This window comes from Oncorhynchus tshawytscha, linkage group LG19 (genome assembly GCF_018296145.1).
Source record: "Oncorhynchus tshawytscha isolate Ot180627B linkage group LG19, Otsh_v2.0, whole genome shotgun sequence".
Lineage (NCBI taxonomy): Eukaryota > Metazoa > Chordata > Actinopteri > Salmoniformes > Salmonidae > Oncorhynchus > Oncorhynchus tshawytscha.
The window spans coordinates 25,254,672-25,384,995 of record NC_056447.1 but is presented as its reverse complement, the minus strand read 5'-3'; the positions used below and the strand labels follow the sequence as shown (position 1 = coordinate 25,384,995).

Sequence of the window (130,324 nt, the reverse complement as noted above, 5' to 3'; positions counted from 1 at the left end):
CCCCAAAGTGAAAACATGTTTTTAGACATTTTTGGAAATGTATTGAAAATTAAATACAGAAATATCCAATACTTTGTAGAAACACCTTTGGCAGCCATTACAGCTGTGAGTCTTTCTGGGTAAGTCTCTAAATGTATTCAAGCTCTGTCAAATTGGTTGTTGAACTATTTTCAGGTCTCGCCACAGATTTTGAAGTAGATTTAAGTCAAAACTGCAAATCGGAAACTCAGGAATATTCACTGTCTTCTTAGTAAGTGTAGATTTGGCCTTGTTTTAGGTTATTGTTCTGCTGAAAGGGGAATTCATCTCCCAGTATCTGGTGGAAAGCAGACTGAACCAGGTTTTCCTCTAGGATTTAGCTCCATTCCATTTCTTTTTTTTATCCTGAAAAACTCCCCAGTCCTTAACGATTACAAGCATACCCACAACATGATGCAGCCAACACTATGCATGAAAATTTGGAGAGTTGTACTCTGACGTGTTCTATTGGATTTGCCCCATACATAACGCTTTGTAGTCAGGACAAAAAGTAAATTGCTTTTCCACATTTTCTGCAGTATAACGTTAGTACCTTGATGCAAACAGGATGCCTGTTTTGGAATATTTTTGTTTTGTACAGGCTTCCTTCTTTTCGCTCTGTCAATTAGGTTAGTATTGTGAAGTCACTGCAATGTTGTTGATCCAGCCATTAAACTCTAACTACTTTAAAGTCACCATTGGCCTCATGGTGAAATCCCTGAGCGGTTTCCTTGTTCTCCGGCAACTGAGTTTGGAAGGATACCTGTATCTTTGTAGTGACTGTGTATTGATACACAACCCAAATTGTAATAAATAACTTCACCATGCTCAAAGGGATATTCAATGTCTGTTTTTACATTTTTTTTTTATTGGAAAACCTCCCTGCTATTTGTGGTTGAATCTGTGTTTGAAATGCACTGCTCGACTGAGGGACCATTTGTAGGGTGTGGGGTACAGAGATGAGGTAGTCATTCAAAAATTAAACACTATTATTGCACACAGTGTGCTGACAGTGTCAACAGCAAAGCATCATCACACCACCTCCATGCTTCCCGGTGGGAACCACACATGCAGAGATCCATTCACCTACTCTGCGTCTCACAAAGACACGGCGGTTGGAACTAAACATCGCAAATTTGGACTCATCAGACCAAAGGATAGATTTCCATCGGTCTAATGTCCATTGCTGTGTTTCTTGGCCAAAGTATGTCACTTATTCTTATTGGTAGTGGTTTCTTTGCAGCAATTCGACCATGAAGGCCTGATTCACGCAGTCTCCTCTGAACAGTTGATGTTGACATGTATCTGTTACTTGACCTACTTGAAATATTTATTTGGGCTGCAAATTCTGAGGCTGGTAACTCTTCTGAACTTATCCTCTGCAGCAGAGGTGACTCTGGGTCTTCATTTCCTGTGGCGGTCCTCATGAGAGCCAGTTTCATCATAGCAATTGATGGTTTTTGCGACTGCACTTGAAGAAATGTTCAAAGTTCTTAATGTTCCGCATTGACTGACCTTTCATCTCTTAAAGAAATGATGGACTGTCGTTTCTCTTTGCTTCTTTGAGCTGTTCTTGCCATAATATGGACTTGGTCTTTTACCAGATAGGGCTATCTTCTGTATTCCACCACTACCTTGTCAAAACACAACTGATTGGCATTAAGAAGGAAAGAAATTCAACAAAATAACTTTTAACAAGGCACACCTGTTAATTTAAATGCATTCCAGGTGACTACCTCATGAAGCTGATTGAGAGAATGCCAAGAGTGCAAAACTGTCATCAAGGCAAAGGGTGGCTACTTTGAAGAATCTCAAATATAAAATATATTTAGATTTTGTTTAACAATTTTTTGTTGTGTTATTTCATCGTTTTGATGTCTTCACTATTATTCTACAATGTCGAAAATAATAAAGAAAAACCCTTGAATGAGTAAGTGTGTCCAAACTTTTAACTGGTACTGTACATGCATACGCACTCCTAGAGAGGCCAGTACTCTCTCCAGAGCTGTGGAGAGCAAGAAATCCTCATACTTATTCAAATACACCTTCTTTCATGTTTTCTGTTACTTCTCTTGGATGGTTAAGTGACTTTGTGAGCCCCAAGTAATTTTCCCAGCTTGTCTCCTTCCTTCGCTGACTGCTCACTTCCACCTTGCTGTTACCCTTCAAATGCATTTTAAACTCACAACTTTGTCACCGTTTATTTTGCTCAGTTTAATTTTACCGCTCTTCACCTCATCTAACTTGCTATCATGTACGAAGGTGAACTTGAAATACTTGTGTGCAACCTGTGCTTGACGATGATGCCAAAATATCTTCCTCCAGTAGAACAATAAAGCTTATCAAACTGAATCGAATTGACTTAGTCTTTACTATGAGCCTTGCCTCGTGACAAAACAACCGATTGAAGGAAAAGGGAAGAGGATGGATAAAGAAGAGATGAAGATCAGATTAAAGGCCAAGGGAATGTGGAATAGAGAGATGGCTGAGAAGCAACATTTATATAGATTGTAGACCATTGCTGCTGTTGTCAATGGAAAGGAGTCTTATTAGTGTGAAGAACCTACTGTAACCTTTAATCCTCCACTGAGGTTGTTGTCTCAAACCTTACCGATAATTCTATATGTGGTGTACTGAAATAAGTTAGTCATTCAAAGATCATGTGAAAAACTATTATTGCACACCTATTATGTGACTTGTTAAGAACATTTCTACTAACAAAGGGGTTGTACACTTATTGATTCTCCACATTTCAGCATTACATTTTTTATAAATGAGTTAAAAAATATATATATACAAAAATAATCCACTTTGATATTATGGGGTATTGTGTGTAGGACAGGAACAGAAAATATCAGTTTAACTCATTTTAAATACAGGCTGTAACACAATGAAATGTGGAAAAAGTAAAGTAGTGTGAATACTTTCTTAAGGCACTATATTTTAAAGTATTTTTATTGATCAGAGCAAAATTGCTTTTTAATTCTGTGATGTAAATAAATGTATTTCCTATTACCAAGTCATTTACGGTTTCTATAACTTTTTAGGTTTCCATGTGGACCAATTTTATCAGTGCATTCTGAAAAGCTATCCAAGGACTGTTCCATATGGTTGTGTTTTTAGGGAGTGATATTGGTTCTTGTAGAATCCTTTTAATTTTCCTCCATATTGTTATAGTGTTCTTAACTATGAAGTTGTTAATGTTCTTAGCTTTATCCTGTCACGACTTCTGCCAAAGTCGTTGCCTCTCCTTGTTCGGGCGGTGCTCGGCGTTTGACGTCACCGGTCTTCTAGCCATCATTGATCCATTTTTCATTTTCCATTGGTTTTGTCTTGTCTTCCCACACACCTGTTTTTAATCCCATTCATTACCTGTTGTGTATTTAACCCTCTGTTTCCCCTCATGTCTTTGTCAGAGATTGTTTATTGTCAGCGTAGTGTTTTTGTTGTATAGGTGCGCGACGGGTCTTCGTACCCATATTTTGTTTATGTTCTTTTTCCTGTTTAGTGTTATGGAGCATGTTACTATGACATTATTAAAAGACTCCATTTTACACTCCGTTTGACTCTCCTGCACCTGACTTCCCTGCCACCTATACACATATGCCTGACATATCCTTTGAAAACAGACATGTGAAAAGATTCTGGGCATGAGCATGTACATCTTCAATATGTACCCATTGTTCCTCTTTAGTGCACTAAACTATATGTCTCAAGTAAAAGCCCTGGGTGGTGAGTTGATACAATTCCATATCTGGGAGGTTAAAACCACCCTCACACTTCGGGAGATGTAAAACTTCCCTTTTTATTCTATGAGTTTTATTTGCCAATATAAAGTCTGTGATGGCCGAGTATACTTTTTAAACAAATTGATGGAGATTATTCTATAGGCTATATACGCTAAGTATACAAAACATTAAGAACACCTGCTCTTTCCATGACAGACTGACCAGGTGAATCCAGGTGAAAGCTATGATCCCTTATTGACGTCACTTGTTAAATCCACTTCAATCAGTGTAGATGAAGGGGAGGAGACAGGTTAAAGAAGGATTTTTAAGCCTTGAGACAATTGAGACATGGATTGTGTATGTGTGCCATTCAAAGGGTGAATGGGCAAGACAAAATATTTAAGTGCCTTTGAACAGGGTATGGTAGTAGGTGACAGGCTCATCGGTTTGTGTCAAGAACTGCAACACCGCTGGGCTTTTCACACTCAACAGTTTCCTGTGTGTATCAAGAATGGTCCACCACCCAAAGGACATCCAGCCAACTTGACACAACTGTGGGAGTCCATCCCCCCATGAATTGAGGCTGTTCTGAGGGGGAAAGGGGAGGGGTGTAACTCAATATTAGGAAGGTGTTCCTAATGTTTGGTATACTCCGTGTAGGCCTTCGTAGGAGGCAGGCAGCAGGTTCCCCGGTGGAGGTGTGTGTGCCTCCTGCATTACATTTCCTCTCTATCACTGGCACATCTCTTTACAAGCTGCTTCAACACCAGCACACACCAAAGCAGAAACTAGGTCTGCAGAGGCCTGCATGATCCATTCTACCCTGCTGTTACACACACACACACACACACACACACACACACCACCTCACTCTCTCTCTCCTCTCTGTCTCTTGCCGTCTTACATGGAGTCAGGAGAGGAGCAGTCATCCTCATCTTTATTCAATTCCCCCCCCTCACACACACACACTCCTAGAGAAGCCAGTACACTCTCCAGAGCTGTGGAGAGCAAGAAATCCTCATACTTATTCAAATACACCTTCTCTCATGTTTTCTGTTACTTCTCTTGGATGGTTAAGTGACTTTGTGAGCCCCAAGTAATTTTCCCAGCTTGTCTCCTTCCTTCGCTGACTGCTCACTTCCACCTTGCTGTTACCCTTCAAATGCATTTTAAACTCACAACTTTGTCACCATTTGTTTTGCTCAGTTTAATTTAACCGCTCTTCACCTCATCTAACTTGCTATAGTACCCTCCAAGCTCGTCATCAAGCTCGAGACCCTGGGTCTCGACCCCGCCCTGTGCAACTGGGTACTGGACTTCCTGACGGGCCGCCCCCAGGTGGTGAGGGTAGGCAACAACATCTCCTCCCCGCTGATCCTCAACACTGGGGCCCCACAAGGGTGCGTTCTGAGCCCTCTCCTGTACTCCCTGTTCACCCACGACTGCGTGGCCATGCACGCCTCCAACTCAATCATCAAGTTTGCGGACGACACAACAGTGGTAGGCTTGATTACCAACAACGACGAGACGGCCTACAGGGAGGAGGTGAGGGCCCTCGGAGTGTGGTGTCAGGAAAATAACCTCACACTCAACGTCAACAAAACTAAGGAGATGATTGTGGACTTCAGGAAACAGCAGAGGGAACACCCCCCCATCCACATCGATGGAACAGTAGTGGAGAGGGTAGCAAGTTTTAAGTTCCTTGGCATACACATCACAGACAAACTGAATTGGTCCACTCACACAGACAGCATCGTGAGGAAGGCGCAGCAGCGCCTCTTCAACCTCAGGAGGCTGAAGAAATTTGGCTTGTCACCAAAAGCACTCACAAACTTCTACAGATGCACAATCGAGAGCATCCTGGCGGGCTGTATCACCGCCTGGTATGGCAACTGCACCGCCCTCAACCGTAAGGCTCTCCAGAGGGTAGTGAGGTCTGCACAACGCATCACCGGGGGCAAACTACCTGCCCTCCAGGACACCTACACCACCCGATGCTACAGGAAGGCCATAAAGATCATCAAGGACATCAACCACCCGAGCCACTGCCTGTTCACCCCGCTGCCATCCAGAAGGCGAGGTCAGTACAGGTGCATCAAAGCTGGGACCGAGAGACTGAAAAACAGCTTCTATCTCAAGGCCATCAGACTGTTAAACAGCCACCACTAACATTGAGTGGCTACTGCCAACACACTGTCAATGACACTGACTCTACTCCAGCCACTTTAATCATGGGAATTGATGGGAAATGATGTAAATATATCACTAGCCACTTTAAACAATGCTACCTTATATAATGTTACTTACCCTACATTGTTCATCTCATATGCATACGTTGATACTGTACTCTATATCATCGACTGCATCCTTATGTAATACATGTATCACTAGCCACTTTAACTATGCCACTTGGTTTACATACTTATCTCATATGTATATACTGTACTCAATATCATCTACTGTATCTTGCCTATGCTGCTCTGTACCATCACTCATTCATATATCCTTATGTACATATTCTTTATCCCCTTACACTGTGTATGACAGTAGTTTTTTTTGGAATTGTTAGTTAGATTACTTGCTCGTTATTACTGCATTGTCGGAACTAGAAGCACAAGCATTTCGCTACACTCGCATTAACATCTGCTAACCATGTGTATGTGACAAATAAAATTTGATTTGATTTGATTTGATTTTATCATGTACGAAGGTGAACTTGAAATACTTGTGTGCAACCTGTGCTTGACGATGATGCCAAAATATCTTCCTCCAGTAGAACAATAAAGCTTATCAAACTGAATCTAATCGACTTAGTCTTTACTATGAGCCTTGCCTCGTGACAAAACAACAGATTGAAGGAAAAGGGAAGAGGATGGATAAAGAAGACATGAAGATCAGATTAAAGGCCAAGGGAATGTGGAAGAGAGAGATGGCTGAGAAGCAACATTTATATAGATTGTAGACCGTTGCTGCTGTTGTCAATGGAAAGGAGTCTTATTAGTGTGAAGAACCTACTGTAACCTTTAATCCTCAAACCTTACACTAACAAACACAAATCTTTACCCACACACTGACCCTGACTTAAACACCTACAAAATTTCAATTTAAACCCTAAATGCGCCCCACCGGGTGTATTTATACACTACCCAAAGTGTAATTAATAACTTCACCATGCTCAACAGGATTTTATTGTCAGCTTTTTTTCTCTTACATGTCTACCAATAGGTGCCCTTTGCGAGGAATTTGAAAACCCCTCTGGTTTTTGTGGTTGAATCTGTGTTTTAAATTCATAAGTCTGTTTGTCAAATTTCTGCCCTGCTTGAGCTGCCCCTGGCAACTGTAAGTGCTGTTTTTGTGAAGTGGAAACGTCTAGGAGCAACAATGGTCCAGCTGCAAAGTGGTAGGCCACACAAGCTCACAGAACTCGTCTGTCCTCGGTTGCAACACTCACTACCGAGTTCCGTCAGCACAATAACTATTTGTCTGGAGATTAATTAAATGGGTTTCCATGGCTGAGCAGCATGCCAAGCGTTGGCTGGAGTGGTGTACAGCTCAAAGGCATTGGACTCTGGAGCAGTAAAAGCATGTTTGGTGGAGGAGGAACAGTGGTCTGGGGCTGTTTTTCATGGTTCGGGCTAGGCCCCTCAGTTACAGTGAAGGGAAATCTTAACGCTACAGCATAAACTTACGTTCTAGACGATTCTGAGCTTCCAACTTTGTAGCAACAGTTTGGGGAAGGTCCTTTCCTGTTTCAGCATGACAGTGCCCCTGTGCACAAAGTGAGGTCCATACAGAAATGGTTTGTCGAGATCAGTGTGGAAGAACTTGACTGGCCCGCACATAGCCCTGACCTCATCCCCATCGAACACATTTGGCATGAATTGGAATGCCGACTGTGAGCCAGGCCTAATTGCCCAACATCAGTGCCCGAACTCACTAATGCTCTTGTGGCTGAATGGAAGCAAGTCCCTGCAGCAATGTTCCAACATCTAGTCTAAAGCTTTCCCAGAAGAGTGGAGGCGGTTTTAGCAGCAAAGGGAGGACCAATTCCATATTAATGCCTATTATTTTGGACTGAGATGTTCGACGAGCAGGTGTCCACGTACTTTTGGTCATTTAAGGTATCTGGCACACACTTCACCTCCAAGCATGTGTAGCTTTCTCTCACCAAGGGCTTCGTTTTCAAACGAGGAAGCTGATTTTATAATAGCCAACACCTTTGGGAGGATAATTATAAACAATCACTGGCACAAGAATCTCAAATAACAGCAGGAGCAAATAGTCAGTATACCTTCCCTCCCTGCTATCCAACCACTGGAAGCTCCTAAAGGCTTTGGTAACACTTCATCCAGGTATAATTCCTTAGAACTTCTTATAAGCATATTTGAGCCTTTACAATGTCTTATAAAAAGGTTTATAAATGTGTCTCCCAATGGATCAAACTGTCTGTTATTCCTACCATGAACGTGCTTATTAGGGTCCATAGTGCTTATGCATTTGAAGAGGGTGATCATAGAGCAGTGCATAAGGTGATTTGTGATGTCTCAAAATCACTTCAAAAGACACCTGCTCTTCCACCTAGGCATGTAGCCTAGGTTAGGCCACGTTGTTGTATAACTAAATGTTTCATTGATTAAACTTCACATTAATTATTGCAATACATTTGACAACAACCTCTCTTTCAGATGTGGTACATTTCCATAAATGTAGCCTATTGGACAATTCACTCCAGCAGCCGACAACAATGTAGACATTCCCTTTAAGGGGCAACCTTGGGGAACTCAGAAATTATTCTGATGTAAATGCATAGAATTCAATAGATTTAAAAAAAAAATCAAATGCAAAAGCACATGAGTTTAACAGGATCAATTAGGGCAGGCTATAGCCGTATCACGATTTTTTAAAACGAGCTTATTGCTGCATCTTCTTTTTGATGGTGGAAAAAAGGAGACCATCCCTTTAAATAAAACTTGATGATTCCATTAGAACAGCAGCAGCAGCAGCAGCAGCAGTGATACACGCAGCCGCCCAACCTGGCCGCAGCAAGATTGTTGAGCAACATTTTTTCCCCGTCTACATGACACTGGTGCGATTTAAAACATTATTATATTTGTTTTATACATTGGATTCTTGGGAGGATAAACGAAACGTGTGACATAGAAGAACAATAGGAGAACGTGTTTGCGGTATTGGAGACACGGGTACTCAGGACGTTCATGAGGTGGACTTCGCCGCATTTGGTGGGCTGCTCCTAGCTTGGAAAATCCCACCACAAATCCCTGACATTCATTCCAAACTCGACCTGTACGGTGAACTGTCACCGACGTAGATACATTTGAAAGAAAAAGCATGGAATAAAGCCTGATATCGAAGGAGTCCTGAAGAAAAGTAGTTTTTTTTTCTTGTGAAAAGTAGTCCACTGCTTGTTTTAAATAACCTATTCATTATTAAGTAGCCTAGGAGAGGCATAGCCTACTCTTACAACTCACCACAAGATGTCTGTTCCGGTAAGTCTTATTTAAAGGTTAGATTTTAAATTTGGCATGAACTTTTGTTGACTTACAGATAGTCATCGATACAATGTGGCCAAGTGTAATTTCCTTTGCTGCTCTGGCATTTGAAATGCACTAGGCTATGTGTCAGTGATGAGTATGCTACGTCTCGTGTATTACTTTTGTAGTATAATTGTAATACCACTGTTATAATGATATGAGATATGTATTTTCAATGTTTCTCTAATTTGTAAAAATGTCCACACTAGGAGTGCAAGCTCCAACGCACACTGCTAGCTGTCAGGCTGTTGGCAAACTGTCAAATTTGACTTGTAGGAGTGCCAACGTTGCAGCCTGAGTTTTGTGAGTTACATAGTGTTGAGTTGAAACTTTACTGCAATTATGTAACCACCTGTATAGTTTGAGTCTAAGGTCAAACGTATTGGACTTGGACACTTCAACATGTTTGTAGTGATTATGCAGTTATGTGAATAGGATCAGGGATATGCAGTTTTGCTGGAGACCATTTTTGCTTTCTGTTGTCTTTTTCTGTTGTGTTTCCTGTTGCCTTGCACCATTAATCCAACAGCCTGCAAATCAGTAAATAGCCCAATTGTGTACCCCTAATCATATCAAAAGGTACCAGTTCCATCCTTTGATGTGTATTTGGGTTGTGTACTGTAGGTGTGTGTAGATATTCAGGATATGACTGTTCCCCTTGGCTAAGCACTGTTCTATCTAGCTCGGCATGTGTTGTTATGCACACAGATAAAACAGCGTGCTCTAACCTGTGTGAGGATTCCTTCGGCAATACACATCTCAACCCTAGCAGTTTGTGAAGAGATTCCAAGTTTGTGCATCTTGCTGCTTGAAATTCAGAACTCATTGTTTTCCCTGTCAGGCTTAGGGAGTAAAATGTGCTGATTACAGGGTTGTCTCCTAAACACTGAGATATATGGAGGCATCTTTGCCTGTAGATCATCTGGAGACATGATATATACCATTTTATGAACTGGGTGGTTCGAGCCATGCTGATTGGCTAAAAGCCATAACAGACCTAATACCACGGGTATGACAAACATTTATTTTTGCTGCTCTAATTATGTTGGTGACCAGTTTATAATAGCAATAAGGCACCTTGGGGGTTTGTGGTATATTATATTTCAGGTCGCAATTGTAAATGAGAACTTGTTCTCAACTTGCCAACCTGGTTAAATAAAGGTGAAATAAATAAATATTGCCAATATACCACGGCTAAGGGCTGTATCCAGGCACTCCGTGTTACGTCTGGCATAAGAACAGCCCATAGCCGTGGTATATTGGCCACCTACCACACCCCTTCGTGCCTTATTGCTTAAATCACCCATGCTTATAGCCTCATTCAATTACAGTGATGTAAATGTGTAATGAACAAGCGTTATTTCCTTGTTTGCTTTGCTTGTTTGCTTTGCTATGTGTTTGAGCACATTATGAATCACTAACTGTATTAGGCTACACTTTTAGAAAAAATGGTTCTATCCAGAACCTAAAAGGGTTCTTCAGCTGTCCTCATAGGAGAACCCTTTGAATAACTATTTTTGGTTCCAGGTAGAGCACTTTGGGTTCCAGGTAGAACCCTTTCCACACAGGGTTCTACATGGAACCCAAAAGGGCTCTACCTGCAACCAAAAAGGGTTCTACCTTGAACTAAAAGGGTTCTCCTTTGGGGACAGATGAAGATCCCTTTTTCCTAAGAGTGTATGTATTATACTCTTGAGTAGGACTGTGTTTGGTATGTGCCTATGTTTTTACCCTCAGCGACTGTAGCTACTCTGCGCTGTATTCAACAAACACAGTCCAGATTGCAAATCCCATGCCTTGCGGCCCGGGTTTGATGGCAACAGCTGCTGTTCTCTGTGCTGACAGGATGACGAGTCTCCTAAACACCATCGGTAAACCCAGCACCGTAATGACTCCCTCATCTCCATGCCAACTAGTCTGAGCCCATTCACCTGGCTGCCACACATGTCACTGGGAAATCAAAGACAAACAGACAGGGCCATGGTATGACTGTCCACCTAACCCAGTGGACAAATCATTCTTGCACACTTTTCCATTGCGTAGATATCATTTAAGATTTCCCATAGAAATCAAGTTAGATATGGGGGTGTTTTGGAAGATGGCTGGTGTTTTGGAAGATGGCTGGTGTATAACAGCTCATTTCCATTTGTATTATTGCGGTAATAGTGTAGTAACATTTTTATTACAACGTTATAGCTGTCAATATAACATCTGCTATAGGCTACATTTTAGTCTGTATCTTCTTATTGGGAATGCAGATTTTTCAACGCATCCGATGTTGTTGCTTGGGTGATGGGTGTATTCCCTCGATGGCCTGCCAGAATTCTAATAGACTGGGAGTCCCCATGGAGAGTATCCTCCTGCTGTATTTGATGGGTTAATTCCTCCAGTCAACCATATTATGAGGGAAATTAAACTGATGTTTGGATGGGATCAGCCCATAGAGTTAAGCATGCTTAGGTGAACATGAAGTCCCAGTTGGCTAGTAGCAGGGGTCCCAATGTTCCAACGCTGCAAGGCTTAGATGCTAAACACCCTGTCATTCACCATTCACATCTGTGGCTTTTTAGTCATCCCTCCTTTGATATTATAAATTTAACATTTGCAGGTTGTAATCCACTGATTTACTATACGTAGAATATAATAGCATCAATTGCATTGTTTATCCAGTGTTTTATTTTCATGCTACATGAACTGTATATAGGTTGCTATTATAGTTTACAGTGTAGCATGCTTTTGCAAATGCAAACATTTTGGCAATATGCATGTCCTGAATACAGTACAATGGGACATATGGACAGATATAAAATCAAATCAAAGTTTATTTGTCACGTCCGCTGAATACAACAGGTGTAAACCTTACAGGGAAATACTTACTTACAGGCTCTAACCAATGGTGCCAAAAAAAAAGGTATGTGTGTGTGTGTATGTGGGTAATTAAAGAAATAAAACAACAGTAGAAAGACATTTGAAAAAAGAGTAGCAAGGCTTTATACAGACACCTGTTAGTCAGGCTTATTGAGGTAGTATGTACATGTAGGTATCGTTAAAGTGACTGTGCATATATGATGAACAGAGAGTAGCAGAAGCGTAAAAAGAGGGGTTGGCGGGGTGGAGGGACACAATGCAGATAGCCCGGTTAGCCATTGTGCGGGAGCACTGGTTGGTCGGCTCAATTGAGGTAGTATGTACATGAACGTATAGTTAAAGTGAATAAGCATATAAGATAAACAGAGAATAGCAGCAGCGTAAAATAGGGGTTGGGGGGGGCACACAATGCAAATAGTCCGGGTAACCATTGGTTACCTGCTCAGGAGTCTTATGGCTTGGGGGTAAAAACTGTTGAGGAGCCTTTTTGTCCTAGACCTGGCACTCCGGGTACCGCTTGCCATGCGGTAGTAGAGAGAACAGTTTATGACTGGGGTGGCTGGGGTCTTTGACAATTTGTAGGGCCTTCCTCTGACACCACCTGGTGTAGAGGTCCTGGATGGCAGGCAGCTTTACCCAGTGATGTACTGGGCCGTATGCACTACCCTCTGAAGTGCCTTGCGGTCGGAGGCCGAGCAATTGCCGTACCAGGCAGTGATGCAACCATGTTGCAGCTGTAGAACCTTTTGAGGATCTCAGGGCCCATGCCAAATCTTTTTAGTTTCCTGAGGGGGAATAGGCTTTGTCGTGCCCTCTTCATGTCTTGGTGTGTTTGGACCAATCTAGTTCGTTGTTGATGTGGACACCAAGGAATTTGAAGCTCTCAACCTGCTCCACTACAGCCCCGTCGATGAGAATGGGGACGTGCTCGGTGCTCCTTTTCCTGTAGTCCACAATCATCTCCTTAGTCTTGGTTACATTGAGGGATAGGTTGTTATTCTGGCACCACCCGGCCAGGTCTCTGACCTCCTCGCTATAGGCTGTCTCGTCGTTGTCGGTGATCAGACCTACCACTGTTGTGTCGTCAGCAAACTTATATACATGAATGCATGCAGCCGTATGTACAAGCATTCATAACATGCCATGAATTGATGTGGCCTATTGAGAATGTAGCACCTATACCAGAGTACAGAGTATTCTTATCTTTAATATGAGCTCAGTTTCCCCCAAGGGCACATCTCCGCTCAGCTGCAGTCTCTCTCGCCCTCCCCTCACTCCCTCCCTCCCTCCCTCCCTCCCTCCCTCCCTCCCCCTCCCTCCCTCCCTCCCTCCCTCCCTCCCTCCCTCCCTCCCTCCCTCCCCCCTCCCTCCCTCCCTCCCTCCCTCCCTCCCTCCCTCCCTCCCTCCCTCCCTCCCTCCCCCTCCCTCCCTCCCTCCCTCCCTCCCTCCCTCCCTCCCTCCTTGCCAGCAGCCATGCAATGTAGGACACAAGGGGGTTAAATGGGACGTCTGCCTGGGCTCTATCGACAGCCCTCATATCTCCCTCTCAGAAGCCTGACATTTGACGCCTGTCATATATGATACTCCACATACATGTTCATAATTGGTGCATTTCCATAACGCCTATCAGGCTCTGGCTATTTGTATGGGCAACATTTAGCCATCAGCCTCCCTTCCTTCTTTGTGTCTATCACATGTAAATCTCTATTCTACTAGATAGGTACACATAACTCACAGCAAATGCATTATTACACAGGAGGTGAGATTGCTTATAAGTCATCCAAAATGCATAGAATACAATGTACTACAACAGTGCAACCAGCTACCATCAACCAGTTGATGTAGCCTATTTGTAATTCAGACACATACACATGCATGAACATATCCACACAGGCATTCAAACACGCACACACAGTCACACACACACTCAGACACAACCTCTCTTCCAAGGGAAGCTAGGCTTCCCCAAAAACTGACAAAAAGAAAAAAACTGAAATAAATGGTCTTTTGTCTGTCTGTGTTTCATCATTTCCCCACAATTCACAAGAGGCTGAATGTATGGTCCTGGAGTACCAAAGAAAGTATCAAGGGAAGCCTGTTAGTTGAAATTGTCCCTTTCCTCAATTAGCCATGGATGGAGATAAGGATTTGATTTGGACTTGTGGTTTTACTTAATTCTTGGTACTGGACAATGATTATATGATTATAACGGTGATTCTGATCCAACCATAGATTCATACATTGTGCCCCTGGCCTGTGAGGATGGAAGTTCAATATGTAGCTAGATGTAGAAGGCTAATGTTAACTAGCTGGCTCATCATTGCCCATGAAAAGAAGTTAGGCTAGTGAGCAAGCATTTTAGCCAGGACAACAACAACTGAAAGCATGTAGTCTACTGTATGACAGAGTCATAGACAGTTTCGGTGACATGAAAGAGAACAGGATAGCATTGGAGTTTCTCTACAAGTAAGGTGAGTCGACATGTTTTTTTTACTCGCACGCACACACACACACACACACACACACACACACACACACACACACACACACACACACACACACACACACACACACACACACACTAACTGAGGAAGCATCTTAATCCAGCAGTCAGCTGACACATCAATTTGTTTACAACTGACAGCTCAGGAGATATTATCATATTTATGCTATAAACAGCTGCAGGTAGAAATATGAATAAACATTTAAGCATACATATGTAAACTGCCGCATGTCTCTTTTTCCCTAAATATACCATCATCAGGTGTCAATGGACCACACATAGCAACTGTTCATCATTCAGTTATTTTCTATTCCAATAGCACTGTACACTGAAATGGTGTTCTGATGCTATCTAGTCATCCTATCCAGGGTCTTATAGATTTCAGTAATGGTATTGACTATTGCGTGTCTATCATCAGTCAGCCACAGCTGACCTACTAATACCAAGGGCCCATCCACAGTCAGCCTGTCATATGAATCTCCACTAAAGGCCATGTCTTGTGACTGGTTGGTTTTATCTGATCTACAGCTAATACGTCTTGCTTGACTTTTCTCCTTCCATCGTTGAACTGCCAGTATTTCAGGGAGAAAAGGTAGCATCAGCCTTTCTGAAAAGCTAGCCCCCGTGGCTAAGAGGAGAGCAATAGAGCAGAGCAGTGTGTGTGGTGGGACTGGGGCTGTGTGGAGTCTGTCCTCACTCACGCTCAAACAGTCAGACACACAATGGAGGAGCAGAGCCACTGCTGCATGCCAGAACATTCCTGCTCCAACGGTCCCTGGGGAATTCACTTTTCTCACTCTGCTCACTCACTGAAGAGAGACTGTGTGTGTGTGTGTGTGTGTGTGTGTGCGTGTGTGTGTGTGTGTGCGGGCGAGAGAGAGAGAGAGAGAGAGAGAGTCTGCAAGAAGATTGAGTATTGGTTCGTACCTACATGTATGTGCCTTTTAGACGACAGTGTGTGTAAAGGGGTGTGTAGATATGTGTGGGACATTGAATGAGTGTGTGTGGGAGAGCTACCCTATGTCTGTGATCTTACATTCTTCTACTGTCCTCCATCAATCCTTGTCACAATGCAGTATGTGTGTGATCATCTGGTATCTTGTGGGAGGACTGTGTGCATACTTATGTATATGTGTGCATAGTTTGTGCATGTTTAAACATCTTTTTAACCAGGCTAGTCGATTAAGAACAAATGATTATTTACAATGATGGACTGGCAAGAGGCAAAAGGCCTCCAGTGGGACGGTGGCTGGGTTTAAAAAAGCACAACAACAAAAAACAATGGAAGACAAAACTGACAATACAGATCGAAGCTACTGGCAACAGCACAAATACTACAGCAAGCAAACAGAGGGATGTGTGTGTGAAGTAAAACGACATGCTTCCTTACATAAGGCATTGCAAGTACTTGCATGTGTGTGAAACCTTCTGAGTCAGTGTGGGAATGCTCAGTAATGAATAGCACTGTGTGCTGAAATTCCGTTCTGTGCGTGTACATCCTTATATGTGTTAAACCCTCTGTCTGAGAAAGTGTGTGAATGCTCAGCAGTGTGGTTCTCTGTCAGTCTATGTGGCGGTGGACTGGCAGCAGCAGCAGCAGTCATGTATCTCTCAGCCAGGACTCTGTAGCTATTGCTGTTATTTATTATCTTGGCTATTTCTAGTAGCAAATGCCACTATTTGGCGTCTCTCCCTCAATCTCTTTCTTTTTCTGTTCTTCTCTGTTCTCTTCATCCCTATCCATCATTCTAGCCATCTCCCTCCTCCTCTCCTCCTCCCTCCTTCTCTCCTCCCTCATCTCCTCCTCTCTCCTTCTCTCCGCTTCTCACCACCTCTCCTCCTCTCTCGTCCTCCCTCCTTCTCTCCTCCCTCGTCTCCTCCTCCTACCCTCTCTCCTCCTCTCTTTTTCTCTCTTCCTCTCCTTCTCCCACCCTTTCTTCTCTTCCCTCATTTCGTCCTCTCTCCTACCCTCTCTCCTTCTTTCCTCCTCCCACCCTCTCTCCTCCTCCCACCTTCTCTCCTCTCCTCCTCCCACCCTTCTCCTCCCTCGTCTCCTCCTCCCTCCTTCTCTCCCCCTCCCACCCTCCTTCCTTCTCTCCTCCCCATCTGCTGTTCTTTCCATGTTTATCCCATCATCTTCTTATTCCAGTTTCTTCCTCTTTGTCTTGGTTAATGATGGGCAGTACAGCCTTTGTCTTGGTATATGATGGGCAGTACAACCTTTGTCTTGGTTAATGATGGGCAGTACAGCGTTTGTCTTGGTTAATGATGGGCAGTACAGCCTTTGTCTTGGTTAATGATGGGCAGTACAACCTTTGTCTTGGTTAATGATGGGCAGTACAGCCTTTGTCTTGGTATAGGATGGGCAGTACAGCGTTTGTCTTGGTTAATGATGGGCAGTACAGCCTTTGTCTTGGTTAATGATGGGCAGTACAGCCTTTGTCTTGGTATATGATGGGCAGTACAGCCTTTGTCTTGGTATATGATGGGCAGTACAGCCTTTGTCTTGGTATATGATGGGCAGTACAGCCTTTGTCTTGGTATATGATGGGCAGTACAGCCTTTGTCTTGGTATATGATGGGCAGTACAGCCTTTGTCTTGGTATATGATGGGCAGTACAGCCTTTGTCTTGGTATATGATGGGCAGTACAGCCTTTGTCTTGGTATAGGATGGGCTGTACAGCCTTTGTCTTGGTATATGATGGGCAGTACAGCCTTTGTCTTGGTATAGGATGGGCAGTACAGCCTTTGTCTTGGTATATGATGGGCAGTACAGCCTTTGTCTTGGTATAGGATGGGCAGTACAGCCTTTGTCTTGGTATAGGATGGGCTGTACAGTATGCAGTGTATTGGTCAGTGCGGGAAAGGGAAAGGGGGATACCTAGTCAGTTGTACAACTGAATCCATTAAACTGAAATGTGTCTTCCGCATTTAACCCAACCCCTCTGAATCGGAACGGTGCGGGGGGCTGCCTTAATCAACATCCAGGTCAACGGCGCCCGGAGAACAGTGGGTTAACTGCCTTGCTCAGGAGCAGAATGACAGATTTTTGCCTTGTCAGCTCTGGGATTTGATCCAGCAACCTTTCACTGGCCTAACGCTCCTACCCGCCAGGCTACCTGCCACCCTTATACAACTCAGTGTGAGACCCAAGCAGTTATCTTCTCATTTCAAAGCCAGGTGTCATTTTCCTCACACTGCCTCCTGGGTTGTCCCCAGTGATCTGGCCTAGACAGACAGCACTGGATTTCAGCCCTGTGGTCAGAAGTATTATGCCTTCCCTCCCAGGGAAAATCACCATCACAAAACACAATCCCGTACTCACCTCCCTGAGGAGAAGTCCTTACTTATGCTTTTATATCGTCCTGTTTGATATGAGCCTGTGAGAATGTGGGCCACGCTGAGGCAGAGATGGCTTCCCACAGAGTTGTGACATCCTGATGAGAGAGAGAGAGAGAGAGAGAGAGAGAGAGAGACTCCTAACCTCCTGCCAAATGTATGACCATATTAGAGACACATATCCCTCAGATTACACAGATCCACCAAGAATTCGAAAACAAATCCAATTTTGATAAACTCCCATATCTATTGGGTGAAATACCACAGTGTACCATCACAGCAGCAAGATTTGTGACCTGTTGCCACAAGAAAAGGGCAACTAGTGAAGAACAAACACCATTGTAAATACAACCCATATTTATGTTTATTTATTTTCCCTTTTGTACATTAACTATTTGCACATCGTTACAACACTGTATATAGACACAATATGACATTTGAAATGTCTTTATTCGTTTGGAACTTCTGTGAGTGTAATGTTTACTGTTCATTTGTATTGTTTATTTCACTTTTGTATATTATCTCTTCACTTGCTTTGGCAATGTTAACATATGTTTCCCATGCCAATAAAGCCCCTTGAATTGAATTGAATTGAATTGATATTCCTCTGTGGCCTTTATAAGAGCCATAATGAAACCCAGGGTTTCTCAGTGCCTTCTGGTTAGACTGTCAGAGCATAATAACCCCTCCACGTTGTTTCACTGCTCTCTAAATCACATCATCTCATTATGTGCTTCTCATTAGCTGTGCATACTTGTCTTCATGACAGTGGGAGAGAGTGGTATGTTTGTGTCAGTGTGATGTGCATATGCGGGTGTCATGAACAGTATGTTGGTGCACAATTTTTTTGCTCGATGCTATATGTGTGAGGTAAGTGAGGGTCAAATTGAGCAGCTGTGAGACAGACAGACAGACGGCAAGAGTGTGTGTGTATTGTGTCTGTTCCTTCTGCCAAAGCATCCGTCCCTGGCTTCGTAAATCTCCTGGCTGATCTGCGTTGTGGCGCTGTTAATGGCCGCCCATCGATCACGCTCACGTGTGCATTATCGCCGACGTGGTTAGGTGCAGGCTTAGCGACTTATTTCGCTGGAAATTGGCCAGTCAATTTGGCAGAGAAGGACAGCGCCGGTCCAGAGAATTGATCATCATTTGAAATGCAAAGCTGTTGGCAGCATAAACGAGTGTGCAAGTGAAAGGGTCAACTGAAGAGCATGAGCTGGAGAGGTGGGGATGGGGAAGGAGAGAGAGAGGGGGATGGGGAAGGAGAGAGAGGGGGATGGGGATGGGGAAGGAGAGAGAGAGGGGGATGGGGAAGGAGAGAGAGGGGGATGGGGAAGGAGAGAGAGAGAGGGGGATGGGGAAGGAGAGAGAGAGGGGGATGGGGATGGGGAAGGAGAGAGAGAGGGGGATGGGGATGGGGAAGGAGAGAGAGGGGGATGGGGATGGGGAAGGAGAGAGAGAGGGGGATGGGGATGGGGAAGGAGAGAGAGAGGGGGATGGGGATGGGGAAGGAGAGAGAGAGGGGGATGGGGATGGGGAAGGAGAGAGAGAGAGGGGGATGGGGAAGGAGAGGGAGAGGAGGATGGGGAAGGAGAGAGAGATGGGGATGGGGAAGGAGAGAGAGGGGGATGGGGATGGGGAAGGAGAGAGAGAGGGGGATGGGGATGGGGAAGGAGAGAGAGAGGGGGATGGGGATGGGGAAGGAGAGAGAGAGGGGGATGGGGATGGGGAAGGAGAGAGAGGGGGATGGGGAAGGAGAGAGAGGGGGTGGGGATGGGGAAGGAGAGAGAGAGGGGGATGGGGAAGGAGAGAGAGAGGGGGATGGGGAAGGGGAAGGAGAGAGAGAGGGGATGGGGAAGGGGAAGGAGAGAGAGGGGGATGGGGATGGGGAAGGAGAGAGAGGGGGATGGGGATGGGGAAGGAGAGAGAGAGGGGGATGGGGATGGGGAAGGAGAGAGAGAGGGGGATGGGGAAGGAGAGAGAGAGGAGGATGGGGATGGGGAAGGAGAGAGAGAGGAGGAGAGAGGGGGATGGGGAAGGAGAGAGAGATGGGGATGGGGAAGGAGAGAGAGAGAGGGGGATGGGGGATGGGGAAGGAGAGAGAGGAGGCTGGAGAGAGGGGGATGGGGATGGGGAAGGAGCGAGAGAGAGAGGAGGATGGAGAGAGGGGATGGGGAAGGAGAGAGAGAAGGAGGATGGGGAAGGAGAGAGAGAGGAGGATGGGATGGGGAAGGAGAGAGGGTGTAGGGAGGAGAGGGGAGTAGTTAAGGGCATGTGTAATCGAGTACTCGAACGGACCTCAAAACTCGATCTTTAATCAGAGATACCATTTTTTTCTAATTCTGTACAGCTATTTGGTGGAATGTGCTTTGAAATTCTGTCTGGAAGATGTTCATTTGCTATGACTCTAGTGTTCCATTTGTACATGTGCATTTGTGGGGCACAACATCAAAGAAACCAAGGTAGGCATTAATTGCACAGTTCCATAATTCCCTTTCCCCTCCATGTCTCACTCACTCAATTGCATTCTGACCGCTCCCTCTACACACGTGCCGAGTTCGCACACAAGCTCCCATTAGGCCTACAGAAATAAATGTATCTAACTGATGGGACACAAGCTCCCATTAGGCCTACAGAAATAAATGCCTCTAACTCATGGGACACAAGCTCCCATTAGGCCTACAGAAATAAATGTATCTAACTGATGGGACACAAGCTCCCATTAGGCCTACATAAATAAATGTATCCTAACTGATGGGACTCAAGCTCCCATTAGGCCTACAGAAATAAATGTCTCCAACTGATGGGACACAAGCTCCCATTAGGCCTACATAAATAAATGTATCTAACTGATGGGACTCAAGCTCCCATTAGGCCTACAGAAATAAATGTCTCTAACTGATGGGACACACAAGCTCCCATTAGGCCTACAGAAATAAATGTATCTAACTGATGGGACACAAGCTCCCATTAGGCCTACATAAATAAATGTCTCTAACTGATGTACTCAAGCTGGGACTCAAGCTCCCATTAGGCCTACAGAAATAAATATCTCTAACTGATGGGACACAAGCTCCCATTAGGCCCAGAAATACATTAACTGATGGGGCCTAGATAAATAAATGTCTCTAACTGATGGGACACAAGCTCCCATTAGGCCTACATAAATAAATGTCTCTAACTGATGTACTCAAGCTCCCATTAGGCCTACATAAATAAATGTCTCCAACTGATGGGACACAAGCTCCCATTAGGCCTACATAAATACATGTCTCTAACTGATGGGACACAAGCTCCCATTAGGCCTACATAAATAAATGTCTCTAACTGATGGGACACAAGCTCCCATTAGGCCTACATAAATAAATGTCTCTAACTGATGTACTCAAGCTCCCATTAGGCCTACATAAATAAATGTCTCCAACTGATGGGACACAAGCTCCCATTAGGCCTACATAAATACATGTCTCTAACTGATGGGACACAAGCTCCCATTAGGCCTACAGAAATACATATCTCTAACTGATGGGACACACAAGCTCCCATTAGGCCTACATAAATACATGTCTCTAACTGATGGGACACAAGCTCCCATTAGGCCTACAGAAATACATATCTCTAACTTATGGGACACACAAGCTCCCATTAGGCCTACAGAAATAAATGTCTCTAACTGATGGGACACACAAGCTCCCATTAGGCCTACAGAAATAAATGTCTCTAACTGATGGGACACAAGCTCCCATTAGGCCTACAGAAATACATATCTCTAACTGATGGGATACAAGCTCCCATTAGGCCTACAGAAATAAATGTCTCAAACTGATGGGATACAAGCTCCCATTAGGCCTACAGAAATAAATGTCTCAAACTGATGGGGTACAAGCTCCCATTAGGCCTACAGAAATACATATCTCTAACTGATGGGATACAAGCTCCCTTCAGGCCTACATAAATAAATGTCTCTAACTGATGGGACTAACAAGCTACATTCCTTGTTGACAGTTTTATCACAAATGTAAAATGGACTGGTTGATTGAAGTAAGGAAATATGTGTTCCAAAAATGAGCTAGAGTTTTGGAATAATTGGATCTTGTCTGTTTTCTGCTTAGGTTACTTTGCAAACTGCTGTTACCATTATGAATTGGTGATCTTAGGATATAACCCCCCTAAACATAGACAACTTTCCACACTTAAAATAAGCAAAAACATTTGTTTGAGAAAGATAGCGTATTTATATCAGAATCATTAAGCCTACTCACCAAACAGATGTCCATAATTCATCCCCATGCAGTGCTCAATGTGGAATTGTTTATCCATTTAGAAAATTCAAAACAGGCAGAGTAAACTAAATGGAATATCTGTTGGCCTATATCGAAAAGAAGAGACATTTTGGTTTGTAACCCTGAAAAAAATGGTCTTTCAACGTGTGAAACTAAAAGCCCCGTTTCAAATGATCTCTCTTTCAGAGTATCTGTTCCAGATCACTCCGCACTGACAACTTTTACATTTACAAAAATATTCTGTTAGATTTGATTCTGTTATATTACATCATGTTTTTTGCTAATCTTAAAATAAATAAGGCATTGTTGTACACTGTTGACATATAGATAAATGCACACATTTTATTCCAGTGCGGGCCTTGCCCTTGTGTTCTAAAAATGTATTATATTTTCATTCCAAGTACTTGAGTACAACAACAAAAAATTAGAGCAGGCACCTGAACAGTCAACAGTCATCCCTAGGAGTAGTATAACATCAATATGCCCATCCCTAGGAGTAGTATAACATCAATATGCCCATCCCTAGGAGTAATATAACATCAATATGCCCAGCCCTAGGAGTAGTATAACATCAATATGCCCATCCCTAGGAGTAGTATAACATCAATATGCCCAGCCCTAGGAGTAGTATAACATCAATATGCCCATCCCTAGGAGTAGTATAACATCAATATGCCCATCCCTAGGAGTAATATAACATCAATATGCCCATCCCTAGGAGTAGTATAACATCAATATGCCCATCCCTAGGAGTAGTATAACATTAATATGCCCATCCCTAGGAGTAGTATAACATCAATATGCCCATCCCTATGAGTAATATAACATCAATATGCCCATCCCTAGGAGTAGTATAACATCAATATGCCCATCCCTAGGAGTAATATAACATCAATATGCCCATCCCTAGGAGTAGTACAGCATCAATATTCCCATCCCTAGGAGTAGTATAACATCAATATGCCCATCCCTAGGAGTAGTATAACATCAATATGCCCATCCCTAGGAGTAATATAACATCAATATGCCCAGCCCTAGGAGTAGTATAACATCAATATGCCCATCCCTAGGAGTAGTATAACATCAATATGCCCAGCCCTAGGAGTAGTATAACATCAATATGCCCATCCCTAGGAGTAGTATAACATCAATATGCCCATCCCTAGGAGTAATATAACATCAATATGCCCATCCCTAGGAGTAGTATAACATCAATATGCCCATCCCTAGGAGTAGTATAACATTAATATGCCCATCCCTAGGAGTAGTATAACATCAATATGCCCATCCCTATGAGTAATATAACATCAATATGCCCATCCCTAGGAGTAGTATAACATCAATATGCCCATCCCTAGGAGTAATATAACATCAATATGCCCATCCCTAGGAGTAGTACAGCATCAATATTCCCATCCCTAGGAGTAGTATAACATCAATATGCCCATCCCTAGGAGTAGTACAACATCAATATGTCCATCCCTAGGAGTAGTATAACATCAATATGCCCATCCCTAGGAGTAGTATAACATCAATATGCCCATCCCTAGGAGTAGTACAACATCAATATGCCCATCCCTAGGAGTAGTACAACATCAATATGCCCATCCCTAGGAGTAGTATAACATCAATATGTCAATCCCTAGGAGTAGTATAACATCAATATGCCCATCCCTAGGAGTAATATAACATCAATATGCCCATCCCTAGGAGTAATATAACATCAATATGCCCATCCCTAGGAGTAGTATAACATCAATATGCCCATCCCTAGGAGTAGTATAACATCAATATGCCCATCCCTAGGAGTAGTACAACATCAATATGCCCATCCCTAGGAGTAGTACAACATCAATATGCCCATCCCTAGGAGTAGTATAACATCAATATGTCAATCCCTAGGAGTAGTATAACATCAATATGCCCATCCCTAGGAGTAATATAACATCAATATGCCCATCCCTAGGAGTAATATAACATCAATATGCCCATCCCTAGGAGTAGTATAACATCAATATGCCCATCCCTAGGAGTAGTATAACATCAATATGCCCATCCCTAGGAATAGTATAACATCAATATGCCCATCCCTAGGAGTAATATAACATCAATATGCCCATCCCTAGGAGTAGTATAACATCAATATGCCCATCCCTAGGAGTAGTACAACATCAATATGCCCATCCCTAAGAGTAGTACAACATCAATATGCCCATCCCTAGGAGTAGTACAACATCAATATTCCCATCCCTAGGAGTAGTACAACATCAGTATGTCCATCCCTAGGAGTAGTACAACATCAATATGCCCATATTGAACAAGAGCACCTCCTCCCAGCTGCCCACTGCACTGAGGCTAGGTAACACGGTCACCACCGATAAATCCATGATTATCGAAAACTTCAATAAGCATTTCTCAACGGCTGGCCATGCCTTCCGCCTGGCTACTCCAACCTCGGCCAACAGCTCCTCCCCCCCGACAGCTCCTCGCCCAAGCCTCTCCAAGTTCTCCTTTACCCAAATCCAGATAGCAGATGTTCTGAAAGTGCTGCAAAACCTGGACCCGTACAAATCAGCTGGGCTTGACAATCTGGACCCCCTATTTCTGAAACTATCCGCCGCCATTGTCGCAACCCCTATTACCAGCCTGTTCAACCTCTCTTTCATATCGTCTGAGATCCCCAAGGATTGAAAGCTGCCGCAGTCATCCCCCTCTTCAAAGGGGGAGACACCCTGGACCCAAACTGTTACAGACCTATATCCATCCTGCCCTGCCTATCTAAGGTCTTCGAAAGCCAAGTCAACAAACAGGTCACTGACCATCTCGAATCCCACCGTACCTTCTCCGCTGTGCAATCTGGCTTCCGAGCCGGTCACGGGTGCACCTCAGCCACACTCAAGGTACTAAACGATATCATAACCGCCATCGATAAAAGACAGTACTGTGCAGCCGTCTTCATCGACCTTGCCAAGGCTTTCGACTCTGTCAATCACCATATTCTCATCGGCAGACTCAGTAGCCTCGGTTTTCGGATGACTGCCTTGCCTGGTTCACCAATTACTTTGCAGACAGAGTTCAGTGTGTCAAATCGGAGGGCATGCTGTCCGGTCCTCTGGCAGTCTCTATGGGGGTGCCACAGGGTTCAATTCTCGGGCCGACTCTTTTCTCTGTGTATATCAATGATGTTGCTCTTGCTGCGGGCGATTCCCTGATCCACCTCTACGCAGACGACACCATTCTATATACTTTCGGCCCGTCATTGGACACTGTGCTATCTAACCTCCAAACAAGCTTCAATGCCATACAACACTCCTTCCGTGGCCTCCAACTGCTCTTAAACGCTAGTAAAACCAAATGCATGCTTTTCAACCGATCGCTGCCTGCACCCGCATGCCCGACTAGCATCACCACCCTGGATGGTTCCGACCTTGAATATGTGGACATCTATAAGTACCTAGGTGTCTGGCTAGACTGCAAACTCTCCTTCCAGACTCATATCAAACATCTCCAATCAAAAATCAAATCAAGAGTCGGCTTTCTATTCCGCAACAAAGCCTCCTTCACTCACGCCGCCAAGCTTACCCTAGTAAAACTGACTATCCTACCAATCCTCGACTTCGGCGATGTCATCTACAAAATGGCTTCCAACACTCTACTCAGCAAACTGGATGCAGTATATCACAGTGCCATCCGTTTTGTCACTAAAGCACCTTATACCACCCACCACTGCGACTTGTATGCTCTAGTCGGCTGGCCCTCGCTACATATTCGTCGCCAGACCCACTGGCTCCAGGTCATCTACAAGTCCATGCTAGGTAAAGCTCCGCCTTATCTCAGTTCACTGGTCACGATGGCAACACCCATCCGTAGCACGCGCTCCAGCAGGTGTATCTCACTGATCATCCCTAAAGCCAACACCTCATTTGGCCGCCTTTCGTTCCAGTACTCTGCTGCCTGTGACTGGAACGAATTGCAAAAATCGCTGAAGTTGGAGACTTTTATCTCCCTCACCAACTTCAAACATCAGCTATCTGAGCAGCTAACCGATCGCTGCAGCTGTACATAGTCTATTGGTAAATAGCCCACCCATTTTCACCTACCTCATCCCCATACTGTTTTTATTTACTTACTTTTCTGCTCTTTTGCACACCAATATCTCTACCTGTACATGACCATCTGATCATTTATCACTCCAGTGTTAATCTGCAAAATTGTAACTATTCGTCTACCTCTTCATGCCTTTTGCACACATTGTATATAGACTCCCCCTTTGTTTTCTACTGTGTTATTGACTTGTTAATTGTTTATTCCATGTGTAACTCTGTGTTGTCTGCTCACACTGCTATGCCTTATCTTGGCCAGGTCGCAGTTGTAAATGAGAACTTGTTCTCAACTAGCCTACCTGGTTAAATAAAGGTGAAATAAAAAAATATAAAAAAATCCCTAGGAGTAGTACAACATCAATATGCCCATCCCTAGGAGTAGTACAACATCAATATGCCCATCCCTAGGAGTAGTACAACATCAATATGCCCATCCCTAGGAGTAGTACAACATCAATATGCCCATCCCCAGGAGTAGTACAACATCAATATGCCCATCCCCAGGAGTAGTACAACATCAATATGCCCATCCCTAGGAGTAGTACAACATCAATATGCCCATCCCTAGGAGTAGTACAACATCAATATGCCCATCCCTAGGAGTAGTACAACATCAATATGTCCATCCCTAGGAGTAGTACAACATCAATATGCCCATCCCTAGGAGTAGTACAACATCAATATGCCCATCCCTAGGAGTAGTACAACATCAATAAGCCCATCCCTAGGAGTAGTACAACATCAATATGCCCATCCCTAGGAGTAGTACAACATCAATATGCCCATCCCTAGGAGTAGTACAACATCAATATGCCCATCACTAGGAGTAGTATAACATCAATATGCCCATCCCTTGGAGTATTACAACATCAATATGCCCATCCCTAGGAGTAATATAACATCAATATGCCCATCCCTAGGAGTAATATAACATCAATATGCCCATCCCTAGGAGTAGTACAGCATCAATATGTCCATCCCTAGGAGTAGTAGAACATCAATATGCCCACTGCTGCTTCTGCAGCCAAAACATGGTGTTATAAAGAGATAATGTTATGTAGCTCCTAGCAGTAAGACCTCCCCCTCATTTAGTCCTAATCTCCTCTCTTCTAAACCTCTAGTAAACCCCCTGATGACTCCACAACAGCATGACATTCAGCATGCAGCAGCATTTCCATGAAACACAGGACTAATGTGTTTCTGCTTACCATTTAAGACATAGGCTCCTACAGTGGGTCAGGGAGTTAGTAGGCTACTGTACTGTACGTCTCTTAGAGCCTTATGGTGGATAGTGTAATTTTCTTACTAGAGATGATCAACTCCACGGCAGGGCTGCTGTTCCATTAGATTAATTTTCTAAGCAAAAACTAATTACTGGAGCCCCAGCTGAGTCAGTGTTTTTGCATGCTCAAGTTCTCAAGAGGTACCTGAGAGAAGCACTAGACCAACAGTCAGATGTAATCAGCTTAGCCCACTGCGCCACACAGCAGGCCGGAGAGTAGGACCGCTGGGCTGCAGAGAGCAGGCGGCTCAGATAGAATGGAATAGTGTGTGTTTGTGTAGTAGTGTGTGTATAATGTGTGTGTGTGTGTGTGTGTGTGTGTGTGTGTGTGTGTGTGTGTGTGTGTGTGTGTGTGTGTGTGTGTGTGTGTGTGTGTGTGTGTGTGTGTGTGTGTGTGTGTGTGTGTGTGAGCATGAGCCTGTGCTAGTAATGTATTATCTATGAGCAGCTAACAGTGTGAAGAGCCTTTAATCCGTGCCCACGCAATGTAAAGAACCTCTAATCTGAGTGAAGGTTACAGTTGCTTTGTGCATTTACATTTCCCAAATCACTGATGCATTATGAATAATGTATGCACAGGCTCAGAGGATCCAATCTGGTGATTGATGGATTCCGACAGATAAATTAAGGTTTATGTTTCCATCTTTAATTCAGACATTTAGCGCCGTCTGCTCTCGTACGCTATTACTGTACCATTCAACATATAGGGAAATCTGTTGGTGTGGTTTTGAGTTATAATGGAAATTATGCCATTATGGCATAATGGGTTTTATGATGATAAACTAACCTGTGGATGACTTTTAAGTATTGTTCTGTACATTTGAGAGGGAGGGATCATTCTCTTTCTCTTTGTGACCTCCATCAGCCCCATCAGTCACCATTCTCCCCTCCCTGACGCCCTATCTCCGCCCTGTTCCCTCCCCAATAGGCATTGTCATGAAGAGGGCACAACACCGCCTATTCCCCCTCAGGAGACTGAAAAGATTTGGCATAGGTCCTCAGATCCTCAAAAAGGTCTACAGCTGCACCATCGAGAGCATGTAGGCGGTATTTGCATCACCGCCTACAGAGGGTAGTGCGTACGGCCCAGTACATCACTAGGGCCAAGCTTCCTACCATCCAGGACATCTATACCAGGCGGTTTCAGAGGAAGGCCCTAAAAATGGCCAAAGATTCCAGCCACCCTAGTCATAGACTGTTCTCTCTGCTACTGCACAGCAAGCGGTACCGGAGCTCCAAGTCTAGGACCAAAAGGCTTCTTATCAGCTTCTACCCCAACCCATAAGACTCCTGAACATCTAATCGAAAGGCTACCCGGACTATTTGCATTGACCCCCCATTTTTATGCTGCTGCTACTCTGTTTATTATCACTTTACCTACATGTACATATTACCTTAATTACCTCAGCTAACCTGTGCCCCTTCACAATGACTCTGTAACGGTACCCCCTGTATTTTGCCTCGTTACTGTTATTTCATTGTTGCTTTTTCATTATTTGTTATTTTTCTATTTTCTTCTTATTTATTTTAATTGTATATATTTTTTACTTCAGTTTATTTGAGTAAATACTTTCTTAACCCTTGTTTTTCTTAAAACTGCATTGTTGGTTAAGGGCTTTTAAGTAAGCATTTCACTGTTGTATTCGGCGCGTGACTTGATTTCATTGATTTCATTTGATTTTCCCCTCCCTGTCGCGCTCTCTCTGCCCTGTTCCCTCCCTGACATGAGCCTGCTCTTGGTGGAAATGTGTCATTCCTTGTGGGCCAGCCCTGTCACTCTTCTCTGACTTATCTACTGATGGAGGTTAGGCCATTTCTGATTGGGGATTTAGAGCAAAAAGATAGTGGAAAAGAGGATGGAAAAGATGAGGACGAGAAAGACAGAGAGATATAGAGCTAGACAGAGGGATATAGAGCTAGACAGAGACATATAGAGCTAGACAGAGACATATAGAGCTAGACAGAGACATATAGAGCTAGACAGAGATATATAGAGCTAGACAGAGCGATATGGAGCTAGACAGAGAGATATAGAGCTAGACAGAGAGATATAGAGCTAGACAGAGATATATAGAGCTAGACAGAGAGATATAGAGCTAGACAGAGAGATATAGAGCTAGACAGAGATATATAGAGCTAGACAGAGATATATAGAGCTAGACAGAGCAATATGGAGCTAGACAGAGAGATATAGAGCTAGACAGAGGGATCTAGAGCTAGACAGAGATATATAGAGCTAGACAGAGAGATATAGAGCTAGACAGAGCGATATGGAGCTAGACAGAGAGATATAGAGCTTGACAGAGATATATAGAGCTTGACAGAGATATATAGAGCTAGACAGAGCGATATGGAGCTAGACAGAGAGATATAGAGCTAGACAGAGGGATCTAGAGCTAGACAGAGATATATAGAGCTAGACAGAGAGATATAGCGCTAGACAGAGCGATATGGAGCTAGACAGAGATATATAGAGCTTGACAGAGATATATAGAGCTTGACAGAGATATATAGAGCTAGACAGAGATATATAGAGCTAGACAGAGCGATATGGAGCTAGACAGAGAGATATAGAGCTAGACAGAGAGATATAGAACAAGACAGAGATATATAGAGCTAGACAGAGATATATAGAGCTAGACAGAGGGATTTAGAGCTAGACAGAGAGATATAGAGCTAAACAAAGAGATATAGAGCTAGACAGAGAGATATAGAGCTAGACAGAGAGATATAGAGCTAGACAGAGAGATATAGAGCTAGACAGAGAGATATAGAGCTAGACAGAGAGATATAGAGCTAGACAGAGAGATATAGAGCTAGACAGGGGGAAAGGATTTCATGACGCTGACTCTATGTCATTTAGACATTTGTTGCTGCCCCTATCCCTCATCAATGCAGCTGCCGGATTACCATTGCATCAGCAGCACCATAGTGTTAACCGAATGTTGCGGCTCCCATTTTCCGCTCGTGGAGCGACCTTTATGTGCCTAACGCGCCTCTTTATTGCCAGTTCCCGGGATTAAGCCTGGCTTGTGAAGGATAATGAAAGGACTCCACCCGTTATTACTGCGGCTTTGGGGGGAGATAGAAGGTCATTTATGATTTTGAAGATGGTTTTTGATTTCTCGCACAAAATCACGCTTCACAGGCTTGAGTGAAGGCAATTATTTGTCTTCTTTTTGTGTGATTGTGAGTGAAGGGAGATTATTGCTGCCCCTATGACCACAGCCCTTCCACACACATTACACACATACCCAGTGCTCACACGCACACCCACATTACACACACTCACACCATACACAAGCATACCCACATTACACACACTCACACCCATACACACCAACCACCCACATTATACATACTCACACCCATACACACCAATCACCCACATTACACACACTCACACCCATACACACCAACCACCCACATTATACACACTCACAAACACACACACCAATCACCCACATTATACACACTCACACCCATACACACCAACCACCCACATTACACACACTCACACCCATACACACTAACCACCCACATTATACACACTCACAAACACACACACCAACCACCCACATTATACACACTCACACCCATACACATCAACCACACACATTACACACACTCACACCCATACACACACACACACACACACACACACACACACACACACACACACACACACACACACACACACACACACACACACACACTCACACTCACACACACAATAACAACAACACACTCAAGACAGTAGGAGGCTATCTGTAATGCCGTGTGTATGGCAGGTTTTTGTTCTTGGAGCATCTTTCCACTTGGAGAGACTTACAGAGCACCACACGGTTTAGTTATATTTTATAAGAACCGGGCCAGCGTTTTGGTTGGGCTCCTGGGAGCTCAGTATGCTCATCAGTAAACATTAATGTTCCTCAGCTGCCTTTTATATCCATACTTATGCTCAGAGCGTAACACCAAGCTCTTTTTATACACACAGGATTTTAGATTTCAGTTCAGTCAGCGGGTATAGTTTTAAAATCCACTAACTCGTAAAAACTGTGCGTTAAATTAATGCAGAATCTAATGTTTTGGCTAAAGCTAGGATTTTGAAATGAGATGTCCTTATAGACTGCTGATGTGGTATTTCAGCTCTCTATTTGGCTCCAGCTGGTAGTAGGGACATATGGGATACCTCCACCACTCCTCATTCCCACTAGGATCTCTGATAAGCAGGTGGCATATGGTCGCTGGTGCCTCTTCCTACACAGATGCTCTGCTACATGTCCTCAAACAGAAGGTGTACTGATCACTGAAGTCAGAGGTAAAAGGGTACAGCTGTTACCTGGTCTTCCTGGGGTTAGATAGGTGTTCCAGGACAGTGTAAGACGGCCCTGTTCAATCTTAGTCAATAAGGTTTGGTAAGGTTGTTATGACAGGGTTGGCAGGGCCTTAGGCCTTAGCTGGGAAATGGCTACAGTGAAGGCTGCAAACATCAGGGCTTGCAGGCATTGGAGCTTCAGGTTTCTCTCAGGGGGGTTAAAGGGAAGATGGCTCTGAAGTCATTGGTCTGTGGAGGTGGTGGGAACCAGGGCTAAATGGCTTTTGGTCCTGAGCCATAGGAGACCATGGAGAAGGGATGGGTTGGATTTCAGCAACATTGGGGTATAGATTGTAGAGTAGATTGAAGATGAAATCAGAATCAAATGACGAAGACTCCCCTAACACACCGTGTCCCACATATCCCCACCTGACTGATGCTTCTCACTCCCCATGTCCCCACCTGACTGATGCTTCTCAGTCCCCATGTCCCCACCTGACTGATGCTTCTCAGTCCCCATATCCCCACCTGACTGATGCTTCTCAGTCACCATATCCCCACCTGACTGATGCTTCTCAGTCCCTCATATCCCCACCTGACTGATGCTTCTCAGTCCCTCAAATCCCCACCTGACTGATGCTTCTCAGTCCCCATATCCCCACCTGACTGATGCTTCTCAGTCCCCATATCCCCACCTGACTGATGCTTCTCAGTCCCCATATCCCCACCTGACTGATGCTTCTCAGTCCCCCATATCCCCACCTGACTGATGCTTCTCAGTCTGCATATCCCCACCTGTCTGATGCTTGTCAGTCCCCATTTCCCCACCTGACTGATGCTTCTCAGTCTGCATATCCCCACCTGACTGATGCTTCTCAGTCCCCATATCCACACCTGTCTGATGCTTGTCAGTCCCCCATATCCCCACCTGTCTGATGCTTCTCAGTCCACATGTCCCCACCTGTCTGATGCTTCTCAGTCTGCATATCCCCACCTGTCTGATGCTTCTCAGTCCGCATGTCCCCACCTGTCTGATGCTTCTCAGTCCCCCATATCCCCACCTGTCCGATGCCTCTCAGTCTGCATATCCCCACCTGTCTGATGCTTCTCAGTCCGCATATCCCCACCTGACTGATGCTTTTCAGTCCGCATGTCCCCACCTGACTGATGCTTCTCAGTCCGCATGTCCCCACCTGACTGATGCTTCTCAGTCTGCATATCCCCACCTGACTGATGATTCTCAGTCCTCTTGTGGCCTGTGATGTTGTTTATCTCTGGGTATTTGCCGTGAGCTGACGGACACGTGCAGTGCTGCTTGTTTGGAGTGTGCGGGCTGACCCGTCCGTCACATCCTGCGCCCCTGTCGCCCAGTTGGCCAGGAACGTCATCTGCTCAGCTGCCATCCTCAGAGCCACAGCTGAATTGGTTTTGAACCGAGAGGGCAAGCAATTTACTCCACATTCAGAGACCATTCCACTTCGCAGAACCCAAAGAAGTGAGGAAGGGGCCGATCCGGGAGAGAGTGAGCGAGATAGAGATGGAATATGGAATAGAGGAGGGAAACGAGGGCTTTGGTGAAAGATGTGGAGGCCATAGAGAGAGGTGAAAGTGAGAAAGGAAATGAGAGAGGGATTGAAGTAGAGAAAATAGGGGGAAAGGGGAATAATACCACTATTTGGATGGAGTGATGGAAAGAGAAATTCAAGCACAGAGATGATGAGCTTGAGTGATGTAGAGACAGACTCCTGTATGCTTTTAGTCCTCTTTCAAGTCACATAAATGGATCTTATTTTCAAAATTTGTATGCAAAGACGTAAACACATTTGTACAGTCGGACTAGCAGCTTCAGAAGCACAGGAAATATGATCCTCACAGGAGCCCTGGCAGCCAATATATCTACCAAAACAAACTGAGAAAAAAACACTATCCTAACAGTGTTGCCTCAGCGTTTCTGGAATGGCCTGAATAGGTTATTTGTCTCAGCTACGGGTTTGAAAGCTGTTGGGCAGACTCCTGGACCGCCATGCTGGAATGTGGGATCACTCCAGAGTCTGGGCCCAGAGGCTGAGAGCTGAGCTGAGCCCAGGCGAGGTCCAACAGACAGACAGCAGGAGCAGCAGGAGCTGGAAAGTGTTGTTGAGCCAAACTGGGCCAGCTCCAGCCTGATGTCCTGTCATCATCACCACCACACGGCCCTGCTCTGCTCACATCATCCCAGCCTGCACCTCCTCCTTTTCCAGGAGTCTATTTTAGCCCCAGAATAACTCAAATACCATTTATTTCCTGTGAACATTAAGTTCAAGAGTACTAAATTCAGCTGTTCAAATCAGATGTGCAGATGAATATGCATGCCCTGGTTCCATGGATCTAGGTCATTATCTGAGACAAATTAGGATCTGTAGACAGTTTAATTGGCAGAGGAACTGTATGCACACGAGTAGCGTACAGCGGTGTTAATGTACTACTACAGATAACACCCAAGATGGCAGATATTATGCAACCGTTATGATAACTCTTATGATGACACAAGTTCTGTGAGGATGTTATGTGAGGATGTTCTGTGGGTGTAACAGTGTTGCTTCCCTCCCTCTCTTTGCCCCAACCTGGACTTGAACCAGGGACCCTTTGAACACATCAGCAACTGCCTCCCGCGAAGCATCGTTACCTTTCGCTCTACAAAAGCCGCTGCCTTTGCAGCGCAAGGGAAACAACTACTTCAAGGTGTCAGAGCGAGTGACGCACACCGCTAACTAGCTACCCATTTGACACCAGTTACATGAGAATGCATGTTATAGCCTAGAAATAGCCCCTAAATAAACAGCAGAATGTTGAACATATTGCTGACATGGTGGAAGATACAGTAAGTTTGTTCTGATGTGTTCTGGATGGTATTTTAGAGCCCAGTCAGCTCTTCGCAAAGGCTCTGTCTAAAGCTCTTTGAAACCATGCCACCCGCCTCAGCTGTGGTCTTGGGACGGCTCCAGGTCCAGGGAGAGTCAGTCTGTCTCTGGGTAGCAGCAGCTCCTGAAATATCCCCCTGCAGTATTTCCAGCGGAGTGGAGGAACGGATGGACGCTGGGGTATTTTTACTCAAGGCATGCAGCCCCGTCACATGACCCCATAGACAGCCTTGAGTCTCTCAATGAAGTCACGGTGTCCTTCTGTTCTTCTGGATTCAATATGGTATTTTCAGGCCCCTGTAATTTATGTATCTCCTCTAAGTATGTTTAAAGCCTCCTTTTTAGCTGGGTATGGTGAATGTTAAAGGATAATATCAAATTCCTCTACTCTAGTGCATCGTTAGAACACTGTATCACCCATTTGAATCTTTCATGTTCTTGCCCATGGAAAAGCATGGCGATAGTGAACAATTAATCTCTTGTGGACAGACTATGTAAACATCTGTCCAAATGACATTTTAGTTCTGGGTTAACTGATATTAGTGAACGGTTGATGTGCTGATGTACAGTAGCTAGCTGTACTTTCCCACAGTAAAAAGTAATGGTGTCAGCTTCCCAGCAGAATCCCCCTCTGAGGAGATTGAAGGGAATTGCAGGAAATGGACAGAAATCACACCGTGCTGGAGGGCGGAAGAGCTTGTCCTGTTGGCTCCCTTAATGGATTTCCCACCTAACCAAAGCTATATTTCGCAATTCTGGACCATGAGTTTACTGTACCTTTTATTTAAGGTTACTTTGACACTTTTTATTTTTTTTCAAACGCCATTTATAGGACAGCTGCACCATCGAGAGCACCCTGACTGGTTGCATCAACTGCTCGGCATCCGACTGCAAGGCGCGACAGAGGGTAGTGCGTACGGCCCAGTACATCACTTGGGCCAAGCTTCCTGCCATCCAGGACTTTTATACCAGGCGGTGTCAAAGGAAGGCCTCTGACACTGCAATAAGACTGCTAAACAGTTAATCAAATGGCTACCCGGACTATTTGCATTGACCACCTTTTTTAGGCTGCTGCTACTCACTGTTTATTATCTATGTGACTTTACCCCTACCTACATGTACATATTACCTCAATTACCTCAACTAACCTGTACCCCCACACATTGACTCAGTACCAGTACCCCCTGTATATAGCCTCGTTATTGTTATTTTAATGTGTAACTTTTTTAAAACTTTAGTGTATTCAAACGTTTATTTATTTTTTTTGCAAATATTTTCTTACTTACTTTTTTAAAAACTATGTGTTGTTGGTTAAGGGCTTGTAAGTATTTCACAGTAACGTCTACACCTGTTGGTTAAGGGCTTGTAAGTATTTCACAGTAACGTCTACACCTGTTGGTTAAGGGCTTGTAAGTATTTCACAGTAACGTCTACACCTGTTGGTTAAGGGCTTGTAAGTATTTCACAGTAACGTCTACACCTGTTGGTTAAGGGCTTGTAAGTATTTCACAGTAACGTCTACACCTGTTGTTTAAGGGCTTGTAAGTATTTCACAGTAACGTCTACACCTGTTGGTTAAGGGCTTGTAAGTATTTCACAGTAACGTCTACACCTGTTGGTTTTATTTCACAGTAACGTCTACACCTGTTGGTTAAGGGCTTGTAAGTAACGTCTACACCTGTTGGTTAAGGGCTTGTAAGCATTTCACAGTAACGTCTACACCTGTTGGTTAAGGGCTTGTAAGTATTTCACAGTAACGTCTACACCTGTTGGTTAAGGGCTTGTAAGCATTTCACAGTAACGTCTACACCTGTTGGTTAAGGGCTTGTAAGTATTTCACAGTAACGTCTACACCTGTTGGTTAAGGGCTTGTAAGCATTTCACAGTAACGCCTACACCTGTTGGTTAAGGGCTTGTAAGCATTTCACAGTAACGTCTACACCTGTTGGTTAAGGGCTTGTAAGTATTTCACAGTAACGTCTACACCTGTTGGTTAAGGGCTTGTAAGCATTTCACAGTAACGTCTACACCTGTTGGTTAAGGGCTTGTAAGTATTTCACAGTAACGTCTACACCTGTTGGTTAAGGGCTTGTAAGCATTTCACAGTAACGTCTACACCTGTTGGTTAAGGGCTTGTAAGTATTTCACAGTAACTTACACCTGTTGGTTAAGGGCTTGTAAGCATTTCACAGTAACGTCTACACCTGTTGGTTAAGGGCTTGTAAGCATTTCACAGTAACGTCTACACCTGTTGGTTAAGGGCTTGTAAGTATTTCACAGTAACGTCTACACCTGTTGGTTAAGGGCTTGTAAGCATTTCACAGTAACGTCTACACCTGTTGGTTAAGGGCTTGTAAGCATTTCACAGTAACGTCTACACCTGTTGGTTAAGGGCTTGTAAGCATTTCACAGTAACGTCTACACCTGTTGGTTAAGGGCTTGTAAGCATTTCACAGTAACGTCTACACCTGTTGGTTAAGGGCTTGTAAGTATTTCACAGTAACATCTACACCTGTTGGTTAAGGGCTTGTAAGCATTTCACAGTAACGTCTACACCTGTTGTATCTGGCACCTGGCCTGTTAACTTTGTTGAATTATGTAATCGATGTGCTTCGATGGCAGATTAATGTGTTGATGAATGCGTATTTGATGACTGACTGGTGTGTGTTAATGCGTGTGAGGATGGAAAGATGTGTTTGAGGGTATGTTGTGTGTGTATGAGTGATGTGTGTGTCAGTGACGGTGTTAGCTGGTGTGTGCTAGGCCAGGGGCAAGAGCTGCACATCCTCTGGCCATCAACACAATGGCCACTGGTAGAGAGTCCAGCTGGGAGAAGCATTGTTCTGGGCTGCTACAAGCTTCCTGTTCCTTCATGCTGAGCTAGCTAACGCGTTCTCATCACTGCCTGGCTATTAGTCTAGAGAAAGACGGAGAGAGAGAGACAGAGAGACTTGACATCTGCATTGATCAGGTGTCTGTGTGTATGTGTGTTATTGCGCTGCCAGTGATTGTCACTGAGATAGCTGCAGATGAGGCAGAGCAGTCTGACTTGTGAAAATGTGCATCAGGCTTACTGAAAATCCTCCCCTGGTCAAAGGGGGGAGTTTAGAATTGGACAGTCTTATCTAGGATTTCTGGAGGGGAATCAAGCAGGGCCCAAGACAGCTTTGCAGATCTGCAATTTCCTTGGCTGGCCCTCAGGGAAATCTCACTCAGTGGTCTCCCAGCCACGCAAGCCTCCCTTCATCCCTCATGGGCATGAGTGGACAGACACAGTGCACTGCCTTCAGCAGTCAGAACCAACTCTCATCCTTACTCTTCCTTTACTACAAGTCTGTTCTGTAGACGGAGTGGGTCAATTTACTAGGGGTGGATAAACGGTAAAGTGGTGAGATGTACAGTATATGAATAATTAACTACATTACTTCCATTGTCAGTATTTTCATGTTACTGTATTTCCCTAACAATAATGACATTGTTGTTAGCTACATGGTAGTACAGAATGTCTATGACAGAAAGGAGAGCTAACAGCCGACCCTTATTACGTTGTTACAGTTGTCACAGCACAGTAGTAGGAGACGTGTGATCTGTACTTCCTTATCACGTTCCCAGCATCTCCCAGAGGCCCCTTTGGGATACGCTGCGACCGCACTGGGCATGCCCAGTACACTCAGGTCAACAAATGGAGCATTCATTTGTCCACACTGGGTGCCTGGAAACTTGGCTGGCTTGGTACAGGGCAGTATTGACAAGGTCTCACATTAGTGTGTGTTTCAACATTAGCCTATGTGTGTATGTTTTGCATTCACACTCAAAGCTTTTAGTATCAAGGTCTTAGGAGGGTTGGCTTGGAGGTAATCACAGGCACGTAAGAGGCAGACAGACATACTTGTGAATGGGGGCTGCATATCAGCTTTAATACAGCTTTAATACCAAACTACCATCAGCAGGTCAGTGTGTAGTGCAGCAGGTTCCACAGTGGCTGGCTACTCTAAATATGGTGACAGGGAGTAAAGAGCTGGCAGGGCTCAATGTTGTGGAAACAATGGAGTCATAGTGGCTGGCTATTAGTGCCTAGTTAACGTATATAACAGAGACTAATCACTGACCTTATGCAACGTGGCAGCATTGTCGTTATTACATGTCACAGCAAATTGAGTGGCGGATGAACTCGATGGTGTTGATTTTAGTTGTTGATTTATATGCCAGTTCTCAGCATGCACCCTCATTCAAATCTACATAAAAGCTGACAATGAATGTTACCATGGCCTATAACAGACCCTTTCGGATTTATTGCTGTAGTTCAACTCTCCAACCACTATTCCATTTCCTCCTCCCATTCTGGAATCTTAAGATCCCAAAGAATCTGCCCTTGGAAAGAATGTTTTATTTCCATGGTAACAAACCTTTAAAACAGTTTATCTTCTCTAACGAAGCAGTTAACTTGGAGAAACAAACTTTCTGTGAATGTGGATGTTCTATGTAGACTACACGAGGCTCTCTCTAACACAGAAACTCACTGAAATCCATAATATGAATGTAGGTCGCCTCTGTTAGGAGTTGTCTCATGTGCAATGACATGTCTCATGCCCAGGCCTCTACACTCCACATAGTAGTAGGAGGCTATGCCCAGTCCCCATGCAGTCCACATGAGCTAGCTGTAGCTGGCTATCTATAGCCCTTCCTCTGTTCATGTCATGCATTGATAGACATCAAACTAAGGGCTTAACTCTAATGGGAAAACGGGGCTGTGCTATTTCCATGCAGAGAGATGACTTTCCTCATTTTCTGTGGCTCTGTAGTCACACATCATTATTGTAGATTAAGGGAAGATACCCGCCTCAGTAGCTCAGAGTTCTAATTGGTTTTCAGATGATTAGGCTTTGATTTACCAGCAACTTATAATTTTATTTCTCTGTAATGAAGTCATTTCTCGTTTTCCTCATCATCATGTCTGTGTGTATTGTAGTGAGGTCTCTGAGGAGAGAAGAGGCTACTGCAGGGTAGGGAAGCACAGGGCAGTTAGAAGGAATTTTCTGTAGCTCTTTAACTATCTGACTACTGCACCTCTATGTGTACCTTTCCCCATAGTGTACATAGCTTAGAGTGTTAGAGTTTTCCTGTGTGTTTGCATGTGAGATCTCTGCTTACATGGAATGGAAAAGTGTGACCATCGGTAGTGGTACTGGGTTACCAACCTTAAGGTTATTTTTGCTGTCATCATTACATACATCATGGTGTGCCATGAGAAGTATAGGGGTTGGTTGCGTGTACAGCATATAGAGTATGTGTAGGCTTTAGAGAGAGAAAAATGTGTTACCCTGGCTGGGTGGAGGCTCTCTCCTCTGCTGTCTATCACACACATCCCCTGATCTACATATCACCATGGCCCCTGGACATGCTATAGAACCCAGTAACATTACACACACACACACACACACACACACACACACACACACACACACACACGATCACACACACACCAACACACTATGCATTAAAGCATATTTTAATGGTATGTGAATATCAATATAACACGGTTCAGTGGAGCAGAACAAAGGCTTTGGAGTTTAGCTGCCTAGATGAAACCCACACATGGAACCATTGCTGCTGCTGTGCTCCTGTCCTGGGATATAAAGGATGGGAAATATGAGTCTTCACCTTGTAGTCTTTGAGTCCCATATGGCAACCTGAAAATAGTTATTTAGCAATGATTACCAACCAATTTGACAAAGCTTGAAGAATTTTGAAAATAATAATGTGCAAATGTTGCATAACCCAGGTGTGGAAAGCTCTTAGAGATTTACCCAGAAACACTCACAGCTGTAATCGCTGCCAAATGTGCTTCTACAATGTATTGGCTATGGGGTGTGAATACTTATGTAAATAAGATATTTCTGTATTTAATTTTCAATAAATGTGCAAACATTTCTAACAACATGTTTCCACTTTGTCATTATGGGGTATGGTGTGTAGATGGGTGATAAAAATATATATTTAATAAATGTTGAATTCAGGCTGTAAAACAATCAAATGTGTAATAAGTCAAGTGGTATGAATACTTTTTGAAGGCACTGTATATATCGAAATATACTGTTTTGTAGAAAGAGGAGGTAGCAGAGAGGAGTCTAGCCACAGCTATTGCATTATAGTTAATATTGTAAGATAATTGAGGTCTCGGGATGTGCCATTGTTATTGTGTTCTTAGCCTGTAAGGTTTGTCTGTCAGGTCATGGCAGGGTTTGTGTATCTACCCCTGTGTTGTTATTGCTTAGTGTGATGGTAGGTGGTCTGTCTGTACAGTAGGTCTGAATATTGTTAATGTGTTTATGAATGAGCGCTGAGATCTCGGTTAGGGCTATGGCCTGTAGTTCAGCAGCATGCTCTGGGGGATTATTAGCCCTGACAGGACTATTAGCCCTGAGGAAAGAATCTGTTTCTTAGGATGACCACATATCCCTGATTGTGCGGGACAGTCCTGCATTTTGTCCCTTTGTCCCGTGTCCTGCAACCAAATAAACGTGTACCGCATTTTATCAACAAATTCAAACACCACATATTTCAGTTAGACTTTCCAGCCTGTGTCTTGTAGTCACATTGCACTTGTAAAAATATATACATCATAATGATGTGGTACTGGGGATGTTTAACACTTCTCCAATTGTTGTTGAGATCTGATATTGTGTGCAGCGCAAGACAAAGCGATGTAATAGGCCTATCATCAACCAATCATATTTCTCAAATACTTTCATGCAAAATTCTAGATAAACTTGGAGAGGGCAGTTAGGATGAACTACTAACTAAAAGTGTACTTCTGACGAAGGGCTACACAAGTAAGTAAATAGCCGTATTAGACTAAAAGATATAAGGTAATTTCGTCAAATTTGTGAGGCTCTCTATGCTTATTAGTTGCCCATTCAACATATGTGCTGCTATTTCACTAAATCCTGTTTTAAAAGTCTCCCGTCCTAACTGTTTTACATTCCCTGAGACCAACCAGAAATGTTTCCCAGATTTTCGTAAAACAGGCACACGTGGTCTCTCATTTCTGCATCACCAAATTTTGCTCAAGGCAAAAGAGTAGGCACTAGAATCGCACAGTGTAGGTGTCATAATACCCATAAAACCAAGCGGCCAAACAGGGAAATGGTTCCAATCGTTTTTCCACCACTCATTTTTCCCATTAGGGGATTTTAGAAACACTTACAGTAAAATACGGTCTGTGCTTCCTGTAGGCTTACCCTGGCTTGAGGTTTTGATAGCCATGTAAATCTTTATCGGACAAGGTGACTTTTATCAATATATTCAGCTCTATTTACTCTCAGATTCTAAAATGATAATTAGCATCAAAGTAGACATCATGCAAGACCACAAATCCCTGCAAGCTTCTGCATGTCATCTCTAGCTGACGCCTTTGCTAACAGGTATGGTGTCAATTTAAAACTTGCCCAAGACAGCTCGTAGAATTGTAAATTTAAAGAAATGTAGCCAATTTATTCATTACTACATTTCACTAATATTCAAAAGTTAATCCCGAGATTCTTACCTCGATTTGGCAGTCTTGTCCAGATCATCATGGCATTTGTAGTTCTTTATGACAGCCACATTAGCAGCGTATCATTTTTGGAGGGTAAATACAGACAAATATATTGATAAAAGTCATCTTGTCCTCAAGACACAGCCCTTATTTTAAGTGTTTGTAAAATCCCCTATGGGAAAAATGAATGCTGAAAAAACGATTGCAACCATTTCCTTGTTTGACCACTTTATGGGTATTATGATTACTGTATTAGTACTGTGGTACTTCTTATAGCCTACGTTTTGTACGGTACAGCAGGAGCAGGGCTATAGCGCTGCCGGAGCCGCCACTTCTCACAATGGTGTTGATTTAGTAAAGTTAGATCAAAGCTGAATCTTGGAAGATCACATAATGATTCATTAGTAGTCTACATAACAGAACCAAATATACTAGCGTAGTATAACTTTACTGTTACACCAAAACACCACATTTCTTATGAGATTTTAGGATGGTTAGCTGAATAGTCACAAAAAAAGTATGATGCTGCCAAAACTCAACCTTGCGCTACTAGGCAGAATGTGCTTGGATTAAAACTAAATACAGGAAGGCTACACACTTTGTTAACACCATCTGTCCTAATGTGCACACGAAACATCTGTTCTAATGTGCACATGAAACATCTGCTCTAATTTGCTCACGAAACATCTGCTCTAATTTGCTCACGAAACATCTGCTCTAATTTGCTCACGAAACATCTGCTCTAATTTGCTCACAAAACATCTGCTCTAATTTGCTCACGAAACATCTGCTCTAATTTGCTCACGAAACATCTGCTCTAATTTGCACACGAAACATCTGCTCTAATTTGCTCACATTTTTCCACCATTCATCATTGAAGAACGATCTGGCCTTAATGGCCATGTATTCTTATAATCTCCACCCGGCACAGCCAGAAGAGGACTGGCCACCCCTCAGAGCCTGGTTCCTCCCTAAGTTTCTTCCTAGGTTCCTGCCTTTCTAGGGAGTTTTTCCTAGCCACCGTGCTTCTACATCTGCATTGCTTGCTGTTTGGGGTTTTAGGCTGGGTTTCTGTACAGCACTTTGTGACATATGCTGATGTAACAAGGGCTTTATCAATACATTTGATTTAATTTAATTCAAGAAAATCTAATTGCATATTCACATGAAACTGATTGAGATCAATTCATTGTGAAGAATTATCTTTCGATTGACAGTAGTGAGTGCAGTTACATGCACACAAAAATGCGAAGAGGGAGGCTCGCTCGGCTGGTGCTAGCACAAAGATTGCTCAGAAAAACAGGTGTTTTAATCGGTGTATGCTTACTTCGATTTTGACCTTACGCCAATTAAGATAAGCAGAGTAAGGCGTGGCAGGGGTGTGTAGGTACATGTAGGCTACACTGTCCGACAAATGTCCCGCAAAGTGACCCTACTGGCACTACCTGCCCTGGGCCTCAGCCTGTCATATCTTTCATTCTGCTACACAGGCTTTAGCTAGCTACAACCAGTGTGTGTGTTTGTGTGTGTGTGTGTTTGTGTGTGTGTGTGTGCGTGTGTGTGTTTGTGTGTGTGTGTGTGTGTGTGTGTGTGTGTGTGTGTGTGTGTGTGTGCGTGTTTGTGTGTGTTTGTGTGTGTGTTTGTGTGTGTGTGTGTGTGCGTGTTGTGTGTGTGTGTGTGTGTGTGTGTGTGTGTGTGTGTGTGTGTGTGTGTGTGTGTGTGTGTGTGTGTGTGTGTGTGTGTGTGTGAGAGAGAGATGGCTGGCCCCCGCTGCAACGCTGTAGAGTGTGCATGCAGCCATGTGTGCACTGAGCTTCAACAGAACATAGGAGCTGTTGTTTTGCAGCAGTATTATTTTTCAGCTCCTCCTCCAACGTTTCAAGTTTAACGTTTTATTAGTTATGTTGGTAAATTTTGTGGAATATTTAGACGTGAAACTTTCCGTGGGAATAACGGGAATATATGGGAATTAATGGAAATATATGCAAATTAATATTAATACCATTTAAATATATCATTTGTATATTTTTGCATTGGATGTAGTTTTTTTAATGTATTTTTTTGTATTGGATATATTTACCATATCATATGGAGACAGAAACATAAATCATAAGCAGACATAATTGCAAATTATTAAATTCTTCCAATAGAAATGTTAAAAAACAATTTAGTTACGAATTTAACTTTAATTAAATGAGTTGACTCTTCACATTTGATGATTTCACTGAACAACAAAAGAAAGGGAATATTGAATGATCCACAATGATTCCATCGCATCTCCCGAAAACATTTTCAACATACAATGATAGTCTAGATACTAAAGCTTTGGTTGTCTTCCTCTCAGGCTTCCATGTCTTCTCCCTGGACCTCCTCAAAGTCCACCTCTTGAACATCAGACTCTGAGGCCTCATCTTCAATGTCACTTTCCAACCTCGTTGATGATGGCTCGTTGTCAGGCTCAAAAAGCCTCAAATTTGACCGGATGGCCACCGATTTTTCAACCCTTGTATTGGTCAGCCTGTTGCGTGTTTTGGTGTGTGTCTTCCCAAACAAGGACCAGTTGCGCTCTGAGGCGGCTGATGTTGGTGGGATTTGGAGGATGATGGAGGCAACAGGGGAAAGAGCCTCAGATCCGCAAAGTCCCTTCCACCAGGTGGCTGATGAGATATGTTGGCACAACTGCCATATTGCATCTCCATCCCAAAGCCCTTGCTTGGAAGTGTATTTTGCCAGACTGCCAAGAACCTTGCCCTCATCCAGGCCAAGGTGGTGAGACACAGTAGTGATGATACTATAGGCCTTGTTGATCTCTGCACCAGACAGGATGCTCTTGCCAGCAAACTTAGGGTCCAACATGTATGCTGAGGCATGTATGGGCTTCAGACGGGAGTCTTAATTTCAGAACTGCAGTTTCCAGTGCTTGGAACAACAGTGAAGTGGGCAGGGCGGTACGGTTTTGTACTCTTACATCTTCGAGCAGAATCTGAACATCAGACAGGATGGCATTGTCTCCCTCAATCTGTGCAATGGCTACTGCTATAGGTTTCAGGAGTTTCAGGCTGCTTACCAAATTACATAATCCAGGAGGATCCTCTTGATGGGGCTGTCCATATCGGTAGACTGTGATATGGACATTTCTTTGAGAGACTCCTTCCCCTCCAGGAGAATGTCAAACATGATACCAACACCACCCCAACGGGTATTGCTGGGTAGCTTCAATGTGGTGCTCTTATTCTTCTCACTTTGCTTGATGAGGTTGATTGCCACTATATGACCCTTCACATACCTAACCATTTCCTTGGCTCTCTTGTAGAGTGTATCCATTGTTTTCAGTGCCATGATGTCATTGAGGAGCAGATTCCATGCATGAGCAGCACAGCCAATGGGTGTGATGTGAGGGTAGGACTCCTCCACTTTAGACCAAGTAGCCTTCATGTTCACAGCATTGTCTGTCACCGGTGCAAATACCTTCTGTGGTCCAAGGTCATTGATGACTGCCTTCAGCTCATCTGCAATGTAGAGACCGGTGTGTCTGTCTCGTGTCTGTGCTCCTGTAGAATACTAGTTGAGGGTTGGAGATGATGTAGTTAATTATTCCTTGCCCATGAACATTCGACCACCCATCAGAGATGATTGCAATACAGTCTGCTTTCTCTATGATTTGCTTGACCTTCACTTGAACTCTGTTGAACTCTGCATCCAGCAAATGAGTAGATAAAGCATGTCTGATTGGAGGGGTGTATGCTGGGCGAAGAACATTCAGAAATCTTTTCCAATACACATTGCCTGTGAGCATCAGAGGTGAACCAGTTGCATACACAGCTCGAGCAAGACATTCATCAGCATTTCGCTGACTACATTCCTCCATTGTGTCAAAAAACTTCTGATTCCAGGAGGACCATGAGCTGTTGCTATCGATAAGGTGTCTGATTCATCATTTTCACCTCGAATAAAAGTGGAGTGACTTTTGTCAGAGGTTGCTTTTTTGTGAGCATTAAGGGAACTTTATGCACTTGGCCAGATGACTCGGCATCTTTGTTGCATTCTACACATATGATTTTGTACAATATTTGCAAATGTACACAGATTTTCCTTCTACATTAGCTGCAGTGAAATGTCTCCACACATCAGATAGTGCCCGTGGTACTAAAATGAGTAAAAAAATAAAAACAAATGCATGTACAGATAAATAGTTAAGCAGTTAGATTAAACAACTTCTTTGTAAGATAAATGTTTTAACATTAAACATGTATGGAAACAGGTGAATTTACACTCCTCAGTGAGCAGGCTAAAGCAAGCTAAAACCCACATGGTAGCAAAAACAAACTAGCAGAAATGGTTAACAATGTAGTAATGATTTAAACACACTTTGCTGTAGGCTACTATTTACTAGTTAACAAAAAATCATGTATGTCATATAAAATATATCCACCCCACCCAGTATTGTGATCATAACTTACCAGAAAGCATGTAGTCCTTGGCTCAGACAGTGTAGTAATGTGGGCTCAATAGCATCTCATTAGTGTGCAATATCTTGAGAATCAGCTGTACATGTAATGAAGAGTGCACTTTGCATGCAGGAGGTTGCAATTCCATTGAATTGTGGATAGTTTAACCAAAATGTGCCACAAGACCTAGAATTGCCTTATGTGTATCCCACAAAAAAAGGTTAACTGTTATAAGCTAACTTTTTTGATGAATTTAAGCAAAATCCCCAAATCTCCAGGGCTTAACTCCCCATCGAAATGTTTGGAAATTTCCCGTAAAGTTTCCCACCCTTTGCAGCGCTACTAGTCGTACAGTATGTACTGGAGACACGTAGTATACACCGTCCAATGAAATGCTTTCTTCCAGATTCCTTTTCAACAATACAACAACAGTAAGAAATAATACAAGATAAGAATACAAACATAAGAATATGAACTTAAAGTAAATAGCTTAATAGAATAAACATTTTAGCATAAGTATAATACAGGAAGGCACAATTTATAGTCCAATATTTACATGTGTTTTGGGGGGGCAAGTATTTACATTTTGCCATATTTAGCTATAATAATAAGTCTGGTAGCAGCTGTTTTGACCTGTGTGCGTGAGTGAGTGCATGTGTGCTAAAGTGCAAAGAATCAGAGCAGGTGGTCAGTCCAGTTCAGGTGTTCAACAGTCTGATGGCTTGCAAATAGAAACGGTCTCTGAGCCTGTTGGTATCAGACCTCATGCTCCGATACCATCTCCCCGATGGTAAGGGAGAGAACAGCTTGTGGCTGGGGTGTGTGGGGTCCTTGATGATGCTGCGGGCCTTCTTCAGGCATCGCTTTGAGTAGATGTCCTGGATGGGTGTGAGCACGGTCCCAGTGATGTACTAGTCGTCTTTACCACCCGCTAGAGGGCCTTGCGGTCGTGGACGGTGCAAATAGATGGTGCAGCGGTAGTATTTGGAGAGGTCCCGGATTTCTTCAACCACCTGAGCAACTTAAAACTCAGACTCTACTGCAGGGATCATCAGTGTCGCGGAGGTCTAAGGCTTTGCAGTGCTAGAGGCGTCAATACAGACCCAGGTTCGATCCAGCGCTGTATCACAACCGGTCATGATCGGGAGTTCCATAGGGCGGCGCACCTTTGGCCCAGCGACGTCCGGGTTAGGGGAGGGTTTGGCCGTCATTGTAAATAAGAATTGACTTGCCTAGTTAAATAAAGGTTAAATCAAATAGATGTAATATTTGACTGAAACAATAATTTCAAACCTTGCTTTTTGTATACATTTGTATACATATATATCTCTATTATGCGTGGGAATACTTTGGAACAGATTCCCAAAATTAAAAAAAATAGATAAATTATTTGTATTAAGACTTTTTTTTAGGTTACCTGATGTTAGATCATTTAGCTTGTTACAAAAAAAAACAAGAAAACAAAAACAAATTTAAAGTGAATTATCACTCAATATAAGATATTTAGGCTTGCTTTATTTCACTTTTTGCAGTGCTCTCCTGAGAATAGATGACCTTGGTGCCATCTGTGAACTCACAGCCTTAATCCCCCCCCCAGTCCTCTCAGGCTTCTTACAGGCTCTGGCCCTGACAGTTGATTGACGTTGGTCTGAGGGACTCTAAATCAGCGTAAACATAAATCTCATTCCAGCCAGCCCTCATTCCATCTCCTCCTCCGCACAAACCCCATCCCACTGCTCCCCCTTTAAATCCTGATGGGATGCTGCTGCTAGACAACAAACATTCACTGAAGAACCAGAAATGAAATGTCTTTGTCAGTATGCTCCCCAGTCAGTGTCCTCCCAGTATTTAGGCCCCTCCTTCCTCCTGGGACTTCATCGATCATGTTTGGGAGGAACAGCTAGAGGTGAATATGTAAAAGCATTTCCCCTGCGTGGGCTGACATAGCCTTTTGAAAAGTTTCCATCTCTGAATAAGCAGGGCCAGGAAATGCTTATTGTTATTATTTTGATTTAAAGTAGGACTCATTTTCCAATTAGCCTACTCCACTTATGAGGAGGTATAAAAAGCTCTCTCTGCGCCTCTTGCTCATGTGCTCTCAGGGATGCAGCGTTCTAGCTCTGCTCAACCTGCCTTCTTTTTTCTCCCTCTCTATCCACAGTGCCCTGTGATGTAGGGCTGGGCACAATAATCGCATAATGTCAAAATACGTTAGTTTTTGAGACGAGGTTGTCACCAACACTGTGTTGTATTCATTAGGTATGTTGTTGCTAGTTTTCAAAGATACATTATGATACATTACAAGCTCAAAATATTTTTCAACAAAAATGACAAGTTTGACAATAGCCATGGGCATTTTCCGCTGTAGGCTGCTCTGCAGAGATCGGTAAGCTGCTCTGACAGCTGATGTTTAAAGTTAGAGAGGGAGATATAAGTCTCTAACGTCAGTGATTTTTGCAATTCGTTCCAGTCATTAGCAGCAGAGAACTGGAAGGAAAGGCGGCCAAAGTAGGAGTTGGCTTTGGGGATGACCAGTGAAATATACCTGCTGGAGCGCGTGCTACGGGTGGGTGTTGCTATGGTGACCAGTGAGCTGAGATAAGGCTGGGCTTACCTAGCAAAGACTTATAGATGACCTGGAGCCTGTGGGTTTGGCGACGAATATGAAGCGAGAGCATACAGGTCGCAGTGGTGTGTAGTATATGGGGCTTTGGTGACAAAACGGATGGCACTGTGATAGACTACATCTAATTTGCTGAGTAGAGTGTTGGAGGCTATTTTGAAAATGAAATCGCCGAAGTCAAGGATCGGTAGGATAGTCAGTTTTACGAGGTTATGTTTAGCAGAGTGAAGGAGGCTTTGTTGAGATTCTAGATTTAATTTTGGACTGAAGATGCTTAAGGTGAGTCTGGAAGGAGAGTTTATAGTCTAACCAGGCACCTAGGTATTTGTAGTTGTCCACATATTCTAAGTCAGAACTGTCCAGAGTAGTGATGCTAGTCGGGCGGGCGGGTGCGGGCAGTGATCGCAGTGATAACTTTCATTAAACCAGACATGTAAGATATTAAATTAAAGCTACACGTGTTGTGAATCCAGCCAACATGTCAGATTTTAAAAAGGCTTTTCGGCGAAAGCATAAGAAGCTATTATCTGATGATAGCACAACAGTAAACAAAGAGAGTAGCATATTTCAACCCTGCAGGTGCTACACAAAACGCAGAAATAAAATATAAAACATGCCTTACCTTTGACGAGCTTCTTTTGTTGGCACTCCAATATGTCCCATAAACATCGCAATTTGTCCTTTTGTTCGATTAATTCTGTCCATATATATCCAAAATGTCAATTTATTTGGCGCGTTTAATCCAGAAAAAAACAGCTTCTAAATTGCGCAACGTCACTACAAAATATCTCAAAAGTTGCCTGTAAACTTTGCCAAAACATTTCAAACTACTTTTGTAATAGAACTTTAGTTATTTTTAAATGTTAATAATCGATCAATTTGAAGACGGGTCTATGTGTTTTCAATAGAGGACGAGAGGAAACTAACACTACTTTTCAAGTCTTGCGCAACTCTAAACAGTGTTACCCATTTCCTAGATGGCCGTACTTCTTCATTGCACAAAGGAATAACCTCAACCAAATTCCAAAGACTGGTGACATCCAGTGGAAGCGGTAGGAACTGAAAACAAGTGCCTAAGAAATATCGTTTCCCAATGAGAACCCACTGAACAGACAGAGACCTAAAAAAAAGAAATCTGAATGGTTAGTCCTCGGGGTTTTGCCCGCTACATAAGTTCTGTTATACTCACAGACATGATTCAAACAGTTTTAGGAACTTCAGAGTGTTTTCTATCCAGATCTACTAATAATATGCATATCTTATATTTTTGGCATGAGTAGCAGGAAGTTGAAATTGGGCACGCTATTTATCCAAAAGTGAAAATGCTGCCCCATATACCTTAAGAAGTTAAGCAAGGATTCAGACACTAGGCTATAAAAACTGGTCGTCTAGTGCGTTGGGAACAGAAAGGAGCAGATTTCTGGGCGTGGTGGAATATATTCAGGACTAGCCGAGACAGCAGTTGGCAAGGCATATTGACATAAGAGAGAGGCATATTGACATTAGAGAGAGGCATAAAGCAGTCACAGGTGTTGATCGGGAGAGCTAAGACAACAACAGGTAAATGGCGATGAATGTGCAGAGCGGGTCAGTTATGTACATACAGGACCTGAGTTCGAGGCTGGGGCTGACAGATAAACAAAAGGAGGTACCGTGTTATTGAAATAGTAAAGGGGGCATCAGCCGTGTAGCCGAGTGATCATAGGGTACAAAGAACAGTAATAGGTGAGTCAGGGAGCTGTTCAGTAGTCAGTACTACGCGAGGCAAGTGGGAAACACGGCGCTTAGAAAGCTAGCGGGCCGGGGCAAGAAGATGGCTCTTCGGCGACATCGCAACGGAAAATCCCATTGAGACCACATCAGGCGACCACGTCGGCAGATCAGTCGTGATGGATCGGCAGGGCTCCACGTCCACAACAAAGAGTCCAGGTCAATTGGAAAAAGAGGTATTGTAGCCCTAGAATTAGCTGGTATATGGGCCTAGCTTGTAGCTAGCTCAAGGCTAACTGGTGCTTGCTTCGGGACAGGGACATTAGCTAACAGTAGCTACTCGACGATCCGGTGTAATGATCCAAATCGGCAGGAATCCGGTGATGTGGTAGAGGGAAGCAGTCCGATATGCTCTGGGTTGATATCGCGCTCTGCAGACTGGCAGGTATTGTCCGAGCTAAAGCTGGCGGTGTCCGAGCTAAAAGGTGAATTCCGCTAGCTGTGGCTAACAAAGATTAGTAGCTAGTTAGCTGGCTAGCTCCTGACGGAGGGTCCAGTTATAAGGAATAAAAATAGCAGATCCGTACCACATTGGGTGAGGCAGGTTGCAGGAAAGTATATTTAGTTTGTAGATAGAAAGTGAGATTAAAATGTATACGAGGGGGAAAAAAGCTATTTACACGGGATAAGACACGGGATAAAAGAAAGACAAACACAACACACGCCCGACTACTACGCCATATTGGAAATTACATCTAGTTTTGGAAACAGAAAACTGTATTGAGATCAAATGTTTAATCGATGAGAAAATTAGCAGAATGTCTGCCAAAATCCATCATGATCCATCTTCTCCCACTGCCGGCCACTAAGCTTCCTCTCACCACCATATTTGGTAGTGAGTGGAAAAGCCAACCGGATACTTCACATTTATACATACAGTGAAATATCTGTCTCATTGTACTATCCAGGGGCGCAACTTTCATTGGGGACATATCCCCCCCACATTCTGAAATTGCATTTATGTCCCCCCCAGTTTTATCTTTGGAATGTGGTACAAGACAAGGCAAAGGTGTGCATTAGGACCATGCAGATGCCTCCGAGGGGTCGGGTAGGCTGTTTGGAGTGTTTATCCAACAGGATAATAGCCCTTACACAGCCTGGAGGTGTGTTAGGTCATTGTCCTGTTGAAAAACCAATGATAGTCTCTCTAAGCGCAAACTAGATGGGATGGTGTATCGCTGCAGAATACTGTGGTAGCCATGCTGGTTAAGTGTGCCTTGAATGCTAAATAAATCACTGACAGTGTCACTAGCAAAGCACTCCCACACCATTACACCTCCTCCATGCTTTACGGTGGGAACCACACATACGGAGATCATCCGTTCACCTACTCTGCATCTCACAAAGACACAGTGGTTGGAACCAAACATATCAAATTTGGACTCATCAGACCGAAGGACAGATTTCCACTGGTCTAATGTCCATTGCTCGTGTTTCTTGGCCCAAGCAAGTCTCTTCTTATTATTGGTATCCTTTAGTCATGATTTCTAACTCTAATGAACTTATCCTCTGCTGCTGAGGTAACTCTGGGTCTTCCTTTCCTGTGGCAATACTCAAGCCATTTTTATCATAGCGCTTGATGGTTTTTGCGACTGCACTTGAAGAAACTTTCAAAGTTCTTGAAATGTTCCGTATTGACTGACCTTCATGTCTTAAAGTAATGATGGACTGCCGTTTCTCTTTGCTTATTTGAGCTGTTCTTCCCATAATATGGACTTGGTCGTTTACCAGATAGGGCTATCTCCTGTATACCAACCCTACCTTGTCATAACACAATTGATTGGCTCAAACACATTAAGAAGGAACAAAATTCCACAAATTAACTTTTAACAAGCACACCGTTTAATTAAAATGCATTCCAGGTGACTATCTCATGAAGCTAGTTGAGAGAATGGCCTGAGTGTGCAAAGCTGTCATCAAGGCAAAGGGTGGCTACTTTGAAGAATCTCAAATATAAAATATATTTTTATTTGTTTAAAACTTTCTTGGTTTCTACATGATTCCATATGTATTATTACATAGTTTTGATGTCTTCACTATTATTCTACGATGTAGAAAATAGTAAAAATAAAGAAAACCCCTTGAATGAGTAGGTGTGTCCAAAGTTTTGACTGGTACTGTATTATATCGTTTTGTTCTCCCCACTTCTAAAATCAAACCAAAGTTGCTCCCCTGGTTCTATCTGTGACATTGGCGCAGCTTGCTAGTTAGCTAACATTAGCTATCAACAGCAGTCACAAGCCAAACATTGCTTAAAAAAGCAACTGCCACCGTGTGGTGTGGAGTATTTTTAAAGAGGCTGATCGACATACGATCTGTGCTTTGTGATCAACAGAAAGTTGGTGTGTCTGAGGCTTAAAATCAGAATCTGCAGACTGCTTTAATGCGGCCTTTAAATGTATTAAAATAATTGTACAACCCAAATGCTAGAAGCGGTTATTAATATGGAACATAGTGACCAGATATTTTGTTGTAAACATTGATGCTACAACATCATTATACCATAATGTGCTGCATCTCCCACATTCCTCTCCCCCTCCTTCCTCACCTCCATCCCTTCTTGCCTCCCTCCCTTCTCATCCCTCCCTCCCTCCTTCCCTCCCTCCCTCCGCCCCAGAGCAATGCTAATTGGAGGAGGCTGAGATGGATTATCAGAGGGCCTGCGCTCCCTAAAGTGCTGATTGGACGTGTTTACTTGACCTGCTTTCTGGCTGACCGCCGTCACTGTTTGTTTTACCAGAGAGAAAACACTGCTACATTTAACTATATTTTACTCTGTTAAAACCTACAGAGTCCCACAACAGCAGTAGGTGTTTTCAGGCATACTTTATGCTCTGACGGCAGTTTGATTAGTGGAGCTAGCTGTAGGTGTTCTGAGGCAGCTCTGTTGGGTCCAGTGAGACAACCTGTGCTATGTGTTGTGTAGAGAGGATGAAGAATGAGCAGTGGGTTAGAGGACATAGCCCATGTGTAATCATTGTGGCGTGTTGCGTGTGACCTGTGCTGATGGATTGCCTCAGAAGAATGCGGAGCGCCACATCGATTGTCTTATCAGCACAACTGGGCAGACTGGTCTGTCTCAAAGGGTCCTTCAGGGCTGGTAGCCATAGTAACCTCTCTCTCTGACCCCGAGGCCTGTGTCAGCAGAAGCAGCAATGTGCTAGTCTCTCTCTCTGTTTAGTGTGTGTGTGTCAGTCAGTGGTGGTCAGTGCTGTTTACTATTAGGGAGGACAATTTTTTTAATGAGTATGGCCTTATTTCAATTACAGCATATTGGATGACTGTCATTCATATTCCATTCACCCAGCTCAATGTAACATCGATAGGTTTAGTTTACTACACAATACTTGAATTTGCCCAGGTCGAGAGGCAAATTGGAGTACTCAACGTGACAGACAGTGACACATTCAATACTGCCTTGCACACTCTTGCCTGCATCTAGCTGATCTGGGGTGTAATGATTAGTTCAAACATCTGCAAAACTGAATGTACAAAATAGGGTAGGTCCATCCCCGTTTTGTTTTGTTATAATTCAGTCTTCTGTGATGTATATAAAGTGTAATATTGGGATACAAACTCAAAATGTAATACATTTCAACTCTATACGTGACATGGTACAGGTGTCTTCTGTTTTTTAAGCCCATAACCATGTGTATGAGGTGTATGCTTTTGTTTCACAGTAGATTTGTTCAAGACTACCAATAATCACTCTGTGTGACCCTGATTTAGCCTACTGCAGTAAAAGGTTAAGAAACATTTTGCAACAGAATCGCAGACTGATCACCCGCACACACAGTTCACTTTCATAGCAGCCGTATACAGCATCATCACTTTGCTCGTTGTATAACTCCTTCTAGCATCTACGCATTTTCCTCCTCTCACCTTTTCCATTCACTTGTGGACTTCAGTGCACAGCACAACAGCTGTCTGTGGCAGACAAAAAAAACCTCTCCAAGCCAAACCTTTATATCATAACCACTAACTGCTACACAGCCTATATCGTTGTCATCATATTAGCTAATGTGATAGTCAACATAGCTACTAGAACTAATGCGTTAGTAAACCCACAATCCAATCCATGTGTACAATCAATCAGTACAGTGTACAGCAAGCAGTTTAGAGGATACACTGCTGGGCCCCGGTGGCAAAACATTTAATAAAGCTTACCTTGACTTGGAAGAGTTGCGGTGTTGGATAGCCTTACCCAGCTAGTTAACATAAATAGCATTCCTCTCTGAGTCAGGTTGTTGAGTAGGCTACATTAGCTAGCTAAGTAATTGAAAGGTAAACTAAGAAGAATAAATAAATACAATTAAATATAGCTCTCTCTCTCTGCTGCTTCTTCTTAATTTTGGAAGAAATGCATTTCTTCAAAACTGTTAAAGAGAGAGAAAGACAATAGTTTGAGTCAACTACTCACCACATGTAATGCACTGCAGTGCTAGCCAGCTGTAGCTTATGCTTTCAGTACTAGATTCATTCTCTGATCCTTTGATTGGATGAACAGGTCAGTTCATGCTGCAAGAGCTCTGATAGGTTGGAGGTCATCCTCCGGAAGTTGTCATAATTACTGTGTAAGTCTATGGAAGGGGGTGAGAACCTTGAGCCTCCATGGTTTTGTATTGAAGTCAATGTACCAAGAGGAGGACGGAAGCTAGCTGTCCTACTGCTACACCAACCATGGTGCTACCCTACAGAGTGCTGTTGTCCACAGGAGATGATTCTCCCTCCTTCTCCCCCTTCTCTCTCCCCTCCTGCTTTCCCCTCCTGTCCCCTTGCTGTCCCATCCCTCTCCCCCCTCCCTCTCCCCTCCTCCTTTCCCCTCCTGTCCGCTACCTCTCTCCCCCTTCTCTGCTTTCCCCTCCTGTCCGCTACCTCTCCCCCTCCAGTCCTCGGGTGACATTACCTGCCCTCTTTCCTGACACAGAGGATGCATACAGGGTGACACATGGTGATAAGTAATGGCTTCCCATCGCCCATAAAGACACCAATAAGACTGTGGGGCTCAGCAAGGGGGGGTCAGTTACCTGGGTCATGTGATAAGCTGATATAGGCTGTGGTCTCTTTGAGGTGCCTGTCCCTAGGAGTGCCATGGGAGATGGGCTGGCTGTGTGTGGGGGCGTAATAATAGGGTGCCGAGTTGGAGCACTGACTGCTATTGTTCCTCAGACAGTTCAAACAGTCTTTTGTGCTATTTGCTTGACGCATGGACACCTGAAACATTACCAGATATCTATTAGTTTGTTCCCATAATGCACACTTAAATACCTTCTCACCTGTCTAGTTCACTATGCTACATTAGCCAAAGCTTTCTAACAGTGACACTAACACTTTTTGGCAGTTGTTCTCTAAACCTAGAAAAGGTCTATATTTAGGCCAGGTAGTGTCTGTGTTGGTTCAAAGGGCCTTGTTGCTTTGAAGTAATGAAAGACAAAGAGATAAAACAGAGCAGATCAGAGGTGGCTAGGCCAGCTGTGTCAACAACAGGTTGTTTCATCAGCCCTTATCTCCCAGCACTCTACTGTACTGTTACCTCTCTCAGCAAGAGTCACCAGGGGCTTCCCCTCCCCAACACCTTATCACCGCAGCCACAGGAAGACCTTAGAGACTGTTTGGGAGAGGTTAACAATACATTTTACACACTCAATGATAGCATGTTACTACAGGGTGGAATATTTCCAGGCACATTTGCATGTTGACGTTTATTGTTTTGAGTCTTGTCTTGGAGGCAGAACTGAGAGATTTGACCTTAGACAAACCAGCTGCAAAGTCAAAATTTGCTATATTGTAAAAATTCATGACAACTAAAATGTGCTTTTCAGTCTTCATTTAAGGTTAGGGTTAGGCAATAGGGTTAGCAGTGTGGTTAAGGTTAGAGATAAGGTTAGGGTTAGGTTTAAAATCAGATTTGATGACTTTGTGGCTGTGACAGCTAGTGACCACTCTGCAGAGCTGCCACCAGAACAAGATTCATAACGATGAAATATGAACAGGACTTGACAGGTTAGGAAGTTAGGTCCTGACACACGCTCACACTCACGCTTATGCTCGCAGACACTGGGATGTTGGTGCTTCACTGCTTTCCCAAACAGAATTAGCATGAAATGAAGATGGGCATGTTTGTGTCGAGCTGCTGCTCGCTTCCCTGACTTATTATTGTCATCTCATCACTTCCTCCTTCCCAGGTGTTCTGTAGAATGTTTGACTGCCTGCAGGGGGCATCATCAGAGGTAGGTACAGTACTGCATGGTGTGATCAGTACTGACTATTGACAGGTTGATGAATATACAACTGAACCTTGAACCTGTTATAGAAATGGGCCAGGGCCAGATTTAACACAGGACTAACCAGAGAGATTACTTTTTGGAGCGTGGTGCAGTTTGGTTAACCAGTTTGATTGATGTTCTAGCTAAACGTCAATGATGTGTGCACTGTGCATGAATGTGGGTTCTCTACTGCGTGTTTACAGTGATGATTAATTGCTAAGTGTACCACTGCCTCCAGACATCCACTGACCTCCCAACTAGCAATTCTAGGGAGAGAGAATGATTTTGTAATGTTACCCGTAATGTTCCTGTAATGGTTGAGTGTCCAGTTTTTCGTTAGTTATGGGAACATTATATCTATGCTAGCAAAAATCTTCTGAGAACCTTTTTAGCATGTTTTGGCGTTAGAGTGAGAACGTTCCCTTAATTTCAAACAAAACATACCCAGAACGTGCTTACCATGTTCTCAGAATATCCCATATTAATGTTCTAGACACGTTTCATGGGATGCTGCAAGAACATTCATATGTCCAGTTTTCTGTGGGTTTAGAGAATATTTCATCAACATCCCACCAAACATACACAGAACATGGTTGCCATGTTCTCAGAACATACGATCTTAAAGTTCTGGGTAAGATGTATTTGACATTAAGGGGATGGTCTCTTGGAGACATCCTTGCACATCACAGGAACATTCCTCTAAAAATTGTATTTAATGACCTAATGAGACTCTTAAGGGAACGTTCTCTAAAGTTGGTGGAACATTTGTTGTTAGCTGGGCTGGTGCCTCTTCTCGAACTGAAACTGTGTAGAGGCTGCTATTCTTTTCTGTGTTTCTTCCCTTTTGCTCTCATCTCCATCCCTTCCATCCATCCTATCACTCCCTCTATCTTTTAATCAATCTCCCCTACACTCTAGTCACTACTCATCATTTTCCCTCTCCTTGTTCTTGTCCTTCCTCTTCCCACTCTCCTCTTTTCTCTTTCTCTCTCTTTTTCTCTCTGAGCTATACTTGGTTGTGTGGCAGTGCTGTGCGCCCCGTCAGCTCTCTAATGGCGGCTCCCACTGTGCAGGGCTCTATTTCAGCCATGGCCTCGAAATGAAGCTCCAATTGCCAGCTCATCAGCCAGGGCGTTCTTCATTCCTTAAGCAGATCTGATCTAGGGCTGATTAAACACTGCTAATTTCTTCTCACGCTGTCTCCAAGCGGCTGTGCAAATAACAATGTGATGGGATTAAAACAGCCTTAGGAGAGTGAGGGTACAACACAACAGCATTAGAAGAGGGAGGGTACAACACAACAGCATTAGGAGAGGGAGGGTACAACACAACAGCATTAGAAGAGGGAGGGTACAACATAACAGCATTAGAAGAGGGAGGGTACTACAGCATTAGTAGAGGGAGGGTACAACACAACACTATTAGGAGAGGGAGGGTACAACACAACAGCATTAGGAGAGGGAGGGTACAACACAACAGCATTAGGAGAGGGAGGGTACAACACAACAGCATTAGGAGAGGGAGGGTACAACACAACAGCATTAGGAGAGGGAGGGTACAACACAACAGCATTAGGAGAGGGAGGGTACAAACAGCATTAGGAGAGGGAGGGTACAACACAACAACATTAGGAGAGGGAGGGTACAACACAACAACATTAGGAGAGGGAGGGTACAACACAACACTATTAGGAGAGGGAGGGTACAACAGCATTAGGAGAGGGAGGGTACAACACAACAACATTAGGAGAGGGAGGGTACAACAGCATTAGGAGAGGGAGGGTACAACACAACAACATTAGGAGAGGGAGGGTACAACACAACAACATTAGGAGAGGGAGGGTAAAACAGCATTAGGAGAGGGAGGGTACAAAAACAACATTAGGAGAGGGAGGGTACAACACAACAGCATTAGGAGAGGGAGGGTAAAACAGCATTAGGAGAGGGAGGGTACAACACAACACTGTTAGGAGAGGGAGGGTACAACACAACAGCATTAGGAGAGGGAGGGTAAAACAGCATTAGGAGAGGGAGGGTACAACACAACACTGTTAGGAGAGGGAGGGTACAACACAACAGCATTAGGAGAGGGAGGGTACAACACAACAGCATTAGGAGAGGGAGGGTACAACACAACACTGTTAGGAGAGGGAGGGTACAACACAACAGCATTAGGAGAGGGAGGGTACAACACAACAGCATTAGGAGAGGGAGGGTACAACACAACAGTATTAGGAGAGGGAGGGTACAACAGCATTAGGAGACACTATTAGGAGAGGGAGGGTACAACACAACAGTATTAGGAGAGGGAGGGTACAACAGCATTAGGAGAGGGAGGGTACAACACAACAGCATTAGGAGACGGAGGGTACTACAACATTAGTAGAGGGAGGGTACTACAGCATTAGCAGAGGGAGGGTATTACAACATTAGCAGAGGGAGGGTACTACAGCATTAGCAGAGGGAGGGTACTACAACATTAGGAGAGGGAGGGTACTACAGCATTAGCAGAGGGAGGGTATTACAGCATTAGCAGAGGGAGGGTACTACAACATTAGCAGACGGAGGGTACTACAACATTAGCAGACGGAGGGTATTACAACATTAGCAGACGGAGGGTACAACAGCATTAGTAGAGGGAGGGTACTACAACATTAGCAGACGGAGGGTACTACAACATTAGCAGACGGAGGGTACTACAACATTAGCAGAGGGAGGGTACTACAACATTAGCAGACGGAGGGTACTACAACATTAGCAGACGGAGGGTACTACAACATTAGCAGAGGGAGGGTACTACAACATTAGCAGACGGAGGGTACTACAACATTAGGAGAGGGAGGGTACTACAGCATTAGCAGAGGGAGGGTACTACAGCATTAGCAGAGGGAGGGTACTACAGCATTAGGAGAGGGAGGGTACTACAGCATTAGGAGAGGGAGGGTACTACAGCATTAGCAGAGGGAGGGTACTACAGCATTAGGAGAGGGAGGGTACTACAGCATTAGGAGAGGGAGGGTACTACAGCATTAGCAGAGGGAGGGTACTACAGCATTAGCAGAGGGAGGGTATTACAACATTAGCAGAGGGAGGGTACTACAACATTAGCAGACGGAGGGTACTACAACATTAGCAGACGGAGGGTACTACAACATTAGCAGACGGAGGGTACTAAAACATTAGCAGAGGGAGGGTACTACAACATTAGCAGACGGAGGGTACTACAACATTAGCAGAGGGAGGGTACTACAACATTAGCAGAGGGAGGGTACTACAACATTAGCAGACGGAGGGTACTACAACATTAGCAGACGGAGGGTACTACAACATTAGCAGACGGAGGGTACTAAAACATTAGCAGAGGGAGGGTACTACAACATTAGCAGAGGGAGGGTACTACAACATTAGCAGAGGGAGGGTACTACAACATTAGCAGACGGAGGGTATTACAACATTAGCAGACGGAGGGTACAACAGCATTAGTAGAGGGAGGGTACTACAACATTAGTAGAGGGAGGGTACTACAACATTAGCAGAGGGAGGGTACTACAACATTAGCAGAGGGAGGGTACTACAACATTAGCAGAGGGAGGGTACTACAACATTAGCAGACGGAGGGTACTACAACATTAGCAGACGGAGGGTACTACAACATTAGCAGACGGAGGGTACTACAACATTAGCAGAGGGAGGGTACTACAATATTAGCAGAGGGAGGGTACAACACAACAGTGACACTGCACAGGGTTGCTTCATGGTCCACTATCAGCCTGTAATGTCCCTGTCCATCAGTCCTTCTTGTCCCTTTCATCATTTTGATTATAACTCTCTTCATATTCACTGAACTCCATGGTGATGGGCTGTAATACCACAATCTGTACTCTCTACACTACAGTCTGTTAGAGGCGTTCACAGGTTTTATAGCATTTTCCCAGGCTGCGTTGGTTCTGACCCCACCACCCAGAGATAATGACACCAGGATGTGCTCCTAATGTGGTTGTAGACAGTTCTCTTGCTGCCATGGCTCTGGGGTTGGGATTGACTGTCGAAGCACCTCCTGCTGTCTGAAAGTGGAGCCTCCAAATTGTCCAATGAATTCCAGTGCCCCCCCAGTGTGTTTGCCTCTTGGAAGTGGAACACAGCCTAGCAATCTCATTTGCCATTCCAAATGTATTGTGTATGATGTCATTCCTATTCCAGGGGGTGAGAGACAAGACAAGGAGATGAATGTGCACGGTGGCTTTGTCTAGAGGGTGACATCAAGGCATGGACGAATAGTTGGTTCCAGTGAAGTGGTGCCATTGGCAGTGTGGCCACTACAGTATGCCTTCTGTATGTGTTCACCAGCACTGTGAATAGTGTGTCTGTTTCCTTACAATTCATCTATGTGAGGTCTAAGAGCCCTTTCGCCTCCATGCTATCCAAGCCACTAATTAGTTTATTAGCCCGGCCTGTCTTTCAGTTTGACTGCCACAAGCGCCTATTCACCTAATAATCCCACAAGCAGGCAGGCAGGCTGAGTGTGTGAGTTAGTGTGTGAAGCAGGGAGCTGGTGTTTAAGTGTCTCGGTGGTGTAAGCGACACAGCAGGCATCAGAGAGCTGTGCTGATACTGATCTGCTCATTAGACAGCGTTATTCCCCATGCAGCTCTGACACACACCGCCTCCTCTTTCACAAAGCTCAGTGGAACGCACCGATCACAACGCCGGATCTGACTGACCCCTGACCTCGTCCGTGTGGTGTTGTCATAGACAGAGAGGGATAGTCAGTGGGGTGGGTCGTCAGATGATTTGTCCCCACTACAGCCGCCAGCCTACCTGGTTTTAAATCTTCTTGTTAAAACAGTGGTCCCTCCACCTCTTGTTTCTCACTAACACACATTCCAGGCTCTGATGAATGAGTGTCATGTTTCACTGGGCTGTAGTGGAGCCAGCAAACCTTAGAGGTTGTGGACCTCATAGGGGTAATGGATGGCCCTCAGGGTGATAGCCGCAAGGTGAACACGCCTGACCTTACACCACTTTGGCCTTGTAGGACAAACACAGGACAGAGACATTGACCACGTTTCACTCCTGTCACTTCAACAGATCACTAACATATCTCAGAGGGGCCAGTAGTGTCCTGGAAAATCAACGACTGGTTGGCACCATGTGCTAATTTGGTCGAAGGCTGTCCAATTACATAGATCTCTTTGGTTATACTGCAAGGACATTTGGATGTGATTATGTGATGCTTGTCTTATGTTTGCAGTATAAACAAATACAAACGTTATGGTGGCCACTGATTCCATGGTTACCTTGATTTGTGTAATCTCCAAGGGGGCAGTAGTGCGCTCTCATCCCCAGAGCCATATACAGTATACAGTACCTATGTATCTCTGTATACATTTTTCTTTGCTCAGCCCTGATATCTGTTGAATAGTTAGTTAACTTCTTGGTGACAGGGGGGCAGTATTGAGTAGCTTGGATGAATAAGGTGCCCAGAGTAAACTGCCTGCTACTCTGTCAAAGATGCTAATATATGCATATTATTAGTAGTATTGGATAGAAAACACTCTGAAGTTTCTAAAACTGTTTGAATGATGTCTGTGAGTATAACAGAACTCATACGGCAGGCGAAAACCTGAGAAAAATCCAACCAGGAAGTGGGAAATCTGAGGCTTGTAGTTTTTTTTAAACTCAGCCCCTATTGTAGATACAGTGGGATATTGGTTATGTTGCACTTCCTAAGGCTTCCACTAGATGTCAACAGTCTTTTGAACTTTGTTTGAGGATTCTACTGTGAAGGGTGCCGGATGAGAGAGGAATGAGTCAGGTGTCTGGCAGATTGCCACAGGCTCTGAGGCGCGGTCAGGAGAGATGGAATTCTCCGGTTGGAACATTATTGAACATTTATGATAAAAACATCCTAAAGATTGATTTTATACTTAGTTTGACAAGTTTCTACGGGCTGTAACGGAACTTTTTGAACTTTTCATCCGACGTTCGGCGGGACCTGAACGCGCTTTTGGATTTGTTTACCAAATGCCCTAACAAAAGAAGCTATGATGGACATTATCAAAAAAAGCAAACATTTATTGTGGAACTGCGATTCCTGGGAGTGCATTCTGATGAAGATCATCAAAGGTAAGTGAATATTTATAATGCTATTTATGACTATTGTTGACTACCCAATATGGCGGATATCTTTTGGCTGCTTTGTTGTCTGAAAGCTGTACTCAGATTATTGCAAAGTTAGCTTTTTCCGTAAAGTTTTTTTAAAATCTGACACAGCGTTTGCATTAAGGAGAAGTATATCTCTAATTCCATGTGTAACAGTTGTATTTTCATCACATTTATAATGAGTATTTCTGTAAATAGATGTGGCTCTCTGCACAATCACCACATGTTTTAGAACTACTGAATGTAACGCGCCAATGTAAAATGAGATCGTTTGATATAAATATGCACTTTATCGAACAAAACATACATGTATTGTGTAACATGAAGTCCTATGAGTGTCATCTGATGAAGATCATCAAAGGTTAGTAATTAATTTTACCTCTATTTGTGCTTTTTGTGACTCCTCTCTTTGGCTGTAAAAATAGCTGTGTTTTTCTGTGACTTGGTGGTGACCTAACATAATCGTTTGTGGTGCATTCGCTGTAAAGCATTTTTGAAATCAGACACTGTGGCTCGATTAACGAGAATGTTATCTTTAAAATGGTGCAAAATACTTGTATGCTTGAGGAATTTTAATTATGAGATTTTTGTTGTTTTGAATTTGGCGCCGTGCACTTTCACAGGTTTTTGGCGAGGTGGGACGCTACAGTCCCACATATCCCAGAGAGGTTTTAACAGCTCTGACCTGTATGTTATTTTCCTCCAATTAATAGTTTTTTGTCTCTTTTTTATTTTTATGGTTCCACTAGACGAGAGCTCTTTTAAATGATGAAGAAAGCTGATTAGAATACAGTGCATAGCTACAGAACTCATTATAGCTCTGTGAACCCTGACCCACACTGTTCACTTATTCCTCATTAGCTGTCATCTGTTGTCATGGTTTCACAGGGCTAGGAACATCCGTGTGGCACTTGAACATGGTTAGGTAGTGTACCTGTGTTGAAATTAACACATATTTTTTTAGTCAAACTTTACCGTTTGAACAAGTGTATTTATAGCTCATATTTCTCTCAAGAAGCTTGCCTGGTCCATGATCTCCATCCACAAGGGAGGCTGTGGCTGTATGGTGGTAATATTACAGTAGCCTAGTTGACAGTTACAAATGGCTGAGCTGACTAATCAAATTAAATTAGACCGTAGTCACACTTCAGTGAGAATTGTAATGATATTACGTTAGATGGCAGTTACTGATGGCCTGTCATGGCTGGCGCCGGTGCTTTCACCTCAACACCTCTCTAGGGCTACCTGTTATGTCATCTATACAGGGCTACGGCTGGGCTCCGGTTCACACCCAACACCTCAGATACAAGACCACAGAGCAGAGTCAGTAATGCAAACACACATCAGGCAGATGGAGAGAGGGAAAGGCATCTTCAGAGATATAACTCTGCCTATGACTAAAGGGATTCTTGCAGTTATTTGAAGGAACATAGCGGAAATCCTTCACATATCTCCAATTCTCCAGACATCTGCTCCAGAGAATGGTTTGGCTGTGTTGTTCAAGCTATAGATTATAGTGATAAACATCAATATTACAGGTATATTACAAGTAATTGTGTCATGCCTATTTTGACATGTTTAGTGATGGTGACCACCTAGCTGCATTGTTTTGTAGTGACTCAGTCCTGCCACTGTGCCCATAGGAAAAGGTCCCCTTCCTGGAAATTATGGTTGGAAAGTCCAAAGTTATGGTAGAGTTAGGGTTGCAAAATAAAACTTTTAATAAATTCCCCGGATTTCCCGAAGACCCGGTTGGAGGTTTCCTTGAATCAGTAGGGAATATGTAGGAAATCCATAGTCCTCAAACCAGGATTTCTGGAAACCAGGGAATTTATTGAAAATTCACAGAATTTTGTAACCCTAGGTGGATTGTAGAGTTGGAGCCACATTCCAACCTGACTGAAGGGAAAACTGTGTTTGTTTTTCTTAGACTGTGTGTCTTGTGTCTATGTAAGTAATTCTGTCTGTGTGTGTCTTTTGTGTGTGTAACTCTGTGTTCCTGTCTGTGTGTGTGTGTATCTGTTGTGAGTGAGAGTGTATTTGTGTGTGTGTTTGTGTATACCGTACACTACCGTTCAAAAGTTTGGGGTCAAAAGCACATTTTTTGTCCATTAAAATAACATTAAATTGATCAGAAATACAGTGTAGGCATAGTTAATGTTGTAAATAACTATTGTAGCTGGAAAAGGCAGATTTTTAATGGAATATCTACATAGGCGAACAGAGGCCCATTATCAGCAACCACCAACCTGTGTTCCAATGGCACGTTGTGTTAGCTAATCCAAGTTTATCATTTTAAAATGCTAATTGATCATTAGAAAACTCTTTTGCAATTATGTTAGCACAGCTGAAAACTGTTGTTCTGATTAAAGAAGCAATAAAACTGGCCTTCTTTAGACTAGTTGAGTATCTGGAGCATCAGCATTTGTGGGTTCGATTACAGGCTCAAAATGGCCAGAAACGAAGAACCTTCTTCTGAAACTCGTCAGTCTATTATTGTTCTGAGAAATGAAGGCTATTCCATGCGAGAAATTGCCAAGAAACTGAAGATCTCGTATAACACTGTGTACTACTTCCTTCATAGAACAACGCAAACCAGAATAGAATCAGGAGTGGGAGGCCCCGGTGCACAACTGAGCAACAGGACAAGTACATTAGAGTGTCTAGTTTGAGAAACAAACACCTCACAAGTCCTCAACTGGCAGCTTCATTAAATAGTACCTGCAGAACACCCATCTCAATATCAACAGTGAAGAGGAGACTCCGTGATGCTGGCCTTCTAGGCAGTGTTTCTCTGTCCAGTCTCAATATCAACAGTGAAGAGGAGACTCCGTGATGCTGGCCTTCTAGGCAGAGTTCCTCTGTCCAGTCTCAACGTCAACAGTGAAGAGGAGACTCCGTGATGCTGGCCTTCTAGGCAGTGTTTCTCTGTCCAGTCTCAACATCAACAGTGAAGAGGAGACTCCGTGATGCTGGCCTTCTAGGCAGAGTTCCTCTGTCCAGTCTCAACGTCAACAGTGAAGAGGAGACTCCGTGATGCTGGCCTTCTAGGCAGTGTTTCTCTGTCCAGTCTCAACATCAACAGTGAAGAGGAGACTCCGTGATGCTGGCCTTCTAGGCAGAGTTCCTCTGTCCAGTCTCAACGTCAACAGTGAAGAGGAGACTCCGTGATGCTGGCCTTCTAGGCAGTGTTTCTCTGTCCAGTGTCTGTTCTTTTGCCCATTTTAATATTTTTTTATTGGCCAGTCTGAGATACGGCTTTTTCTTTGCAACTCTGCTTAGAAGGCCAGCATCCCGGAGTTGCCTCTTCACTGTTGACTTTGTGACGGGTGTTTTGCGGGTACTATGTAATGAAGCTGCCAGTTGAGGAATTGTGAGGCATTTGTTTCTCAAACTAGACACTCTAATGTACTAATGTAGATATTTTTGTTAACTGCATGTGTGACATAACTCCACCAGTCCTATTTATGATATAATTTACAAATATTATACTTTTTTTAATCAATTAGTATATTTGAGTTTAACCATCATATTTCTTGTAGTATTTGTTCTGTATCTTCTGGTGGATTAAACAGAACTCAGTATTTGTGTTTGGCTCTGGAGCCCCGAGCTAGGCAGCAGATTTCACAAGATTTTAGCTGATTACTCTTCAGTGGAAGTGCTGCTGAACTAATAGCAGCACAACGACACCCAACTATAATAGAGATTAAAATGAAAAAGCAGATCAGGAGAATGTAATTAACTTGTCAGTGGAAAAACGTATTTTAGGAGAGTCTGAGGTCCTATTGGACATCCTCTCCTCTGCATACAGAACGCCTAAGCATCTCAGTGAGGAAGACGTTTTTCCCCAAACAATGACTTCCTCCAGGGATCATCTTCTCTCGTTTAGCCTGGAAATACAATCAGCCTCCCATTCTCCACACACAGAGATAATGCCATTTGCTTCCTGACGCATTAATGCTAATCTTTTTATTGCAGCGAAACAGAGAGAGGGAAATTACCCCTGTGCTTCAGAGCGCTTATACTGAGGAACAGGCAGCTTTGTGGAGCGAGCTTTGATGAAAGAAATACTCACTTTGTGGTTTTTAATCATCTCAGAGTATTAACAAGCTTTCCTGATAAGAAAACAAATGAAATATAAAATCAGAGAATAAACAAATGCAATTATCTATGGAAATGAATGTTGAAGCTGTTCAGATCAATCCCATTACCCGGGGGACGGGGATTTGTTAACACTTACAGTGAATATTGTTAATTTATCATGGTAGGCTATAGCTTGTTTTTTCCTGTGCATCCCAGTCTGGAGCGAAAATCCAAAATGTCAGATCACACTTTCAGAATCTTTGACGCTGTATCCTGTAAGAGGACAGACTTTGTCCTGTGTGTGCGTGTGCGTGTGTGTGTCACTGTCCATCCAACGTGTGCGAGCAAGCTTGGTTGTGTTTCGTGGTGGATGAGTGTATTACTGTGTTTTTGGAGGATATCCCCACTCTTCCATCTTAAGCCTTTGAAAAGCCTTATGTTACAGACTGCACAGCAGGACTGACACAGTCACAACAAAATAATCAGTCTTTTACTTTTTGCCCTTCGAAGCTGCAGGAATATTCCTGTTGACCAGGGGGGGTGGATGTCAAACACAAGGATGTGCATTGTTTCACTCTCAGCCACTATGAATGATGTCACAGTTTTGCAGCACGGTCCCATTCTCCACAGGACACCCTTTGTTATTATGCATAGTTTGGATATGAGTGTGTGCATGATACAACTGTTTGGAATCAAAAGAAATGCCTTTCAATTATAACGGCTTACTAGTCAGAGGCTTACAGTAGTAGGGTTAATCAGTACAAATGACAGCTTGAGGTTTAGTCAAACCCTAATAATGATTAAATATCTATTTGAATTATGGAATACTAAAATCCACATTGTCATAGGCTTATACTAAAATTCATAAAATCTCACTGTAGAATGGGCTCATTTAATGCTAAACATCACACACATTATTGAATAAGTCATTTTTAAGGGGTTAATTAAGTAATTAGTGATCCACGTGATTCACCATTGTGAGATGGTTTTGGGGAGATGGTGGAGGGAGAGCTGGAGAGACTGTGGTCCTGCCCAGCAACAGTCCCAGTAGGACCTCTGTACTCCCTGTGAATTCACAGAGAGACAGAAACATAACCTCAATTCACTAGGAAACAGAATTTCCATATTTCCTTATTCACATTTGGTGAACTACATCTCTTGTCCTCCTTAATGATAAGTCTGTTCTGTCTGAGCATGGCGAAGGGGAGCCAGTGTTTTCAGGCATTTGTACAATGTGTGAGTGACAAAGGCTGCGTGCTGGCTGGAGCAGGGGGCCATAGGGGCCAGGGACCAGGGCTGTGGCGGGTGAGGCTGGGCCAGGAGAGGCACTCAGTGTGTAGGTGTGAGGAATGCATGGGCAGTTGGACAGCTATGGTCTGGACAACACCAGCACAATGGACCCAGTGTTCTGCTGAACAGCAATGACAGAACCAACAGACCCTAGATGCAAGCCATGCAGACCCACAAGGTCTAGCTGAGAGATGTGTCTGAATTATGTGCTGCGGGTGCAACTGTATGTGCCTGCGGTTAATGACTTGTAGTCCACTGTTATATCTTCTTCTTCTGAGATATTTAGCCACCACCGCAATATTCTCTGGTCAGGTTTACAGGTCTATGTGTGTACCATTTATTGAATGTCTTTCTTTGTGCCATGTGGTATTTTGACAGGTAGTTAAGCCTGTTACTCTGGGCTCAGGTCTTCTCTCCTGGGCCAGGGGTATTGATTAGTGGGCCCGGGTGGGGGGTGGCTCATTAGCTAAGTAGTGAGAGGGGAGGAGGGGAGGGAGTCTAATTGAAGTAATGTCTGACTCTGATGTGATGGTCTAATCTCTGTGTCTGAACTGGCTCTCTGTTTAATTGATAGCTGTGATCTCACCGAGGGTCTGACGAGAGAGACTGGGACTGTTGTACGGGTCCCATGAGACAACAGTCCCATGAGACCATGTAAAACTCTGAACTTCACACGTGTGTGTGTGTGAATTTGTGCTGCGTATGTGTGTATTGAGCACCAGAAGTGAGTCTACTTCAGTGAAACAGCTCAATCACCATGGTGATTGATACGACTCAGGACCTTTGGCTTCTTTCTTTCCAATTTCTTCAAGGGAAGTCGCAAAAACCATCAAGCGCTATGATGAAACTGTCTCTCATGAGGACTGCCACAGGAAAGGAAGGAAGACCCAGAGTTACCTCTGCTGGAGATGATAAGTTCATTAGAGTTACCAGCCTCACAAATTGCAGTCCAAATAAATGCTTCACAGAGTTCAAGTAACAGACACATCTCAACATCAACTGTTCAGAGGAGACTGCGTGAATCAGGCCTTCATGGTTGAATTGCTGCAAAGAAACCACTACTAAAGGTCACCAATAAGAAGAAGAGACTTGCTTGGGCCAAGAAACACGAGCAATGGACATTAGACCGGTGGAAATCTGTCCTTTGGTCTGATGAGTCCAAATTTGAGATGTTTGGTTCCAACCGCCATGTCTTTGTGAGACGCAGAGTAGGTGAAGGGATGATCTCCACATGTGTGGTTCCCACCGGGAAGCATGGAGGAGGAGGAGTGATGGTGTGGGGGTGCTTTGCTGGTGACACTGTTTGTGATTTATTTAGAATTCAAGGCACATTTAACCAGCATGGCTACCACAGTATTCTGTAGTAATAAGCCATCCCATCTGGTTTGCGCTTATGTGTTTTTCAACAGGACAATGACCCAGCACCTCCAGGCTGTGTAAGGGCTATTTGACCAATAAGGAGAGTGGTGGGGTGCTGCATCAGATGACCTGGCTTCCACAATCACCCGGCCTCAACCCAATTGAAATGGTTTGGGATGAGTTGGACTGCAGAGTGAAGGAAAAGCAGCCAAGTGCTCAGCATTTTATTTTTTTTGTAACCTTTATTTAATTAACTAGGCAGGTCAGTTAAGAACAAATTCTTATTTTCAATGTCAGCCTAGGAACAGTGGGTTAACTGCCTTTTTCAGGGGCAGAACAACATATTTTTTTACCTTGTCAGCTCTGGGATTCGATCTTGCGACCTTTCAGTTACAAGTCCAATGCTCTAACCACTAGGCTACCTGCCACCCCATGTGGGAACTCCTTCAAGACTGTTGGAAACACATTCCAGGTGAAGCTGGTTGAGAGAATGCCAAGAGTGTGCAAAGCTGTCATCAAGGCAAAAGGTGGCCACTTTGAAGAATCTCAAATATGAAATATATTTTGATTTGTTTAACACTTTTTTGCTTACTACATGATTCCATATGTGTTATTTCATAGTTTTGAGGTCTTCACTATTATTAGAAAATAGTAAAAATAAAGAAAAACCCTTTAATGAGTCGGTGTGTCCAAACTTTTGACTGGTACTGTATATTCAGCATGACATTCATATGAGCATTATAATATGATTACAACCCAAAAGTAATGTGAAATGCACTCATAACTTGACAGCAATATATTTAGACTACTTTGCATTTGTCTGGGCTTGCTAGCAGTAGCCACTAGCCAGCCAGCAGACCTGGGTGGCGCATTACACCCTGGGAGTTGAAATGCACTCTTGGAATCGTAGTATCACAGTTTCTAAACCCAGAGGTGCATCATGGACAAACTGAAATGGTCCACCCACACAGACAGCGTGGTGAAGTAGGCACAGCAGCTCCTCTTCAACCTCAGGAAGCTGAAGAAATTTGGCTTGTCACCAAAAACACTCACTAACTTTTACAGATGCACAATCGAGAGCATCCTGTCGGGCTGTATCACCGCCTGGTACGGCAACTGCACAGCCCACAGCCGTAAGCCTGAGGGTAGTGAGGTCTGCACAACGCATCACTGGGCGCAAACTACCTGCCCTCCAGAACACCTACACAGGATGGCCATAAAGATCATCAAGGACAACAACCACCCGAGCCACTGCCTGTTCACCCCACTATCATCCAGAAGGCGAGGTCAGTAGAGGTGCATCAAAGCTGGGAACAAGAGACTGAAAAACATCCTTGTTCGGGTGGTGTTCGGCAGTCGACGTCACCGGCTTTCTAGTCACCATCGATCCATGTTTCAGTTTTGTCTTGTCTGTATTACACACACCTGCTTTCAATTCCCATATCATGTTCCTTATTTAACCCTCTGGCATACATTTCTGTTCTATCCGTGATTGTTGGTGTCTTTAGTGGTTGTTGATTGTGCTAGTGTGTATGTATGTTCCTATTTGGAATTTTGCTTGACTTTTTTTTGAGTAAACTCAGTTGTGTTGCTCAAAACCTGTGTCCTGTGACTCCGCTACATCTCTGCACCCAATCGCTGACACATAGGTCAAATGCAGTGGTTCTCAAACATCTCCTCTGGGACCCCCAGACAGTTCACAGTTCTGTTGTAGCCCTGAACTAAGTCACCTGATTAATCTAGCAAAGGGCTCGATGATTAGTTGACTATTTGAATCAGGTGTGCTGGCTGTGGAATAGTTCAAATACATGCAACAACTGGGGGTTCCTGAGGAGAGGTTTGAGAACCCCTGGTCTAATGAATGTCATTCGAACCAATATTATGGCCATACTGTACATGAGCAAATTAAACCTGATATGTATCAATTTATATTTGAAAACAGTTTAGATGTTATTGTCAAATTAGTCTCAGATATGGTTTTTCATAAGGAACATTTAAGATGTTCTTCTGTTATTTAATGTTGTTTAAAAAAATTTTTTTATGAATATAGAATAGAATATATTCTATTTGTTATTTTAGTTCTACCAGTTCTTCATATTGTTCAATGTTTAAATAAATAAAACCCAGTGGTTATTCTGTGACTAGCTGATATGCTTTCTTTTTTTGCTGTGGTATCCTTTCGGTATCAAGTATCGTTTTGGTTTTGAATATCATTTTGGTATTGAATATCGTGATGCTTCACCTGGTATCCGTTTCAAAGTCAAAATTCTGGTTTCGTGACGACATTAGTTCTGAGGCTTGACAGTAGTGCCTGCTACCTCAGTGGTTCGGCCCATGGGACAGTGTGAGCCCTGCTAGACTGTCACCTCTATTCTCCCACAGCCTGCTGACATTTCTAGTGCTTTGTGTGGTGTTTTTTTCTCCAAATCAAATCAAATTTTATTTGTCACATACACATGGTTAGCAGATGTTAATGCGAGTGTAGCGAAATGCTTGTGCTTCTAGTTCCGACAATGCAGTAATAACGAACAAGTAATCTAACTAACAATTCCAAAAAAACTACTGTCTTATACACAGTGTAAGGGGATAAGGAATATGTACATAAGGATATATGAATGAGTGATGGTACAGAGCAGCATAGGCAAGATACAGTAGATGATATCGAGTACAGTATATACATATGAGATGAGTATGTAAACCAAGTGGCATAGTTAAAGTGGCTAGTGATACATGTATTACATAAGGATGCAGTCGATGATATAGAGTACAGTATCTACGTATGCATATGAGATGAATAATGTAGGGTAAGTAACATTATATAAGGTAGCACTGTTTAAAGTGGCTAGTGATATATTTACATCATTTCCCATCAATTCCCATTATTAAAGTGGCTGGAGCAGAGTCAGTGTCATTGACAGTGTGTTGGCAGTAGCCACTCAATGTTAGTGGTGGCTGTTTAACAGTCTGATGGCCTTGAGATAGAAGCTGTTTTTCAGTCTCTCGGTCCCAGCTTTGATGCACCTGTACTGACCTCGCCTTCTGGATGACAGCGGGGTGAACAGGCAGTGGCTCGGGTGGTTGATGTCCTTGATGATCTTTATGGCCTTCCTGTAGCATCGGGTGGTGTAGGTGTCCTGGAGGGCAGGTAGTTTGCCCCCGGTGATGCGTTGTGCAGACCTCACTACCCTCTGGAGAGCCTTATCATAGTCTATGATTGTAGTAGGTGCTGTTGCCCTCCATGCATTACACCTCTTTGACTGTAGTCTATGTAGGGCTATGTAGTGGTCTACCCATAGCCCTCATTCTGTAAGGAACATGTGTCTCTGCCCTTTTTCACACCACACAGCCCCCACCTCCATGATAACACTCTCTATTTTTTTCTCAATTCAATTCAAAGGGCTTTGTTGTCATGGGAAACATATGTTTACATTGCCAAAGCAAAAGTTCCAAAGGAATAGAGACATTTCAAATGTCATATTGTGTCTATATACAGTGTTGTAACGATGTGCAAATAGTTAAAGTACAAAAGGGAAAATAAATAAATACACATGGGTTGTATTTACAATGGTATTTGTTCTTCATTGGTTGCCCTTTTCTTGTGGCAACAGGTCACACATCTTGCTGCTGTGATGGCACACTGTGGTATTTCACCCAATAGATATGGGAGTTTATCAAAATTGGATTTGTTTTTGAATTCTTTGTGTGTCCGTGTAATCTGAAGAAAATATGTGTCTCTAATATGGTCATACATTTGGCAGGAGGTTAGGAAGTCTCTCTCTTTCTCACTCTCACCTTCACATACCTGTTTCATATAACTATACCATATCCTGCTCACCTTTCTGTCTCGTAACAAAGTCTAGCCACTATTGATTTAATCAGTATACTGTAGTATGCCACATGGAGGTGAGTCATGTTTGGGTGTTAGACATATCTGCATGGAGACTGAATGGTTCCATTGGAAGCCATTGGTGTTGAGTTACTTCTAGAATATTGATTGAGAAGTTGGCCTGTATTTGACCTCCTGACCTGCTTAATCTGGTTTAGATGGATGACTAGGAGTTGGATGTCATCCCAGTTGGATGTTATACCATTGTTTGTTTTCCCTGAGCCGTGAACTCTACCTTAGATACGGACTTAAAGCTTTCTTCAACAACCTTCAGATTTTTCGGAGTACTTTAATGGCATCTTAACAGTCTTGTGAGATTTCCCTTGTGGAACTACTTATGTTATATACACTTATTATAAGGGCACAGGGCAAGACCCAAATGCAGACACAGGAGGCAGATGGTTGAGCTCCAATATTTATTACGAAAATGGGTAGGCAAAAGGCAGGTCGGGGACAGGCGAGAGTTCATAAACCAGGTCAGAGTCCAAACAGTACCAGGGGATAGACAGACTCGAGGTCAGGACAGGCAGGGGTTCAGTGAACAGGTCCAAGGCCAAACAGTACCAGGGGATAGGCAGACTCGAGGTCAGGACAGGCAGGGATTCAGTGAACAGGTCCAAGTCCAAACAGTACCAGGGGATAGGCAGACTCGAGGTCAGGACAGGCAGGGGTTCAGTGAACAGGTCCAAGTCCAAACAGTACCAGGGGATAGACAGACTCGAGGTCAGAACAGGCGAGAGTTCATAAACCAGGTCAGAGTCCAAACAGTACCAGGGGATAGACAGGCTCGAGGTCAGAACAGCCAGAGTGGTCAGGCAGGCGGATTCGGCGTCAGGACAGGCAAGGGTCAAAACCAGGAGGGCTAGGAAAAAACAGACTGGAAAAAATAGGAGCTAGGAGAAATGCTGGTTGACCTGGCAAAACAAGACAAACTGGCACAGAGAGAGAAGAAACACAGATAAATACACCGGGGACTAATGGGGAAAACAGGAGACACATGGAGGTGGGTGGAGACAATCACCAAAACAGGTGAAACAGATCAGGGCGTAACACAGTTATTGTGTTATACTCTGATTTACCAAGTTCATTTCTCAAAGGACACCCCTTGTATGATATAAAAAAATTATTTACTAATTTATTTTGTGGTGTGGTTGTTGGGTAGGGGCTGCATGACCGACACTGAGATATTCTACCCAGTTGATATTATACTGAACACAAATATAAATGCAACATGCAACAATTACAAAGATTTTACTGAGTTACAGTTCATATAAGGAAATCAGTCAATTGAAATCAATTCATTAGGCCCTAATCTATGGATTTCACTTGACTGGGAATACAGATATGCATCTGTTCACAGATACCTTAAAGAAAGTAGGGGCATGGATCAGAAAACCAGTCAGTATCTGGTGTGACCACCATTTGCCTCATGCAGCGCGACAGATATTTCGCATAGAGTTGATCATGCTGTTGATTGTGGCCTGTGGAACATTTTCAGCTTCCAGGAATTGTGTACAGATCCTTGCGACATGGGACCGTGCATTATCATGCTGAAACATGAGGTGATGGAGGTGGATAAATGGCACAACAGTTTGCCACAGGATCTCGTCACGGTATATCTGTGAATTCAAATTGCCATCGATAAAATGCAACTGTGTTCATTGTCCGTAGTTTATACCTGCCCATACCATAACCTCACAGCCACCATGGGGCACTCTGTTCACAAAGTTAACATCAGTAAACCGCTCAGCCACACGACATCATACATGTGGTCTGCGGTTGTGAGGCCGGTTGGCCGTACTGCCAAATTCTCTAAAACAACGTTGGACGCGGCTTATAGTAGAAAAATGTACATTCAATTCTCTGGCAACAGCTCTGGTGGACATTCCTGCAGTCAGCATGCCAATTGTACACTCCCTCAACAGTTGAGACATTTGTGGCATTGTGTTGTGTGACAAAACTGCACATTTTAGAGTGGCCTTCTATTGTCCCCAGCACAAGGTGCTTCTGTGTAATAACCATGGTGTTTAATCAGCTTCGTGATGTGCCACACCTGTCAGATGGATAGATTGTCTTGTCTTGGATTTGAATGTGTGTGCTGTAGTACAACACACTGCCCGTAATAGTGTTTAGACATGCATTATTAGATTGACTAACATGTAACGGTATCACAACCGGCCGTGATTGGGAGTCCCATAGGGTGGTGCACAATTGGCCCAGCGTCGTCTGGGTTTGGCCAGGGTAGACCGTCATTGTAAATAAGAATTTGTTAACGTTAAATCAAATCAAATACGGAGTGTATAATGTGTGTATAATGTGTTCATGTATCTGAGCAACAATGGGAGACTGATGAGACGAAAGAGAAATAAGAATAGTTTTAGTGAGGAGGGAAATGCCAATTGAGTCTATAGCCAGCGGGTAGATAATACAAATAGAGATGAGATTGGTGAGGAGGAAAAGAGTGAGCCGAGGTGGCTGGGGGAGGTATGTGTGTTCTGCTGGGGTAATTCATTTTTTTTGAAAAACTCAGTGTCTGTGTCCCTCCAAGGTCTGAGCACAGGCACTAAACATTCCACACAGCCAGGGGGAGAGAGAGGGCAAGATTCATTAACATAAGAAGAGGTCCTTCGACCAATCACAGCCCGGGAGTGGGAACTGGGGGGTGTCGGATTACTGCGCATTCTTCCCTCCCTCCCCTGGCCAGAGACAGAGAGCAAGAAGGAGTCGGGAGAAGCAGCGAAGGACAGACACAGAGAGAGAGAGAGAGAGAGATGTAAATGGGACAGTCTCATTCTTGCACTCTGAGATCACAGTGCCAGAGAATGTGTTAGGATCTTCCCAAGTCCTTCTGCCTGGGAAAGAGACAACAGGGAACTTTAACTGGTGGCTAGACAGGGGCAGTTTCCAGGACCAAATCGCTGCCCTGTTACTCCTGTCTGGAGTCTGTCGGACGGACTCACACAAGAGGGCTGAAAATGAACTATCTGGTGAGTGTGTAATGTTTGTGTTTGCTGTTCCCATTGCTGTGTGAACACTTTTGTCAGGACATACTAAATGCCCCAAATGGGATGTGGGAAAAAGAGAGGGAGGACAGCACACTGAGGGAAGAAAAGGACTCGAGTGGGGGGAACTTGAGTTAACATGTTTTCTGTGTATCTTACCTTTTCTTAGTTATCAGCACAACTTACTTTGTTTGCTGTGCTATGCGTCTCAGAATGTGTATTGTGTTGTGTATTTTAGGTAGATGAAAATGTTAAGTTAAAATTCTACACACGAAAGGAGAAGAATAGAACACAAGTAAACTCTCCGTGGTCTTTTTCATACTAGTTCCTGAACAAAGTTTAGTGTTATTTTCTGCTGTCCTGTATGGTTTGTAAAGGCCCCGCTTCTCTGAAAGGGGGAGAGTTGGAGGACTTTAGACGCTGTTAGAAGAAAGGGCTTTGGAACAGCCAGACAGGAGGGAGAGACATGGAGCTCCGCTCCTCTGGGCTGCCTCTGCTGACTCAGGAGAAAGTTGAAAGATGAAGGTTTTATAGAGAGAGTAGAGGGGAGAGAAAAGAGTGCAGTGGCCTGCTGCTGGAGTCTTTGGCAGTACCGTCCGTTCCTTGCTATTGTTTGAAAGTGTTGGCATTCTGTCAGCTTGTAGTGCTGTAATTACACAGGGGTTTGGTATTTGGTTGACAGGACCATACTGCATTTCCGTCTGAGAGGCTTATGCTCTTTAGCAGCACTGGGGCCGACCCCCTGGAGAGGCCTTGGATACTCCCCTTGTTTATCCCTTGGCCTGGGGTTTCACACACACATTAGAACACATGTAATTACAAAATCAACAAACACCACCGGCATTACCATATGTCTTTTAGACTTTTCCTAGTTGTCTTTAATTAACAATGACTGATTGGTGATGAGGTTATGTAGATGGAAGGTTTAGCCTTCATGTCTAAGAGATGTTTATTTCCCAGTTTGGCCTGGGTAATTATGGATGCCATTTTGAGAGAAGCCTTGTAATGTGCTAGCTAGCTATCGGCTTGCTATTTCAGAAGGAGGGGTTAATGAAGCCAGGTGTGATGCTAGTTTACAAATCAGGGGTTCCCAAACCAGCGACCCCATTTTGATATTAAAAAACAATTTGTGACCCACCATGTAAAACAAGTTATGTAATCAACAGCCAATGTTAACTTTTAAATTGTTTTATTAATATGACAACCTACAGTATGTATGTGTTCCTGAGAGTTATCTTTCAGTGTTGTCCTAATATTTTGTGGCTTAAACCATTCAAAAGATAGAGCCACATTTGTAGGAAGAAAACAGAAACCATTATTTTTATTACATCTGCATCTAGCTGCTACCAGAGGTTACTGACTTAACCCTGGTTCTATGAACCAAACACACATTTTCTCTATAGACCCCATTTTCAAATCAGGCAACCCCTAGTTTGGGAAACTCTGGTATAAATAGATTAAGTGGATTCCCACCATGCAGTAGTGACTGAGTGAGTAAGTGGGGGTGTCTGTGGGGGTCAAAGGAAGAGTGGCTCTCAGGCCTACAGAGAGCTCAACTGAGTAACTTGAAGGCCCTTGCCTCTTGCCCCTGTCTCCTAGGCCTGACTCATTTCTGACTGACTCACAGCCTCCTGCCTGCCTGGGTGCTGGGGTGGAATTCCCCCTATCATTCCCTGGGAGGTCTGGCAGTGAAACCCCTCACCCAGTCAGTCCCTTCCCTCAGAGAGATTATAGGTGCCACACAGTCACCGAGCGTAGTAATACCCACTGGGCCACCAAGCGCCAGGCTGTGACTCAGCCCAGGTGTAGCAGGAAGGTTGATACAAGGAGGGTCACTCCACACTGGTGAAACTGTCAGCTCTGACGTGTCTGCACAACCAACCATGAGTGACAGGGTTTCAGGTATAGGTTATAAACAGATTATTTGTACACACAGACATGTAAAATATATACCAAACATGAACATATGAAGATGTTAGTGACTCAAATACAGTGCATTCGGAAAGTATTCAGACCACTTGACTTTTCCACATTGTGTTAATTTACAGCCTTATTCTAAAATGTATTAAATTATTTTTTCCCCCTCATCAATCTACACAAAATACCCCATAATGACAAAGCGAAAACAGGTTTTTAGACATTTTTGCAAATGTATTAAAATTAAAAAACAGAATTACCTTATTTACATAAGTATTCAGGCCCTTTGCTATGAGACTCAAAATTGAGCTCAGGTGCATCCTGTTTCCATTGCTGATCCTTGAGATGTTTCTACAACTTGATTGTAATCCACCCGTTGTCAATTGAATTGATTGGACACGATTTGGAAAGGCACACACCTGTCTATATAAGGTCCCACAGTTGACAGTGTATGTCAGAGCAAAAACCAAGCCATGAGGTCGAAGGCATTGTCCGTAGAGCTCAGAGATTGGATTGTGTCGAGGTACAGATTTGGGGATGGATACCAAAAAATGTCTGCAAAATTTAAGGTCTACAAGAACACAGTGGCCTCCATCATTCTGAAGTGGAAGAAGTTTGGAACCACCAAGACTCTTCCTAGAGCTTTCCGCCCGGACGAACTGAGCAATCGCGGGTAATCGCGATTGCTGAACCCAATGGTCACTCTGACAGAGCTCCAGAGTTCCTTTGTGGAGATGGGAGAACCATCCAGAAGGACAACCGTCTCTGCAGCAATCAGGCCATTATGGTAGAGTGGCCAGACGGAAGCCACTATACAGTAAAAAGCACATGACAGCCCTCTTGGAGTTTGGAAAAAGGCACCTAAAGGACTCTCAAACCATGAGAAATAAGATTCTCTGGTCTGATGAAACCAAGATTGAACTCTTTGGCCTGAGTGCCATGTGTCACGTCTGGAGGAAACCTGGCACCATCCCTACGGTAAAGCATGGTGGTGGCAGCATCATGCTGTGGTTGATGTTTTTCAGAGTGTGGGACTGGGAGACTAGTCAGGATCAAGGGAAAGATGAACGGAGCAAAGGACAGAGAGATCCTTGATAAAAAATCCGGAGCGCTCAGGACCTCGGACTGGGGCGAAGGTTCACCTTCCAACAAGACAATGACCCTAAGCACACAGCCAAGACAACACAGGAGTGGCTTTGGGATAAGTCTCTGAATGTCCTTGAGTGGCCCAGCCCGAGCCCGGACTTGATCCTGATTGAACATCTCTGGAGAGACCTGAAAATAGCTGTGCAACGACGCTTCCCATCCATCTGCAGAGAAGAATGGGAGAAACTCCTCATATACAGGTGTGCCAAGAATGTATCGTCATACCCAAGAAGACTCGAGGCTGTACATGTGATAATTCAGTTTTAAAGTTTTAATACATTTGCAAAATTTATACAAACCTGTTTTTGCTTTGTCATTACTGGGTATTGTGTGTAGATTGATGAGGGGCAAAAAAAACTATTTAATCCAGTTTAGAATTAGGCTGTAATGTAACAAAATATGGGAAAAGTCAAGGAAGAATACTTTCCGAATGCATACAGTACAGTGTGCTATCACTCAAATAATTATGTTGAATTTGTTCTGCTAGGTTCTTTGTCATGAAGGTGTCATCATGTAGATGCTAAACATCGTAATTTCATGGTGTTTTTCAAAGAGCTTTACGTTGAAGAAAACTACAGGTTTGAAACAGACCTTGGTTTGTGGCTGGTCTAATCTCTTAAACACAGTTCACCCAGTCTCTTCCGCAGATAGCACTGGCAGTATCTCTCTTTTCCCAGTTCAGCAGCCAACAACAGGGCCTGGGGGCACATGTTTTCTGCTGTAGTCAAACTGCACTCTCCCCAGGGCACCTGCTTTATGTGGGGGATAATTGGGCTTTACTGGAGGAATAGAGGCAGAGACGGAGGGAGTTCAGATAAGAAACCCGTTGCAGAGCAGAACAGCTAGCTAGGCCTACACCAGGCAAAATGGATTCTGCACAAAGCGCTGGCTTTTCAGCTGTCTGATCTAGTTACAATAGCGCTTGGCTTTCTCCTCACACAGCCAGGTTGGTTTGATGCCCTCAGGGCAGTTGAATGAGCCAGGGAATGCTGTTGTCAAAGCTAACAGAACAGAACACATATCCACTGATATTTTATCTAAACAGATTGACTGAGTTAGTTCTGTGAGGCACATGCAGATACTCTAAAAACCTGTGGAGCTGTGCCACTTCTGCTTGGTTGAACCTTCCCATTCCATCCTAAGCAGTAGGCCTATCCTTATCTTGTCTTTGTATTTCCCTTCCCCTGAAATGTATCAGAGTGCTCCCTGAATTCCTAGCCTTGTCTCTCACACCTAACCACTGGAATGTTTGGCTGAGGTCACAATGACGTTTCACGCTCTGGAAAATCATTGTATCTCTCCACTGTATCCCCACTCAAGGCTGTAATTTTAGGATTTATTGTCGGGCATTGAGAGTTCTGTACATGTTTTTGCCATTGCGACTGCCTGTGTTTATAGATGAGAGGAGAAATTGTTTTGGTATGTAGATAGGAGAAATCAGAACTGGGTGTCATTGTCCTTCCTCTCTCGCTCTGTGATTACAACAGTGGAACTTCTGTCAGCTTTGTGTGGCGTACAGGGTGGAGTTCCACCACACACTCACCGGTTAGCCTGTCAATCAGTCTTGTGCAATGGGCAGAGCTCAAGCACTTTGTTGTAGCCTATAGCTCCAAGAATCAGAGATCTTTTCTTACCACTGTTGAAACTTGACAGGGAGGAGGGGGTTGATGCTCTTTGTGTGTTATCTGTCTCTTTTTTTCCACCTTGAGAAGAGATGATTCATAATAGTGGCATACATTTTAGCATGCTTTAGTGTGAATGTCTATTTGTGTGAAATCCTTTATTTGACTTGGCCTATATATTGTAGGTGTGACTGATAAGATTTGAAAGTATGCTATGTTGATTACCACCTTATGAACGAGTCTTTCGAGCTAGTATGAATGTCTGTGTTTGTATTTTGTGTGGCGTGTTGTAGAAGGGGTGTTGTGACACCTTTGGATTGTGAGGTAACAGGAGAGGTGTATGTAGAGGTTGTGGAATGTTCCGATGAGGGGTCCGCTGAGAGCTGGAGCTCGTGGGAGACGGGTCTGGGCTCGTCCGGAGAACACCAAGGACATGGAGAGAGATCAAGGTGTAACACACCAACACATACACACATTCACTGGAATAACGACATCAATTCTAAAAAATAGACATAATAAATGGAATTTACTGATATAGCCTATTTTCAACTAGGAGAGTGGTGTGCCTCTTTAACCTCTACGCTACCTTATGCTATTGTCTCTTATAGGTTATTTGTGTTAAGTCTTGTCCTGCAGGATTCTTTTCCTCCGGCTAGACCCTGTTTGACTACTGTAGTTTATTGTTCACATTGTTTGCCTACAAATGGTCCCACATGGGCTTCTCGCTGGTCTTTTTATGAGGTAGACCCAAATTGTTGCTTGCTACCTTGTGGGAAGACGCCAATACCTCCACAGCAGCAGCACATTGTGTCTGTGTGTGTCACAGCAGTGTCTGTCTCAGCTGATAAAGACCAAAACAAAATCCCCATTGGACTGACTGAGTCACATCTCTCCATTCTCTCACTCTGGCCCTGTTTTTCTGCTTGGCAGGCAGACAGACAGACAGACTGTCACGCCCTGACCTTAGAGAGCGTTTTAAATCTCTATTTGGTAGGTCAGGGTGTGACTACGGTGGGCAATCTATGTTTTCTATTTCTTTGTTGGCCTGGTATGGTTCCCAATCAGAGGCAACTGTCTATTGTTGTCTCTGATTGGGGATCATATTTAGGCAGCCTTTTCCCACCTGTTGTTTGTGGGATCTTGTTTTTGTATTGTTGCTTTTGAGCCCTACAAGGCTGTATGTCTCGTTGGTTACGCTTTCTTGTTTTGTTGCTGGTTATCATTAATAAAAAATGCTGCATCTTGGTCCGACCATCCTTACAACGACGAGCGTTACAGAGACAGACAGACAGACAGACAGAGAGACAGAGAGACAGAGAGACAGAGACAGACAGTGTGTCTGATCCCTCCATCTGATACTGAGTCTGCTCCTGGTCTGTGAGTATGTCATATACCACTGTCTTACACACAGGCCTAGCCAAGGCTTTGCTGTAATTGCAGTCTGTGTACTGCTGCTATGCTGCTGTGAGCATCTGAAGAGTCAAAGGCTATGTACTTGCATGCTACTTAGCCCCAGAGAAAGCCAGTGACTTCTCAGAAGTCTACCCCCAAACCAAAAAATGAAAAGTTGACTTTTTGTAACCCAGTGGCATTGTTTGGCCAGGCTCAGGTGGCTAATGTGATTTAAGTAGCAGAGACAGCCTTGTTTTGTCTGCGGCGTCTATCTGTTTTAAACTAATAAAAACTTTCGATGACTGAGGGGGCGTTTGTTTAAAAGGGTGGGGGCTGGATGGGGAAAACAGAGAGACAGAAACAGCACAAAGGAGAAAGGGCAGAGTATTGTTTGCGAAAGACATGACTTATTGCTGTGATGCTTTGTAAGTCGAGGAGAGAGGGGCTTTCATAAAATGTCTGTGCCCAAAGTCCTGTCTCCGTGGGACAAATATACAGTCGTGTACAAAACACACATACATCCTCTTGTGAGTTAACTAGTGTGTGTCCCACAGGGTCACGTAGAGGCAAAAGACAAAGACCACCCTGCCCTCCCCTCTCACGTGCACGCACACACACACACACACACACACACACACACACACACACACACACTTGCTGCCTTCCCCTTCACTGACCTTTCTGCACTGAGCGTGCTCAACCAGCTGCCACATTACTTCCTGCTCAGTGGCTGTCTGAATGGACACTGCAGCCGTTTCCTTCCCTCTCCCAGACCCACTGCACCCCTTTTTCCTCTCCCTCTCTTCCTGTGGATCTCTCTCCCTTTCCTTCATTTCTACCATCACTCTTTCCCTAGTTCATACCCTAGCTTCTTCAGCTTGCTGTTAAGTGTAAATGTGTAAGATCCCCATTCCATGACCCTTCTAAATGCAAATCAATGAACTTTTAGGCCTCTGGACTCTCTCTCTCTTCACCTCTTTCTTCTCCACTCTTTCTTTCGTGGAGTGATAACGTTTGCCGTCAGACTTTGGCTGCTCCCGGCTCGAGGGTGATGGGGGCAGGCTTTGACCTGCTATTACCACAGGGACCTCCACGGTGATGTGTTAGCATAGTGACTTAGCTATACACAGCTAGAAAACTGCTGGACCCCCGTGACTCACTGTTGTCAGGTTTCTACCCCAAACAAAGGAAATGGAGCACAGCACAGACAGAGCCACTGGGTTAGTATGGCCACCTGAACAACATTGTTGTTGGAACAACAGATTCAAATGAGCCCTTGCTGTTTTGACTAGAGTTGGAGGTTGGTAGAATAGAAACAAATTGTGACCCGGCAGAGTTGAGTTTTCTAGACATGGCGATGTCTCCTCACCCTCAGCTGTGTCTGGGGCGGTGTGTACATCGTATATGCAATTTATAGTAGGGAGGGAGACTAGTAGTCATCTAGTTATTTACTCATAGCCAATCAGAACGGCACATGAATCATTCTCTAAGCACTTCCTGTTTCTGTGGTTCAGAGTGAGAAAAACAGGGAGAGATCTGTGGGTGAGTTATACTGAGATTTGGCAGGCAGGCCTTCGGCTAATAAAGGCAAAGTTCAAATCTTGTGATGTCATCAGTCCTCTCTGTCCACTCCCTCGCTTCAACAGGAAATGAACTTATGACAGAGAGCAGCAGACAAAGCATGGCCGTCAAAGGAATCTCTTTCTTTTTGTCTGAAGGGAGAGATGGATGGAATAGATAAAGAGGACAAGCTGGAAAGGGAGAGTAAAGATAAAATGGAAGACTTGGCAATATGAGGCACCATGCTACCCTTATCATTACCCCATTGCCACTTAAACATACAGAAGAATGTATACTTCTGACTCTCATTCTATTCAAACCTCTCTGTTAACATCCTCTCTAAAACCATTCACATTTCACGTGGCCTTTTTGAAGGTAGGGATTACTTTAAACCATTTATCTGTCCATGTTGAGTAGAATCCATTTATCCATTAACACCAGCTGATTTGATACATCCCTGGTGGGAGAATCACTCTGGAGTCCTGGGAAAGCTCAGTGAGTCTGAAGACGTACGCTCTGCTGCAGTCAAGATGTTGCTGTGAGTAAAACTCATAGTATAATGAGCTCTTTCTACTAGTCTGAGGATCCCTCATTATTTCACAATCAGTGTGTGTGTTTATGTGTCTCTGCCTGGTCAGTGTGTGTTCGGCCTGCATAGTGACATCGCAGACAGCTTCTGGCCACAAGAGAACCACTCAGAGGCTATAGTAGGGTGCTGTGTGTGTGGATCTGCCCGTCCAGAACCTCCTCAGGCGTGATGGGTCGTGGACTCAGAGCAGCTGTCCCTCTCCCATTACAAGAAGGCCATTCATCAGACTGTGACCGGGAGATAGGCCCTGACTGTCCCTCCAATAGACCAGCACACAGCCCTGCATTCATCACCATCCCAATATGCTCTGAGTCAATCCCTGAATACACATGACGCAGACAGCGATGCATCACATCACAGCAACCCTCACTCAGCACGGGGACAATTCTGATTCCTTACGTTGACTACATATAGGGAACATCTGAACGTACATTAACATTGCCATTACCGTCAGGGTAATGTAATAGCACAATAATCACACATGTTTATAATTGACCATGTCTGGCACACAGAGAGTAGGCAACCCAGAGTCTGTTGTAATTGTCTCTATCTGGCAGTGGAACAGGGGTGTTTGATATCTCATCATGAGACTGAAGGAGCCAGGGTGGGGGATGGTACATTTCTTACCTGACTGGGATTCAGGCAGCACAAAGAATGTGGGACATTTTATTTCTGGTATTGAGCACCTATGTGTGTGCGTGCCTGCACGTGTACGTGTGTGTGTGTGTGTGTGTGTATCTGTATCAGAGAGAATGACCGAGAGAGGGGGGGTTGTCAGGTCAGGGTGTGTTATAATGGGTTTTAGACGGGGGAACCTTCCTGACAAGACGACACCATATTAATAACTACACTGTGAGCAGAGGCACACTATCTCCTGCCTTGAACCTCGCTCCCCACACCCAGTCAGGCTCGGCACAAACATCCTTATCCCAGTGATAGTCAATCTGGGCTGGGGAGGGAGCGAGCCATGTGCAAGCGGGCGGGTGACAGAGCGGGAGCTCTCTGGGCACGTAAAGGATCAGCCCTGTGTCCTGTGTGGCATTGCTCCTCGGTAGAGGCCTGGGTGCTGAATAGACAGATGAATAGGAGCAAGGAATGAGAGGCCCCTCTGATTAATACGGCATTATTGACTCTCACTCTCTCTTCCTCTCTTATTAAACACAAAGACACTAAGTTGGACAACGGGAAGCCAGGCAATAAATCAGGAAGTGGAGGCTCCTCGCAATTAACTAATCAGACTTAGTTAATTTAGCTTGGGGACATTGATAGAGGACTGTGTGTGACCTGAGGTCTAGTGAAGGGGGCCACTTGAAGGGGCCGTGTGTGTGTGTGTGTGTGTGTGTGTGTGTGTGTGTGTGTGTGTGTGTGTGTGTGTGTGTGTGTGTGTGTGTGTGTGTGTGTGTGTGTGTGTGTGTGTGTGTGTGTGTGTGTGTGTGTGTGTGTGTGTGTGTGTGTGTGTGTGTGTGTGTGTGAGTGATCTGGCCCCATGCCAGGCTTGTCGTACCACTCTGTACTAGTGCCAGGGAAGGGGAGGAGGAGGTACCGGTCAGGGGCACACTCCAAATATTAGTTTAGTTTCAAAGCGTCCCAAAGTGAGTGGGTGGCTGTTTGCTCTGGGCAGACAGATGGAGCCTGTGTTGTGTCCTGCTAGGTGTCAGCTGTAAATTATAGTTATTTCACTGTCCTGGAAGGCCTTAAGTCTGGGGAGTCAGCCTGCACCAGCACTAGGGCATGTGACAGTCCAACATTATGGAAGCAAGAGTTCTTTCTCACTGAAGGGTACTACAACAGTAGTAGGAGACACATCTTTTCTGTAAATGTTAAGGAATAATGAACTAACCCTCTCTTTCCTGTCTTCTGCAGAACGTGCTGGCCAAGGCCCTGTACGACAATGTGGCCGAGTCCCCAGACGAGCTGTCCTTCCGGAAGGGTGATATCATGACGGTATTGGAGCGGGACACCCAGGGTCTGGACGGCTGGTGGCTCTGCTCTCTGCATGGACGCCAGGGCATCGTCCCCGGCAACCGACTCAAGATCCTGGTGGGCATGTATGACAAGGCGGGCCAGCAGCAGCAGCCTCCACTCCTCCAGGCCTCCCAGGCTGGCTCTGCCCAGACCCAGAGCCTGAGCCAGCTGGCCTTCCCCCCGCAGAGTGCCTACACTAAGCCCTCCCCCTCCTCCCAGTACACAGCCATGCACCCTGCCTTCTCCAACCCTGGTCCTGTCCCCGCCCTACCCGACAGCATCTACATGATGCCCACCAACCATGGAAAGCCCTCCCCTTCAAGCCTGTACCAGATACCCACGGGCCCCCAAGCCCCACCCAAGGCCCCCATGCTCGCCCAGAAGCAGTACCACGCCCCTGTTCAGGACATTTACCAGGTGCCTCCCTCCATGGGGCCAGCTCCTGTCCAGGACATCTACCAGGTGCCCCCTTCAGCAAGAGGGCCTATTCCTGGGCAGGATATCTACCAGGTTCCCCCCTCACTGAACCAGACTCAGATCCCCCCCTCCATAGAAAAGAGGAGCTGGGACTCTAAACCTCTAGGAAAGGTAAGAAAAACATTTTGAGACACATATTCACATAACACAACAAACACATTCCTCTAAAACCATAAATACAGACGGTCTCGTTAGACATTCAGGTCCAAAATAGCTGGTTTAAGCTCTCATTGTCATCTGACCTCATCCTGGTTGGGATCTGAGCATCTTCCTGTTATTGTTTTTCCCTCATGTCCTCCAGTCTCTGTCTGTTCTCACTCTAAACAACAGCTCAAGGTTCCCTGTCATTTTCAAAGCCGCAGGGATGACAGAAAAGGAAACAGAGGATAGAATGATAAAAGAAAACCCAAAAGAGAGAGAGGGGGGATGGGGGGAGGAGAGGGGGACAGACATTGGAATAAATAATGGGGTGTTTAATAATTCAGGTATCTATCTCCTGAAGTTGGGTGAGTAAGCGTTTTGATCTGTTAGGCAGCAGGCTGGAAGGGGATGGGGTACCAGTACCAGCCAGGCAGTGTGGTAACAGTGCAGTGTGTTGTGACTGGTGTTCTGCAGGGAGTGCCCCCCAGGCCTGCCTTAGTGCACTCAGCCATGTGTGAGAGCAGCGCTGGGAAGTGAAGTGTGATGATGATGATGGGAGAGTGATGGGGAGGCAGCGACAAGGTGCACCTGGTCCCTGCAGGAGGGGGCGTCGCACATGAGACAGCTCACCGTCTTAAATGAGGCTGCTGCTGCCATAGAAAGAGAATTATATAATATATACAGTACAGTATATCTAATCCTATAGCCCCCCCCACCCACCCTAACCCCTAGCAGGGCTCTCTGAGAGGCATGACCACAGGGATTTGTCCCTCACAGAGGGGGGCTGGAGATGGGCCTTGCCATGTTGAAAATCTGCCTCTCAATAAGTCCTGAGATGACTCGGAAATACTGAATCACACAGAAGGAAAAGAGAGTGAAATGTACAATAGTGAGTGACTGACAAAGCAAGCATACATTGCCTTTGTGTCCCCTGCTGTGTGTTGAACCTTTGACCTGTCACCAATGATCAATGGGTGCAACCTGAAAACAACCTGAAAACGAGAGGAGAATAACAGCTGTAGAAAAAGAGAGTGAATGGCTCCCAGGCTGAGACAACCTCTGTTTGAGGTGACATGAGCGACATCAGAGAAAGGCATCAGTGAATCAAAGATTTTATTTAACTAGGCAAGTCAGTTAAGAACAAATTCTTATTTTACAATGATGGGCTACCCCGGCCAAACCTCCCCTAACCCTGACAACACTGGGCCAATTGTTCGCCGCCCTATGTGACTTCCTTCCGATCACCGCCGGTAGTGATACAGCCCGGGATTGAACCAGGGTCTGTAGTGTCGCCTCTAGCACTGAGATGCAGTGACTTAGACAACTGCTCCACTCAGGAGCGAAAGATGAGTCCAAGGCCAGGGCTCACAGAGTCACAGTGGAAAGGATCTATGAGGAGCAACATAATTTCCATGACAGCTCCTGCCTGGTGATAAGACGATCAGAGGACTTCAACAGAGTTCACACTCCAGCCCAGAGCAGGGTGTTTCCAAATGTTCCATTGGATGATTGTAGAGTGATGCCTCAGTCTTTTGGAATGCTCTTAGCGTCATGTACTGTATGTCATCAGCAGGCAGTACAGGGAGGAGGGAGGAGAAGCAGCACCAAGCAGTACAGGGAGGAGGGAGGAGAAGCAGCACCAGGCAGTACAGGGAGGAGGGAGGAGAAGCAGCACCAGGCAGTACAGGGAGGAGGGAGGAGAAGCAGCACCAGGCAGTACAGGGAGGAGGGAGGAGAAGCAGCACCAAGCAGTACAGGGAGGAGGGAGGAGAAGCAGCACCAGGCAGTACAGGGAGGAGGGAGGAGAAGCAGCACCAGGGTACAGGGAGGAGGGAGGAGAAGCAGCACCAGGCAGTACAGGGAGGAGGGAGGAGAAGCAGCACCAGGCAGTACAGGGAGGAGGGAGGAGAAGCAGCACCAGTAGGGAGTAATACAGGTGAAAATCCCCTATGGTTTTATCTCACCACAGCCTCAGGTTAGTGGCACTGGCAGGATCTGAATTGCCTAAGATGGTGGTGAAGTGGTAGAGATTTTTATCAAGGTAATTCTTCACTGACACATTAGCTAATTTTGCTCTTAACGCTGTGGTGTGCAGGTTCTTTATGCACGTATTTACCTTGTGAATGCCCTTAATTGTTATCACTTGTCCTTGTGCCCGTACTGAACCACTTCACCCCGCCCCCCTGCTCCACCACTGCCAGCTTCTCAATACAAGATAAGGAGTTCCTGCTGAGAGAAGAGATGACAGACATCGAGCCAACACACACACACACAAAGCTCTCACATACAAACTGGGATGAACACTAATTAGGGAGTGATGAAAAACCCAGGCATTGTCTCATCATCCTTTGCTGCCGGAGGAGGTAGAAACTAGTACAAATACAAGGTTACAGCTACATAGAACACTTGGCAAAGCATCTGAAAAGCAGGAAGCTTAATACACACTCAGAATCTCACTCTAACCCCATCTCCACAGTGTGATGTTGTTATGCTGCTAGCTTAGTTTTGTCTTTTAATCGGGGTATGTTGTGGAGGCAGGCCCGACCCCCTCAGCCTTTTCCTCAGATGGACTGGCATCACATTTTATTCATCACATGCTTCGTAAACAACAGGTGTGGACTAACAGTGAAATGCTTACTGACAGGCCCTTCCCAACAATGCAGAGAGAAGGAACATAGAGAAATAATAGAAAAGTAAAACAGGTAATAATAAAAGTAATAATAAATACAAAATGAGTAACGATGACTTGGCCATACTATATACACGGGGTACCAGTACCTGATTCGATGTGCAGGGCTATGAGGTCATTGAGGTAGGTATGTACATATAACTAGGAATAAAGTGACAGATAAGGAAGTCCAGGTAGCTATTTAAGTAACTATTTAACTAACTATTTAACTAACTATTTAGCAGTCTTATGGCTTGGGGGTAGAAGCTGTTCACGGAGGGGTGATGGGTGGAGGGGTGAGGAGAGTGGTAATAATGCCCCTGTACAAGGAGCTTCCCACAGACTATCGCGTTTGAAAGGTAGTAGGGGGGCAGGGGGGCGCCCTGATCCCAGTCAGCTGTGCCAGCCAGGCCTTGTCCGGGTCTGGGGGACTGGGGCAGGAGGTGGGAGAGGGTTGCAGAAGGCCAAGCAGCAGCTGGAACAACTGTGATTGGTTAGCAGGCTTTACATCAAACAGAACGTCTGAGGAGGGGCGTGGCGGCACGCGCCCTTCAAAACCCTGACACACTCCTCCAAGAGGCTGGAATTCAGCCCCCCTCTCCTTTCGCTCAGTCCCCACTCTCCATCCGACTGTGTTTTTCAGTTTTCTACCTAATCCATTTATGCTGCATTGGTATGCCACCCAGCCGCCCCAAAAAACAACCCCCACCTCCTCTTCAAACCATGGCAACAGCTTAGCCCAGCCGGAGAAAGAAACAAGTAAACAATTCACCGCTGTCCCTGCGTCCTCTTCCCTTCTGAGAGGACCGACACAGAACCTGAGTGGCCTCAGTAAACACCCAGCTGCGTTGGAGCTGAAAACGCCACTGCACTCTGTGTCTCTGCAACCCAATTCATCAGAAAGTATATCTTTGATCACAGTTATGAAGACTCTTAGCTATCGCCCTCAGTACCTTTAGCAGTGTTGCTATTAGAGGTCATGAACTTGCTCTTGTATGTCTGTAGGAGAATCCACTGATCTACTCGTGATAACTGCTAAGCTGATAGGGGCTTGAGAGTTGCACCACTCAGGCTTTGACTGCAGGGAGGAATGACAGACACCACTCTGAGTGAGGACTGGAGCTACTACCTGATCTTTACAACCTCACTCTCCTGCAACTGTCTAGAAAGTATTCAAAGTACAATGTGTGTCTGTGACTGAATGACACGTTCATGGCCGAGCTCATTGCTTTGTGTGAAGCAGATGGTTAGGGGAGAGGTGGAGGCAGGATGGCCTGTTTGAACCTGGGTTCCTTTGATTAGGCCGAGGTATGTAGATCAAGCCTTCTTATCACCTGCAGCCTCTAATGACCCTGGCCTGTTTGCAGGTGAGAGACGCTGTGATAAGGAGCAGGCTGCCCAGGGCTAACAGCACAAGCTCATCTCCTCTCCTCTGCTCTGCTCTGTGGATTGAGATACTGCTGGTGGTTTTGTGGACTCCCTGCTCTGAAAGTAAATGTGTAATCTCAGGAGTGTTTAAAAAGACCTGGTGGGCGCTCACCTGAAATGTAGGGAGGAGGAGATGGAGGACCAGGCAGACATTTGGGGGGAGGGGTCGTTGTGGAGTGAGGGAAGAGAGTGAGACGTGAGGGGAGAGAAAATGAAGGTGTGTGTGATCTCCTGCTGAAGAAATGACTGCATGCTGCTGCCTGTAGGTGTATCTGCTGCCTGTAGGTGTATCTGCTGCCTGTAGGTGTAACTGCTGCCTGTAGGTGTATCTGCTGCCTGTAGGTGTATCTGCTGCCTGTAGGTGTATCTGCTGCCTGTAGGTGTATCTGCTGCCTGTAGGTGTATCTGCTGCCTGTAGGTGTAACTGCTGCCTGTAGGTGTAACTGCTGCCTTTAGGTGTAACTGCTGCCTGTAGATGTAACTGCTGCCTGTAGGTGTATCTGCTGCCTGTAGGTGTAACTGCTGCCTGTAGGTGTAACTGCTGCCTGTAGGTGTAACTGCTGCCTGTAGGTGTAACTGCTGCCTGTAGGTGTATCTGCTGCCTGTAGGTGTATCTGCTGCCTGTAGGTGTATCTGATGTAACTGCTGCCTGTAGATGTATCTGCTGCCTGTAGGTGTAACTGCTGCGTGTAGGTGTATCTGCTGCCTGTAGGTGTATCTGCTGCCTGTAGGTGTAACTGCTGCCTGTAGGTGTAACTGCTGCCTGTAGGTGTAACTGCTGCCTGTAGGTATATCTGCTGCCTGTAGGTGTATCTGCTGCCTGTAGGTGTATCTGCTGCCTGTAGGTGTATCTGCTGCCTGTAGGTGTATCTGCTGCCTGTAGGTATATCTGCTACCTGTAGGTATATCTGCTGCCTGTAGGTATATCTGCTGCCTGTAGGTATATCTGCTACCTGTAGGTATATCTGCTGCCTGTAGGTATATCTGCTGCCTGTAGGTATAGCTCTCACTGAGCACTGGGACATTATCTCTTCACCCATCTAGCACATAAATATACTAAATATGGTAGCTCCAAATATGGTAGCACCTTACGTGCAGGCACGTATGTGTGTGTGTGTGAGAGGGAGAAAGAGAATTGAATTGAAAGAGAGAGTGAATGTGAGGAGGGAAAAGAGAGAGATACTGTAGATGGATGTTCACGGCGAGGAGGCTCTCTTCCGCAGACTGGAGCATCCGTCTAAAAGCAGTGCAGCTGTCAGTCCGGGGTTTGGAAGTGTGCTCATCCATAGAGATGAGATGGGTGCTTTGTATTCCCGTTATTGCCTCATGGGCTTGTAATTGTGTGGCCTTCTTTAGCTGTAACCCACACGTTTCTATGTGCCCTGCCTCTCTCTGTACCTCACTCCCACACTGCCTCTCTCTGTACCTCCCACATGGCCTCTCTCTGTGCCTCACTCCCACACGGCCTCTCTCTGTACCTCACTCCCACACGGCCTCTCTCTGTACCTCACTCTCCCACACAGCCTCTCTCTGTGCCTCACTCCCACACGGCCTCTCTCTGTACCTCACTCCCACACGGCCTCTCTCTGTGCCTCACTCCCACACGGCCTCTCTCTGTGCCTCACTCCCACACGGCCTCTCTCTGTGCCTCACTCCCACACGGCCTCTCTCTGTACCTCACTCCCACACGGCCTCTCTCTGTACCTCACTCCCACACAGCCTCTCTCTGTACCTCACTCCCACACGGCCTCTCTCTGTACCTCACTCCCACACGGCCTCTCTCTGTGCCTCACTCCCACACGGCCTCTCTCTGTGCCTCACTCCCACACGGCCTCTCTCTGTACCTCACTCCCACACGGCCTCTCTCTGTACCTCACTCCCACACGGCCTCTCTCTGTACCTCACTCCCACACGGCCTCTCTCTGTACCTCACTCCCACACGGCGTCTCTCTGTACCTCACTCCCACACGGCCTCTCTCTGTACCTCACTCCCACACGGCCTCTCTCTGTACCTCACTCCCACACGGCCTCTCTCTGTGCCTCACTCCCACACGGCCTCTCTCTGTACCTCACTCCCACACGGCCTCTCTCTGTACCTCACTCCCACACGGTTCTCTCTCTGTACCTCACTCCCACACGGCCTCTCTCTGTACCTCACTCCCACACGGCCTCTCTCTGTACCTCACTCCCACACGGCCTCTGTAGCTTCTCTTCGTCTCAGCCTGGGTGCCAGAGGAGCTCTTCTCTTCTCTTCTCTGCCACACACTCTATCACAATCCCAATTCTTTTTAGGAGTCTCTTTGCTTTCTTTCTTCCCTCCCGTTCTATATCTCTCCTCCTCCCATACCCTCCCTCACTTCCTCTGTCTATGTAAGCGGAGTCATCCTCCTGACCACGAAAGCGTTCCTGTCTGATTGTGTGAATGTAGGCAGTGCTCTGCGGCACTCTGGGGTTAATGTCTCCATAGATTAATTAAAAGGGTATCTCTGGGCCTAATTGGTGAGCATTGAGTGCCCTTCTAAAAGGGGCTCTTTGATTCGGCCCACATCACTGCACATGCCCGAGCAGAGAGAGGGAGGGAGGGGGAGAGAGAGAGAGGGAGGCCTTGCCCCACGCTGCTCAATTTTTATTTTTTTATTTTACCTTTTATTTAACTAGGCAAGTCAGTTAAGAACAAATTCTTATTTTCAATGACGGCCTAGGAACAGTGGATTAACTGCCTTGTTCAGGGGCAGAACGACAGTGACAGTCGTTAGACTCCTTGCTCCCTGGGCCTTTTCACTGCAATGTAATGTAGAGCTGGAGCTGAGTGACTGGATAAGCATCTCTGCACAGTGCCCCACCATGCATTCAGAATGTTGTGGCACTGGGACTGTGTGACTGTGACAGTGTATAAATAGAGGCTCCAGATGTGAGCGTCCCTGCCCAGCTGTTCTGGGCTGTGCTCTGGGAAGAGAACACTGGGAGGGTCAGGTAGCTGTGGTAGGAGCTCCAGACAGTCCTCCTCAGCCTGAGCCCATGCTCCAGCAGTAACAGTAGTGCTAGTATAGTAATGACTCAATGCTGGGATGCAGCTTTAATGGCTCTGCCTGTCCTCAGTTATGGCCTTCAATTGGGCCCAAGCTTTAGAAGCCCAACTTGAAGTGTGTTTGGTTTGGGGCAGCGTAGTACTGAAGTGGCTTTAGGTTAGTCTTTATAGGAACAGAGTTCACTCTTCTAGTCCATGGCATCACTAAAGGGAACTGTGTGGGTATGTGGTAACCTCTTGGATGGTGGCTGCTCAGGCATTTCTCTGTGAAGGGTGTTGGTACATGAGGGTGAGTTGAGGACTGGTGAGCTGTGGGTACATGCCGGTACCCAGGGACGAAGGAGGTAGAGGATGCCCATCTGGCACAGTGGTTCTTACTGTGGGCAGTGGTGTAAAGTAAAAATACTTTCAAGTATTACTTAAGTAGTTTTTTAGTGTAGCTGTACTTTACTTTTTATATTTTTGGCAACTTTAACTTTTCCTTTACTACATTCCTAAAGAAAATAATGTACTTTTTACACCATACATTTTCCCTGACACCCAAAAGTAGTCGTTACATTTTGACAGGAAAATGGTCCACATACACTTATCAAGAGAACATCCCTGGTCATCCCTACTGCCTCTGATCTGGTGGACTCACTAAACACAAATGCTTAGTTTGTAAATTATGTCTGAGTGTTGGAGTGTGCCACTGGCTGTCCATAAATAAATATAAAAACAAGAAAATTGTGCTGTCTGGTTTGCTTAACATAAGGAAGTTGAAATTATTTATACATTTACTTTTGATACTTAAGTACATTTTAGTGATTCAATTTACATTTGATACTTAAGTATATTTAAAACCAAATACGTTTAGACTTTTACTCAAATAGTATTTTACTGGGTGACTCACTTTTTCTTGAGTCATTTTCTTTTAAGGTATCTTTATTTTTACTCAAGTATGACAATAATTGAGTACTTTTTCCACCACTGACTGTGGGCTCATTGGTCAGTAGCACTGAAAGATCTCTACTGTATAGCCTCTCACTACGGACCCAGGTGAATCTATATGTGAGTCACACACACTGCCTCTGTAGATGTGATTCAGTGTGTGTGTGTGTGTGTGTGTGTGTTTTTAAAAGCCTTGTTTCTTGCCTGCCGGGTCTCTCCTCCATTACCTGCTGTGGACTCATTTTCTGCTCTGATAGTGTAGAGAAAGGGAGTATGGGAAAGAGGGAGAAGGAGGGAAGGGTAGAGTGAGAGAGTGCAGAGGGAATTAGAGGGGACACAGTGCCCTGAGCAGTGGAGCGCAGGTGGGGTCTTTTTGGGCTCTCATGTACAATTCCAGCCCTGGTCCTGTTATCACCTCCCCACAAAGCCTGCATCCGATAGAGGGGAGCGACTGGGGGGAGTCGATAGGAGGGTAATGAGGGACACGGGGACATGGATCTGCCCTCAGCATAAACAACAGGTCCCCACAAGCCTCTGTGTTATCCAGTGGCCCTCATCAAAGGGATGGGATATCACAGGAACCAGAGAGACTCTTTGTTCTGGGCTGGGAGAGTCAAACTGGAGAGAGAGAGAGGCCAGGTCAGAGTGAAGGGACACAGGGTTCAGTGTGTCCTCACACACACACACACACTGCATCTCCTCTGTCAACTCAGCACACACTCCTGACTTCCGAGAAGGGTCATTAGTGTGAGGATGTGTGTGTGATTGTGTCCATGTATAGGTTTGTTTGTGAGTGTGTGTGTGTGGTGTGTGAGGTTGGACCTATTAGTGAGTAGTAAACCCAGTGGTCTCGGCTTCAGTAGGGGCTCTTTGATGTTTTCACGGTCCTCTCAGTAGGGTCAGGGATAAAATGGACTAACCTTCATTAAGGAGACAGGAAATACATGAAGCTTGAAATAATGGGGACCAAATGCTACTTTGGGCTATGTTCTAATGTCATTCATGTTAAAAACACATCTTATTTGTCACGTGCTTCGTAAACAGGTGTAGACTAACAGTGAAATGCTTACAACTGCTCATTGTTAGGCTAACAACATACAGTAGATGCAAACAACATACAAGGATTTCTATTCCCACTTGACTATCGCTCTATGTAATCATAGAAAGTAGAGATGAATAGCTTTTCCTGTTCTCTACTGACCTGTCCTGTGACAGATACCCTGTCACTGCCTGGATACCGCTCGTACTGCGTTTCCACGGTAACGCAGTCACGTCCATTCGAATGAATAGGTTGGAGAGAGCAGAGACAGACCTAAGTGTTGTGTTGCCAGGAGATGCTGAAGAAAGATTGTGGCGTTTTATGTGGGGACTGTAGATAAACACACAGAAAGAGAGAGTTGCAGAGAGAGGAGTAGAGAGTGGTGCTCCCAGCCACTCACGCCCTGCCCAGTCATGGCAGCTATGTGTGGCATGCATCCCAGGCCTGTGGGTCTGTTGAGGGGGTCTTTGCGGATTAGTGGTTGGGGGCTCCCTGTCTCCAGGAGTACCGTACCCCAGTCCTGCCAGGCTCACCAGGCTGAACCACACTGGCCCGGGGCATGCCACATGCCGGAGAGCTCCGACACAAATGTGGAGTTAATTAGGCTCTGATTAATCCTGCAGCCTGGACCAGGGAACCAGGGATATGGAGCTGTAAATCTACCACCCTGCGTCAGCGTCTCAACCCCCAACACTGACTCTGCTACAGCCAGGCTTTACTTCTCTTCTCCCATTTACTGCTGCTGCTGCTGGGAGGGATACCAGCTCTCATCTGGGTCACACACCAGCTGCTTTGAAAATGTTAGGTTAAACAACCTTATGTCTGAGGGAGGATTAAAACCTTATTTAAGAGCATCCATGCTCGGAATTGAAACCCGATGCCACTACTATATATAGCTGACATGGTCTGTTGGAACCTTGTCACATACATTTATAAATGTGCAGTTTACCGTGTACATATAGGATAAAATTACTACCTTTTGGACAGCTTCGATTGACCCTTATTTGACCTTTCCTCTGTCCTGTAATCTGTGCTCTGTGTCTAACCTGTACTGTGTCCAGCCACATTGCCTCCCTCTCTCTCTCTCCGCCATCTTGGAGTGGGCGGCGGTGCAGATGAGTTCTCTCTTCTCTGGCAGCCACATCACACTCCAGCTGAGGACCCGGGAGCTGGGTTGCCATGACGCAGCTGCAGCCTGCCATGCCCTGTGCTGCGCTGGGACGGGAGCTGACATCACAGCTGATCATGCCTGTAACCTGTGCAGCTGCGAGGCAGGGGCAACACTCCCCAGTCCCTCAGCCATGTAGGGGAAAAGATGAGGAAAATAACATTGAAAAGAGAGGCTTGGAGGGAATGTCATCATCTGCTGAACAACTGAATGATTCCTCCATGCCAGCAGGACACAGAGTGCCCCCCGTCCCCCTACACATCCCTCTATCCCCCTGTACAAAAAAGGAATGTTCACAGCTTGTGCCACAGATGGCCTCCCATCAGGCTGAGATGGTGGGGGGTGTATGTGGAGGAATTTTCCTGCGAGGTCGGCCACCTAATCCTCATGAAGATAAAAAGATTAAGTTACTTCAACTCCCCTCAGCATTTGGACTTTGACCCTTTTTGTGCAATAGCACTCAGAGCTTTGTTATTCATGGTCTAGTCAGGGCACTGTGTTAACTTTACAACACTCTCACGCTGCATGTGAACTGAAACAGGCTTCCTCTGGGAGTAACAGAAACACACATCAGTAGATTCAGACTGCATTTTCTACCAAAACCTAAATCTCATTGAATTCTCCTAATCATAGGTATGAAATTATGATTATTAGGTTATTGGTAACACCTTATCTAAGGTGTTTGAATCTACTGTAGGTGTTTAAATGTGGTCATTTGTACCTCTGTTGGTAGAGCATGGTGCTTGTAACTTCATGGTCGTGAGTTTGAGTCCCGGTACCACCCATATGTAAAATGTATGCACGCAGTAAGTCACTTTGGAAAAAAGTGTCTGCTAAATGGTGTTTATAAGCATCAAAAAGTTCTTATGGTATGGGTATTGAAGAAGCCATAAAAATCTGAGTTAAATGTTGAAACGTGAGCAGTTTCATTTTAAAACATGTGACATCCAACGTGGAATATTAATCTCCGTACTCTGACCTTTGTTCACTTGAAAGACCACTTCACAAGGCTCAGCAGAAGTTTTATTTGTCTTTCCTATTGCAGGTGGACTGGAAAAAACCCTTGTGTTCTGAAACGATCTAAACAGGCAGACATGGTGTCAGCTGGGTTAGGGGTCAGTGGACTGTGGGTGGTGGGGGGGTCTACAATCTGTTTCTCTCCTCGGGGTGACCTCTGTTCCAACAGACAGACCTTATGGCCAGCTGCCAGCTCAGTAAAGCAGTGAGGGCTCAGGTCAGAGCGGCACCGCTCCCCATTGTTCCACAACCTCAATGTCTCCTCGTCTTTTAGTGACATCATTATTATGACCTGATAGAATGTTGTGACAGCTGGCTGCTGGGTGTTGTGTCCCCCCACTCCCATTGACAGAAGCCTTTCAACACTATTGATGAGGACTTGGCTAAGAGCCAAAGCCCATATGTGCCCCCGTGCCCTCCCCTCTCCAACACCTTCCTCATTGATAATTCACACTATTGATCACCATTAGTTATGCAGTTCATGGCCTCAGAGGGATCCTCCATTAACGTAGATGAGGTTAAGGGCCAGCTAAGGAGGGCATTGATAGGGCTGGCTCGTTACCATGTGATCAATTACCAAAAACCAATAATGTTGCCCTCTAATCTTTTTAATAGCTTATGGAGGATCTGTCGATAAGAGCCAGGTTAAGTGATAGATATCTGACTCTTACTTACTGCTGTCAATAGTAGTGTGATGCGCCCAGGAACATGATGGTGTGTGTGATCCATATTTCTGTAGTCTGTTTACATTCATGTGAACCAGAAAAACATGCCAGACAATACACAAGTCAAGAATAATAATTATGAATAAACTCAGAATGACATGTTGTCAGTAGTGCTTGCATATTCCATCCCGTCACCCATCTAGCACAAAGGAACAGGTATGTTGTTACTATGTTGTTGTAAAAGGTAGGTGTTCTTTAGCTCAAGTGGCGCATACAGTACATGTTATGATCTGATCTATATCTCAGTATGAGAGGAGAATGAGTGTTTTGTGGTAGAGAAGGCTGCAGAGGAGGCTGTCTGATATTGTCCTAGGATGTGTTAGATGAAACACCTGCTGTGTTTTTTAAACGTGTGTGAAGCTGGCTAGCTCTGTGGATAATGGGTTGTCTGGAGAGACGAGGAATTGAAGGCAGGGAAAGGAGGAGAAAGAAAAGGGGAGAGGAGGAGGGAGAGGGAGGGAGTTTGCTGTATGGAGAGATTCAAATATGACTTTGATTCAGTTGATTTCATTTGTTCTGGGGTTTTTCCTTAGTCCTATTTCAGTTTATAGGCTGTCAGTTAAGGACATCTACTCAATTTCTTTAGACACTGGTTCTGAATGAATGGGGAACTAAGGGAAGCTGTAGGGGAGGAGATGGAGGAAGGATACAGGGATGAGACATATTAACAGAGGCAGATTGTCAGATTTATTTAATGGGCAATGGCTTAATTACCCGTTTAGCTGGGCTGTCACCTTTCAAGTGGCAGGCAGCCTGACTGGGAGAGCAAATATTATTAGAGGATCCGGGAGAGTTGTGACGTTTCATTAGCAAATAATGTGATTGGTTTCTTAAATCCCAGTCCAGCAGGATACTGAGGTAACCTCCACAAAGTAGAGCCAGAGAAGGGGAGCAGAATCAACAGCAAAGGCAGGTGCATGAGGGTGCGTGCAATTTGTGTATGCAAGTGTTTACAGTTGAAGTCGGAAGTTTACAGATACCTTAGCCAAAATCATTTAAACTCAGTTTTTCACAATTCCTGACATTTAATCCTAGTAAAAATTTCCTGTCTTAGAAATGTGAAATGTCAGAATAATAGCAGAGTGAATGATTTCTTTCAGCTTTATTAGATTTTAGATTTATTCCCAGTGGGTCAGATGTTTACATACACTCAATTAGTATTTGGTAGAATTGCCTTTACATTGTTTAACTTGGGTCAAACGTTTCAGGTAGCCTTCCACAACTGTCCCACAATAAGTTGGATGAATTATGGCCCATTCCTCCTGACAGAGCTGGTGTAACTGAGTCAAGTTTGTAGGCCTCCTTGCTCGCACACGCTTTTTCAGTTCTGCCCACATATTTTCTATAGGATTGAGGTCAGAGCTTTGTGATGGCCACTACAATACCTTTACTTTGTTGTCCTTAAGCCATTTACCACAACTTTGGAAGTATGCTTGCGGTCATTGTCCATTTGGAAGACCCATTCGCGACCAAGCTTTAACTTCCTAACTGATGTCTTGAGATGTTGCTTCAATATATCCACATCATTTTCCTCCTTCATAATGCTATCTATTTTGTGAAGTTCACCAGTCGCTCCTGCAACAAAGCACCCCCAGAACATGATGCTGCCACCCCTGTGTTTCACAGTTGGGATGGTGTTCTTTGGCTTGCAAGCCTCCACCTTTTTCCTCCAAACATAACGATGGCCATTATGGCCAAACAGTTCTATTTTAGACCAGAGGACATTTCTCCAAAAAGTACGATCTTTGTCCCCATGTGCAGCTGCAAACCATAGTCTGGCTTTTTTATGGCGGTTTGGGAGCAGTGGCTTCTTCCTTGCTGAGTGGCCTTTTAGGTTATGTTGATATAGAACTCGTTTTACTGTGGATATAGATACTTTTGTGCCTGTTTTGTCCAGCATCTTCACAAGGTCCTTTGCTGTTGTTCTGTGATTGATTTGCACTTTTCGCACCAAAGTACGTTCATCTCCAGGAGACAGAACGCATCTCCTTCCTGAGCGGTATGACGGCTGCGTGGTCCCATGGTGTTTATCCTTGCGTACTATTGTTTGTACAGATGAACGTGGTACCTTCAGGCATTTGGAAATTGCTCCCAAGGATGAACTAGACTTGTGGAGGTCTACATTGTTTTTCTAAAGTCTTGGCTGATTTCTTTTGATTTTCCGATGATGTCAAGCAAAGTGGCACTGAGTTTGAAGGTAGACCTTGAAATACATCCACAGATACACCTCCAATTGACTCAAATGGTGTCAATTAGCCTATCAGAAGCTGTTTAAAGGCACAGTCAACTTAGTGTATGTAAACTTCTGACCCACTGGAATTGTGATACAGTGAATTATAAATGAAATAATCTGTCTGTAAACAATTGTTCGGAAAATTACTTGTGTCATTCACAAAGTAGATGTCCTAACTATAGTTTCTATAATTCATATATCGATTACTATTGCTGCATTATAAGCTTGGGCGGTATCCAGATTGTCATACCTTCATACTGGCCTTGTGCCACACAGGGATATTTGGTAATACCGGCACTGAACACAAAGGCCACTATTTTCAGACCCCACTTAGCAATGCTAACAAGTGCATGTAAAATCCCATATAGAATGCTAACTAAATGCTAAAAATGTATTGTGAACATCTTATACAGTCGCTGAACGAAACTATTTGCAGGACAGACATCCCAGCTTATAAAATTTTACACGTAACTCATAAATGCTACTCACAGTTTGCTGCACACACAAAACAAATATTAGACAGCAAGGCTCTTGATCCAGGAGGGGATTCTCTGCTGTTACCAAGTGAAGCTTCATTTTGGAAGAAGCTAACCACTTAGCTAGATAGCTAACTAACTACAAAATTAGCTAACCAAATGCACAACTGCAGAACATTTTAGACAGTTAACTTAATAGTTATAAGATATCTAACTGGCAAACATATAGTTTTGAAATCCATACTGTAACTATACTGAACAAAAATATAAACGAAACATCTAGAATTTCAACGATTTTACTGAGTTACAGTTCATTTTAAGGAAATCAGTCAATTGAAATAAATAAATTATTCCCTAATCTATGGATTTCACATGACTGGGCAGGGGCGCAGCCATGGGTGGTTCTGGGAGGGTATCCCCATTGGGGAGCCAGGCCCAGCCAATCAGAATGAGTTTTTCCCCACAAAAGGGCTTTATTACAGACAGAAATACTCCTCTGTTTCATCAGCTGCTTGAATGGCTGGTCTCAGACGATCCCACAGGTGATGAAGCCGGATGTGCAGGTCCTGGGCTGGCGTGGTTACAATTGGTCTGCGGGGTGAGGCCGGTTGAACGTACTGCCAAATTCTCTAAAACAACGTTGGAGGTTGCTTATGGTAGAGAAATTAACATTAAATTCTCCTGCAACAGCCCAAGTGGACATTCCTGCAGTCAGTGTGCCAATTGCACTCTCCCTCAACTTGAGACATATTGTGTTGTGTGACAAACTACCAATGACTCGCTCAGTAGGGAAGTGGTCAGATGACGCGGATGCTACACTACAGGACTGTTTTTTCTAGCACAGACTGGAATATGTTCCAAGATTCATCCAATGGCATTGAGGAATATATCACCTCAGTCACAGGCGTCATCAATAAGTACATCGACGACATTGTCCCCACAGTGACTTTACGTACATATCCCAACCAGAAGCCATGGATTACAGGCAACATCCGCACCGAGCTAAAAGCTAGAGCTGCAGCTTTCAAGGAGTGGGACACTAATCCGGACGCTTTTAAGAAATCTTGCTATGCCCTCAGACGAACCATCAAACAGCACGGCAAACCGTCAATACAGGACTAAGATTGAATCCTACTACACCGGCTCGACGGATGTGGCAGGGCTTGCAAACTATTACGGACTACAAAGGGAAATCCAACCGCGAGCTGCCCAGTGACGCGAGCCTACCAGATGAGCTAAATGCTTTTTATGCTCTCTTCGAGGCAAGCAACACTGAAGCATGCATGAGAGCATCAGCTGTTCTGGACGTGTGATAATGCTCTCCGTAGTAAGCATTTCATGGTAAGGTCTACAATTGTGTGTATTCGGCGCATGTGAAAAATACAATTTGATTTGATTTGATTTTAGAGTGACTGAGGACTGATCTTAAGCTTCATAATGAAAAATTATATGGCAGGTGTAATGAAGAATGTGATTTTCTTTTTCTCATAACATATTGCACAAGTTGCTACAAATATACACTACCATTCAAAAGTTTGGCCTTGTTTTTGAAAGAAAAGCACATTTTGTTGTCCATTAAAATAACATAAAATTGATCAGAAATACAGTGTAGACATTGTTAATGTTGTAAATGACTATTGTAGCTGGAAACGGCAGATTTTTTATGGAATATCTACATAGGCGTACAGAGGCCCATTATCAGCAACCATCACTCCTGTGTTCCAATGTCACATTGTGTTAGCTAATCCAAGTTTATCCAAGTCTGTATAGTTAGTATCAGTGAGGTTTTTGTATTATATAGTTTTTTAGAGGTTCTTTGCCCATGCCCTATGTCATTCCATTATTTTGTATGGATTGTGGCTTGGCTGTATCTAATCCAGTGTCTATCAGTCAGACTGGAGAAATCCACTTCCTCTGTCACTGTGTCATGCTAATCACGGCCCTTTGATCCTGGTCCTCATCAGCTGAACACTAACATGCATCTGCATGGGCTCCAATGCTTCCTTTGTCGGCCAGGCTGAGATATTGACGGCCTATAGGGAGCAGTCCCTCCCCTCGTTCCTCACTGGGGTGTCCAGAGGGGATGTGGGGTGTCTGGCAGTGAGGGGATCAGCTAGAGAGAAGGGGGGATGGGACCAGGGGAACCTGTCAGAACTCTGTGAAGTTATCGCCTCTGAAACCCGTAGTGAGCTAGGCATGGCTGCTTCAGTGACGTCTAGAGATCTACTCAGCTTGCTTCTTCATGTTTAGTTTTGCCCTTGTCTGGCACTGAGAAGAGACAGGCTAGCAGACACGACCAGAACCACACACCCTTACTGTAGCCTATGATCCAGAGGAAAGGACCAGGGATCCTTTCAGTTTTTTTGGAAACGGGATTGACTGCGCTCGTGTGTGTGTTTACTCATAACCCCAAATCCTGCGGTTATATCCGCTGGGTGGGCGGGATTAGGGTCATGAAATATTGTGTGGATGAAGGGCGGGTGTGTGGGTGGGTGGCGGGCATGTTGAATTAAGAGAAAACAATGCATGAAAAAATCCATACATGTATAATTTTTGTGCAATACATATCTATAGGCTACATTGAGGTTTTTCTGTCATCTTTTTTTTCTGCCATTAGTGCGTAAGCCTAGCTGTACGTGTGCCAAATACACACCAATCGCCAAATATTATATCCACTGAGGCAAAAATGACACTAAACAGAGAACAGTACAGTGCATTTTCTATATTTATCACATATACAGTACTAGTCAATAGTTTGGACACACCTACTCATTCAAGGGTTTTCTTAATTTTTTTGAACGTTCTACATTGTAGAATAATTGTGAAGACATCACAACTGTTAAACAAATGAAAATATATTTTATAGTTTAGATTCTTCAAAGTAGCCACCCTCTTCCATGATGACAGCTTTGCACACTCTTGGCATTCTCTCAACCAGCATCACCTGGAATGCTTTTCCAACAGTCTTGAAGGAGTTCCCACATATGCTGAGCACTTGTTGGCTGCTTTTCCTTCACTCTGCAGTCCAACTCATCCCAAACCATCTCAATTGGGTTGAGGTCAGGTGATTGTGGAGGCCAGGTCATCTGATGCGGCACTCCATCACTCTCCTTATTTGTCAAATAGCCCTTACACAGCCTGGAGGTGTTGAGTCATTGTCCTGTTGAAAAACAAATGATAGTCCCACTAAGCGCGAACCAGATGGGATGGGCATATCGCAGCAGAATGCTGTGGTAGCCGTGCTGGTTAAGTGTGCCTTGAATTCTAAATAAATAACCAACATTTTCACCAGCATAGCACCCCCACACATCACACCGCCTCCTCAATGCTTCATGGTGGGAACCACACATGTTCACCTACTCTGCCTCTCACAAAGACACGGCGGTTGGAACCAAAAATCTCAAATTTGGACTCATCAGACCAAAGGACAGATTTCCACCGGTCTAATGTCTATTGCTCATGTTTCTTGGCCCAATTAAGTCTCTTCTTCTTATTGGTGTCCTTTAATAGCTGTTTCTTTGCAGCAAATTCGACCATGAAGGCCTGATTCATGCAGGCTCCTCTGAACAGTGATGTTGAGATACGCGTCTGTTACTTGAACTCTGTGAAGCATTTATTTGGGCTGCAATTTCTGAGACTGGTAACTCTAATGAACCTATCCTCTGCAGAAGAGGTAACTCTGGGTCTTCATTTCCTGTGGCGGACCTCATGAGAGCCAGTTTCATCATATCGCTTGATGGTTTTTGCGACTGCACTTGAAGAAACTTTCAAAGTTCTTGAAATGTGCCGGATTGACTGACCTTCATGTCTTAAAGTAATGATGGACGGTCATTTCTCTTTGTTTATTTGAGCTGTTCTTACCATAATGTGGACTTGGTCTTTTACCAAATAGGGTTATCTTCTGTATACCACCCCTACCTTGTCACAACACAATTGATTGGCTCAAACACATTAAGAAGGAAAGGAATTCCACATATTAACTTTTAACAAGGCACACCTGTTAATTGAAATGCATTCCACGTGACTACCTCATGAAGCTGGTTGAGAGAATGCCAAGAGTGTGAAAAGCTGTCATCAAGGCAAAGGGTGTCTAATTTGAAGAATTTTAAATGTAACATATATTTTGATTTGTTTAACACTTCCATATGTGTTATTTCATAGTCTTGATGTCTTAACTAATATTCTACAATGTAGAAAATAGTAAAAATAAAGAAAACCCATGAATGAGTAGGTGTGTCCAAACTTTCGACTGGTACTGTAGTTGGGAGGTTGCAAACGGTTTATTACCACTGGTGTGTGTGCAGGCATGTGTGTGTGTGATTGGACTGCTATTTTCCTCTCCCATCAGTAGTGAAGGCAGCAGCAGCAGTGTATCTGTAGCTGGGAGTAGATAATCAGAGATTTCCCCAGTGCCCTGATTGGGAGAGAGATAACAACATTCCTTATCTGTGTGATTCCATAGCCCTTGCCTGCAGGGGATCAATAGCAGGGGCAGATTAAAGGAAGTGAGAGGAGAGGAGAAACACACACACACACACACACACACACACACACACACACACACACACACACACACACACACACACACAGCCAGAGGTGCTCAGATAGACTTCCAAGGAGCACTGATGCAGGACATTTTGTGGTGGTGACATGACATGATATGGTCCTGATAGGAAGTGCTAATGATTTGATTTTCAATATCCTGTGATGTATTGAATACTAAATCTGAGTACTAGTTTGGATGGACACGTATGTTCCAGTTACTGTCTCTGTATTGAGAGCAGCCAGTGTGCTGTTATCAGTCAGTCTGTTTTCATTTCCCAGGCCCAGACAGTTGACATAACACTGAGACTATAATACTGTGGGTAAATAGGCAGACAATAGGACAGGCGTTGTTCCCACACTGACCTGCCAAGACCTCCATTCTGTTTTTACTGCCTCTGGGGTTAATCCAGACCCTGAATCTGTTACAGGCTGTTTTGGCTCCTCACTGTGGGTCAGGGGAATTTCATTAAGATTGAGTCTTGAGTGGATATAATGTGTTCTCTACTGTTATCCTCTACGGCTGGGATCATCAACTAGATTCAGCCATGGGACAATTTTTTCTTGGGTGGAAGGTCAGGGGGCCGGAACATAATTACCAATTAGTAGTAGACTGCAAATTGACTGCAATAAGCCCAAACAGATGGAATATTTCACTAAAACATTATAATTTCAAACCTTGCTTACGTTTGTACATGATCACGTACACTGAATGTTCATTGCAATTGGAACACCTGCTCTTTCCATGACATAGACTGACCAGGTGAATCAAGGTGAAAGCTATGATCCCTTATTAATGTCATTTGTTAAATCAGGTTAAAGAAGGATTTTTAAGCCTTGAGACATTGATTGTGTATGTGTGCCATTCAGAGGGTAAATAGGCAGGACAAAAGATTTAGGTGCCAGGCACAATGGTTGGGGTGTGTCAAGAACTGCAACATTGCTGGGTTTTTCACATTCAACAGATTCCCATGTGTATCAAGAACACTTTGAACACCTTGTAGAGTCCATACCCAGATGAATTGAGACTGTTCTGAAGGCGAAGGGGGGTGTTCTATTGTTTGTACCGTCAGCGTATATCTCTCTGTTATGTGTGGAAATACTTTGGAACAGAAGAACATTGAAATCACTTGGAGCTGATTTGCTGGTGTTTTTACACTCTTTTATAAAGTACAGTTGAAGTAGGAAGTTTACATACACTTAGGTTGGAGTCATTAAAACACGGTTTTCAACCACTCCACACATTTCGTGTTAATTTCTTGTTATAGTTTTAGCAAGTTGGTTGGGACATATACTTTGTGAATGACACAAGTAATTTTTCCAACAATTGTTTACAGACAGATTATTTCACTTATAATTCACAATTCCAGTGTGTCAGAAGTTTACATATCCTAAGACTGATTTGCTGCAGGAGGGGCTGGTGCACTTCACAAAATAGATGGCATCACGAGGGAGGAAAATGATGTGGATATATTGAAGCAACATCTCAAGACATCAGTCAGGAAGTTAAAACTTGGTCGCAAATGGGTCTTCCAAATGGACAGTGACCCCAAGTGTACTTCCAAAGTTGTGGCAAAATGGCTTAAGGACAACAAAGTCAAGGTATTGGAGTGGCCATCACAAAGCCCTGACCTCAATCCTATAGAAAAATTGTGGGCAGAACTGAAAAGGCGTGTGTGAGCAAGGAGGCCTACAAACCTGACTCGGAGGAATGGGCCAAAATTCACCCAACTTATTGTGGGAAGCTTGTGGAAGGCTACCCGAAATGTTTGACCCAAGTAAAACAATTTAAAGCCAATGCTACCAAATACTAATTGAGTGTATGTACACTTCTGACCCACTGGGAATGTGATGAAACACATAAAAGCTGAAATAAATCATTCTCTCTACTATTATTCTGACGTTTCACATTCTTAAAATAAAGTGGTGATCCTAACTGACCTAAAACAGGGCATTTTTACTAGGATTGAATGCCAGGAATTGTGAAAAACTGAGTTTAAATGTATTTGGCTAAGGTGTATGTAAACTTCCGACTTCAACTGTACATAAGATTTAAAGATGCATCAATTTGCTAAAATCTTATAACGGACCATTTCACTAACCTCATGCCTCTCTCGCTCTCTCTCTCTCCGTCAGGTGGTGGTGCCGACGCGGGTGGGCCAGGTGTATGTGTATGACACGGGAAAGTCGGAGCAGGATGAGTATGACGTCCCTCCCAGACACATGCCTCCCTCCCAGCAGTCACAGGATATTTATGACGTTCCCCCAACCCGCGCCCAGTACAGCCAACAGGTGAGGAGTCAGCTAGTCTCTCTCTGTCTCTCTCTCTCTCTCTCTCTCTCTCTCTCCCCATCTCCCTCTCAATTTCAATTAAATTTGCCTTATTGCCATGAAGTAACAATGTACATATTGCCAAAGCTTACTTTTGATATTTACAATATGAAAATAATAAGAATCAAAATTGTCAACGGGACAACAGTAACAACAATAACAAGGGTCAAAATAACCAGACATTGAACAATAACAATTAGCATACAGCAGAGGACATGTGCAGATTGATTGGTCTGTCAGATACTGTCCCTCATCTTATGGCAGGCAGCAATGTTGTGCGCTGCCAACCCACAGCTCTCTGCGTCCTCCCCCAACAGGACGGGTTGCCTACTCTCAGAGGACTTTGAAACCTTGAATAAGGGTTTCAAATTTGGGGAAATGACAGTCTCTAATTGTTTTATATTTTTGACATTTTGTCAGGAAATGCAGCTCCATCTCATGTTCTGCTGTTGTGCAGTGGTTGCACAGCCTTTCCTTTACAGGGAGCCAGGTTTTCCTGTGTCTACCCTTCTCAATGGCAAGGCTGTGCTCACTGAGCCTATACTTTGTCAACGTTTTTCTCGGGTTCTGATCAGTAACCATGGTCAAATTGTTTGCCATGGTGTACTGTCGATTTAGGGCCAGATAGCACTGCATTTTTCTTTGTGCTTGTGTTTCCCAATAATTGATTGTGTTGTAATTTGTTTAATTCTGATTGATTGGATGTTCTGGTCCTGAGGCTTCAGTGTGTTAGTAGAACAGGTTTGTGAACTCAGCCCCAGGACTAGCTGGATGAGGGGACTCTTTTCTTTGCTCAGCTCTTGGCATTGCAGGCCGTGGTAATAATATGAGAGGGGGTCACTGTATTTTAGATGTTTCCAAAACTGAATTGCTCTTTTTTGAGTTTTTATTATTAGTGGATATTGGCCTAATTCTGCCCTACATGCATTGTTTGTAGTTTTCCTCTGGACGTGTAGGAGAATCTTACAGAACTCTGCATGCAGGGTTTGCATGCATGCACCCCACACCTCGCTGCCATAAAGTACAATTGGTTCAATGACACATTTAATTCATTTTGGCCAAATTTTAATAGGTATTTCAATTTGAATTTGTTTTTTAATGGCGTAGAATGTCCTGTATGCTTTCTCTCTCAGTTCATTCACTGCCTCATCTCTCTCTCTCTCTCTCTCTCTCTCTCTCTCTCTCTCTCTCTCACCTGTATTTATGTTCAAATGCTGCACTCTCCCGCTCCTCTAGTATACAGTAATACACCCACATACAGACACAAATCACTGAAGATACAATTTCTCGTCTTCCATATTATCAGCAATTGAGCCACACTAGTCTTGACCTCTTACCCTTGACCACCCCAGTGATGGTGGTGTCCTGTGTATGAGAGGGGGTGTAGTATTCATGTCCTCTCACTGTCCTGCCTCGCCACTTATTGTCTCTGATGTCACTGAAGTAATTTCGTCCCCTCCACAAGATGGATGGCTATTTTTCCTCTCTGCTGGCTTAGACACACTTCCTGACTCGACTGGTCGTCTTTCTACGAAGTGTCTCATTAACCTCTCATTAATATCTGATGTATTGGGAATATTAAACCTCTCTCTCTCTCTCTCCCTCTCTCTGTCTCTCTCTCCCTCTCGCTCCCTCTCTCTCCCCCTCTCTGTCTCTCTCTCCCTCTCTGTGTCTCTCTCTCTCTCTGTCTCTCTCTCTCTCTCTCTCTCTCTCTGTCTCTCTCTCTATCTCTCTCTGTCTTTCTCCCTCTCTGTCTCTCTCTCTCTCTGTCTCTCTCTCTCTGTCTCTCTCTCTCTGTGTCCCTCTCTCCCTCTATCTCTGTCTCTCTCTCTGTCTCTCTCTCTGTCTCTCTCTCTGTCTCTCTCTCTGTCTCTCTCTGTATCTCTCTCTGTCCCGCTCTCCCTCTCTATCCGTCTCTCTCTCTCTCTCTGTCCCTCTCTCCCTCTCTCTCTGTCTCTCTCTCTCCCTCTCTCTCTGTCTCTCTCTGTCCCTCTCCCTCTCTCTCTGTCTCTCTCTCTCTGTCTCTCTCTGTATCTCTCTCTGTCCCTCTCTCACTCTCTCTCTGTCTCTCTCTCTGTCCCTCTCTCCCCTCTCTGTCTCTGTCTCTCTCTCTGTCTCTCTCTCTCACTCTCTTTGTGTGTTTAAACCCACGGCAGCTCTGGGATTCCAGATTTATTTTTAGAGGAGGTCATACATTACTAGCAGGGGAAGTAGATATTTCATTGTCTGGAGGCGTTAGAAAAAGGTTGTATTTTTCCACAAAGCACAGTGAGCAGCGTGTCCTGAGCCAGCGTGTCCTGAGCTGCATGCGCTCTGGATCGGAAGGTGAACCCACTTCCTGTGTCATCCATCCTCACTCACTCACACACACACACACACACACACACACACACACACACACACACACACACACACACACACACACACACACACACACAGACACACACACACACACACACACACACACACACACACACACACACACAGACAGACAGACACACAGACACACACACACACACACACACACACACACACACACACACACAGACAGACAGACACACAGACACACAGAGGCACAGGCACACATACACACACAGGCTCCTGAAGCAGATAGAGAAACACACAGCCATTCTCTCTACTGACATCATCTATTCCCAAAACAAGTCACATGCATTCAAGCACAACATATCAGGACAAATGGCTGCAAGACATGGTAAAAGAGAGGGAGAGAGAACCAGCTGGAGGGAGAAGAGAATGAAGGAAAGAGAACCAGTTGGAGGGAGGAGAGAATGAAGGAAAGAGAACCAGTTGGAGGGAGGAGAGAATGAAGGAAAGAGAACCAGTTGGAGGGAGGAGAGAATGAAGGAAAGAGAACCAGCTGGAGGAAGGAGAGAATGAAGGAAAGATAACCAGCTGGAGGGAGGAGAGAATGAAGGAAAGAGACCCAGTTGGAGGGAGGAGAGAATGAAGGAAAGAGAACCAGCTGGAGGGAGGAGAGAATGAAGGAAAGAGAACCAGTTGGAGGGAGGAGAGAATGAAGGAAAGAGAACCAGTTGGAGGGAGGAGAGAATGAGGGAAAGAGAACCAGCTGGAGGGAGGAGAGAATGAAGGAAAGAGAACCAGTTGGAGGGAGGAGAGAATGAAGGAAAGAGAACCAGCTGGAGGGAGGAGAGAATGAAGGAAAGAGAACCAGCTGGAGGGAGGAGAGAATGAAGGAAAGAGAACCAGTTGGAGGGAGGAGAGAATGAGGGAAAGAGAACCAGCTGGAGGGAGGAGAGAATGAAGGAAAGAGAACCAGCTGGAGGGTGGAGAGAATGAGGGAAAGAGAACCAGTTGGAGGGAGGAGAGAATGAAGGAAAGAGAACCAGTTGGAGGGAGGAGAGAATGAGGGAAAGAGAACCAGCTGGAGGGAGGAGAGAATGAAGGAAAGAGAACCAGCTGGAGGGTGGAGAGAATGAGGGAAAGAGAACCAGTTGGAGGGAGGAGAGAGTGAGGGAAAGAGAACCAGCTGGAGGGAGGAGAGAATGAGGGAAAGAGAACCAGCTGGAGGGTGGAGAGAATGAGGGAAAGTGAACCAGCTGGAGGGAGGAGAGAATGAGGGAAAGAGAGGAAAAGCTGTTTGACAGCGTCAGAAAGAGTATAGTGCTGGGACTGGAGGGATATCATTGCATTCAAGTTCAGATAGCAGGCCTAAGATCAGTCAGTGGGTTCTGTGGACAATCCAATGGGCCCTGGCTTTGGTTTTCTGCTGAAAGGAGTAACACAACCATCTCATTTTCACTCCAAACTGTCTGCGATCAGATCAGTGTACCCACTGAATACCAACTCCAAACAACATCGCATGAATTCAAGATTCTGACAAAGTGTTTTGGCAAGGTGCCCAATGGTTGTGAAGGTGGATTTGGTATTCATACTGTAGTCCCTCTTGCCTCCTCCCTCTGTCACTCTAATTCCCCAAAGGCCCGGGGAACAGATTGTATCACATTGTTTGTGCAGAATTATAATTGCTAATCTGTTTGTTTGGGGACAGTCACATGGCGAGAGATGGGAGTGCAATTTTCTGTGTGTTATTAGGGGTTCAGGATTGGATGGAGGAGTTGGCTTGTCAGTCTGCTGCTGTTTGCTGTCAGGTCATAGAGAAACGAGGATGAAGTTGAATCTTAGATACCACTTACTCTGTTCCTCCTCAGGTGCAATGCTCATTGACAACCAGCTAGCAGATAATCCTGCCTCAGCATCATAAACTTTAGAGAGTGTCTCTTGTCAGACCCTGGAAGTAGATTGGGTTGTGTGTTTGTGAATGTACGTGTGTGTCACACATGGTGCATCAATCTGATGTTTATTATCAACAAAGATCTTTTTAATACAGGCAATAACCTAAAAGCTGTAGCTTTAAACTGCCCTCTAAAACTCATTACCAATCTCATTGACTTGGTGACTTCCATCATCACCTATATAAACTGAACAAAAATATAAACGCAACATGTAAAGTGTTGGTCCCATGTTTCATGAGCTGAAATACAATATCCCAGAAATATTCCATACACAGAAACATTTTATTTCTAAACATATGTGCAGAAATGTATTTTCATCCCTGTTAGTGAGCATTTTTCCTTTGCCAATATAATCCATCCACCATCCATCCATGGCACATCAAGAAGCTGATTAAACTGCATCTTCATTGCACAGGTGCACCTTGTGCTGGGAACAATAAAAGGCCACTCTAAAATGTGCTGTTTTGTCACACAACACAATGCCACAGGTGTATCAAGTTTTGAGAGAACGTGCAATTGGCATGATGTGTCACGTGTGCTCCCTCTGCGGCCTCTAGGTCACCAAGCTGCTCATTAAGGTAGTCCTAAAGGTTTTTAGGGTGTGTCTTTTAAGTGTTTGGACTGCAGCCACTGACTTGTTTTCTGGTCCACGCCCTTACTTTTTTTTAAAGGTATCTGTGACCAACCGATGCATATCTGTATTCCAGTCATGTGAAATCCATAGATTAGGGCCTAATGGATGAATTTAATTAACTGATTTCCTCATATGAACTGTAACTCAGTAAAATCTTTGAAATTGTTGCATGTTTATATTTTTGTTCAGTGTAGTTGTGAAATACTCTACTAATCAAAGCTGTAAAAGTAGTGTGCAAAACAACAGAGATTTCATGGGCTGGAGAGAGAGAGAGAGACAGGACTGTGGCTGCTGCAGGGCAGTGTGTTCCAGAAGTTTACTCATACAAGACTGACGGCAAAGTTAATTCCCTTGCCGCTGCTCCAGGCTGAAGTGCATTATGGGATTGTATTGACTTTAACAGTGCCTTAGAAAAGGGTGTTTTTGCAATAGGCATCCTCTCAACACACATTCTGCAGCATTGTTGCAGAAATATCTCCACATTATTTTGAATGTTGCATTTTGTGGGCATCACACACATATCCTTATAGTTTTCATACATGTCCTTACCGTGGAGAATGCATGTACAACTTTGCCTGCCTACATATCCACATTTCTCCGGGCCAACTGACGTTTTTTTCTCCGCGATGAGTCTGGATTTGCCTCGCTCCCATATGATTTCTAGAATGTAAACACATTCTGACTCTTCTGATTGGTCCCAGAAACTGATGGGTTGGGCCAGAGCCGGCTTACATGATACTCTGATTGGTTAGATTTGAAATAAATTCATGGGGAGGCATCAGGCAAGGCACAACTGACCAGAGTCACAGAGGTTTAGTCAGAACAGAGTTAGCACTGAGGTTAAGGTCTCTGCTGTATAAGAGATTCTCTTCAGTTGTTTCCAACTTTGGTCATGCTCCAGTCCATCCAGCTCCCTGTGTGCGTGTCAGGGCAGTCCCAGACAGGATGTGTGTCCTCTGTAGGAGTGGGAGAGATGGTCCTCATGTTGTGTGTGCCAGTGCCCTCACTGACCCCCTCTCAGCCTGCAGCCTCAATAATGCCTCCCCCCCTTGTAGGGAAGGCAGTGGAGAAAAGAGGGGCCCCAGGGAGTGACGAGATTAGAGGACAAAGTGGGCAGAGTGTCTGGGTCCCTCCCGCCCTCCCCACCTCCTCCACATTAATCCAGCACGCCCTCAGAAGCTTGATTTAATTTGTTCCTCCCTTTTTAATATGCTCATAAATTGAGTCTGCTGCAGCTGTAACTGAGCTCTCATTGCTGATTGTATATTTATGTGTATGTCTGTATGTGTGCAAGTATGTGTGTGTGTGTGTGTGTGTGTGTGTGTGTGTGTGTGTGTGTGTGTGTGTGTGTGTGTGTGTGTGTGTGTGTGTGTGTGTGTGTGTGTGTACATATCTGATGTGTGTTAATGTAAATTGTTCTTTATTGTGGGGTGTGTGTGTTTTATCTCTGTGTCCCCCCATCCAGGTGTATGACACACCCCCAATGGCGGTGAAAGGCCCCCCCAGTGGTCAAGACATCTATGACACACCCCCCAGTGTGGACAAGAGCCAACTGCTCTCTCAGCAAACGGTGAGGCTGCAGCTACTGCACCACTAACACATTCTCTGTCTGTTGTTGTCGTAGAGGAGGGACACAGGGGGATACTCATCAGTCACAGTGGACTTTACCATCTGTACTTGATAGGTGGTGTCCTCTCCTTATCAGAATGTGTGTTTGACATCATTATGATGTCCTATGGCAGTGAGGTTAAGTACAGTGTGTGTTTGACGTTGCCTCTGTCTCCCTCCCAGGTGTACGACTTCCCCCCCTCCGTCAGCAAGGATGTTCCAGACGCTCCTATCAGGGAGGAGACCTATGACGTGCCCCCCCACTTTGCGAAGCTGAAGAGTCTGGAGAGCCAGAACCAGGGCTATCTGATCCCCGGTGGGCCTGAGCCCCCCATCCCTGAAGATGTGTACGATATCCCTCCCCCTCCCCTCACCGGAAAGCACCACCCAGACGCCCACCTGGGTCAGGAGATCTACGACATCCCCGCCAGTCTGAGGAAGGGTGCACTCCATGACCCCCAGGATGTGTACGATTTCCCCCGCGAGCGGCCTGCAGGCGAGGACTCCATCTATGACATCCCCCCTCAGGTGGTGCGAGATGCGGGTGCCACAGAGGAGCTGACGGTCAGCTTCAAACGCCTGTCTGCCTCCAGCACGGGCAGCACCCGCAGCAACCTGTCCACCTCCTCTCTGGACATGGTGCCAGTCAGGGAGTCGGCGGTGCCCAGCCAGTCCGGCCCAGGGAAGCTGTTGATCCTGGATCTAGATCAGGCCATGGAGCGCCTCTCCCGTCTGCAGCAGGGGGTGGAGGGCTCTGTCTCCCTCCTCATGTCCTTCATCAGTGGGAACTGGCGCAGCTCCACCCAGATGGAGGCCAACCTGCCAGCCATCAGGCAGGCGGTGGACAGGATGAGGGTGGCTGTCAGGGACCTGCTGGAGTTTGCCAGGGGGGCTGTGGCCAACTCTGCCCAGGCCACTGACCGCACGTTACAGGCCAAGCTGGGCAAGCAGGTGCAGAAGATGGAAGAGGCCTTCCAGGGCCTTGTCAAGTACAGCCAGGCTCTGGATGCTGTGGCCTGGGCCCCTTCTGCCCTGATGACGCCCTCAGCAGGCAGCAGTGGGGATGACCTGGACCGGCTGGTCATGTGTGCCCGGGGTGTGCCTGACGACACCAAACAGCTGGCCTCCTTTCTCCATGGCAACGCCTCGCTGCTCTTCAAAAGGACAAACAAGCAGCAGCAGCTTCCTCTGCCCCCCGTCCCCCATGCCGCTGACCTCATGGGTCAGATGACCAACAACAACATCTCAGCCTATCAGATGGGAGACGGGAGAGCCAACATTCAGTCCCGCCCCCTGCCGTCCCCGCCCAAGCTCACAGCCGAGGAGGAGACCCGTGACCGGCCGTACGAGACCACCGAGGAGGGATGGATGGAGGACTATGACTATGTGCATTTACAGGTAAAACCCCCTCTTATGAATCATCACACATGTATGTCCTCATTTATCAGTAGATAATTAGTTTGGTGTATATTGGTACTCTGAATCAACAGCACCAGTACTTCCTCATAGCGGTACGGTGGTTCGGAACAATCAGCAGCACTCTACATTAGCCCATGGATTATGTTAAGCATGTCGAGCCATGGTGTCTGTCTGTGTTCAATGATACGTCGGTGTGTGAGATGAGAGAGAGGATAGACTCCCGGTGTATCTCCATTTCCACACCACAGCCAGCAGATCAATGCCCCATACAAGGCTTCCCCATGTGGGCGACACATACTCCCCCGGTGCACTGCTTCAGGTGTCATCATCAATCATCATTACTACATGTACAGGCGTGTTTCTCTACATACCCATCATACATCATCACCATCTCTGTCCATTGCTGCTGTTGTTGCCCTCACGTGCAGCAGTATTGTGGTTGTGAAAATGCAAGAGGAACAGATGATTTTAAGACGATATGATATCATTGTGGGTGGCAGGTAGCCTTGCGGTAAGAGTGTTGAGCCAGTAACCAAAATGTTGCTAGTTCGAAGCCGACAAGGGGAAACGTCTGTCGATGTTCCCTTGAGCAAGGCACTTAACCCTAATTCTCCAGGGTTGCAGTTGATAATGGCAGAGCCTGGCCGTGACCCCACTCTCTGAGTTGGGATATGCAAAAAAACACATTTCCAATTCACTCAAACATATTAACACACTTGTTCATGTGTGAAATAGGAAAAATATAAGCACCCACCAAATTATTATTATCTAAGAGACATTTATATATTCACTGTTTCAGTGCTTTATGTGTGTGTAGCACACTAACATACAAACCCTGAATTCATGTGTCAGCTACCCTCAGGGTAGTGGCAGAGAGGCTGTGTGTGGTCTGGTCTGATATGAGCTCATACTGCCCTCTGCTGATTAGGAGAATTATCACACGTTGAGTCAGATGGATCATTTTATATGGGTGATCCTTCCTTGATCCAGTAGAATTAAAATCCCATCCCAGCATTGTCTGAGCGTGTTTGTGTCTGTCTATGTGCTTGGAGCAGTAAGTAAGTTTACACTTCTTTCCGTCCTTTGGTTTCCAGGGTAAGGAGGAGTTTGAGAAGAATCAGAGGCAATTATTAGAGAAAGGGACCAGACACAACAAAACCACACTGGAACAGCAGCAGGTGAGGATCTGTGGGTCTGTCAGTGAGCGAGTGGATGTGTAAATGACAGGCAGCCCAATTCTGATATTTGTTTTACTAATTGGTCTTTTTTGTGCCCGGTTTCCCAAAAGCATCTTAACTTCTTGGTACACCCATCCCGTTAGCGGGATCATTTTCGTCAACATCCGCTGAATTGCAGAGCGCCAAATTCAAACTAAATTGCTAAAAATATTTAATTTTCATGAAATCACAAGTGCAATATAGCAAAACACTGCTTTGCTTGTTGTTAATCCACCTGGCGTGTCAGAGTTCAAAAAAGTTTTACAGCAAAAGCTATCCAAGCGTTTATGTTAGGACAACTCTCTCAGCAGACAAAACATTACAAACAGCTAGCAGCAAAGTAGATTGGTAACGATAGTCAGAAAAGCAATAAAATGAATCGCTTACCTTTGATGATCTTCGGATGTTTGCACTCACGAGACTCCCAGTTACACAATAAATGTTCCTTTTGTTCCATAAAGATTATTTTTATATCCAAAATACCTCCATTTGTTTGGCGCGTTTTGTTCAGAAATCCACAGGCTCGAGCGGTCACGACGGGGCAGACGAAAATTCCAAATAGTATCCGTAAAGTTCGTAGAAACATGTCAAACGATTTTTATAATCAACCCTCAGGTTTATTTTACAATAAATAATCGATCATATTTCAACCGGACCGTAGCTTTTTCAATAGGAGAGAGAGAAAATGTCTGCTCCAAGCTGTTGCGCATGCAAAACTCTGCTGGCACCCAGCCATCCACTGATGCGATGTGATCTTTCTCACTTTCAGAATAAAAGCCTGAAACTATGTCTAAAGACTGTATGGCTTCTATGTGGAAGCCATAGAGAAAGGAATCTGGTTGATATCCCTTTAAATGGAGGGAAGGCATGCAATGGAACAGGGAGATTCGTTTCTCTTAGGCCTTGTTGGAAGAAAAAAAATCCTTGTTGGATTTTTCTCAGGTTTTCACCTGCAATATCAGTTCTGTTATACTAACAGACAATATTTTGACCGTTTTGGAAACTTTAGAGTGTTTTCTATCTTAATCTGACAATTATATGCATATTCTAGATTCTGGGCCTGAGAAATAGGCAGTTTCAGATGGGTACGTTTTTCATCCAAACATCAACATACTGCCCCCTACACTCAACAGGTTAAGGCTAAGTTCATCTTAGAACAATAGGAACGAATAGTTCTAACGATGAACTTAGCCTTAAAATGCTTTTGGGAAACCGGGCCCTGATCTTTTCACATCAGATCTTTTTCAGAGCTGATCTGATTGTTCAAACGATCAATTGGTGAAAAAAAGATCAGAATTGGGCTGCTTCTCTAAACGTAGCCGTTGTCAATAATAAGGGAGTGTTTGGAAGGACATTATATGTGACTGTAGTGTTACATTGGTGTCTCAGAGGCTGAGCTTTCAGTCAGTTCATATGGGATGTTTACAGATCAGGCAGATATTTATTTACTCTCTGTGTTCCCATCTACTGCAGCTGAAACAGTTTGAGCGACTGGAGCAGGAAGTCAGCCGGCCAATCAACAACGATATCTCAGGCTGGACTCCGCCTCCCCACTACCCAACGGCCCAGCGGAGCAAGCTGAGCATGGGTGACCGGCAGCTGCTGCTCTTCTACTCGGAGCAGTGTGAGGCCAACGTCACCACCCTCACCAACGCCATCGACGCCTTCTACTCCTCCATCAACAACAACCAGCCGCCCAAGATCTTTGTGGCTCACAGCAAGTTTGTCATCCTCAGTGCACACAAGCTGGTGTTCATCGGGGACACGCTCTCGCGACAGGCCAAGTCCCCAGAGGTGCGGGCGCATGTAGCCCAGCACAGTAACACGCTGTGTGACAAACTCAAGGACATCGTAGTGAGCACCAAGACTGCAGCGCTGCAGTACCCGTCCCCCGGTGCGGCGCGAGACATGACGGAGAGGGTGAGGGAGCTGGCCGGCTGCACACAGCAGTTCCGCATGGCTCTGGGCCAGCTGGTGGCCATGTGAACCTCCGGTCCTGAGACACTGACATGGAGAGTCCACACTGGGACACACAGCACCCACACACCCAGTGGGTCACTGTCACAGACACATGGACCCTTCAACCTCCTCTTGTGCTTTTTATTTCAAAAAAGGACAACTATCTGACTGGGCTGGGCCATTGGTTGTAAATGAATCATTGTAAATATTTTAAGTTACTATTAGCCAGAAAAAAAAGTCAAAGAAAATGAACTTCCACTATATATATATATATATATGTTTTTGAGACCTGGAAAACATGATGTAGTTTTTAGACAATGTCCATTATTATTATTGTTGCTATACTGTAATTATTGCTCTGCTTATTATAATTGTTATCATTATTGTTATAATGCGTTGATTAAGGATGTTTACATTTCAAACACAATGTATGTATTGCGTAATGCTGTTTTTCATCCCAGATGATCAAATATGGTGGATTTTGTTAAAGTAATGTACTTGTCAGGTGAGCTGTAGGATATGTTGACAGAAAATGAATAGCTTTCCTTGGCGCTGTCAAAGGAGGCTGGGGATAGGGTTGTGAGTGTAAGGCATTCTGGGTAGGGGCTGGGAGGGAGAGGTTTCCCTGACAGTTAATAACATTCTCAGATATACTGCTGTCATGGGACAGGATTCATTTGAGTAGTTCTACATGCTAATTAAAATGCCCCAATTAGAAGACTTTCTTATAATACGATCTCTGCCTTTGAGATAGAAGTCAGAATGAAAAGAACAAACCTGATTTGGAGGTAAGAAATCTGAGGTTAAAAGAAATATGAATTTACGTATTTTTTTCTGCATTACAACTTCCCTTGTTCTTCAAAAGCACAAGGCTTTATCCGTCTGTCTGCTGCTCCTAGAGTGCTTGTTGTATCACCCACACTCTCCCAGACTCTCATAGTCCTGCATGCTCTCTGTGATCTAAAAAGGGTTGGTTTGGACTCCTCTGTGGCTCCACTGTGTTCCAGACCAGGCTCTCTGCTCACCTCATACAGGAATAACTCTGCTTTCCCTCCCCCTAGCACTTCCTGGACAGCACCACTGCACCCTGCAGGCCAGGGAAACCCGCTATGGGGGTAAAGGTGTGAGAAGTGCATTTGAATCATTAGCATACACTCAACACCCTTGTAAATTGATGAGCAAATTAGGGAGTGGTTGTTTGTGAGCCACATCTCTGCATTTTACCAAATGTATGTGTACACACACACACACACACATAATATTGAAGGTAATGTCTGTTTGCATAACAGTAACCATTCTTGACACTTCAAATGACTTTGCAGCAGCTGTATCATATCCCCACTTCCAATAGCTGTACCAGAGGTATGTGAGTTCAGCTTGGCCAGTGGGTGTGTTTTACTAGTTCTTGAGTCCTGGAGACATCTCCACATGAAGCAGAGGAATCTGCTGCCACTCCAATTTCCATTGTCCAGTTTTCTAAAACCTGATTGGCTGTATTCCAAGTATCAGATTACATATTGTACTATAAAGCGCTGCAACATGTTGTTGTGGATAGTTGAAACCCCTATCAAGTAAAAATAATACCTTGAAAACAAAGCAGACTGGTATTTGTGGTGATGTTATTATGGTCTCAAATCTGTGTTTTAAGATTTGTTAAGGACATTGCATAACTGGAAAATATATGCTTAATATATTTTCATTAAAAAATAAACTTCAATCCTACTCTCTCTTTAAGAAGCTATGTGCTGTGAGTGAAATTGCATATACTAGAAATGCTTAGTTAATTGTAAGATCATTGTACCCCAGTAACTTCAGCACAAACACCAACTCCTGAGAGATATCTGATCTCCTTGTCAAGTGTGTCTCTACTTACCCTGGGGCTCTGTTTGCTGGACCGCCATGATTTTATATATATATATATATATATAAATATATATATATATATACAGTGCCTTGCGAAAGTATTCGGCCCCCTTGAACTTTGCGACCTTTTGCCACATTTCAGGCTTCAAACATAAAGATATAAAACTGTATTTTTTTGTGAAGAATCAACAACAATTGGGACACAATCATGAAGTGGAACGACATTTATTAGATATTTCAAACTTTTTTAACAAATCAAAAACTGAAAAATTGGGCGTGCAAAATTATTCAGCCCCTTTACTTTCAGTGCAGCAAACTCTCTCCAGAAGTTCAGTGAGGATCTCTGAATGATCCAATGTTGACCTAAATGACTAATGATGATAAATACAATCCACCTGTGTGTAATCAAGTCTCCGTATAAATGCACCTGCACTGTGATAGTCTCAGAGGTCCGTTAAAAGCGCAGAGAGCATCATGAAGAACAAGGAACACACCAGGCAGGTCTGAGATACTGTTGTGAAGAAGTGTAAAGCCGGATTTGGATACAAAAAGATTTCCCAAGCTTTAAACATCCCAATGAGCACTGTGCAAGCGATAATATTGAAATGGAAGGAGTATCAGACCACTGCAAATCTACCAAGACCTGGCCGTCCCTCTAAACTTTCAGCTCATACAAGGAGAAGACTGATCAGAGATGCAGCCAAGAGGCCCATGATCACTCTGGATGAACTGCAGAGATCTACAGCTGAGGTGGGAGACTCTGTCCATAGGACAACAATCAGTCGTATATTGCACAAATCTGGCCTTTATGGAAGAGTGGCAAGAAGAAAGCCATTTCTTAAAGATATCCATAAAAAGTGTTGTTTAAAGTTTGCCACAAGCCACCTGGGAGACACACCAAACATGTGGAAGAAGGTGCTCTGGTCAGATGAAACCAAAATGGAACTTTTTGGCAACAATGCAAAACGTTATGTTTGGCGTAAAAGCAACACAGCTCATCACGCTGTACACACCATCCCCACTGTCAAACATGGTGGTGGCAGCATCATGGTTTGGGCCTGCATTTCTTCAGCAGGGACAGGGAAGATGGTTAAAATTGATGGGAAGATGGATGGAGCCAAATACAGGACCATTCTGGAAGAAAACCTGATGGAGTCTGCAAAAGACCTGAGACTGGGACGGAGATTTGTCTTCCAACAAGACAATGATCCAAAACATAAAGCAAAATCTACAATGGAATGGTTCAAAAATAAACATATCCAGGTGTTAGAATGGCCAAGTCAAAGTCCAGACCTGAATCCAATCGAGAATCTGTGGAAAGAACTGAAAACTGCTGTTCACAAATGCTCTCCATCCAACCTCACTGAGCTCGAGCTGTTTTGCAAGGAGGAATGGGAAAAAATTTCAGTCTCTCGATGTGCAAAACTGATAGAGACATACCCCAAGCGACTTACAGCTGTAATCACAGCAAAAGGTGGCGCTACAAAGTATTAACTTAAGGGGGCTGAATAATTTTGCACGCCCAATTTTTCAGTTTTTGATTTGTTAAAAAAGTTTGAAATATCCAATAAATGTCGTTCCACTTCATGATTGTGTCCCACTTGTTGTTGATTCTTCACAAAAAAATACAGTTTTATATCTTTATGTTTGAAGCCTGAAATGTGGCAAAAGTTCGCAAAGTTCAAGGGGGCCGAATACTTTCGCAAGGCACTGTATATATATATATATATATATATACACTAACTCTTGGCAAAGTTCATTACCAGCCTCAGAAATTGCAGCTCAAATAAATGCTTCACAGAGTTCAAGTATCAGACACATCTCAACGACAACTGTTCAGAGGAGACTGTGTGAATCAGGCCTTTATGGTCGAATTGCTGCAAAGAAACCACTACTGAAGGACACCAATAAGAAGAAGAGACTTGCTTGGGCCAAGACACATGCGCAATGGACATTAGACCGGTGGAAATCTGTCCTTTGGTCTGATGAGTCCAAATTTGAGATTTTTGATTCCAAACACCGTGTTTTTGTGAGATGCAGAGTAGGTGAACGGATGATCTCTGCATGTGTGGTTCCCACCGTGAAGCATGGAGGAGGAGGTGTGATGGTGTGGGGTGCTTTGCTGGTGATAACTGTCTGTAATTTATTTAGAATTCAAGGTACATTTAACCAGCATGGCTACCACAGCATTCTGCAGTGATTTGCCATCCTATCTGGTTTGCGCTTAGAGGGACTATCATTTGTTTTTCACCAGGACAATGACCCACCACACCTCCAGGCTGCGTAAGGAGTATTTGACCAATAAGGAGAGTGATGGAGTGCTGCATCAGATTACCTTGTCTCCACAATCACCCTACCTCAACCCAACTAAGATGGTTTGCGATGAATTGGACTGCAATGTGAAGGAAAAGCAGTCAACAAGTGCTCAGCATATGTGGGAATTTCTTCGACTGTTGGAAAATCATTCCATGTGAAGCTGGTTGAGAGAATGCCAAGAGTGTGCAAAGCTGTCATCAAGGCAAATGGTGCCTACTTTGAAGAATCTAAACTATAAAATATAATTAGATTCGTTTAACACTTTTTTTGGTTACTACATGATTCCATATGTGTTATTTCATAGTTTTGATGTTTTCACTATTATTCGACAATGTAGAAAATAGTCAAAGAAAGAAAAACAATTGAATGAGTAGGTGTGTCCAAACGTTTGACTGGTAAAAGTTTTGAGACTGCCAAAAGTTTTGAGAATGACACAAATATTAATTTTCACAAAGTCTGCTGCCTCAGTTTGTATGATGGTAATTTGCATATACTCCAGAATGTTATGAAGATTGATCAGATGAATTGCAACTAATTGCAAAGTCCCTCTTTGCCATGCAAATGAACTGAATCCCCCAAAAAACATTTCCACGACATTTCAGCCCTGCCTCAAAAGGACCAGCTGACATCATGTCAGTGATTCTCTCGTTAACACAGGTGTGAGTGTTGACGAGGACAAGGCTGGAGATCACTCTGTCATGCTGATTGAGTTCAAATAACAGACTGGAAGCTTCAAAAGGAGGGTGGTGATTGGAGTCATTGTTCTTCCTCTGTCAACCATGGTTACCTGCAAGGAAACACGTGCCGTCATCATTGCTTTGCACAAAAAGGGCTTCACAGGCAAGGATATTACTGCAAGTAAGATTGCACCTAAATCAACCATTTATCGGATCATCACGAACTTCAAGGAGAGAGGTTCAATTGTTGTGAAGAAAGCTTCAGAGAGCCCAAGAAAGTCCAGCAAGCGCCAGGACCGTCTCCTAAAGTTGATTCAGCTGCGGGATCGGGGCACCACCAGTACAGAGCTTGCTCAGGAATGGCAGCAGGCAGGTGTGAGTGCATCTGCACGCACAGTGAGGTGAAGACTTTTGGAGGATGGCCTGGTGTCAAGAAGGGCAGCAAAGAAGCCACTTCTCTCCAGGAAAAACATCGGGGACAGACTGATATTCTGCAAAAGGTACAGGGATTGGACTGCTGAGGACTGGGGTAAAGTCATAGTCTTTGATTAATCCCCTTTCGGATGGTTTGGGGCATTCGGAAAAAGCTTGTCCGGAGAAGACAAGGTGAGCACTACCATCAGTCCTGTGTCATGCCAACAGTAAAGCATCCTGAGACCATTCATGTGTGGGGTTGCTTCTCAACCAAGGGAGTGGGCTCACTCACAATTTTGCCTAAGAACACAGCCATGAATAAAGAATGGTACCAACACATCCTCCGAGAGCAACTTCTCCCAACCATCCAGGAACAGTTTGGTGATGAACAATGCCTTTTCCTTGCCATAAGGCAAAAGTGATAACTAAGTGGCTCGGGGAACAAAAAATTGATATTTTGGGTCCATTGCCAGGAAACTCCGCAGACCTTAATCCCATTGAGAACTTGTGGTCAATCCTCAAGAGGCGGGTGGACAAACAAAAACCCACAAATTCTGACAAACTCCAAGCATTGGTTATGCAAGAATGGGCTGCCATCAGTCAGGATCTGGCCCAGAAGTTAATTGACAGCATGTCAGGGCGGATTGCAGAGGTCTTGAAAAAGAAGGGTCAACACTGTAAATGTTGACTCTTTGCATCAACTTCATGTAATTGTCAGTAAAAGCCTTAACACTTATGAAATGCTTGTAATTATACTTTAGTATTCCATAGTAACATCTGACAAAAACATCTAAAGACACTGAAGCAGCAAATTTTGTGGAAATTAATATTTGTGTCACTCTCAAAACTTTTGGCCACGACTGTATATACATATTTTTTTGTATTTTACCCCCTTTTTCTCCACAATTTCAGGCGCCCGGAATGCCACAAGGAGTCGCTAGAGCACAATGAGCCAAGTTAAGCCCCACCGGCCAAACCTTCCCCTAACCCGGTCAACACTGGGCCAATTGTGCGCTGCCCTATGGGACTCCCAGTCATGGTTGTTTGGGATCAAATCCTGGGTCTGTAGTGACGCATTAAGCGCCTTAGACCGCTTCATCACTCACGAGGCCCCGGGCCGCAGTGATTCTGGCTCCGTTTATACCTGATTCCAGCATACGTCCTTTGTCATGATCTTGTTCACATTCTGATTGTGTCCACATTTTTAGACAGGTGTAGATAACTAAAAGACTCATTGTGATCTACCTCCTGAGGTAGTCAGACACGCATTGTGTCTGGATATCTTACAAGTGTAGATGGATATGGAGAGTGAAATCATTTAAACCATCATTATCCCGCCCTCTAAAATCATTGATAGGTGGCACCATTGACTTATGGCATCAATATGTCTTAAAATAAATAAATACATATTATTTTGAATGAATATGTGTCAAATAATTTGCATACAGGGAAGGACCTGGAAATCTGGTCAAAGTACAGACACAGTGGACTATGAGACACATATTTCTGAAAATGTGGGCACAATCAGACTGTGGACAAGATTAGGACGCATGTTAGCGGCAGGTATAAACGAGGCTTCTGTGAAACTATAGAAACTAAATTGTTAATATCTTAATGTTTAACTAAGGCCTAGATTCAACCAGATCCAGCGTGATGCCCCATTTACATCGTGATGTATTTCATTATGTCGTGCTTCAACTTCATACAATCTCATTCCGCTACTGGACGGAGAGTATAGGATAGGGTTTAACAACTCAAGACAAGGTGGAGGAGAGCAGTCTCTCGTCAGAGATCGCATTTATTTGGTGAAATGGCAAAATATGACCTTTTCATTCGACAGGATAAACATATTGTTTTAGTTGATAATAAAACATTACATTTAATTACTTATTACTCAACTTCAAATCAAATCAAATCAAATTTTATTTGTCACATACACATGGTTAGCAGATGTTAATGCGAGTGTAGCGAAATGCTTGTGCTTCTAGTTCCGACAATGCAGTAATAACGAACAAGTAATCTAACTAACAATTCCAAAAAAAACTACTGTCTTATACACAGTGTAAGGGGATAAAGAATATGTACATAAGGATATATGAATGAGTGATGGTACAGAGCAGCATAGGCAAGATACAGTAGATGATATCGAGTACAGTATATACATATGAGATGAGTATGTAAACCAAGTGGCATAGTTAAAGTGGCTAGTGATACATGTATTACATAAGGATGCAGTCGATGATATAGAGTACAGTATCTACGTATGCATATGAGATGAATAATGTAGGGTAAGTAACATTATATAAGGTAGCATTGTTTAAAGTGGCTAGTGATATATTTACATCATTTCCCATCAATTCCCATTATTAAAGTGGCTGGAGTAGAGTCAGTGTCATTGACAGTGTGTTGGCAGTAGCCACTCAATGTTAGTGGTGGCTGTTTAACAGTCTGATGGCCTTGAGATAGAAGCTGTTTTTCAGTCTCTCGGTCCCAGCTTTGATGCACCTGTACTGACCTCGCCTTCTGGATGACAGCGGGGTGAACAGGCAGTGGCTCGGGTGGTTGATGTCCTTGATGATCTTTATGGCCTTCCTGTAGCATCGGGTGGTGTAGGTGTCCTGGAGGGCAGGTAGTTTGCCCCCGGTGATGCGTTGTGCAGACCTCACTACCCTCTGGAGAGCCTTACGGTTGAGGGCGGTGCAGTTGCCATACCAGGCGGTGATACAGCCCGCCAGGATGCTCTCGATTGTGCATCTGTAGAAGTTTGTGAGTGCTTTTGGTGACAAGCCGAATTTCTTCAGCCTCCTGAGGTTGAAGAGGCCTTCCTCACGATGCTGTCTGTGTGAGTGGACCAATTCAGTTTGTCTGTGATGTGTATGCCGAGGAACTTAAAACTTGCTACCCTCTCCACTACTGTTCCATCGATGTGGACGGGGGGGTGTTCCCACTGCTGTTTCCTGAAGTCCACAATCATCTCCTTAGTTTTGTTGACGTTGAGTGTGAGGTTATTTTCCTGACACCACACTCCGAGGGCCCTCACCTCCTCCCTGTAGGCCGTCTCGTCGTTGTTGGTAATCAAGCCTACCACTGTTGTGTCGTCCGCAAACTTGATGATTGAGTTGGAGGCGTGCATGGCCACGCAGTCGTGGGTGAACAGGGAGTACAGGAGAGGGCTCAGAACGCACCCTTGTGGGGCCCCAGTGTTGAGGATCAGCGGGGAGGAGATGTTGTTGCCTACCCTCACCACCTGGGGGCGGCCCGTCAGGAAGTCCAGAACCCAGTTGCACAGGGCGGGGTCGAGACTTTCTAGCAAGTTAAGGTATAGAGCAGCTAACTAGCTAAAAGCTAGGCTATACTGTATCTAGCGACGTGCACCAAATAATTATAATACAAAACAAATGTCATTAACATCACAATAAAATAAAATGGGAGACAATTGTCAAAGTATAATTGTCTTCACAGCCAAAGTGTATTATTTTTAACATACAATGAAAATAGTTCAACAACCGCTGCTCTAATGGAACTGAATCTCTGCTACTCGCATAAGGATCATAACACACATGCTTATGGCTTGACATAGATACAGTCCTGCTCTTAACGCTTTAAAAAAGGATTTAGGGATATGATGAGTCTATGGTATTCAACTGGGAGTCTGGGGTCCCCTAGGGGGATTTGTATTTTTTTTCTCAATGTTTTTATGATTATTGCAAGCAACAAGAGAATACATACCTACTACGGTAGAAAATAGAAAATTACACTCATTGGAGTTAACTACATTCACTGGAGTATCTGACATAGGCATTGAGAAAGCACCGGTAAACAGGCTACCAGTGCAGCAAGTGTTGCTGGCTGCTGGTAAGCTTACTTGACTTGGACATACAGTTGAAGTCGGAAGTTTATATACACTTATATTGGAGTCATTAAAACTCGTTTTTCAACCACTCCACACATTTCTTGTTAACCAACTATAGTTTTGGCAAGTCGGTGAGGACATCTACTTTGTGCATGACACAAGTAATTTTTCCAACAATTGTTTACAGACAGATTATTTCACTTATAATTCACTGTATCACAATTCCAATGGGTCAGAGGTTTACATACTCTAAGTTGACTGTGCTTTTAAACAGCTTGGAAAATCCAGAAAATTATGTCATGGCTTTAGAAGCTTCTGATAGGCTAATTGACATTATTTGAGTCAATTGGAGGTGTACCCGTGGATGTATTTCAAG

At 44.4% G+C, this 130,324-nt stretch overlaps 1 protein-coding gene across 3 annotated transcripts; it reads left to right on the top strand.

The window, feature by feature from the left end:
- The first annotated feature begins 8,747 nt into the window (after positions 1–8,747).
- Positions 8,748–122,552, top strand: LOC112218531 (breast cancer anti-estrogen resistance protein 1-like). Of its 3 annotated transcripts, none has more exons than XM_042301507.1 (7): positions 8,748–9,253; positions 87,410–88,099; positions 109,520–109,675; positions 116,088–116,192; positions 116,414–117,628; positions 118,744–118,827; positions 120,337–122,552. In XM_042301507.1, the coding sequence occupies exons 1-7, from the start codon at positions 9,242–9,244 to the stop codon at positions 120,850–120,852; spliced, it is 2,778 nt and encodes a 925-aa protein (XP_042157441.1). In that variant the 5' UTR covers positions 8,748–9,241; the 3' UTR covers positions 120,853–122,552. The 3 variants fall into 3 exon arrangements, with proteins under 3 accessions (XP_042157441.1, XP_042157440.1, XP_042157442.1); XM_042301506.1 differs by lacking the exon at positions 8,748–9,253 and adding an exon at positions 77,015–77,305; XM_042301508.1 differs by lacking the exon at positions 8,748–9,253 and adding an exon at positions 77,016–77,305 and having other exon boundaries at positions 120,340–122,552.
- The last annotated feature ends 7,772 nt before the right edge of the window (positions 122,553–130,324 follow it).

What these genes read in the sequence shown, in the direction of transcription:
- LOC112218531 (XM_042301507.1), top strand. An exon ending in ACTCTAAACCTCTAGGAAAG is followed by an intron (nt 88,100 to 109,519) that starts GTAAGAAAAACA and finishes TCTCTCCGTCAG; the next exon opens with GTGGTGGTGCCGACGCGGGT. An exon ending in ATGACTATGTGCATTTACAG is followed by an intron (nt 117,629 to 118,743) that starts GTAAAACCCCCT and finishes TTTGGTTTCCAG; the next exon opens with GGTAAGGAGGAGTTTGAGAA.